This window comes from Arachis ipaensis, chromosome B8, assembly GCF_059453495.1.
Source record: "Arachis ipaensis isolate K30076 ecotype BB chromosome B8, ASM5945349v1, whole genome shotgun sequence".
Classification (NCBI taxonomy): domain Eukaryota; kingdom Viridiplantae; phylum Streptophyta; class Magnoliopsida; order Fabales; family Fabaceae; genus Arachis; species Arachis ipaensis.
In genome coordinates, this window is record NC_142443.1 from 14,843,012 (window position 1) to 14,956,166 (window position 113,155).

General features: G+C 35.2%; 5 protein-coding genes, 1 non-coding gene and 1 pseudogene across 6 annotated transcripts; 5 read left to right on the forward strand and 2 right to left on the reverse strand.

The window, feature by feature from the left end:
• The first annotated feature begins 19,907 nt into the window (after nt 1–19,907).
• On the forward strand, nt 19,908–24,652 carry LOC107613343 (shaggy-related protein kinase eta). The gene is made up of 12 exons (XM_016315305.3): nt 19,908–20,307; nt 21,605–21,697; nt 22,129–22,188; nt 22,319–22,591; nt 22,687–22,761; nt 22,850–22,906; nt 23,273–23,413; nt 23,530–23,580; nt 23,664–23,759; nt 23,854–23,937; nt 24,093–24,194; nt 24,285–24,652. Exons 1-12 carry the CDS (start codon nt 20,185–20,187, stop codon nt 24,384–24,386), a joined length of 1,257 nt encoding a protein of 418 aa, XP_016170791.1. The 5' UTR covers nt 19,908–20,184; the 3' UTR covers nt 24,387–24,652.
• Nucleotides 24,653–27,748: 3,096 nt separating this feature from the next.
• Nucleotides 27,749–29,915, forward strand: LOC107610535 (senescence-specific cysteine protease SAG39 pseudogene; annotated as a pseudogene).
• A 5,897-nt stretch (nt 29,916–35,812) lies between these two features.
• On the reverse strand, nt 35,813–38,810 carry LOC148547274 (uncharacterized). Its single transcript, XM_088495368.1, has 3 exons — nt 38,578–38,810; nt 36,097–36,571; nt 35,813–36,010 (listed from the first exon to the last, which is right to left on the reverse strand). The coding sequence occupies exons 1-3, from the start codon at nt 38,808–38,810 to the stop codon at nt 35,813–35,815; spliced, it is 906 nt and encodes a 301-aa protein (XP_088351494.1).
• A 4,839-nt stretch (nt 38,811–43,649) lies between these two features.
• On the reverse strand, nt 43,650–43,753 carry LOC148547275 (small nucleolar RNA R71). The gene has a single exon (XR_015897954.1). It is a non-coding gene; the product is annotated as a small nucleolar RNA R71 (small nucleolar RNA).
• A 22,189-nt stretch (nt 43,754–65,942) lies between these two features.
• Nucleotides 65,943–70,164, forward strand: LOC107614028 (senescence-specific cysteine protease SAG39-like). Its single transcript, XM_016316236.3, has 2 exons — nt 65,943–66,381; nt 69,581–70,164. The coding sequence occupies exons 1-2, from the start codon at nt 65,943–65,945 to the stop codon at nt 70,162–70,164; spliced, it is 1,023 nt and encodes a 340-aa protein (XP_016171722.1).
• A 5,677-nt stretch (nt 70,165–75,841) lies between these two features.
• Nucleotides 75,842–78,037, forward strand: LOC148547276 (uncharacterized). The gene is made up of 5 exons (XM_088495369.1): nt 75,842–75,907; nt 75,986–76,509; nt 76,564–77,083; nt 77,219–77,671; nt 77,768–78,037. The coding sequence occupies exons 1-5, from the start codon at nt 75,842–75,844 to the stop codon at nt 78,035–78,037; spliced, it is 1,833 nt and encodes a 610-aa protein (XP_088351495.1).
• A 23,754-nt stretch (nt 78,038–101,791) lies between these two features.
• Nucleotides 101,792–103,408, forward strand: LOC107610537 (uncharacterized). Its single transcript, XM_016312583.1, has 2 exons — nt 101,792–102,578; nt 102,936–103,408. Exons 1-2 carry the CDS (start codon nt 101,792–101,794, stop codon nt 103,406–103,408), a joined length of 1,260 nt encoding a protein of 419 aa, XP_016168069.1.
• The last annotated feature ends 9,747 nt before the right edge of the window (nt 103,409–113,155 follow it).

A 113,155-nucleotide genomic window follows, 5' to 3' on the forward strand; every position in this document is an offset into this window, starting at 1 on the left:
ACAAAGTATTGAGGATGATCCAGAATGTGGAAAGCTTGCTAACTTTGTAACCTTAACTAATTACAGGTACATTTGATTTCTAGTGTTTTTATTCATTTTAACTTTTTTTCTAGTTAATTTGTTGCTTGCAAAAATATCTCATGCAATTGGCTGATGCTCAATTGTTTACAATGATTTTCTACTTAAAAAAATTCTTTATGCTATTTCACTTTTCAAATTGATTAACCTTACACTTTGTTAATCATGAAATCCTATTGAGTTATTTCATTTATGAATTTTGTTTCTTGTGTTAGCAATACTTCAAAAGAATGTCCCATCCCTCTCATTTTCTCTTCTGTTTTCTCTCACAAGTTATGCATAAAGAAAAATAAAATTGAAGAAAACTATTATTTTATACAAAAGCAGCAACCTACTAATTAAGCAAGAAAATCAGGGGTTCCCCATCCCTCTTTGCTTGCTCTGCTTCTCCAGCGGCACAAGAAGAGGGAGGAAGTTCAGCTTCAAAAGGAAATAAAAAAAAAGAAACAATTAATCTCTATTTTGTTCTTCTAATGATATGACTCTCTATATAAGCCATAAACTTTGCCCCAAACACGCCATGTTCCTTGGCTTCTCTATTCACACAACACCATTTGGTACATCCCATATATACTCTTTTTCCTTTTTAAGTAAACGTCACATTAATTAGATAACATGAATTATCATTTGCTTAATTAAGTTTTGGAGCTGTTGACTCTAAAATAAGGCGTTGCACTACTACTATGCATTTTTCCCTTTTTCTGCATGCTAATAATTGCAATGTTTGTGGATCTTTGAATTTTTTACAGGCTATTGATTTTAGTATTAATAAGCGTGTCGTGTGGGGATTAATATTCAATGAATCAGCGTGTGAGTGATGAGGTAATGGCAGAAGTTACAGCAGAAACAAGAAAAGAGTATTACTAGGTGGGTGTTACTTTGTCCTTGACATAGTAAGAGTATTACTAGGTGGGTGTTAGAGAAAATTTAGAAATATTTATTTGTTTATTTTTTTCTTTTAAGGATGACATACGTCCATCTCTTGTTACATGGTTTAACTTCTAGCATTAGTCTTATGCTCTCATATTTATCATAAACCTAAACAATTTGAATTATTATTTAATAAAAGAAGAATTTCATTAAGATGAGGAAAATGATAACATAAAATAGTAGATAGGAGTTGGATCAAGGTTTATCGTAATGACGATTTTGTTATTGTGTTATTAATTTGTGCTTTGCGTTGAGCTATCTTTGTGCATTACGCAATGTATCTTCTCATTGTTTATATTGACTAATATGAGGTACTTTTCGTTGCAGTGTGTTGGTTTGGAGCTAATGAATATGAAAAAGGAGCTTATTTATTGATTTGTCAAAGTGATTAATACATCAATGCAAGATTATTTTATTGTTAGTTTAAAGGTGAATATTACTATGACCTCAAATGGATTCAATTTGTACTCAAACATTGTAATTAGATTTTATGATCAATTATTGATTATTATGTTTATCTTCTAATATTAGTTAAGTTCATCGCATATATATTAATAATATTAAGTGTATTTTCTAATGTAAATATCTTAAATTTGATCAATCATTATGTAAAAGGAAATAGGAGTATGACAAGAAAAGGGTCAAGAGCGTGTAATATTACCAATTTTTTAATTTCACAGTAGATTGCGGCGGTTTAAACCGTTTATTTTTTTAACCCGTGTGCTAAATTGCGGCGGTTTTAGAATCGTCGCAAAAACCGCGTCAACTTGAAAACAACTAAAAAATAGCGGCGGTTTTAGAATCACTCGCATTTGCCGGCGGTTTTTTGGACGATGGCCGCGAAATATTGATTTAGTGACGGTTATACCGGCGGTTACTAAAAACCGCCACCAAACTTAGTGCCGGCACCAATATCCTTGGCGGTAAGAAAAAAACCGCCGCCATTAGGCGCCTCCATTGTAGTGTTTTGTGGTATTTTCATCTTCTTGTTCTTGTTTTGTAAGTTTTGAGTTTAGGTTGTTTGGCTTGTTGTATGCACGTTTTGTGCAATAATTTATGACTCTATTCTATCCTTTTTTTCATCATAGTAAAGTTATTTCCTAGTCTTAGTGACTCGTGATTTTTACTTCTCACATTGAAAAAATTTTTTACGTTAAAAATCTCGGTATGTTAATTTGCCTCTAATTTTTTATTTATGTGATTTTTTTGCTACTATTGAGTACTATTGTACTGCTATTACTACTGTTGTGAATGGTATTGTTGTTTCTCTAATTCTTAGAAGTAAGAAATTATGTGTTTTATTCCTATCACTTCTATAATTTGATGAGATCTTATATTTCTTGAGTATCATTTAATTTTCTTTATTTTAATGCCTTGTTTGGAAAGAAAGTCATATCTAGCTCTCAAATGCTATCATGATTAGTGTTCACCCTTTAGTCCTTTACACAAAATAGGTTTTTATAGGTTTAATTAGACTTAATCCTTTCTTAAGATATATTCGCTTCTTTGTATATATCATCCTTTATTAAATCCATACTTTTGTGTAAATAGAGAAGCTTACACCGTCAAACTATTTATTTGTCCATGTGCATGGATCTCATAATAATTTACCTCGCCAATGACATTGAATGAGAAGTAGCTTTGCTTAGTTATTTTCTCTTATCATAATAATGAGTGTCATTTTCCATGCCTACTTTGGGGTTTAACAAGTCAAATTTAACCAACAAAGTTTTTCACTTTCGGCTAAAAGAAACATATACTACGGTAAATGATCGGATCCATTATATTAATTGAGTTTCAAAAGAGAAATTAAGCTTTTTTTGATATTCGAAAATCCTTCGTGGGTTCTCGTCAAGGGTGTTTGAACCTGGACCTAGATTTTGTTGAGGGGTACGGTCACTAACTACTTTATTTCATTGAATTGTTTTATGGTCACGACTTTATATATATGTTCTCTACTTTTTGACAATAAGCTTAGTTAATTATTATTATAATTGCGTGGTACATTCTTTTTTATTTCTCCTTATTATGATGAAGTTAACCCGTTTGTAGTTAACAACATAGTTCAATAAACTGAGAATAAGAACCTTTTTTAGGAAACCAGCATTTTCTCGGTTCATTTTCGTTCCATAAAGTTAAAATCCATTTTTTTTTTGGGGGAAGCATTGTTGTTTAAGGGTATTAATGATTAAACAAAATAATGCAATGTAAGCTTCCTTTTCAGTATAACGAATGCTAAATCAAGTGGAACATATTACTTATTATCTTTTTTTATTTAACCATCTTATAATGGGGCAACTAGTGCTACATCCCAGCTTATTTTAACACGTATGTACATGAATGTGTGTTATTTTTCAAACAATAATTATTTAAAAACGATTTGTTGTGATACTTAGTTGTTAAGTCTTGTTAAACATCTAAGGATTTTTATCAATCAAATTTCAACTCTAACAAAAACCGCATCTGCATGTGAAATTAGACACTTTTTTTTCCGTAAAAAATAGCGCCAAAATTTTTTTGACACATAAATTTTTTAATTTTGACACAAAAAATTTTTAATTTTGACACTAAATATTTTTAAGATTTTGAACTTGATACTGTAGTTTTTTTTTTCTTTTTTTTTTACCAAATTTTTGTATTTTTATTATAAAGTGGTGTGTTTTTCCTTTGAAAGTTTTTATGTTTATTGTCCAAAAAGTTGCATAACTTTTTTGTTCTTTTTTATTTGATTTTTTCTTTTTTTTTTAATTCTTTTTAAAGGATAAAAAAATAAGAATTAAGTGAGTGTGAAACAAAAAGAACTATGAAATAAGAAGGAGGAGTTGTTGGAATAAACTATTTCATTAATCCAGATCATTCATATTAAATCACAAAAAATATATCACAATGCGGAAGCGTATCTTTACTCATAGAAATAAAAAATTGATAGAAGGATTGTCTCAGTCTTGTGACTATTTTGATCTTCCTCAACCAAAGCCTTCTGTATCCCTAATAGGGTTGAATTGTGACTCTTCTGATGGGGAAAGAGCGACGAAAGCGGCTTTGGTATATTGGGAACCGAAACCCTGAAGGCACAATTTATATTTGAGCATGGCACCCATTAAGCCCTAAAACCCAAATAAAATAGTATTTAAAGTCCAAAAGATAATATATCTAAAATCCAAAAGATAATTATCTAAAAAACAAAAAATAATATCTGGTTTTATTCTCATTTAATTCCAAATCAAAAGTAATTATAACTTATTCAATTTAACATTTATGACAATAAATGAGATTACCATTATATAAGTCATTTAATTTTTTTTTACCAAATATAAGTTAATTTTATTTCTTTAAAAAAGAAACAACAGTGTCCAAAGAGGGACAAAAAGAAGCAATTGGGTATTCCCACTAGTTATAACGCAAACGAAAACACATGACTAAAGAGATAAAGGAACAAAACATAAAGATATATGCTTAATCCATAGCTTCAGATCAGCGGTACCATGACACTGCCTCATCGATCTCCTTTACCGTCGACTTCTTTCCTTCAAAAACTTCTCTATTTCGAGTTTTCCAGAGTTCCCAACAAACAGCCATAATTCGAGCCAACTTATTGACTTCGCCCTGGCTACTAGTGGTGACCCACAGCCACCACGATGCGAAGTCAGGAGACCCATTTCGAGCAACAGTCCTATCGGTGAAAAGGGAATTCCAAACTGCTACAGCAGGGCCACACCGGTGGAGATAGTGAGTGATTGTTTCATTTTCTAGTTTGCATCTTGGACATAGGGGCGAGGTGTTTGAAAATCTGCAGTGGATAAGATTCATCACAGGTAATCTTTCATGAATTGCTATCCATGTAAATAACTGTAGCTTGGTTTGAATTTTCAATCCACAAATCTGCTTTCAAATTTTCTGATTTTGCAACAAAGGGGGAAGTTGCTCTGTTGAAACATGATAGAAACCGTAAGCTATCGTATACCCGGTAGAACATTATATTGCTTTCGTTTATTCCAGATCCACTGAAGCTTGTCAATACCATTAGCATTCAGCAGGGTGGAGAGGATACGAGTTGCTGTCTCCAGAGGAAAAGATTCTTCTATCTACTCTTGCTTCCATTGGCGATCCACTATAAGTAAATCCTTGACCCAGTAAATTCTGGTTTATGTGTTGTTGCTGCAATTAGGAATAAATGGATATGGGGGAGGTAACCAAGGGTCATGCCATATTTGAACATTGGAACCCGAACCTATGCTCCAGCTAATTCCTTTTTTTATAACCTTTCTTCCTTCTAAAAGACTTTGCCAATCCCAAGAAGGCTGTGAACCCTTATCCGTTGTCAGTGTGGCTGCATAATGAAAGTATTTCCCTTTTAGAATTCTGGATAGTAGAGCATTTGGGTTGATAGTGACCCTCCAAAATTGCTTCCCCAGTAGTGCCAAATTATGTGCTTTTAGGTCTTTAATACCCAGTCCTCCTTCTTTCTTAGGCCTCGACATCATATCCCAGCTAATCCATGCCATTTTGCGCTCTGAACCTTTTTTACCCCACCAGAATTACATCAATATCCGATGAATCTCCTCCAATAATGAACCTAGTAGTCGAAAACAAGATAGAGTATACACCGGAATTGCTTCACCAACTGCTTTAATGAGTACATGCCTTCCACTTGCTGATAGGAGCTTTCTTTTCCACACTTGGACCCTCTTCTGAACTTTATCCTTAATGGCTCCAAAAGTTGTCCTCTTTGATTGTTGGACCACTGATGGCAGCCCCAGGTATTTATCCTGGGCACCCACAGGTCTAATATTAAGAGTAGTTGCCAATTCTTGTCAAGTATTGGTAGGTGTGTTTTGACTGTGTCATTTCTCTAGCATCTGAAATCTTTGGAATTAAGCATATTTTAGTATAATTGAAACCTTTAAGTATCCGTCTGCCACCAAAGAAGCTAGCCACTGCTTTAAACACATCTCCTCTTATAATATCCCAATAGCATTGAAAAAGTTTTTCTATGAATTCATCATCTCCAGGGATGCTTTGAGCACAAACAGAGAAGGTAGCTCTCTTTGTTTCCTCAATAGTCACCGGTCTTACCAATCTTCGGTTCATAGAAGCTGTAACCAAAGGGTTGAACTCATCAAAGAGGTAACTCGGTTCCTCCGGATTCGTAGTTGAAAAAAGGTCTTTAAAATAAGTCTCAGCTACCTTAGCAATGCTCTCAGGGTCTGAAGCCATCTCACCATTAGTGGTGGTCAATCCCCAGATTTTGTTTTTCAGGTTCCTAACTTGACATTTTTGGTGAAAATACCTCGTGTTTTTGTCACCTTCTTTCAACCATTTACACCTGCACTTCTCCCTTCAATACCTCTCCTCCTTGTTATGTTCATCCTCCAATTTATTCTCCAGTTCAATCAACTCTATACCCTCATGAATGCCTTCTTCCCGAAACTGGTCTATTTTAACCGAAATATCAGCAATTTCCTTCCTTGAATTGTGTCTACCTTGATGATGCCATAGGACTAATCGTTGGTGACATATCTTTAGTTTTTTATCTAAAGAAAACATAGGAGAACCATGGAATTCTGTTTTTCAAGCCTCGATAATAATCTACCTAACCTCCTCTACTTCGCACCAACGAGCTTGGAATTTGAATCTTCTCTTGGTGGTCTAATTTGGTGGATCAGATTCTAGCAATAATGGGGAATGATCAGAACCATTTTCAGTCAATCTTTTTACCACTGCTGAAGTATAAGCATTTCTCCACACTTGTCCTGTCATGAATCGGTCAATTCTATCCCTTGTTAGTTCCTCTCCACGCCTCCTATTAAACCAGGTGTAAGAATCGCGAATTAATTAACCGATTAATTAATGATTAAATAATAATAATTTAATTATCTGAATTAGGTTCAAAATTTTAGAATATTAATTAAAAAAATATAAATATGATATTTAGACTCAGTAGATTTTTCTGAGTTAGAAAATATAATTTTCTTCAGAAAATTGCATAAAAATGCGTACCGGTAAATGAACTGGCAGTACTGGTTTGAGTCTGTCTGGTATTGTGCGAGAATAATTAAAAATAGTAGAAAACCTTAGAAAAATATTTAGAATTGAAAATCGGGCTTGGGCCAAACGGACTAAAAACGTTAACTGGTTGGACCGGATCCAAGTTGGGCCCAAGCCCAACATATAAAAACACATTAATGACCCCCTTTCAGCCACCATAACCATTAGGGAGTGAGAGTTGCAGCTGAAGTGAGAAGAGAGGAAGGGGTTTCAAAAATACTATTCATTCCTCACTTCCGGTGGACATATCTCGAGTTACGGTGCTCCGATTTGCGTGCCGTCAGCTGCTACGTGAAGCTCTCACTGAGCCCGTTACTTCTAGCTAAGCCTTGTGGTAAGCTTGTCGAAATTTCCTGCCCAGTTTCCTGCCCTTGTGAAATTCAAAAATTTGATTTTTGTTTTGAGTGAAATCTTGTGATTTTTGGTGTTTAGGTACACTCTAACACTTGATTCCTATTGGGTTTTGACCCAACCACATTTGGTAAGGTGAGTATGCTTGATCTCTTGTGTTTTTGTGTATATATAAAACCCTAGGTTTGATTTATGGAATTTGTGTAATTTCTAGCTTGAATTGGTGTTGTGTGGAAAATGTTGGTGACTTGAAAGTGGACTTGGTGGCTTGATTGAGTTTGAGAGCTCGTGGAAGCTTGGTGGAGGTCAATTTGGTGATTTTGTGTATATTGAAAATCAGCCAAGGTATGGTTTCAATTTCCTCTATGTAATATATAATATTTCTAGACACTTAGGCTAGTGACCCATAGGATAGGTTTGGATTGAATTGATTGTTGGATTTGATGATGCATGATGATGGTGTTAACTTGATAATGTGTGATGATGTTAATGCTTGTGATGGTTTTGATATGTTGAAATGAGAATTATGATGATGCATGATAGATAAAGCTTGTGAGTAGCAGGAATTGGTGTAAGTGTGTAATATTGAATGTTGATATGTAAAAAATGAAATTTGTGGGGTGATAGAGGTGGAATTGATGGATATAGGATTAGAATGGTTGAAATATGATGGAAAGATAAAGTATAATGCTTGGTACTGTTGTATGATGAGATGGAATAGGCATGAGTTGGTTTTGGTTATGAATCTTTAGGAATGGAGAATTTGTAAACTTTTGTAAAAATGAAATTTTGATGAACTTCAATGGATCATATCTTGAGCTACCGTTTTTAAAATTTAATGCATTTTATATCAAATGAAAGATAATTTAACAAGCTTTAAAATGGTTTAAATTTTGTGAAAATCTGAATTTTGTAGAAAAAGATATGATCGTTGAAAGTTGGTGTCTGAAATCTGAATTCTGTGAATGCTGCAGAATTTGTGATTTCTGGTTTGTGTGCGCACGCACACCCTGTGGATTTTTTAAAATGTGTGCACGCACACATGGGGATATGGCTGTTGTTGGGAGCGCTAGCACGCTCTGTACGCACACACAACCAACGAAGTTTTGTAAGCTGTGTGCATGCACACGCTGGAAGGTGCACTCTGTTGAGGCCGTTCGCACGCATTGTGCGAACGAGAAAAATGAAAATTTTTACTCCTGTGTGTACGCACACCTCTATGCGTACGCACACTTCTTGAAAATCTTCCTGGGCGTGCGTACGCACACTTTTATGCATATGCACACTGCCTTCTTTTTCAATAAAAACCTTGTTTTCAACTGTTTCACCTTCCCGACAAGCTTGTAAACTTCCGTGACACTTATATAGGACTCTTTGGCTTGTTTTTGGGTGTCAAAACATAGAAAAGGTCCTAGGCGATCTAATTCGGTAATTATGGTAAAAAGTTAGTGAACGGAAGCTTAGGTTTCTGGAGTACTGATGATAGTTTTGGTTGAGTGAGAAGGCGGCATATGGTATTGGTGATTATTGATAATGAATTGTGAAAGTAGTGAATTGATGAGTTCTGAATGAATTGTGAAAGTGGTGGACTAATGAGTACTGAATGAATTGTGGAAGTGGTAAACTACGGAGTACTGAATGAAATGATTTTGAAAACCACTAATGTAATATTTTGATGAGATTGTTGAGACGCTACGCGCCTGGTAGGGACGGCGGTTAATCCCGCCTATCGAGGTTGTGGCGACGGCATAAGGGCGGTGGTTAGTCCCACTTACGTTGAGATATGAGGTCTGTGCAGAGTATCCCGCTCACATCCTTTTGGAATCACAAGAGTGCGCGCGGGCACTATATCCCTGGACCGTGAACCGGGCACGATATCACCGAGGGTACCCATTTTATTCGTGACCGAAAGGCAACATCCCGGAGGGATGTGTCGGGTTGGCAGTTGAACCGACAATGTGATATCACAGTCAGTAGGATAGACATTCATCATGTGCATATTCTATCTGTTTGCTTGCTTTGCCAACTTGTATTGTTTGCCTACTTGTATAACATGCCTAATTGCCTATTTGAATTACTTCATATACATGCTTATACTTATGTTTTACTTGCATTGTATTAATTGTGCTTTCTACTGGGATTGAGGAGGTTCGGAAGGCGGTGGCGATGAAATCGCATGGAGGATAGGTTGGTGAAGGCTGTGGGACAGCGGAGAGTTGTTAGTTTAGAAATCCACTAAGTTAGATTACTCCCTTTATTATATTATGGTTTAAGTTATACTTTGTTGTTGCTTTTTCAGATGCAGGTCGCAACCCACCTCGGTGAGTTGCTTAATGGTGACAGAGCGGAGGACCTTTATCATGTTTTGGAGTCTTTTGATTTATTTTCATTAGTACTCTCACTTTTGTATATATTTTTACCTAGAGGCTTACTTTGAGAGAAAAACTTGTATAAGCTGTTTGACTTTCTAATCTCTGTATGTCTGTATATAACTAACCGGCTTAAACTCCGCAAGCGACGACTAGATCCTTATAGCTATTATCTTTTGATATATCTACACACACACGCACGCATGCACGCACGCGCGCGCGCGCGCACACACACATACACACACACACACACACACACATATATATATATGTCGATATCTGTATGTATATCTTGTGCCTCGTTTAGTGTAGTTTCGTGAGTACATTTTACGCTTTTCAAACCCTGTTTTTGAGCTAAATTCTTCATCGGGCTTCTAGAATATATTATTTCTTTCTACATAATACGTATAAGCCTTAGAATTGTCGTAACCTTTGATTAACCTTTGCTTTACAGCATGAGGTAAGATTTAGGGTAATTAGAGTATTACACCAGGTATACGGCTGGCCCATCATCCCAAGATCCATCAATCTATTATCATTAATGAAACCATTGAAATTATCCACGGAAGCCGACGTGCGAAGATTGCCCCCTTTCTTCTCATATTGACTTCTTATAGCATTGAAATCACCCATGATAATGAGGTTATCCTCAAATTGTAGTAGTTGGCCAGATAGATCCTCATATTGTTAAACCCAGATTTGCTCATTAGTATTGAGATACACCCCGACTAGCCCCCAAACCAGATTTTTGCCTTCACCCTTAATTGAAGCAACAATAGCGTAAGAAGTTGTTGTTAATATCCTCACTTCCATATAATCCTTCCATGCTAAGACAATGCCCCCTGCTAATCCACTTGGGTCTACAATGGTGAAACTTGAATATCTACAAGATCTGAATTTTCGCTCAACATTTCGAGATTGATTTTTAGTTTTACAGAGAAAAACCAACTCGGGGGAGTGGGATTGGCACATCTCTTTGAGATTGTGGACTGTCAGGGGTCTCTCCAAATCTTGACAATTCCACATGAGGATCCTCATGGTGATGTGGGTGCCATGGTGTGGCTGGCACCCTCTACCATCTCCAAATCAAATGTATTCTTTGCCCCTACTTCCTCATTGTCTCAAATCATTTCAACATCGTCCTCTGCCCTCCTTTTACTCCCAACGACTTGTTTCAAGCCTCCATCCCATGTTCTGGCCATTTGCTTAAATTTCTTAAACTTTCTTGTGCAGTCTATACGGTTAGCAATTTCAGGAAGCCTTTCCGCACTTGCATCACCTGTGATGGTTAGTAAAGTTCTATCTGGCTCCCTTGACAGCCCTTTGCTGATTTCAAACAAATCTGAATTTTCATTCTGCATCCAATTGTTTTCCTTGTTAATCTCACTCCTCTCTGTATCTGTCATATTCTTTTTATTCAAAGAACCTGGCTTATCATTAACCTTCAAGTTTAGTCCCATCAGCCCTTCAATGAGACACTCTGGTACTGGTTTCTTACAGCGTTGCATTTGAGAGTTGGTAGCGTTTTGCCTCCCTGTTTGCTTGTGACTCTCCCTTATTTCTACCCTTATTCCAATTTGGTCAGCCCTTGCCCAATCTCCAATTTTATCTTCCTGCAATTGGTTATCCTTCATATCCTCCATAGCTCTTATACAATTTCTGAAATCGTGTCCAATTTTCGCACAATAAGAGCATACTGTCCCCATCCGCTCATACCGAACGACTATCGTAACTGGGTTTTTATCAGGGCCTGCCAGCCTAAGAGATTATTTTATTGATCTGCTATCCTCCATCTCTACCCTTGCTTTGATAATTCTAGACTCTTTTCCTTTCATATCGAATAAACCCACTTCCATTACCTTACCAATACCAGCCCCTAATTTAAGTGCAACCTCTAGGGTTTTGAAGGACTCTGGCACTCCCCAGAACTGTGTCCATATCGGTAGTGATTTGATTAATTGATCTTCCATATGTACTCCTTCTCTCCATTGTTAAACAAACAAGGCGTAATCCTTGAATAACCATGGTGCACCCTTTTCAATCCTCATCACATCCCATTCCTTATAAAAAAAGAATTGAAAATTGTTACCTCCGATTTCAGTGACCCGAAACCCCTCTGAACGTCCCCAAATTGCTCTCAGCGCTTCTTCCATTGTTCCTACTGAAAATTATTTATCAGCAAAAAGCCTCCCGATCAGGCTATTTATGCGAGTGCTAATACCGCCTCTTATGTCCTCCTCCTCCAATTGGATCAGCTTATCAGTTTCCTCATCATTCCCTTGTCCCCTTATATCAGCCATTCTCCTATGAAAGTAAGAAAGCACCTCTCGCAGTGAACTGTCTTCTATGTTTGTTATGAATTGAGCACTGAAAAGACGTTGACTTTGACGACACTGAGACTCTATTTCAGTAAAACCCTAGCAGAGCATGTTAACCCTAGCAGAGTATGTTAACCTTGACAGCACAATGTTACATATAAGTCATTTAATTTGAAATAGCATAATTTGTGATTATAATTAATATATGTATTGCCCACAAACAAATTAGGAAATAAAAATAATTTTCTAACAAGAATTGTTTGCGAAAAAAATATAAAATAGAAAACTAGCGCCGAAATCGCTTAACCGCGACACTGAAATTTTTTAATTTTGACACTGAAATTTTTAAATCGTGACACATAAAATAAAATGTTGTAATTTTTTTTTGCTTCTTCTTCTTTCTTCATGCAGAATTTCTGTGTTTTTATTTATAAAGTTATGTGTTTTTTTTCCAAATTTTTTGTGTTTATTATAAAAAAGGATAAACCTAAAAATAAAAAAAATTGCAAAATTTTTTATTTTAAATTTTTTTGTTTGATTTTTTTATTTTTCTCATAGGGTGAAACAATAAGAATGATGAGAAACAAGAAAAACTATGAAAATAAGAAGGAAGAGGGGTTATTTGAAAAAATTATAAAATATAAAAATAACATCAAATTTTTTTAACTGTAATATAGAACTTTTTTAATGTTGACACTAAAATTTCTTAAACGTGACACATAAAATAGAATGTTGCAGTTTTTTCTTATTCTTTTTGGAAGAAAAAGAAGACGACAATGACGACAACGTTGAAGAAGAATTGTCCAAAAGAAAATGGCATGCATATATATAAAACAAAATGCTACATTTTTTCTTATTCTTCTTTAGAAGAAAAAGAAAACGATGAGAATGATGATGACGATAACATTGAAAAAGAATTATGCAGAAGGAGGAGGAAAAGAAGAAGAAGGTAATGATAATGAAGAAGGAAGATGATGAGAAAGGGAAGGTGGAAGAAGAGGAGATGATAATAATGATGATGATAATCAAGGAACAGAAGAAAAAAAAAGAAGAGATGAAAAAAAAAGAAAAACGTACAAAAAAAAATGTGCATAAATTTAATTTAGTTGGATTTGATTAAAAAAATAATTATTTAATATTTTTAGTTATTATACCAGTATTTGGTATTTATAATTGTTAGGTTTGATTCGGTTAAGCTTTTTTTCAAGAGAGAATTATTTTTTTCTAAAAGCACAAGTATCTTATAGTAAATAAATAGAAAAACTTTGTGTTTGTATTTATCGTTTTTAAAAATATTTAAAAAATATTTTTTAATTTTTATTTTTAATTATTAAATTAAAAAATTTAATATAATTTTATATATAAATAAATATATAAATTTATTTTTATATATCTATTATAATTATTTAAATTTTAAAGTTTTTTCACCAAATATAATTAGTATTACTTGTGTTCATTTAAAATTATTTTAGTTTAATTTATCAAACACATATATTATATTTAAAATATCTTCTAAAAACAATTTTAATAAGTTATTTAAAAAAGTAAAAAATTTACCAAAATTGATCTTTAGAATTCCAACTTTCATGTATATTTTTTATTAAATATATATCATTAAATCTATTTATTTTTATTATGATTAGTCCTTTCACTATTAAAAAGTTGTCAAATACCGTCGAATTTATTAACAGAATAAATTCGACAGTATAAATCTCGTTGGTAATTGTTTGCCGGTAAATTTTGTTGTTTGTGCTAATTACCGACAAATTTAGTGGCAGATATAAACTTTTAGTTGGAGAAATTCTGAAGTTTGTTACCGTCAAATTTTTTTCGATAAATTCAACGGTAATATATTATTTATTATTAATAATTAAATTGATAGTTACCAACTGATTTAACCGACGATAAATCTGACAGTAAACTTAAACTTTAATTTTTTTAAAAAAATGTTTGAAAATTCAATATATAATTTTAAATTTAATAATTTTTAAACTAACAAAATTCAAAATTTTATAATTTCTTATAATAATTTATCTATAATTTTTAGTTAAAAGTTCACAAACAAGTTCAAATATCAAAATTTAATATTAAAACTAAAAAAATAAGAAAATTCAATTAAGCAAGAGAATCAAATTTAAAATGCACCAAACCCGCAATTTAATTTTTTGAAAAATTTTCAATTTAATTTTATTCTATACATATATTCACTTATATTTGTATAAGTCTAACATACTTCAAATATAATTAACAAAAACCATAACTATCTACAATTTTATATACCATTATAAGAGTTATACATATGTGAAATATGAATTAAATATATTTATAGTAATAAATATAATTTCAGGCAACTAACATACATTTTATTAATAGAATAAAAAAAGTAAAATCACAACAAAAGACCGAATACGAATATTTAACAAACAATTCTCGATATTTTTCACTTGACTTAACTCCAAGAGTAGTAACCATACAGTTCAATACCTACTGCCAAAGATGTAACTGCGTGTCACCCAGCACCGCCGACAACCGCAATGCCTACCCTTGCTACGCTTCTCTCACTTCCAAAGGAGGAAAACAGAAGTGCCCTTGAATGTGAATCATGAATGAGTGTGGTGGCTATTCAATATTCATCTATGTGCAAGCATGCATGTAGTTATTAGTTCAATAATATAATGCAGAGTTTATAGTATGAATTACCATCATATGATTGGGAAAAAAAAATCAAATAAGATTAATTAAGCACATAATTCATGAGATCAGTTTTAATAGTTTTAATATCTGATGACAAATTTTAATGGTGTCGAAGTCTCAAATTTTAATGGTGTCGAAGTCTCATTTGAAACAAAGTCAGAATATCTTGCCAGCTAAGATAAAAGTTGTCCAGTCTTTTATATGTCCTCAAGACTATAACATCATTGCTTGACTATTTGAAGCATGCACAACTTGATAAAAATATTCTAATACAAAAATATAATAGATAGAATAAAAATTTAATTTTTCTCCCAAGATATTCAATTATTCAAAGATTCAACACTATGTGTATATATAAAAAAACAGAACCATCAATTTCACATTTAAACATGCATTCATAATTTAGAGAAAATAAAACATAGCAAGTGCATTATATATTAGATATATTGAACATTGAGAAATACATGATAAATTTCAAATTAAAGTAACACAAAATATTGATGTAATACATATTCATAGCTCTCCATGAATTAAGAGAGCAGACAATTACTTCTGTGACTTCTTCCATAAAATTCGAATCTTCTTAAGCATGTTCTATATTTCTTTTTCTAAAATTCTTAAATATAATTCCAGATAACTAATATGTATTTTAATAATAGACAAAGTAGAGAAAGTCTAGGGGCTAACAATTTTTGTGTTTTGTGGCCAGTATTTAACCATCAAAAGAAAAGTGAGTGATTTTCCATCATTGGATATAATCTCACACCATTAAAAATACTATTGATAGCCAATTGATAATTACAAAACACAAAAGTTACTGGCCCCTAGCACTCCTCTATTATTATTCCGTCAAAATTTTGATAACTTGCAAATCAACATGCATATTGATAATATGTATATTTTTATTAGGGATAAGTACTTTTTTCGTCCCCAAGGTCTGGGTCAAAATTAAAATCGTCTCCGACCTTTTTTTTTTTATTAAAATCATCCTCAATATTATAAAACTTTATAAAATCATCATTTTCTATTTTTTTGGACCAAATTACCCTTAACTATTAATAAAAATTAAGAATAACATTAAAAAAAAAATAAAATCCCACCCCCACCCACACCCATAAGCTTTTCTTCGTCTCTCTCCTCCCCTCCCCCCCCCCCCAAATTTCCCTTCCTCCTACGCCTACCCCCAAACCCTCACTCCATCACTCTATCACCCCCTCAGCCCGCCGCCCCCGCGTCCAGCCTGCCGCCGCCCCGCGTCCAGCCCGCCGCTGTCTCTGTTTTTCTGCTTTTACTTTCTGCCTTCTTTTTCTTCTTCTTTGAATTGGATTTTTGATGAAATTTATTGTTGTTGATGAAATTTATTGTTGCTGAAATTTGAATTTCTGAATTTTTGATGAAATTTATTATTGTTGATGAAATCTGTTGATGATGATGATGATGACCATGAAGAGAGGGGCATGAGGAAGGGGGTTGGGGGTTACGGTGAGGGAGTGGGGTGAGGGGGTGGGGGGTTACGATGAGGGGGTGAGGGGTGGGGAGGGTTACGGTGAGGAAAGGGGTGAGGGGGTGAGGGGTGGGGGGGAGGGGGTTACGGTGAGGGAGTGGGGTGAGGGTGTTGTTGCTGTTTGGTGGTGGTGGTGGTGGTGTTGGTGTTGGTGTTGGTGTTAGTGTTAGTGGTGGTGGTGGTGGTGGTGGTGGTGAGGAAGGTGAAGAGGAGAATGATGATGATGAGGGTATTTTGGTCCAAAAATTCGGGAAAGGATGATTTTAAAGCGTTTTTGAACGTTGATGATGATTTTAATAAAAAAAAAGGTTGGGGACAATTTTGATTTTGACCCCAGACCTTGGGGACGAAAAAAGTACTTATCCCTTATTGCAATTGTTTTACTATTTATTTTTATCTTTTTTTTTTGCTTCTATGAATGTAAATTTCATCACTCTTTTTTCTTTTTTTTTTATAATAACTAAAATAAAATTAAATATCACAAATTTTATAAGCACTATTAAATAAAGTAATAGACACTAATATAACTTAACATTTGGAGAAATTATCCTAATTATTAGAGTTTAGCAAATGCCAACAATATCAAAAAAAAAATAGAAGAAACAAAGGAAGAAGATATATTTGGATGAAAGAGGAAGGGTAGCATCGCAGTTGATGGATGCAAGCGGCGACGGCAAATGACGGAAGCAGCAACTCGTAGGAGAGAAACAAGATCCTCCGTAGCAGAAACAAGTTTCAGATTGATGCTCCTTGACGATGGCAAAATGGTAGTGAGTGATGGGGATGGGGCTGACGGTGAGAGAGAAAGAGAAAGGGGAGAGAAGTGAGATTGATGATGTTGCAGAAATGAAGGGAAATAGTTTACAAAGTCGAATTTAGAGTCAATTTTACCCGTGGATTTACTGCCAGTAACACACAACCTATGATCAAAATGGCGCGTTTCATTTAATTACCTGATCTTTTTCCCTAAATCCGACAGTAATGATCACGCCGATTTTTTTCCGCCAATTATTACTGACGAATTTTTCATCTAAAAACCAAATTCGACTAACTTTTTTATCTGACGAATTTATTATAGATCTGTCAGTAAATTCGCCACTAATCTCCACGATAAATCCAATGGTATTCAGCATTTTTTTTGTAGTGTTTCATAGTAGGTTACATTTATATCTTTGTCAAATTACTTAATTAAGGTATGTATGTTTATTGTGTTTATTTGAAAATACAAATAATATTTTTCTAAAATTTAAATTTTGATATAAGATTTTTTTTATTTCTCACAATATCTCTTACTCTAATAGGTCAAGAACTAAATCGTTGTAGATTAAGTTTTATTTAAGAATTTTTCATTAGCCAATGAATTGCTATTTGTAATTTTGCACAAAGTAAAATTCGACATCTAATATTTACTTAAACGAACTAGTAATGAACTAACTATTAAACCCATCCAAATTAGTTCTGATATAAGATATTTGATAATTGAATACAATTTAACTATAAATTTTCAATACCTAACATTCATATATAATAACCTCGTTTGTTAATACTTAGAGGAAGAAACACAAGAAGGTTTATCGAAGGTTGTCGCCTTAGCCTTGGCAACGATGGTTCTCCTCTACTCTCTCCCATCTAAACTTCTTTTTTTTTCCTTCCTTCTTTATTATCTATCACCTCTTCCTATTTCACTGCCTCCCTCACCTGCCACTGTCCGATCACAGCTTTTGCCAGCCTCAATTTTCACTATTGCCACCTCTCCTAGCTACTGCCTCTTCTACCAAGACACATCCAGCTCCTTAAAAATCCTTCTTCGCCTCTCTCGACTTGCCTCTATTTTACTCTATCACTCCCACTGCCTCTTTACCTCAATCACTCATCTATTAGTCTTAGAACTCATCATCGTTACTCTTCTATTGTCTCTCCAACCACCTCTTTATACACCTTTTTTCTAATTCCTGCTTTGTTTGTTTATGTCAATTTTTTTTTGTATTTGGATTTAGTTTTTTAATTTTTATTTTCTAGTCTAATTTAAAATAAATCTTTTGTGTTTTTTTTTTGTTATCGTGACATCTTTTATGGTGATAATGGTTTTTCTTTATGATTATTATGGTTTTGGTAGTATGATTTTTTATAGTTTAAAAGGAATATCTTACAAAAAAAAGTTTATTATTCATATGTAAATTTAGAAAGTATTTAGATTTATTTGAAGAACGCCAAACAATATTCTACTGTATGATAACAATACGGTTGTGTAGATTTAAAAATATAAGAGATTTGGATTTGTCTCTATTTCTACTTTTCTATCACTAAGAGTTTTTAGAGTCATCTTCTCAGTTGAAATTCATTTTGATCCCTGAAATTTTCGACAGGCCTCAATTTTGACCCCCAAATTTATAGTTACTCAATTAACACCCGCAAATATTAGATTGCGACCCCACGTTTGCCCCTGTAGCTATCTCCATTAACGGAGATCTGATATGGCACGTTAAGTTGACAGAATGTGTATTCACGTGGCACCCAACTTGCTAGAATGGATGTGTGATGAGTGAATGACGTGGCAAAAGTTGAATGAACTCAATTTCTCCAGTAAAGTCTCGAACATATTGGGAAAAGAGGGCTGCAAATTGAGTTCATTCAACTTTTGCCACGTCATTCACTTATTAAACATCCATTCTAGCAAGTTGGGTGCCACGTGGATACACACTATGTCAACTTAATGTGCCATATCAAATCTCCGTTAATGGAGATAGCTACAGGGGCAAGCATGGGGCACAATCTAATATTTGAAGGTGTTAATTGGGTAACTATAAATTTGGAGGTCAAAATTGAGGCCGGTCAAAAATTTTAGGGGCCAAAATGGGTTTCAACTCGTCATCTTCTATATAAATTAATAGTTCATTATAAAAGATGTTTATCTTTTTTTATTAGACATAAATCTCAATTTTTTTTGTTGCATGCGATGTTTTTTTTATCTTAGTAGGTTAATGATTAATTCGTCACAAATCGAAACTTTAATATGTGATTCAAACTCCCAAACACAGTCACCAAAAAAAAAAAAAACTCCCAAACACTTTTTAAACAAACCAGTGAGTTAACTACTGTACCGATTCAAATTGGTTATAAATCTTATACTTTTTTTGCAATGTATAAGTGTAACTTTTTTTCGAATAATTTTTTTTCAAAAAAAAAAAAACCTCGTTTGTTTATATTTTTAGACAAAAAAAAAACTTTTTTTAATAAAAAAATATTTAAATTATTTCTTGAGTTTTTTTTGGTGATTAAAGAAAACAAAAGTAGAAAATAAATTGTGTGACGATTTCCTCATTATTATTACTAATTATTATTATTATTATTATTATTATTATTATTATTTTTAAAAAAAATGAATCTTTTTAATTTTTTTTTAACAATTAAAAAAATAAAATATAATTTTTTATTATTAATTTTATAAGTAAAATTTAAAAAATATATAAAAAATAGTAAAAATTAAAAATTATATTTTATTCTTTTAAATTTTGAATGGTTAAAAAAAATTGAGAAGATTTATTTTTTTTAAAATTAGTATACTTTGCATGTGATAGTTGTCCCTATATTATTTTGCCACGTAAGGAATTAGCTGCACTTCACCGCAGCAGATTACACACTCCTCAGTTTAACATTCACGATGCCCCCATTGAAGTACTCCGATGGAAGCGTGCAGGTCACGCGCGCATGAACAATCACCTTCATTCTCATTCCCTCCCTTTATGCTTTATCTAATCTAAAAGCTAAAGCCTCTTCCCAAACGCCATTACTCAGAGGAGAGAGAAAGTTACACAGAGGGAAAAAGAAAAACAGTGAGAGAGAGAGAGAGAAGGAGAGAGAGAGAATAGTGTGTATTGTGTAACCGTCTCGCATGGCCTCCATTCCGTTGGGGCCGCACCACCACCAACAACCGCCGGAGCAGCTGCAGTCGCAACCTGACAACAACGCGCCGAAGCTTCCAGCTCGGCGCGGCTCCGACGTGGATGCCGATAAGGTACTTCTAACTGCCCTGTCATTCTCTGCAACGCACCGTTTGATCTCTCATGTGGTTTTCCGGCGCGTGGATCGTTATTGATCCGACAAACGAGCTTCGGCTTTAGCTCAGTGCCGACGATCTACAGGTTTTCCGTCATTCGGAGGCCTCGAAAAGCTCGCCGGAGGTTCTCTCCGCCCAACAGCTTGTCGTAGTGACTTTTGAGGATTAGTTTAGTTTATTTTCGTAATTGCAGCCAAGAAAAGGTCCCCCCCCCCCCCCGGGGGTGTTCTTGATTGATTAATGATTATTGAAATGTTAATGTTGAAGAACTGAAGCTTGATGTGGACATTTTTCGTTCGGCATGGTTCAGAAAAGATAAAGAGAATGAAATGAAGTGAACAAATGTGGAATCTTGTTGCTTTAACTCTGGCATTTTCAAGAGTTTTTTTGGGGGGGCGGGGGGCGGGGGGCGGGGGGTTGCGGGAGAGAGAGAGAGAGACTTTCTAGTTTCTACATACTTAGCTGAGTATCATCAAGTTATCTTTGGATTTTCTTAGGTTAATTTCATTTTGCCGAGATATGTGTAGTATATTGTAAAGTTCAAGTGTCGCCGGTGGTGTGGTATTTTGAGTTGTACATTATTTGCTCCTGTGGTTTTTGTATACTTGGGTAGTTGGGTTCCTTGCTTGAAATGGATTTTCCTTGGATTGTGATTGTGTTGCTGTTCAAACCGTTTTAGTTTGCTTCAGGGTATTAGTGTCCTTTTATTCCTTCTCTATATGCCTTGTCTGTTAATTGTTGTTAAAGTTCTTTGGCATGTGATGCTTTCTTGTGAGCTGTGGTAACCTGGGTGTGCTTTATCTGTGCATATACTCATTGAGCTCTTTACACTCTGCCTTTCTTTGGCTTCAGATTCTGATTGGTGGCTGAATACCTCTGGTATCAACCATCCATTTCTGCTGTTTATGTGCCGTTGCTGTGTGTTTCTCTTGTCATATAATGCTTGCTTTGATCAACGCATAAAATTGACTTAACATGAAGTGCGGGAATCTGAGCCTAAAACTTCGGGCACTAAATTGACTATGTTAATTAGTAAATATGCATGCCCACTAGTGATTTTGCTGAGATGCATGTAAGATCTCATAGGCATAATGGTTTAAGAAAAAATATTAACAGCTATTAAGCAAATTTAGCAGTAAGTTAACTTGAAATACATATGTGCAGGTATTGTATAGTGGAGGTTCTGAGATTCTACTTCTGTATCAGGAGAACCGGGTTTTCGATATTAATTTCCATTCATTGCTATAAATTTCAGGAAATGTCAGCCACAGTAATTGAAGGGAATGGTGAAGTTACTGGCCACATAATCTCAACCACAATTGGCGGCAAAAATGGTGAACCTAAACAGGTGTGTGTTCTTTCCTTCTCCATTCTTTACCTGCAGTTTTTACTCTTTAAGATGCTGGTAGTTGCGAATGGTGACTATTGTTATCAGCAACAACTTAATGATTCACGTGCTTTTTGGGACAGAGCTTAACTGTATTTATGGGATAGCTAATGAAGCAAACAAATTAACCTTTTTTTAAGGATCACTGGTAAAATTTACCCATAAGTTGGTTTGTTTCCTCAGAGATCTAATATAGATGTTTTTCCTCCCTCAATGCCTGCAAATTAATTGTTTTAGCTGTGCATTTTCGGGCCTTAACGGGTGTGTTTTTGGAGAATTTTAATGTGTTGCAAGTGTAGTTCATCAAACTTTAATAATCAAAATTGATTGTAATATCCATGGGTTTCCATTTCTGTATGCATTCATAACTTATGCTTTGATACCACTTGCAGACCATCAGTTACATGGCTGAGCGTGTTGTTGGCACTGGATCATTTGGAGTTGTTTTCCAGGTTAGGATAAATAAAGTAACAAAAATCTTGGGTGATAACTATTCGTGTCAACTGTCAAGCTTTCTTTGCTGTCAAGTATCTCATATTGCTTCACATCCTTGGTGGTGTTTCTTGTTGACCTGAAACAAAGGCAAAATGCTTGGAGACTGGGGAGGCGGTGGCTATAAAGAAAGTTTTGCAGGACAGGCGGTACAAAAATCGTGAATTGCAACTGATGCGCTTGATGGATCATCCTAATGTAATTTCCCTGAAGCACTGTTTTTTCTCTACAACAAGCAAAGATGAACTTTTCCTGAACTTAGTAATGGAATATGTCCCTGAGACGATGTACCGGGTTCTAAAGCACTACAGCAGTATGAACCAGAGAATGCCCTTAATTTATGTGAAATTATATACATATCAAGTATGATCTCGTCCCTGTTTGCAATTTAGTTTGATATGCTTTTTCTCACTATTTTCTTTTAAATTCTGGTGATTGACTTGGGAAGTAATGTTTAGATCTTCAGGGGACTAGCATATATCCATACCGTACCTCGAGTTTGCCATAGGGATGTGAAGCCCCAAAATCTTTTGGTATGTTATTTGATGCCTATTTTTAAGTTTTAACTTACAATCAGTATTTGTTTATTCATTCTAAACCATTTGCATATATTTTCTCTAGGTTGATCCTCTTACTCATCAAGTTAAGCTTTGTGATTTTGGGAGTGCAAAAGTTCTGGTATGTTGTTGATCTGTGTATTCCTATGAATGTCCTTAGATCGTGCATATATGCCACCATGATAATTGTCGATTACCAAAATCATATGCTGCTCATTTATAGTAGAATTATCACACAAACTCCACTTGTCGAAAAATGCAATTCATGTTGTGTATGTGAAACGATGATATCTCAGTAGATTTCCATTAAGATGTTACTGATGCCTTTAAATCCTGTTCTTTTTACATATTGGAAGAACAATTACAAATGATGGAAGAAAGGCTATTGTTGGAATGACATTCCAGTATTTGTTATTATAGTTAATCTTTTGATGTTTTTCAGTTTGGCAAAAAGTCCAAGCTAACCATAACAATTGATTTTTTGTAGGTCAAGGGTGAATCCAATATTTCGTACATATGTTCACGTTACTATCGGGCCCCAGAACTAATATTTGGTGCAACAGAATACACAACTTCTATTGACATCTGGTCAGCTGGTTGTGTCCTTGCTGAACTTCTTCTAGGCCAGGTTGTTAAACTTCTGGCAACCTATGCACTTTTTTTTTTGGCCTCTTACATAGCAATTATTTTCTCCTTTTTGTGAGATATGGTTTTGATTCCTCATTGTTTCAAATTTTTTGTTAGCCATTATTTCCGGGAGAAAATCAAGTGGACCAACTTGTGGAAATTATCAAGGTGATGGTTTGTCTATTTTGATATTACATTGGATTGCTAGAATCTGATAGCAGGATACTAACTATATATGTGTCTTTTTGTAGGTTCTTGGTACTCCAACCCGAGAAGAAATTCGTTGCATGAACTCTAACTATACAGATTTTAGGTTCCCCCAGATTAAAGCTCATCCTTGGCATAAGGTGAATCACATTCATTACTACTTCTCCTTTTGCCTTATAGCAATGGAGGTCTTCAGAGTGGTAATTTCTTTTATTGTAAAAAATCATTTTTCAGATTTTTCACAAGCGAATGCCTCCTGAAGCAATTGACCTTGCATCAAGGCTTCTCCAATATTCACCAAGTCTTCGTTGTTCCGCTGTGAGTAGAAAATCTCTTAACACCTCCTTCACCCCCTTTCTTTAAGAGAAGACACATTACATAATTAGTTATGGTTGTAGTTAATTCATTAGGGTGTGAAATACACATGATCCAAAGTTCAAATAGTTTTAACTAGCGATTTCTTTATTATTCAGCTGGAAGCTTGTGCACATCCATTCTTTGATGAGCTTCGTGAGCCAAATGCTCGACTACCTAATGGCCGTCCACTGCCACCACTTTTCAACTTTAAACAGGAAGTATGTATCTTAATCCAAGTAGTTTCTTGTTTGTAGTGAACCTGATACATGTTTCAATATGATTGAGGATGTGAACTTTTTGGACTGCAGTTAGCCGGAGCATCCCCCGAGTTGATCAATAGACTCATCCCAGAGCATGTAAGGAGGCAAGGTGGCCTTGGCCTCCCCCATCCAAGTAGCACACAAATCTAGAGAAGGAGTCCATGGCAATAGGTTTATTTAAGATGAAAGCAGGCCTGTCTGTGTAGTCAAATATAAAAGGGGGATCAGGTGTATGTAGCTTTAATCCCGTGAAGATATGTATACATGTACTCACTGCATAGTGTAGCATGGAAATGGTTCATTATGTCTAAAATTTCATTTTTACTTTAAGCATACTTTTATTTAGGTTGCTAACCACACCATCCAGTATCTAGCCGAAGTACTAATACTATTAGATATATAATTATTCATGTGTCTTTATCTGTTTAAGTTTTTGAAAAAAGTGACAACATGACATGACATCAGAATTTCTGTCACCGAAAAGTTTAGAGTTTGAATTTTGTTGAATTTCTCAAAAAAAAAAAAAAAAAGAATATAATCATAAGACAAACAAACAAAAAGAAAAAGAATGCTTATGCAAAAAATTCAAGCAAATTCAATTATTACTCTTGTTTGAGGAGATATGTTAGATATATAACTATTTATGTATTTTTTTATGAGTTTAAATTTTTAGAAAAAGTGACAGAGTTTGATTGATTTGGTGCATAAGTGTTTAATTAATAAAGTGTATATTTCAGATTTAATTTTACGGATGACATAAAATAATTGGTATACGAACATTTTTTTCCTTGCATCTAGATGTCTTTAACTTAACAAACCTAGCTTGAATAGAATGAACATATTATATATAATAACTTTGGGTAAAATTTTAAATTACTAATAATGAGGCCTGCTACACATAAGTCTTTTTGACTTACAAGTCTTACAAGTCGTTATATATATGGGCCTTTTAATGCGTTATTCAACCGTTTCCTGTTTTCAAAGCGCTACACTCACCATGTATTATGAACGACTCTTCTTCTTCCTCTTCCTCTTCCTCTTACTCTTCGTTTTTTTTTCGATTTTCATGGTTTCTGAAAATCAAGCTTTGAAATCGTTTTAAAGATAATGAAACTTCAGAAATACACCCAAACGATTACAGAAATACATTCAAAGGATTACAGAAATACACTCAAACGGTTACAGGAATTCACCCAAACGATTATAGAAATACACCCAAAAGATTACAGAAATACACCCAAAGGATTTAAGAAATACACCCAAAATTCGTTGAAGTACACCTTATGCATAATTCAGAATTCTTTTTCTTTCTCCTCCTCATCTTCGGCTGCTTCTTCTTCTTCAAAAACGATTTCAAAGCTTGATGTCAAAAAATAATGGAAATCGAGAATAACGAAGAAAGAAAATAGAGAAAAAAACACGTAAATGAAGAAGAAGAAGAGAAAGACAAGGAAGAAGAACGTGCAGCAAGAAGAAGAAGAAGGAAAAAGAGAAGGCAAGAAATGAAAGAAAAGAAGAAGAAGAGGAAGACGAGGAAGAAGAACGTGCAGCAAGAAGAAGAAGAAGGAGAAAGAGAAGGCAAGAAATGAAAGAAAAGAAGAAGAAGACGAAGAGGAAGAATAACGGTTCAAAGCGCATTTTGAGCGTTAGTTTTAATTGGACTTGTAAGGGTTATAAGCCTTAATCGCTTGTATGCGAAGAATTTCTGTTTCTTTTATTTACATTAATACAGGATAAATATGAATTTTTTTTTCCGAGAAGGTATTAGAGACTGCAGATTATTTATATCTTACGGACCAACTCATGAATAAATTTTTAGGTGAATTCTATGATGTAGAAGGAAAAAATTTTCTACACCTATATATATTTGTTGTCAATAAAAAAAGTACCAAGTGTTCAGAGAGAGAAAATTTAAAAACAATATCTACCATTATTTTGTTAAGTTGTAAAATGTTTTCAATTTTTTGTTTCTTGACGTGCAAGAAGAAATTTAATAGTTAAATATAATAAATATTTATTTAATTAGTGATTATAAAATTAATATTGGACCTTTATTTGAATTTTTTTGTTTTTGTAAAATTTTATTTATTTTGAATCAAACCATATTTATAAATAAAAATTAAAAATGCAGACCTAAATTTTATAAATTACAAGATTTATAGAAAAAAGTCATTAACTTTTTATATGTATTAAAGCATATATTAAGTATGGTGCAGCAGAAAAAAAAAGTCTCCTTCTAAAATGTTCACAAGAAATACATAAAAAAAAATTCTATAGTAATTAGATACATTTTTTGGAATAATAATGAACAACATTTATTTTAAAATACTAATTAAATTAAATAATTAATTAAAATAACTATCAAAATTTATTAGAAATATGAAAAGGGTAATAATTTGGTTAAAAAATTTGAGAAAATAATATATATTTAGAAAAACAATATGATTACGGTTAAAAGGTTAAAAGATTTTCATAAATAATAGTTCTAGTAAATAATATAAAATTTGTGATATACGTAAATATAATTTTTAATTAATATATATGATTTGAATATTAATTTAAATTTAAATTTATCTATTTTAAATATTAAACAGTATTTTATATTGTATTTTAATTTTTAAGTTGATAGATGAATAATTAATTATTTTTAATTTATTATGTGTTAATTTTTAATTGTGAGATAAATTTGATTATTTCACATATCAAGTATTAAATTTTTTTTTTGGTGACTATATCAAATATTAAATTTGATTATATTTACGTATATTGCAAATTTTATATTGTTTACTATAATTATTATTTATGAAAATGTTTTAATCTTTTAAACCTTAATCATTATCCAAAATAAATAGAATTCACAAAAAAAGCCCAATATCATTTTTATAATCATTAATTAAATAAATATTTAGTTATTAAATTCCTTCACGTGTTTCAAGGAGTAGCAAAAAAAACAAAAAATAAACTCTGCAATTTATCAAAACAATAGCAGATATTGTCTTTTAAATTTTCTTTCTCTAGACACTTGGTAGTTTTTTTTATTGACAACAAATATATATAGGTGTAGAAAATTTTCTTCTTCTACACCATAGAATTCACCAAATTTTTATCTTAAGATTCATTAAAAAAAAAGATAATGACAAAAGTATAAAATAAAATAGGATGAAATTATATTTAAATAAGATTAATACAACTGTATGTCAACCTCTATAAATCCGAAAGAAAATTCGAAGAAAAAGTTATTATTGGATTCATGTGTATGCCCATATTATCGTACTTGGTTAGAAGTGGATATCGATGTTACTGGCATCCGATTAAAACTAGTGGCATAAATCTAACCAAAATATAAATGTACTAACAACCAATGCTGCATATTCTTGTTCCTTGTAATAATAACGCTAGCTCAATTATGTCTGTTAATTCAAAGGCGGCAATCTCCATATATAAATTAAACCATGGCTTTGGTACCAAACTGCCATAATTATAATAACCATATCATTAATTAGCCTTTGCAAATGGCTTTCCCTGGCCAAAAGCAATGTTCTTTAGCCATATTATTATCCCTAATAATTCTTGCTGTTGGGATTTCGCAAGTGTGGTCCCGCAAACTCATGAATGATGATGAGGCATCTATGCAAGAAAGGTATGAAGAATGGATAATAAAACATGGGAAAGTGTATAACAATGATGAGGAGAAGCAGAAACGGTTCTTGATATTCAAGAACAACGTAGAATACATTGAATCCTTCAATGCTGGTGGAGACAAGTCTTACAAGCTTGGTATTAACCACTTAACTGACATAACCGTTGAGGAGCTTAAGGCTTCCCTAAATGGATTCAAGAGGCCACAAAGGGGCTCTACTCCTCCAACACCATTCAAGTATGCAAATGTTGAATCCGTTCCTCCATCCATTGATTGGAGGAATAAAGGAGCTGTTACTAGTGTCAAGAACCAGGGCTTTTGTGGTAATTAACATCTCATAAACTTGAAAAATATATTATTATTGTTATTATTATTATTTAATACATTCACAGTGTAAAGATTTTATTTGATAATCTAAACTCATACGTTAGTAATTTTTAAATAATAATTGAAAATTAGTTAATGCGGATATAATACAATTAGATGTTTGTATAAAACATTTACATAAAAACTAAATCCTCCTATAAGAGTATTACTAAACACGGGGAATAAAAAAATTCAGGTGGATGCTTTGATGCGTATATTATTAGAGTTTAATTTTAATGAATTGAATAGTATAAACAATCGTATCATCATATTTTTTGGCGATATAATTTTAAATATTGTTAAAATTAAATTAATATTTTTTTGAATATTTGATAGCATTTTTAATTTAAAAAATAAAATAAAAATATTATTAAAATATAAAAAATTGAAAATAATATTTTTTAATTATAATTGAAGTAGTATAACCCCCGCCATATTCCTCCTAATAATGCCCACTATAGATTCCACCGCCACCAACATTTCAAGGTTGTCACAAAACTAACCTATGTATGCTAGAATTCGTTATAAAGATGGTATATTTAAAATTTTAAATACACGTCAATAAAAACTTTAATTAGTTTGTTGGTTTTTATAATTTTATTAAAATTATAATTATATTTTTATATATTTTTTAATTAAATTTTTATATTTTTTTAACTGTATAATTAGATTATTTTTATATATAAAAAAAAATAAAATTAACTAAATACTTTTTTATAAAAAAATATGTAATCAAAGATTTAATTAGATTTTTAATATTTTTAATTTATAAAAAATATTTAATTAATTTTAATATTTTTTATACTAAAAAAATTTAATTATAAAATTAAAAATAATATATAAATTTAATCAAAAAATTATAAAAATTATAAAATTTTAATTATAAATTTAATAAAATTATAAGGCCAAATAAAGTAACTAATCCTAAATGAAATATATATTGAGATGTACTTATTCATTGGCAAAATATTATAAATTATAATGACATAATCAGTCTAATATTAAATATAATATTCTAAATATATTTTAAATATCTAAATTTATGTGCAATTTTAATTTCTTTGGTGTATGTAAAACTAGGTAGCTGTTGGGCATTTTCGGCGGTGGCTGCGGTGGAGGGCATCCACGCGATAACCACCGGACAGCTGGTGTCACTTTCCGAGCAACAAGTGGTGAGTTGTGACATACACGGTAGGGACGAGGGATGTAACGGCGGTTACATGGAAGGTGCATTTCAATACATTTGGAAAAACGGCGGAATCAACAGCGACGCAAACTACCCTTACAACGCAACAGACGCTACATGCAACGCAACAGCAGAAGCCTTCGACGTTGCTCAAATCAAAGGCTATGAGATGGTTCCAGCAAACAATGAGAGTGAGGTTGTGAAGGCATTGGCTCACCAACCTTTGGCGGTTGCAATTCAAGCAAGTTCCTTACATTTTCAGTTTTATTCCGGTGGTATTTTTGACGAAACATGTGGGTATGAGCTTGATCATGGTGTTACGGCCGTTGGTTATGGTACAAATGAAACCGGTACTGATTATTGGATTGTTAAAAACTCATGGGGTACTGAATGGGGCGAGGGAGGATACATAAGGATGAAAAGAGGCATAGGTGCTGGTCTTGGTTTATGTGGAATTGCCATGGATGCTTCTTATCCTACTGCATAACTGTTTTCGGTGAATTAAAGTAATATTTTGCTAACCAGTAGCAAAATCTTGATAATAATTTACGAAAAATAGTTTTGTATAATAATTTATCAGTCTTTTTTTTATAATGGAGACATGAACTATTTTTAAGAAATTGTCTAGTATGTAAGTTTCTATATATCATGTTGGTTGTTTTGTTTAAAACACAACTTTAATTTACAACTTAAAAGGGTTCGTTGTAAAGTGGTGAATAAGTTAACAGTTAACTTCTATCATACTTGTACTAATAAGATGTCGCAAACTAATGAAAGTTTGTCAGATTAGTGTTTAATTTGTTTGAGGTTTCAGTTTTATAGATTGATTACAAATCGAGTGTGAATGATAGAATAATCAATGTATAACAGAAATAAGTCCTCTAGTCAAGTTGTACAATGAAAGCTTTAATTTAGTCCTTTAGCTTTACTACTATCAGCCTTCCATGCATCTTTATCTTCTGGAGTGGCTGCATGCCTGAAATCTTTAAATAATAAAAATAAAATGAAATAAAACCTCCCCTTTCGTGCAAAGAGTAGTGGCCTCGTGTGCCAGGAATGAAAAAAGTGATAAAATACGATTGTTAATTAAATACACTACAACCTAATTTAATGCTACTAATTAAATTTACTCTTTTAATTCTATTAATTCACATTGTTTACACATTATTTAAAAATTTTGTTAGTTACCTATACTTTTTCAAAAAAAAAAAAAAATGACCATGCAAATTAAAAGATTGCAATCCACCACACATGTGGGCTCCTCTTATTTTTCAACAAGTGATGATTTTATGATATAAGTATAAGAATTTTATTATGATTAAAAATTTTAAAATTTAATTTCTATTAGCAAAAGAAAGAAATTTAACTTACTTAGGATAAAGTATAATTTTTTTTTTCTTTTTCATTATGGTAAACTATTTTATTTAACTAGATAAAATAAACATTGTCCATATATAAATAGGATAGCAATATATGAATTGGGAATCTCCCAAAAGCTCTTTTACGAGTTAAAACATCAAAAAACTAAAAAAAAAAAAAGATGAAACATTCCAACAAAAAATTTAAAATATGTGAACTTGCATGTCTTAAAGAAGGTTGCTAGCTGAAGTCAGGGTTTATTCTATTCTTTCAATATCATTTTTGAAGATAAGCTAATTTATTGATTTTTAGATTTGCCAACACATCACCGCCAGCATCTGAAAGTCACGATTGTTGCTTCTCCGCCGCCTCTTGAGCTTTCCGACACTTTTCAACCACGTTCACCAAAAGAAAAATGACCCGTCTCCACAAACCAACCCATGTAATGAGCTTCTAGTCCATACCCCCGTCGATTTTTGGCAGAAGAATAAATAATGACTAATAGTTTCGAGACTAAGATTGCAACGCCTACAGAGAGGAGAAATTGTGTGAATGCGGTAGTGGAGGTTCTCCAAAACCGGAAGCTTCTCGTGCAAACACCACCAGAGAAAAAACCTAATTTTTGGGAGTAGGAGCATTTTTCAGAACTCTATCCATGTTTCTTTGTGCTGCATCAAATCAAGGCAGTAATCAATTGGAGAGTGATAGAAAAGATAGGCAATTTGGTAGCCTGAGCTGAGTTTGTATTTTTCGCTTTTGGTTCTGGCCCAAAATAAATAATCATCACCTTCCTCAATTTTTGTTAGCGAAATACGTTTAGCTATATCTAAAGAGAAAATACTATTAATTAATTCTAGGTTCCATTGTTTGTTAGGCATGATTAGCTCATTCACCCATGCTACTTCAAGAATCTGATTAATGATAACTGAGCTATGTGAGACAAGGAAAGATTGGGATGTAGCTACCCACGGATCCTGAAAAATGCAAATGCTGTTCTCGTTGCCCACCCTTCTAAAACTTTACGGTCCTCCAAAAGGCTTCTCCAGCCCCAAGAAGGTTTGTTTCCTATCTCTGCTCTCATAATGTTGCTGTAGCGGTAGTCATTGCCTTTAAAAATTTGGATAATAATGATTGAGGTTGCGCAGCTAGTTTCCAGCATTGTTTAGCTAGTAGCGCTAGGTTCTGAGCTCGCAGGTCTTTGAAACCAAGGCCACCCTCCTTCTTTGGTCTAGACATAGTGTCCCAACTAATCCATGCCATCTTTCTTTTTGTGCCATTTTGCCCCGACCAAAATTGGATGAGAATACTGTGAATCTCGCAAATTAAATTATTTGGAAGCCTGAAGTAAGAGAGTGTGTAAATAGGAATAGCCTCCCCGACTGCCTTAATTAGCACATGTCTACCTGACGTAGATAATAAGTGTCGTTTCCAGCCCTGGATCTTTTGTCTCATTTTCTCTTTAGTAGCCCCAAATGCCTCCTTCTTCGACCAATTAACCGTTGAAGGAAGCCCCAAATACTTGTCCTGTGCTCCTATGTGTCTAATGTTGAGCCTATTAGCCAAGGCAATTCTCTTTTTCCCAAGGTATTATTATTGCTAAAAAACACAGCTAATTTAGTTAAATTTACTTTTTGACCACTAAAGCTCTTATATAAAGTAAGGATCTCCAAGATATTAGAACAACTATCCTCCGAGGCCTTACTAAATAGGATAGAGTCGTCCGCAAAAAAAATAGATGATTGATGGGAGGGCATCTTCTATTGATCTGGACACCAGAAATGAGACAATTTTGCTCTGCCTTGTTCAACAAAAAGGATAAATTTTCTGCACAAAACAAAAAAAGATACGGTGATAAGAGGGTCTCCTTGTCGGATTCCTCTATTTGGCTTAAAAAACTAAAAGGTTGACCTTCAACAATAATAGAGTAAAAAACTGTAGTCACCACCTCCTGAATACAACCTATCCATCTAGGATCAAATCCTAACTTTCGAAGCATGAACCATAAAAAATGCCATTCCACTCTATCATAAGCTTTACTCATATCAATTATGACCATTTCAGTATTCAAGCCCGTCCTCTTGGTTTTCAAATAGTGCATGCATTCATGAGCTATAAGTATATTATCACTAATTAGTCTTCCTTTTAAAAAAGCACTTTGATTAGGAATAATTAGTTTATTCATGATACTCTGTAGCCTATGAACAATCACTTTAGAAATAAATTTATAAACCACAGAAGATAAACTAATCGGCTTGACCTGTGTCATGTTTATAGCATTCGGAACCTTTGGGATTAAACAAATCTGTGTGTGATTGAAACCTTTTAGTATTCTACCTCTAATAAAGAAGCTTCTCACTACTTGAAACACGTCTCCAGCCATGATGTCCCAGTAGTAATGGAAGAACTTCGCTCTGAACCTATCATCACTCGGTACACTTTCAACGTGCACACTAGTACTAAATACAGACCGTTTGACTTCTTCTAAGGAAAATGGCCGTAGAAGTCTCTTATTCATGGCTGGAGTTACTTTGGCAATAAAGTCTTCAAATTCTAATTCCAGATCGGTTGAGTTGGTAGAAGAAAAAAATCTCTAAAATAGTCTTTTGCAAACTAAGGCTATATCAACTCGAGAGGTAGCAAAGCTCCCATCATTCCGTTCCAATTTTCAGATTTTATTACACCATATCCGGGATTGAAAGGATTGGTGGAATAATTTAGTGTTCTTATCCCCCTCCTTCAGCCATTTTATATGAGACTTCTCTTTCTAGTAACTCTCCTCCCTACCATATGCGTCTTCTAGCACGTTTTCCAACTCCTTACTACAAGAAAAAAGGCCTGTCGGCACACTTTTTTCTTGCCACGCTTTTAAAGCGTACCCAAAAGTGGTCAATGGCCACGCTTTTGCGAGGGTGGCCACTGATTTGTGATTTGGCCACGCTTTTTTTTGTCACGCTTTTGAAAAATTGGCACGCTTTTTGGGGGTGGCCACTGATTTGAAATTTGGCCACGCTTTTTTTTTGCCACACTTAAAAAGCATGGCCATAGAGGGAAACCGGCACGCTTGAAAAGCATGGCAAAATGGTTTCGTTATCGTCACATTTTTAAAGTGTGGCCATTTCCTCTAACTCTTTCGGCACGCTTTAAAAGCGTGGCCATAAAGTTCTAAAAAAAAAGTTTCCACTACTCTTTACACAACAATGCCCTAACAACGCTCTTTCCTTTCTTCGAAACACACACAGTTCTTCTTAACAATGCCTTGAAAAGTGAAAAGCTGAGCTCATCACCCTAACGGCGATGGCGATCTTCACCTAACATAGAGCTCATAACCGGTGCTCTTACTCTCTCCCCCAATAACACTCGTTGGTCAACCTCGTTCCAACCCTCTCTCGCAACCCCTCCGTAGGTTCCACCTCTGTCAGTGCTCCCTGCGTCGGCGCTCCTTCCGTCTCTCCTGTAAACCCCTATCCCTCCTTCGGCGGTGATTCACTTTGGTAAGGCCTCCCTCGGCGCTCACTCCCTATCGCAAACCCTCCGTCGACGCTCACTCTGTATCGCAAACCCTCAATTGTCACTCCTCCCTCCATGGTTCAGCACCCGTCACGTTGCCGTCTCCCTCTCTGAAGTCGTCGCGCCGCCATCTCTCTCTTCCTCACTTGTCGCACCTCCGTCAACCACCTTCAGCATTCGCAGCGGCGTGGTAAATTATTTGGTCAAATTTTTCATTGATCTGATTATTTGTTTTTAAATTTGATTTTTTGTTTTGATTTTCTTGGTTCTTCATTATTTCTGATTTTTATAAATTTCTATTTTTTGTTCTAATATGATATTTGGTTTAGGGTTTTTTGAGTTAAACCCCAAAGTGGTCCCTGAGATTCACGATTTGCACCAATTTAGTCCCTGACTTACCAATTGCACCATTTATGTTCCCGACTTTGTTAAAATTGCACCAGGGTCGTCCCTCCCCATATCTCCGGCCAAATTGACTACCACCGGCAGTGACATGGCCCTGAGATGCCATGCTGGCGTAGATAACGGCTAGCTGAGGTGGCAATTGAAACTGTTTGACCCAATCTGGTCCATTTACCTAGTTTTAACCCTATTTTCTAGCATGACATCGTTATCCCTCTTCATCTTCTTGTCTCTGCCCAGCAACGTTCTTCTTGTCTCTGCCCAACAATGTTCTTCTCCTGCTTCCTTTTTGTTACTCGTGGAACTAAAATGAAAACCATGATTGGGTGTCCGAGCCAGGGTCAGGGAAGCTCTACACGATTGACAACGAGAACGCGGAGTTGGACCAGACCGTCGCGGGTGCCAAAGCACTGTGGATGCGGCTGTCGGCCCGTACTTCGTTGGTCCAAAACAAATACCAACCCAGATAAGCCCTTCTTCGGTTGTCCGAATTACAATGTGAGTTTTTGGTAAGAAAAATTGTTTAGCGATTTTTTGTTCTTTACTTCTTATCATATCTCATATTCAGACTAGGGGCAAAACATGGTGTGAATTTTTTCTCTGGGCTGATGATGTAGAAGAAGAAGAGGAACATGAAGGAAGAGTGGATGCAACTGCAGTTGACAATGAGCAAGTGAGAGTCAATTTAGCCTGGAGGATTGGAAAATTGGAAGCTGAAGTGAGGACTCAAAAATGTATGATACAATTCTTAGGCATAGTGGTGTTGTTCATTGTAGTTGTTGTATTGGTTATGACATTGAAGTTCTGACAATGTTATGTTGTATGTAATGTGTTCATGCATGAATGAAAGTAAGAGTTGGTTTTTTTATCTTCAGTTATATTATGCCCTGTTTTTGATAGACTAGTTATCATAAAGAGAAATAATTACAGATCTGAGTAGCAAAGATAAAGATATCTGAGTAGCAAACATTAAAGGAACAAAAGAAGTTCCACAGCTAAGATATCAAGGCTGGCAATACAAAAGTTTTGACAAGCAACCTACACAAAGCTACTATCTATTAACTGCCTTTAACAAAACAATCAAGTACTGTCCTAAACATCCTGATGTCAAAGTCATCAATTGTTCTTTTTCCTTGGTGCTCTGAAATTGGGAGTTGGAACAAAATTCATAAAATTGGCCAATCTAAAAGATGTTGCCTCATTGGCTCCTTGCATTGGATCCACACGAATGGGTTGAGATGGTGGTGAGCTCTTCCTTTTGGTGAGCAACTTCTCCGGCCTTGATGGTGCAGGTGCAGTAGATCCTGCTATGTTCTACAGCAGAAAAATAGCTCAACACATGAGCCTAGATAACAACAAAAATATATTTTGCTATGTTGTGACGTCAAGAACTGTATTACCTGTGATCCTTCATAGTTTGGTTGTGATATCTCAATCTCAACAACAGAAGGTTTATCAACTGGTGCAGCAGCAGTATGAGGTTGAGGGCCAAGATCTGAAGCAGAAGTAGCAGTTTGAGGTTGAGGGCCAGCCTGTGAAGCAGAAGCAGCAGTATGAGGTTGAGGGCCAGCCTCTAAAGCAGCCTTTGATTTGGCTTTATCTGCAGCAGCCTTTGCAACTGCAACAGCAGCAGCTACTTCATCCAGTCTCTTTTTTGAGCACCCTCTCTTAGTATGCCCCCCACAATACCTACATGTGAATGGCTTCAAAATCCTTTTCAAACTTCCACTTGGTTTGGCTTTCTTGTTACCACTGTTCCCCTCATCAGCATCTTTTCTCCTCTTCTTTGTCAGAGCTCTAGGCCTCCTCCTAATGTTAGGGGCCTGTGGCTGAGTGTACATGGATTTCTCCCACAATGATTGGCCAGGAAGAGGGTTAATGTGATGGGCATAAGTCTTGTTGTATGCCTCCATAGTACACATTTGGTGACAAAGGTCTTCCGGCCTCTTGTTTATCCTTGCAAGGGCAGCACATGCATGAACACAAGGAATGCCTACAGTTAGTAACAAAAATATAGAGTAAGACAATCACAGTCATCAAAGTACACAAATATTAGTGATTAAGTTAAAGAGATTGATAAAGGTCATCGGTCAGCATCCAGAATTGGCAAGTGCATAGTCTTTTTCCTAGATCCACAACCATGTTTGTTGGATGGCCATGAGCCTCGAATTTTTCATAGTCTTCATCACCGGTCCAGATAGGCATCCAGTTTTTTTATTCTTTTCTGATTTTATCTAGGCGACTTTGAATTATAAGGGGGAGTATGCCAACATGATTTTCCAGTTTTACCTTATTCTTTGCAATAGTTCTCATCACAAACATTCTCACCTCCTCAAGTAATGTGATGATGGGTTTGCTTCTGGCCTCTTTGATTCTTGCGTTGAAAACCTCACAGGCATTGTTGCAAATGTTGTCCAGTTTTGGCTTATGGCTAAACTAGAACTTTGTCCATGACTCTCTAGGCCATTTGTTGAGATATGCCCAAGTCTCCTCGTTCACCCTCTTAATCTTGTTCAGATTATCAATGAAATCCTGAAATGTTGTTGATCTGGCACATTCCCAAAGCAGTCCCCTCAACTCAAGGTCCTTCCATTGTTTGTTGAAGTTCCTCCAGAGGTGCCAAACGCAGAAATGGTGGTGAACTCTTGGCATCACCTCCTGGACAGCATGAATTAAACCTTGCAAGACATTATTGGTACACTATGTGTCAGAACCAAAAAAGTGATGTACACACTTTTTTTGTGCCACAAAATAGTCCCTGAGTTTACATTAATGACCCTAATATAGTCCCTGACTTTCGCATTTTTATACAATTTAGTCCCTTCATTTAGGTGTAAAATGCACGATTCGTCCCTACTGCTATTTGGATATAATTAACTGTGCATATTATCCACAAGCAACCTCATACATACAAAATCCAGCTATATGTAACAACCATTATTCCAAGACAGTTCATCATAAATCCAGAGACTCATAGATTGTTAAAGGCATATGAAAGGTAACATTACCTTCTGCATATCAGAAATAAAACACCATCCGTTAGTCTTGTAGTCTCCAAGATCAGCATGAAGCAGTTCCAGGAACCATTTCCAAGTATCCGTATTCTCTATTTCAACTATAGCCCAGGCAATCACGTAAATGTGATGATTGGCATCTTGTGCCACAGCAGCCAAGATCTGACCTCCAGATTGTGTTATCAGAAATGCCCCATCAAGCCCAATCAAGGGGCGACAACCTACCTTGAATCCCATCTTGCAACCATGCAAACAGACGTACATCTTATCAAATATGACCTCTCTATTTGGTTGAGGTTCGACACAGATCTGAACCGTAGATCCAGGATTGGTCTTCAGTAAAGTTTTAGCATAGTCCCTTAGCTTTGCATATTGTGCCTTCTCATCCCCGTATACTACATTCCTTGCATCTGCCAGTGCCCTTGCAATGGAATTTCTATTCAGTATAAGGTCACACTTTGTCCTGAAGTACACAGCAGCCTCGCATTGCTTGAAATTGGGGTATTTTCTTACCTTTTTCACTAATTTACTAGCAATCTAAGCCCTATTAGCAGCCCTGTTGGTGTTCTCCCTTGCACAAGTATGATCGTCGTTGAAAGTTTTGATCTGCCAACATGAGTCGTCACAGTCCCTTGACACTCTTTCACCTTGCACACAGCCCTGCATCTAATATTGTCATTTTTCTTGAACTTAATTCTCCTCCCCTCTTGGATAGTATACTCTCTTACAGCCTCTCTGAATTCATACTTGGTGTTGAATTTCATACCCACTTGTAGTTGTAGCTCACCGAATCTTGCAATATTTCTAAAGATTGGGAATTCATCTGAGTCCTCATCAGATTGCAGGTCATCCTCTGAATTAGGAGGAGTCTTCATCTCCGCTGAGTGCCAAGAATTAGCACCATTAGACTCTGCACCTGGGTCAAGTGCTTCATACACATCAACAACCCCTGGAGTTCCTATAAATCCCAAGTCCACCTCTCTATCTGACACATCCTCAACCAATGCATCATCTGGCTGCATTATGTTCTCTTTTGTCTTAGCAGCAGCATATGCACCTCTCTTGACTTCTTTTAGTTTCCTATTTCTCAGTTTGGACATACTTGCATTGTTTTCACTGCTAGAACTGTCTTCTTGGATTGGCTTAAAGGAACTATTCTCTGAACTATTATCATCACTGGAGTCATCATTTACAGTTAAGTCAACATGAAGAGATTTCTTGCCCTTATTAGCAGACCTTCTATATGTTCCAGTAGCCTGAGATCTTGTAATTCTCTTAGGTAAGAACTGTGGTTTGGACTTCATTTTTGATTTGCCTTTGCCTTTTGCTGTGGAGCATGCCTTGGTAGTCTCTCTCAGCTTGGTTTTCAGGCTTGGGTTGGGCTTCTGAATGGGGTTTTTAGTCATTTTGGGTTTGGAGATGGATGTTGGATTGCGCTTTGACTTAGGCTTGGGCTTTGATTTAGAATTGGGCTTCAGAATGGGTTTGTCATGAGCCCTAGCAGAATTTGGATTGGGGGTTGTGTTATCATCAATGGGGTTTGGAATAGTGACAGGGTTGGTTTCAGGGGGTTGGAATAGGATTGTTTTTGGGGCTTGGGTTTGCATTTGGAATGGGATTCGGTTCTGTAGTTGGGTTTGATGTGTTGCCATCAGCTTTGGGACCCTCACTAGTGTTCTTTTTGCTCACCAAGTCTCCCTTACAAGTATCATCAAGCCATACTACAACTTCCTTCCCTGCAATCACCTCTGGTGTGGACACCCCATGCTCAGAATACACATCAACAACTCCATCATTCTTCTGTGCAGCAAAACACATCTCTCTTAACTCACCATCACATGTAAGAGCCCTCAGTCCACCATCTAAACTCCTCCCCGGAGGCAGCCACCAACACTAAATTATGTTGTCATACCCAAGCTCCTTGTAATAGTTCCTTACAAAGAACACATCCAATGTATCTTCATCTAAATCTCCTAAGCAATTTCTGTTATCTGGTGAGTACACTAGTATTCCATCATCATTTTTTTAAATGTTCCCCCATGATGGAACATGATATCCATCAAAGTATCCATCTGCATTATGCAAAAAACCAAATTCAGGAATCAAACAATCAGATTCACACATGCAAAAACAAAAATTGACATTCAATCATATACAAAACACCAGAAACACCCATCAACTAACCCAACTAAGATTGCATTAGAAACAGAGTATGGAAAAAATTTCTCCACCACCCACAAAAACCCTAACAGATAATGAAAAACTTTAAACTTTCATCAACCAAAATCAAATTTTCAACAAAACAGACATTGATGCATATTTTTTTGTTGAAAAGTATTATTTTTTGCGAGTTCAGACGTACCTTCGTGTGCTCCCGATGAACTCCTTCTCCTTCCGTCAGCGACAACGATTGCACAAAACTATCACAGTGACAGCAAACTCCAAGGAACAAAACGTTTTCAACCTTCAAACCCTATACAGTGCCCACAACTCAGGACTTCATGGTGCGTTGTTTTGGTTTTCAGAAGACGAAGAGGAAGATGAAGTGATCATGGGTTATTTGGGTTTTGTTTCTAAATGTATATCAAATGATGCCGTTCCATCCATCCATATTTTTAGTGCCAAAAGTGATCCAGCGTGGCACCCAGCGTGGCATCTCAGCGGCATGTCACTACCGGCGGCAGTCAATTTGACTGGAGATGTGGGGAGGGACGACCCTGGTACAATTTTAACAAAGTCGGGGACATAAATGGTGCAATTGGTAAGTCAGGGACTAAATTGGTGCAAATCGTGAATCTCAGGGACCACTTTGGGGTTTAACTCGAATTTTTTTCTAAATTTCTTAACATTTGGTTATATTCTGCTGCAGCTGTGGTAGTGCTCAGCTACTGATATGTGGTGCTCATTCTGAGTTCATTCTTTGCTGAATCTCGTTTGGCAGAGAATACCCCCAGATTTTTTGCAAAGTGACAAATTTAGAGCAGCAGCAGATAATTACATTAGGCCTCTACTTTGAAATGTAGAGATCTTTTCTTGTTTCTTTGTGTGAAATGGGGGTGATGTTATTTCAAATGCTTCTTTTCTTGGGGTTTCAGTATTTGGAATTGTGCCCATAACTCTGAGATCTACTTACTTATCAATAATATAGAAGAAAGGACGATACAATTAGTAGGAGGTATTAGGAAAAGATACCACCTTTAGATTGGTCTCGATTATTAGTCTAGCTGAATTTTCATTTTTAGCTACATTAGTACCATTGCTGTTCCATGTATTGAAAGAAAAAATGAGATGCAAGCATAAATGAGATTGATGCGTGAGTATCTTTCCTATCTTTTCCTAGTGAATTTGCATTCAATTTGTTGAGTTTAACCAAGAATTAATTATCTTTTAGCCACTATGGATGCTACTTTGAGTCGTGTGCAATTCTATTTATTTTAGGTAGCATTCGGCTAGATTTGATGGAGTTTCCACAGAAAAAGAGAAGAAGGCGAATGATATAAAAGGAATCTTCATCTCTTCTCTTGAACCTGATTCCGCAATATACAGTTTTTACGAATCCTAGTTTTCTCTCTGAATCATGAGCAACTAAACCTCCACTGTTAATGTTAGGAGCTCTGTCTATTGTATGGATTGATACTATTATTTTTCTATTTTGATTCATGTACTGATTTATAATTCAAGAATTGTTTTCGTTCTTTATCTTATGAATTTGGGTGGAACGGAAGTATGACCCTCTTTCTAATTGAGTTCTTGTATAACTTGGAAAAGCTCTTTACTTGAACAACAGCTTGAAAACATATTCTCCTAAATTTCTAATTATCTGGACTTAACGGGATACGTGACATATAATCCTCTTATATTTGGGTAATTAGGATTTCTGTGGCATATAAACTAGAATTGAACTTTACCCTCTAATTGGAATTAAGTGACCAAGGAATTGGCGGTTGATGAATTTTAGAGAAGCCTAAAAAGGTCTAAGGAATTAGGGTTTAGTCACATATAGTTTGCCATGAATTAAATCTTGCATGATTAAAATAGTTAGTAAGAAAAGTCAATCCGAAAAATAGATATCTTTGAAGCCTTAACTATTTCTCTATATAGAATTCACAACTTGTTTACTGTTTGCTATTCTAATTCTCTGATTTACTGTTTAATGCAATTGAACTCTCTAAACATCATTTTGTTAGTCTAACTAAGTAAATCACATAACCATTGTTGCTTAGTCCATCAATCCTCGTGGGATCGACCCTCACTCATCTGAGGTATTACTTGGTACGACCCGGTGCATTTGTCGGTTAGTTTGTGGACTATAAATTCCACATCAAATTTTTGGCGCCGTTGCCGGAAATTGACTGTGATGGACAACTATTAGTAATTTGATTGCTTAGATTAGATAATTTTTTTTAATTAATTTTTTTATTATTGTTAATTTTAATTTTTTATCTTTTTTTTCCTTTTATCTTTCTTTCCGTTAGCACGTCCCTTGCCCCCGTCCTCTTTTTTTGTTTTTTTAGGTCAATTTTTTTTATATTTTCTATTTTACTTTCATTGGTTTCGCCCTTCTTTTATATATATATATATATATATATATATATATATATATATATATATATATATATATATATATATATATATATATATATATATATATTTTATTCATTTCATTCTATTTTATTTTCGTTTTCTTTATTCATTTTTTTTTCTTTATTTCTATTTTTCTAGTTCATTAATATTATTAATTTATTTATTTATTTTTTTAATTTTTAAAATTAAGTTTGGTGTCACCTAATTATTTATTTTAATTTTTCTGTTCAAATTTAAAAAAAAACTATTACATTAGATAATTTTTTTTTACTAAATTTTATTTAGTATTATTCATTTTCGTTTTTTTTATTTTTCTTTTTCTTTACTTGTTTCCTTTCGTTCACAACACCCACCCCCTTGCATTCGTTTCGTTTTATTCCCGTTTAGTTTAATTTTCTTTTTTTTTTATATATTAATTTTTAAAAGCCTTTATTTTGTCTTATTCATTTTATTTTTCTTTATTTTCGTTGCTTTTTTTATATTTCATATTGCTTCGTTATGTTTGTTGCATACATTTCATTTGTCTTGTTATTTGTTTTATCTTCTTAGTTTGAATTTTCAATTTTCGTATCAATTATTTTTATTTTTTTTATTTCTGAAATTAAGTTTGGTGTCACCTAGTTATTTATTTTAATTTCTCTGTTTAAATTAAAAAAAAATTGAAATTTTCACTTTAATTTTATTTATAATTTTCGAACTTTTTGCTTTAATTATTTAGTGTTTTTATTTTATTTCTTTATACAGGTTACCTCACTGGAAATTCTCTACACACTCTGATGTAGAGAATCCCATCTTTTCTTGTCTTCTGTCTGTTTATGAGCAGGAACAGGGACAAAGAACCTCTTTTAAACTTTGATCCTGAACCTGAAAGGACTTTTAGACGACGTTTGCAACAAGCAAGACTTTACAAGGCTGCAGAGTCCATTATGGATCATAATAATGCTGCTAATGCCAATATGGCAAATCTGAATGGAAATGAGCAACCTAGAAGAGTGCTTGGCTCTTACACGGCTCCTAATGAAGATCTCTATAGAAAAAGTATTGTGGTGCCTCCTATAGCTGCAAACAACTTTGAGCTGAAGCCATAACTAGTTACTCTTGTGCAACAAAATTGCCAATATCATGGGCTCCCTCAGGAAGACCCAAATCAATTTATCTCTGATTTTCTGCAAATTTGTGATACAGTGAAGACCAATGGAGTAAATCCTGAGGTATACAAACTCATGCTCTTCCCATTTGCTGTGAAGGATAGAGCAAAACTATGGTTAGATTCTCAACCCAAGGAGAGTCTGGATACTTGGGACAAGGTTGTCACTGGATTTCTGACTAAATTTTTCCCACCTCAAAAGCTGACTAAGTTAAGGGTGGAGGTTCAGACTTTCAGACAAAAAGATTGTGAGACCCTTTATGAAGCTTGGGAGAGATTCAAGCTACTTACTAGGCAGTGCCCTCCAGACATGTTCTCTAAATGGACTCAGCTGGATATCTTTTATGAGGGCTTATGTGAAATGTCTAAGATGCGCTTGGATAATTCTGTAGGTGGTTTCTTGCACATGAAGAAGATACCAGAGGAGACTATTGAGCTTATTGAGTTGGTTGCTAATAACCAATACTTATATTCCTCCAACAGGAATCTTTTGCACTCTGAGACTTCTCAGAAGAGAGGCGTGTTGGAAGTCGAAGAGGTTAATGCTCTTGTTGCTCAGAACAAGCTTATGTCTCAGCAAATAAATCTACTTACTCAACAGCTGAGTGGAATGCAAGTTTCGGCTGTCAACACTCAGAATGCACCTCAAGAAGTCCCTTATGACATGACAGGTAATTTTGTGCAAAATGATAACTATGATTATGCTCAATCCTCTTCTGAATATGTCAATTACATGGGGAGTGGTCCTAGAAATCCCAACAATGATCTATACTCTAAAACCTACAATCAAGGATGGAGAAATTACCCAAATTTTGGGAGGAGAGACCAACCTCAGAGATCTCAGAATTTCAACAATAATTCTCAGGACGATTTCCAACAGAATAATCATAATAACTGCCAATTTCAGTCTCATCAACAATAACCACCTCAGCAGGCAAATTCTCAACCCCAACAAGATCATAATTGGGAGATGATGAAGAATTTTATGCAGAAAACTAGAGCTTCCATTAGGAACTTGGAGGTGCAAATGGGCCAATTTTGAGCAAGCAAATGCCTGAGAAGTCTTCAAATACATTTCCTGGTGATATAGTGGTGAACACAAAAGAGAAGATTGCAAGGCTATTCAATTGAGAAGTGGTAAAGTGGCTGGTTCTAAGACCAAGGTCAATGAGGAGTTAGTTGAAAAGGAAGCTCCAGAGGAGAAGAAGGAAGAAGTAGAGCACGCCCCTCCAAAGCGTGCAGACAACCCATTCCTAAACTCTCTTGACACATATCCTACATTGCCAAAGGCTCCTGAATACAAGCCAAAAATGTCATATCCTCAGAGGCTTCAGAAGGCTTCCAAAGACAAGCAATTTTCTAAATTTTTAGAAGTCTTCAAGAAGTTACAAATCATTCCTTTTGCAGAGGCTCTTGACTAACAAGAGGAATTGGAAGGAACAAGAAACAGTGGTGTTAACCAAGGAATGCAGTGCCATTATTCAACATAACATTCCTGAGAAGATGCAAGATCCAGGGAGCTTTGTGATTCCTTGCACCATTGGAGATGTCACCATTCAAAGAGCTTTATGTGATCTTGGAGCTAGCATCAATCTCATGCCACTTTCAGTGATGAAAAAGCTTCAAATTGAGGAGGTAAAACCCACTCGTATTTCTCTTCAACTTGCTGATCTTTCTATTAAATTACTTGTCGGTGTTGTTGAGGATTTACTTGTGAAAGTAGGACCATTTATTTTTCCTGCTGATTTTGTTATTTTAGACATGAAAGAGGATGCAAAATTCTCTATTATTCTTGGTAGACCCTTTTTAGCTACAGATAGATCTCTGATTGATGTGCAAAAGGGTGAATTAACCCTGAGGATAAATGAAGAACATGTGGTCCTTAATGTTTTTGAAGCTTTCAAGCACCCTAATGATTCTGAAGGGTGTATGAGAATTGATGTTGTTGAACCACTTGTTCAAGAGGTACTGGAAGCTGAGGTACTTGATGACATTCTGGATCCTATTTCGGAGTATGAATTAGTTGAAGTTGATGATTCCCCACCCCAAAAGAAGCTGATGAACACGCCAATAAAGGAGAAGGAAATCCCCAAGCTTGAGCTCAAACCTTTCCCCCTTCTCTGAAATATGTGTTCTTGGGTGAAAATAATTCCTATCCAGTGATTATTAGCTCTTTCCTGAAGCCTGAAGAGGAAGAGACACTTATTTTAGTGCTCAGGAGCCATAAAACAGCTCTTGGGTGGACCATTAGTGATTTGAAGGGGAATAGTCCAACCAAGTGTATGCACAAGATCCTTCTTGAAGATGATGCTAAACCAGTTGTGCAACCACAAAAGAGACTCAATCCAACAATGAAAGAGGTGGTCCAAAAAGAGGTAATGAAATTATGGGAAGCAGGTATTATTTATCCTATTTCTGATAGTCCTTGGGTAAGTCCTGTACAGGTAGTTCCCAAGAAGGGAGGGATGACAGTGGTCAAGAATGAAAAGAATGAGCTTATTCCTACAAGAACAGTCATAGGATGGAGAATGTGTATAGACTACAGGAGGCTCAACACTGCTACAAGGAAGGATCACTTCCCCCTACCTTTCATTGATCAGATGCTTGAGAGGTTAGCTGGTCATGCTTTTTATTATTTTCTAGATGGATATTTTGGATATAATCAAATTGCAGTGGACCCTCAAGACCAAGAGAAGACAGCATTCACATGCCCTTTTGGAGTATTTACTTACAGAAGAATGCCATTCGGACTTTGTAATGCTCTACCAACTTTTTAGAGGTGTATGCTTTCAATTTTTTGTGATATGGTTGAAAAGTTTATTGAGGTATTTATGGATGACTTTTCTGTTTTTGGTAATTCTTTTGATTCATGCCTTAAGCATTTATCTCTGGTCTTGAAACAATGTCAAGAATCAAACCTTGTTTTAAATTGTGAAAAATGTCATTTTATGGTTACAGAGGGTATTGTTCTTGGACACCAGATTTCAAGTAAAGGGATTGAGGTTGATAGAGCAAAGGTGGAGGTAATTGAAAAATTACCACCACCGGATAATGTTAAGGCAGTCAGGAGTTTCTTGGGTCATGCAGGATTTTATAGAAGATTATAAAAGATTTTTCAAAAATTGCTAAGCCACTAAGCAACCTATTGGTTGTTGATGTTCCCTTTGTGTTTGATGCTGAATGCCTGCATGCTTTTAAAACTCTGAAAGCAAACCTTACCTATGCTCCTATTATAGCTCCTCCTGACTGGGATTTACTATTTGAATTGATGTGTGATGCTAGTGATTTTGCTATAGGAGCTGTTTTAGGACAGAGGCATGGCAAGCTTGTACATGCCATTTACTATGCTAGCCGTGTGTTAAATGATGCTCAAAAAAATTACACAACTACAGAAAAAGAATTATTAGCTATTGTGTATGTTGTTGATAAGTTTAGGTCCTATTTAATTGGTTCTAAGGTTATTGTTTATACTGATCATGCTGCTTTGAAGTACCTTCTAACCAAACAGCACTCTAAACCAAGATTAATCAGATGGGTGTTGCTCCTCCATGAGTTTGACATTGAGATAAAGGACAGGAAAGGGTCAGAAAATCAAGTAGCTGACCATCTTTCCAGAATTGAGCCTGAAAAAGGAGTACAACCACCCACAGCTGTGACTGAGACATTTCCGGATGAGTAATTGTTCCTCATTCAGCAGGCTCCATGGTGTGCAGACATTGCAAATTACAAGGCCATGAATTTTATTCCAAAGGAGTACAGTAGGCAACAAGTAAAGAAGTTATTGACTGATGCAAAATACTACATTTGGGAGGAATCGTACCTTTTTAAAAGATGTTCAGATGGTATAATTCGGAGATGTGTTCCAGATGAAGAAACACAGCAAATTCTCTGGCACTGTCATGATTCTAATTATGGAGGCCACTTTGGTGGTGAAAGGACAACTACAAAAGTCCTTCAAAGTGGGTTTTACTGGCCGACTCTCTTCAGATATACAAAAGAATTTGTGAAGCACTGTGACAGGTGTAAAAGAGCTCACAATCTCCCTGCTAACCATGAGATGCCACAGCAGGGGGTTCTTGAGGTTGAGTTATTTGATGTATGGGGTATTGATTTCATGGGACCTTTTCCACCCTCATATTCGAACAACTATATTCTAGTGGCGGTTGATTATGTGTCCAAGTGGGTGGAAGCTATGGCGCTGCCCACCAATGATGCCAAAGTGGTAATGAGCTTTCTTCAAAGATATATTTTTAGCCGGTTTGGTGTCCCAAGGACACTCATTAGTGATGGTGGAAGTCACTTATGTAACAGACAGCTGGACTCACTTCTGCAGAGATATGGAGTCCATCATAAAATGGCAACCCCCTATCACCCTCAGACAAATGGACAGGTTGAGGTTTCCAATAGGGAACTCAAGAGGATTCTAGAGAAGACCGTCGGTGTTTCAAGAAAGGACTGGTCTAGGAAGCTTGATGATGCTCTCTGGGCTTACCGGACAGCCTACAAGACTCCTATTGGCATGTCCCCCTATCAGTTTGTCTATGACAAAACTTGTCACTTACCAGTGGAGCTAGAGCATAAAGCTTACTGGGCAATCAGGTATCTGAACCTTGATGCTCAGGCTATTGGAATTAAGAGGATGCTTTAGTTGAATGAACTTGATGAATTCAGATATTCAGCCTATGAGAATGCCAAGCTCTATAAGGAAAGAACCAAGTTATGGCATGACAAGAATATTGCCATCAGAGTCTTTGAGCCAAGCTAAAGAGTGCTTCTGTATAATTCAAGGCTCAAACTCTTTCCCGAGAAGCTGAAATCCCGGTGGTCAGGATCGTTTGTGGTTAACAGAGCTTCACCATATGGTCATGTAGAGATCCAAGAAGAGAATTCAGACAGAAAGTTTACAGTAAATGGCCAGAGGTTAAAGCACTATCTTGGAGGTGAGATTGATCGCCAGAGGTCCGCTCATCTACTGAATTAGCAAAACTGACCGTCAAGCTAGTGACGTTAAAGAAGCGCTTGTCGGGAGGCAACCCGATGTTTTCGTATCCTTTGTTTTGATTTCTGTTAGTTTGATTTTGTTATTTAATTGGTTTCAGTTGTGATTTTTACTGTTTTGTTTCCTTTGTTTTACATATATTTGGATTATGCAGAATTATTGAAATAGAACTGGTTCTTAAATACAGAGTGCAGACGCGCAGAAGGGAATTTGTCTCAGGAGGTTTTGCGCCTAACTTGAGAATTCTCAAGTTAAGTGCCACATACTACGCACAGCATCCAATTTCTCTCTAGAGGGTCAAGTTAGGCGCAAGGTATGATGACTCATGTCAAGTTAGGCGCAATAAAGGAAGGAGCGACCTCAAGTTAGGCGTGCTAGGGGAGACATGGCCTCAATTTTTCTTTGCTTGAGGACAAGCAAACTTTTAAGTTTGGTGTTGTCGCTTCGCTTGTGGCTTTTCTGTTTATTTTGATGGCACCAAAGGGAGGTAAATCATCTTCACGGAGGAGCACAGCCTGAAGAATGAGACGGCCACTAGGATAACTGAGATGGTTGAGTTCCTTTCATTCTATATTTTCTTCCATTCTTATTATGTTATATTCCTGTTTTCTGCTGTTTTACTTGAATGTCTACATTATCCTTTGTTATTTCAATTCCTAGGTTCTAATTTATTTTGCTATTTTTTTTATTCTATTATTTGCTTTTAATTCTGGAAAGTGTCTCATGTATCGCTCACTAAGTTTGAATCCAAAAGAAAAAGAAGAAAATGATGTATTGCATGAGAATTAGAGTCTATAACAAAGAATAGTCTTATTCACTTAAATGTGGTGGTGTTTTCTGTGATTTTGAATGCATGGCGTGAACAGTGCATATCTGAATTTGAATCAAAGGATGTTGATGTATAAGGAACAGGAATTTAGAGAACTATTATGAATTCTCTGAAGTTAGTAAAAGTTTAATCCTTGAAGCAAAAGAAACAGCAAAAGAAAAATAAAGGCAAGGTCCAAGGCTCTGAGCATTAATGACTAGGGAGGTCAGACATGATTAAAGGCTCAGAGTTGTTTCCCGAGTAATATGCTTGTGGTGTGAATGTGTCAAATAATCCTTGAGACAGAGCACTAAGAGTCGAGATCAAATGCATTTAACAGAGTATACCAAAGGCTTTGAGCACCACTGTCTGGGAGTAACTGAAAAAAAATTAGAACTTAAAGAGAGTTCCCTAGTCAAGTGCTTGTGGTGTTTTTGTGTCAAGTAATCCGTGAGACAAAATATTTAAAGTCACAGCTAGGCTCAAGGTGCAAAGCACCAAAGAAAAGAGAATTAAAAGGAATTTTCTGTGTTTAAGGATTAAATTGAAGTATAAAAGAGTAGAGAATTCATAATATTATCCAGATTCTAATTCCGAATGACAGTGACATTCTTCTGATTCAAAGGAGAGAGAGATGCCAAACCTACTCCGGATTGCAGTTGTAAACCCCACTTCAAGAAGAGACATGAGCTTAATTGAACTCTCACTCACATGCAAATTCACATCCTAAGCTTATGTTAATTTTGGTTGCTTGAGGACAAGCAACAATTCAAGTTTGGTGTTGTGATGCGTAAGCATCTTTCCTATTTTTCCTAGTAAATTTGCATTCAATTTATTGAGTTTAATAAAGAATTAATTATATTTTAGCCACTATGGATGCTACTTTGAGTCATGTGCAATTCTATTTATTTTAGGTAGCATTCGGCTGGATTTGATGGAGTTTTCGCAGAAAAAGAGAAGAAGGCGAATGATGCTGTCAACCCTGACCTCTCTGCACTCAAACCTAAATAACTCGAGCTACAGAGGTTCGATTGACGTGATTCCAGTGACATTGGAAAGCTAACTTCCAGATCTTTCCAACAATATATAATAGTATACACTTCTCTTCCAGCTGTATGGTCAAGGTGGCGCCTAACTTGGAATTTCTCAAGTTAGGCGCCAGAACCACAAATTCTCCAAAAGCACATGATTACAGGCGCCAGTTAAAAAGGGAGCAGTGGTCCCCCTTCCATCTACTTGATGCTGCACGATTGTTTTTTATTTAATTTTGATTAGATCTTTTATTTTAATTACAAATAGGAAAAGATATTATTTAGTTTTAGAAAATATATTTTACATTAATTAGGATTAGATATAAAAGGAATCTTCATCTCTTCTCTTGAACCTGATTCTGCAATATACAGTTTTTACGAATCCTAGTTTTCTCTCTGAATCATGAGCAATTAAACCTCTACTGTTAAGGTTAGGAGCTATGTCTATTGTATGGATTGATACTATTATTTTCTATTTTGATTCATGTACTGATTTATAATTCAAGAATTGTTTTCGTTCTTTATCTTATGAATTTGGGTGGAATAGAAGTATGACCCTCTTTATAATTGAGTTCTTGTATAACTTGGAAAAGCTCTTTACTTGAACAACAGCTTGAAAACATATTCTCCTAAATTTCTAATTATCTGGACTTAACGAGATACGTGACATATAATCCTCTTATATTTGGGTAATTAGGATTTCTGTGGCATATAAACTAGAATTGAACTTCACCCTCTAATTGGAATTAAGTGACCAAGGAATTGGCGGTTGATAAATTTTAGAGCATCCTAAAAAGGTCTAAGGAATTAGGGTTTAGTCACATATAGTTTACCATGAATTAAATCTTGCATGATTAAAATAGTTAGTAAGAAAAGTCAATCCGAAAAATAGATATCTCTGAAGCCTTAACTGTTTCTCTATATAGAATTCACAACTTGTTTACTGTTTGCTATTCTGATTCTCTGATTTACTGTTTAATGCAATTGAACTCTCTAAACATCATTTTCTGTTAGTCTAACTAATAAGTAAATCACATAACCATTGTTGCTTAGTCCATCAATCCTCGTGGGATCGACCCTCACTCATCTGAGGTATTACTTGGTACGACCCGGTGCACTTGTCAGTTAGTTTGTGGACTATAAATTCCGCACCAAGTTTTTAGCGCCGTTGCCGGAGATTAACTGTGATTGACAACTATTAGTTATTTCATTGCATGCGATTTCGCATAAATTGGAGTTCTAATCTAACCTGATTTATGCAGATGGCTCAGACACCACTTCATGTTGCTGCCGGTCAAAATAGGGCTGACATAGTTAAATTTCTGCTCGAGTGGCAACGACCAGATAAAGTTGAGTTGGAGGCAAAGAACATGATAGGTACTTGTCACAATTTTTTTTAATTGAATTTTATTGTTAGAATATGTATGATTCTCAACTTCTATTAATAGCATTGTAGTTCTAAATACCTTTTCTTTATCACCATTTTTCAGTATGGAGAAACTCCAATGCACATGGCAGCAAAAAATGGATGCAACAAAGCTGCAAAGTTACTTCTGGCCCACGGGGCTGTTGTTGAAGCCCAAGCAAATGTGAGCTTTTTTTTTCTTGCTTCATATATCATTTACTCTAGAATTAAACTGAACAAAAACCATTTATATGCTTTGTATGAAAGTTTGTTTACAATCTTTTGCTTTGCAGAATGGTATGACTCCTCTACACCTTGCTGTTTGGTACTCTCTACGAGCCGAAGAATTATTAACTGTGAAAACATTGCTTGACTACAATGCAGATTGCTAGGTATTCAAGTTTCTTTTCAGCTTCAAATTATGCCTCGTTCAGGTTTTTCAAAGTTGATTGTGATTTCTTTCTTTTGTATTCTCTCCAGGGAGTTCCATTACAAATAAATCACAAAACCCCTCATAACACGTTAAGAGTTCTTTTCTTCTTTTTGGTGACTTACTCATTTTTATAATTTATACAGGGTGGAAAAAGAACCCCCTTCAACTCTTATGTGGACTTTGTTTTTGTTGGCTCAAGTCTGTAGCTAGTTTTCATATTGGTTTCTTGACTATCTTTTCTTCCCCTTCTATTTTGGCCTATTTATGATGATTTTTGCCGGTGCAGCATTATGACAGACGAGGCCAATATAAAGTTGCTCTTTCCAAAATTGACGAGGCCATAGAACACACACCTACCGTTATTGATCTATATTCTGTCAAGGTTTGCTTATTAATAATTTTCTAAGAGTAGTTTTTTTTTCAAGTCCTTTTATGTTGTAAAGCTTTGTATTTTAACTTCACTTAACAAACTATAACTACAATGTAGTTGAAGCATAAGTTTCGGTTAGGTGGGTCAACTTTTAGCATTTGTATGTGGCACTAATTTACAACAAAGCTAAACTAAGTAAATTGAGACTGAATTTGGAACTAACCATGATTTCTTCAAATGCCTAGTATATTATTTGTTGCTTATCTCATTTTAGATTGAAATGCCTAGTATATTATTTGTCGCTTTACAGGCTATGGCATTAACAGTGGTATCTATCGGTGTTGCTGTGGCTACGATGACTGATCTGCAATTCCATTTTTTTGGTGCATGTGTGGCATTGGTGTGGATTGTACCAAGTGCTGTAAATAAAATCCTCTGGTCTCGGCTATAGCAGCAAGAGAACTAGACAGCTTTGTCGTGAGTAATTTTTATCATTATTACTTCCTTTTAATGCCAATTTCTTTGTGCTTCCTATCTATTTCTTTGCATTAAATGATTTATTTCTTTGTTTTGTCTAATTTATGCATTCATTAACAGTCTGATGTAGAAAATAACACCTATTACGTTGATTTTCCTGGCTGCTATGATGCCCTACTTAGACCCTCCGGGTGTCCTCTCCTTTGGTTGGAACTTCAGAAACACACCCGTGATTTTTGGCTCGGCAATTCTTGGATTCTTGCTTCAGTGGTCTGGTGCTTTAGCATTAGGGTAAGTGAATGTTCTATTGATTAGTAATGAGCTCTTGCTGTACTGCTGTTTTAATTTGTAAACAAGAAAATTAGATGATTATTGATTATTTTCTATTGTTTTATTGAATTGATTAGTGGTTAGCTCTTTCTTTTTATTGGATGATTTCTGTTATTTTCTGCTGTTTTAACTAATGTGCTAAAGCATCTGCATTTTATTAGAAAATAGAAAAATAGCAAATTAGAGGTTAGAGATGTTGAGGTTGATAGTGAGGCCACTGTTATTAGGTGGCCTAAAGGTCATGCAACAAAGCTCACCTCCTTTCAAGAAAGTAATAGTGAAATCCAAACTTCATGTTAGATATTGCAAAGTCCACCATGGACATAACCAAGTATGTCATCATTGTTATGTTCATATCATTCAATGAACTAGAGACATATAATTTAGTTGTTCTGATTGTGTGTTTTCCGATGAACTTCTATTTCATTGCAGGATTCAGAAAGAGGAAGCCAAAATCGTTGCATGGGAAAGCCAACAGAAGGCAAAGTAACTTATTGTTGCTTGTAAATAAACTAAGAGAACCAAAGTAGCTAACAAAGTTTGACTTAGCAGTACGCCAGTAAGAGGAGGGTAACTTATTGCTATAGCCTATAATCTCCTAATTAGTCCTAATTAAGTTCTTGTAATGAACTAACAAAATTTTTTTTATATACTCTAGTTGTACAATTCAAGGTAGGAAACTAGTTTCTGGTCATTGCTTCCATTTGGTGACAGGTCCTGACAGAAGGATCTTCTTGCCAGAGGGTCTCTTGGACCGATCCGAGATCCTACCATACTTGAATGGAGAAGTGCCCGGAGAGTATGTGGATTCTTCTCTAGCTAGTCCCCTTTGAATCACAAATATTGTGAAACTTTGACTTGTTTTGCTTAATTTTTCTTTGATATTTGTTGATGCAGCTATAGTTATGATCCTTTTGGTCTCAGCAAGAAGCCAGAGGACTTTGCCAAGTATGTCTTAACACTTTTTTTTCAAACTTGATATATATCCTTTTGATCACATTAGTTTACGAACTGTTTTTAATACATTTATTATTTGAAGTATAGTGGTTGATCCCTTTTTTCAGTTGATAGTTTATTTAATGCTTTATTGTCATAATGATTTCTTCCTTATTCCTTCCTCCAGCTACTTGGAACTTCTCGCAAATGCCTTGGACCGTGAAAATTGGTCACTGGTTCAATTTCTCATGTCATCTTCTTACAGTGGATATGGCACCTCCAGCTTTCAACAAGTAAACAACTAAATTATTCCTGGTTTTACCATTCTTATGACTGTTGCTCTAGAATATTACATTACAATTTGTAATTCAGTGTAGTACCACTAACGTTTAGCTCAAGGAATTATCTTTTGTAGGTAAACAAGTTCACAAATGTTCCAGAAATAATTATGTATGATCTAAGAGAAGGAGGTTTAAGAGGGCTAGAGGAAGGAGGAACAACAAAGGAAATAGAATTTAAGTTGTATTGTTTCTGTATTTTTTTTTAAGTTTTTAGTTTTAGAATTCGAACTTGAGATTTATTTTGTATTTGAGTATTAGTTTTTTAATGTATAAAACAGTTATCGCAAAAATTATGTCACTAATTATTGTTTGATTTATCTTGTACTAAAAATTGCATACTATATTTGTAGGTTTGGTAATAAAAAAGGATTGAAAATTTATATTTCGCAACAATGAAGGTAAAAATAAGAAAAATGATTTTTTTTTTAATTTTATAGGGCTATTGACACGCTTTTAAAGCATGGCCCACGCTTTAAAAAGTGTAGCCATATCTTCCCCTATTGGCACGCTTTTAAAGAGTAGCCAAAACAAATATTCTGTGACGTTTTAAAAGCGTGGCGATATGTGCACTTTTCGATACGCTTTTTAAGCGTACCTATAGGTTAAGACCTATGGCCACGCTTTTTAAGCGTGGCAAGAGATGAAAGCATGCCAACAAAAAAAGCGTGCCGATAGATCCACAAAAGCGTGGCGATAGAGCAACCGGCACGCTGGCGGATGTGACCCTTTCAAAAGCGTGCCGATAGCTCAAAAAGCGTGGCGAAAAGCTATCGGCACACTTTTTTGCACTTTTCGGCACACTTTTAAGGCGTGACGGAAAGCTTATTTTTTTGTAGTGTCTCAAGCTCAATTCCTCCATTAATCCCTACCTCTCTAAGCTCTTCTATTTTTTTGAAGATCTCCTCTATTTTAGATTTAGAGTTGGATTTGGATGTTTGCTGCCATTGCACAAGACGATGTCTACAAAGTTTCAATTTTTGAGCTAGTATAAACATCGCAGAACATTCAAAGTAGTAGTTCCAAGCCTCAGTAGTAATAACCCCTCTAATCGCCTCGACCCCACACCATCTCTGTTGGAACTTAAACCTGCATTTAGATCTCTCAATCTGAGAGCTGGTGTCCAATAATAAAGGGGCATGATCAGATCCATTTTCCTGCAGCCTAATCACCGTATTAGAAGGAAACATGTGCAGCTAGCTGTTACTTGACAAAACACGGTTAATTTTTGTCCTTAAAGTTTGTAATTTTTTTAAGAAATATCCCTAACATTTAATTTTATTCAATTTTGTCTATAACATTTTTTATTAATTCAATTTTGTCTTTAATATTTTCGATTTGTTTCAAAACTATCCCTAAACGTTTTTAATTTTGTTCCAACATTTCAGATGGAATTAACATCTAGGGATAATTTTGATACAAATAAAAAATGTTAGAAATAAAATTGAATACAATTACACGTTAAAAATATTTAAAAAAAATCACAAATATTAAAAATAAAAAATATTTTTTATCCTTTAACATACATAAAACAAACTCAAAAAAAAAAAAAAGAAATATACATATTCACAGTCACATTTCAAACTTAAAAAAAAATTATGTGAAGAAATATATTAAAAAATACAATTATTTATATTTATTTTTTTATTAGTTTTTAAGCATAACAATAATTAAATTATGAGAGTAAAATGTGGTTAACTGAGAGAGAAATATATAGGTATTATTCTTTGTCAATATAGTATAAGAACCTTAATTGGTCCATTATATTAATGTTAAATGATTTTTAATTTGAATATTAATGAAGAAATATTATTTGAATAATTTATATAAATAAATCATTTGACAAAATATATTAAACAAAAATCTTAATTGAAAATTGCTTACGATTATGTCTTTTATTAATTTTATGTAATTCGTAGTATCCTAAAAACAAACTCGAAATTTTCATGTAGTTCGTTTTAACATACAACGGTTTGGCGTGAAAAATGTTATTAGAGTTCGTTGGACCTCTAATGATTTAGTGTGAAGAGGGAGTATTAAATAATTATTGACCAATATGCTTCACACTCTCACGTACAATTTACCATTTCTATATCTCATTCTTCAAAAGTAACCGAAATTTTAACGATAATAATCTTAAAAATAACTAAAAAAATTCTTATTTAGATTTGTTAAAAAAATTTCTTTTTTTTGTTATATAAACATTCTTATTTTGACAATGTACAGATTAATTTTTTGTTTCTTTCTTTTTATTAATAACTTTTTACCTTACATGTATACAGAGGGTTAATATCAGCCTAAGTGCATGTCACACATACACATACAGGCTACAGCTGTATATTTCAAGTCTCAACCTCTATAAATCCGAAAGAAATCAAAATTCCATGCAAAGGATTCTACATTGGAATTTCTCATAGTATATTTGGAGTTTATATTTATTTATATAATTTTAACGCAATGTTCTTTCATGCGATCGATCAAACCTAGGATCAGATGAACAATGTCAATAATTGTCAAACAAAGCTATCCAATAATACTCCATTTATAATTTGAACAAGGCTTTATTTAATTTGGTCAATGGTCAATTGTAACAATGCTCCGTCATAGAATAATTCTTGTATGTACCTTGAAATAACGCTAGTTCCATCTCTATCAATACTCCAGCCATTTTAAATTACTTCTTCATTAATTTATTAATACGTATTAATATATAGATCTCTATATAAACAAACCAGTCTAGACTTTATTTGGTGCATATATATATATATATATATTTCATATTAAGAAGCTTTTATTTATTTTTAATCTTTCTTCTTAAACATGGCTTTCACTATCAAAAAACAATTATATACATTGACCATATTATTCCTCATTCTTGTAGTTGGGATTTCACAAGTGTTCCCGAAAGCTCAATGAAGAATCATCAGTGAAGAGAGACATGAACAATGGACGATTAAATATGGCATAGTTTACAAAGATGATGAGGAGAAGCAAAAAGGGTTCTTGATATTCAAGAAGAATGTAGAATACATTGAATCCTTCAATGCTGCTGGTGACAAGTCTTATAAACTTGGTATTAACCACTTAACCGACCTAACCGTTGAGGAGCTTAAGGGTTCCTTAAATGGATACAATAAGAGGTCACATGAGCTTATTGGGTCTAGAAAAACACCATTCGAGTATGCAAATGTTGATTCAATTCCTACATCCATAGATTGGAGGATTTTTTATTTAAATAAATAAAAAATATAATAATTACTGAAATAAATAAATAAATAAATTATTACCGAAATCTGCGATAATCTCTTATCTCGTTTACACTGTAAACGAGATACGTGAAAGCTTATCTCGTTTACAGTGTAAACGAGATAAGACTGATGCACGCCTATAAGTATATGTCATTGACAGTGTTTGATTGGGCTTGAATTTGAACTTTTCAACCACTTTTTCCTCTCTATTATTCCTTTCTGACCATATTATCGACAAATACTGCGATGGCACGCCAGGCGAAAAATGATGGAGACATCAACAGGCTGAACGAGACTTCTCATTACGCTGGAGTAGCCAACTTTGAAATTAATTCTGTTGTGTTGAATTTTGTACAATCGCATATAGATATATTTTTGTAAGTAGCCATGGTTAGGGTAATCGCGAAGGACAAGAATATAGTTTGTAGCGTTAGGAATAGGTCGCTGGTAGAAATTTGGAACTGTATGTTATTTTACTTGTGATAGGTTGTTACTACATAATTATTAGTTTGTAGGGGTGGCAAAACGGGTTGAACCGGCCGTCGGGCTGACCCGCTAAACCCGCTAAAAAGGCAGGTCAGGTTAGGATTTGGAGCCCGCCAAATTAAAAAAATCCGCCAAATCCGCACCGCCAAATTGGCAGGTTTTGGCGGGGCGGGGCGGGCCGGTCCGCCGGGCCGAAGATTTTTATTTTTCTTTTTTTTATTAAATAAAAGAGTGATTACTATTATAAAATTAATAATTATAGAATTTTTAAATATTTTTTTGTTTTTGTTTTTATTCTTCTTTTCGTTATTAACTTTATTTATTTTATTTTACAATTTTGTATATTTGTTCGAATTATGTTTTTTAAAATAAAGATAGTTTTATTGACAAATATTATTTTGAATATTTTTATTGAAGTTAAAAATTAAAAAAAATCAAGATAGTAAAAAATATATATTATAATATGACTATTTTTTATTTGTATTTGATTTTTTAATTATTATTTTTTAGTTAATTTTAATAAATTTTATTTTTCAAAAAAAAAAAAAAAAAAAGAATCAAGCGTGCTAGCCCGCCAACCCGCCAATCCACTATAAAGCGAGGCGGGCTAGAATTTTGAACCCATTTTAGTTAGCGGGGCGGGTTGGGGCGGGCCGGCCTGCTTTGCCACCCCTATTAGTTTGAAACTCTATTTTATATGTGGTACATTGGTACTACTTATAATCTTTTAGTTAAGTATTTTTAGTTTCAAATATGTTAAAATTAAAAGAATAATATTTGTCTTAAAAATATGTGATTGAAGATCTAAATATTTTTTTAATTAAAATAGCTTTAATTTAGGAAGAAATATTTGTGTAACTTTAATATTTGTTATACTAAAATGATCAAATTACAAAACTAAAAAACGGTGTAAGAATTTAATACAAAAAAATGGGCTCCTATTTAAAAATTCATTGATAATACAAAGACCATTAAACGTAGAAGACCCAATAAAAGTTTTAAAATTATTTTTTGATAATTCTGAATATTTTTTTATTTCAGAGGCCTCGCCTTCTACTGCCCCGACGAGTGAGTCACACCCTTCCTCCACCCGATGCCATTGTCCCGTATCTGGTTGAGGTTGGATTCGACGACATGGTACCCCTCGGGGATTTCACATTCGACAATTCCCTGATTACGGCATTCGTGGAGCGATGGCGTTCGGAGACCCACACGTTTCATCTCCCGTGGGGTGAGGTCACTATCACCCTATAGGACGTGGTGTACCACCTAGGGCTGTGCGCACACGGAGCCCTAGTTGGGGTTGCCTCCATGACTTCGGTAGGTGGTACCACACGGAGACGTGGCAGTTGGTGGAGCTAGGTGCCAGGCCTCCGGTAGCTCCACAGTAGGCGGCGCAGAGGAAGGAGTCGTTAACGCTGAAACTTGTGTGGCTGCGGGACCGTGTCCGCCAGATGCCCCCTACAGACGACCTAAAGACCCTCCTACAGTACACCAGGTGCTACATTATGTTACTGGTCGGAGGATATCTGATGACGAATAAGTCGAACAACTTGGTTCACTTGCGTTGGCTCCCACTTCTTCAGGACGTTGGGCGGTGCCGGGCTTTGTCCTGGGGCTCGGCGGTACTTGCCTGGACGTACCAGTCACTGTGTCGATCGGCGGCACACTGAGGCGTCACGGACATCGCGGGCTGCACTCCGCTATTGATGTCCTAGATCTACTAGAGATTTCTTCAGTGGTGTCCACTAGATAGAGGGATCTACATGTATCCTATGATTCCTCCTAATCCCCGTAGATCTGTGCAATTACCTTCTGCTTCGCCATCCAGACCTTTCTATAGGAGGGTTTGAAGTGATAGCTCGCTCGGACCACACCTTGCAAGACTAGGATGCTGACGGAGGGGTTGGACTATATCAACGGTAGTATAACTAACCTTGCAGATGAGACTGCTATCGAACTGTCGATGGTCTTGGGACATGGTGGGTGTTAAACAACTGTGCACTCCACCAACCCTCCGAACCTCCCTAACGAAATAAAACAGCATCGGTTCAGCCATATTTCGAAACTACTAAATATATTGCACAAAACTACTTAAAAGCTCAATTAAACTTGAACTCACCAATATCTGAGGTTCTGTCAACGGGCAACACGGAGACTCCATGGACACCTAATCGCAGTTTGATGGCATTGCACATGGTACTTTAATCGGTCCGATTCGATCACCCAGTACTCAGTACTCCTGCGAATTCTGTAGTTCTTCACACCCTGCAGCACTGCATCTCGACATTTGAATCTGTGGCCGACCCAAAACTCTACTCCACTGTCTAGGTTGTAATCCTCTTCCCCCATGTTGAAAACCGGAATCCTCTCATGCATGGCGTCCATATCTAATGTATGATAGTGACTTTGTACTGCCGATAGCGCCAGAATTGGGTGGGAGGAGGCAAGACATGGCGCGCCGCAGTCTCGGCGGGCGTCTCCGGTACAAAGTCCTCCTCATCACCCCTTCAGACAAATTACTACCAATACTATCCGCCATGTAATCTTTATCAGACTCTTCGTCACCCTCCTCCACCCTCTTCCACTAGAGTGGCGACATGAATGGGGTGGTAGTGCGAGAGGTCGATCGTCCTGCACATAGGTCGAGTGTACAAAACCATCACGATCAACATCTCCAACCTCGACGGAAAGCTCCATCACTTGTTCCGCCATGATTTTTTCATGGATGTCGAACATGAGTTGCACATGCTTGCCCCCTAAAAGCCGAAATAGTCGAAACTGAAAAACCCCATTACCCATGGGTAACAGCAACCTATACCCCATCCTTCCAACCTCCCTCGTTTCTATTCCACCGAGGTTGTTCAATATCAAACTCTTCAACTCCGACAACGTACTTACATGCTGAGTCCGCAACAGTATCGAATTCTCACACTCAAATATCAACCCGTTGTCTCCATTTCTCATACGACAATTGAGGTAGACACATAATTATATATACGCTGTTACTGGCCATTATTGCCTTGTTTTTGTGAGAAAAACGGGACAGAAGAAGATATGAAATGTTTGTGAGAATGTCAAGGGTTACATATCCTTTTATAGCTATTGAAAATTTGTCTCATTGTATGCATCTCATTTATACTGTAAACGAGATATTGTTGTACGTATCTCGTTTACAGTATAAACGAGATATACGCATGTCACGTCTACGTGTATTATCTCCTTTACACTGTAAACGAAATACGTGCAAAATTATCTTATTTACAGTATAAACGAAATAAGAAAGAGTCACGAATTTCAGTAATAATTTTTTAATTTATTTATTTCAGTAATTATTACATTTTTTTTATTTATTAAAATTAAAAATCTTAGATTGGGGGACTAAAGGAGCTGTTACTCCTGTCAAGGACCAAGGATTTTGTGGTAAGATGTCGGAGCTAGAAGTGGTTGTGACATACATGGTAGAGATTTGGGATGTGCCAGTGGTTACATGGAAGGTGCATTTGAATTCATATTTGAAAATGGAGGAATTACAAGTGAAGAAAACTACTCTTACAATTTAACAACATATGGTAGATGCAATACGAAAAAAGAAGCCTATAAAGTTGCTTAAATCAAAGGCTATGAGATGGCGTGCCACCAAATAATGAGACAGAACTTCTAAAAGCAGTGGATAACCAACCAGTTTCAGTTGCTATTCAAGCAAATTTGCTTGATTTTCTACACTATTTGAGTGGTGTTTTTGATGGAGTTTGTGGAACTAATCTTAACCATGATGATACTGCGATTGGTTAATAGAACTGATTATTAGATTGTGAAGAATTCATAGAGTACTAATTGGGATGAGGCTGGTTACATAAGAATCAAACCAGGCATAAGTGCTGGTCTTGGTTTATGTGGCATTGCTATGTATGCATCTTATCCCACTATTTAAGTTAATAACTCTCTAATATATAATAGTAATAATGATAATAATAAACATAAGAGAAAATATAAGAAAACGACCCATATAATAAACAATGCGAACAACGAATTAAAAAAGAAAAGTAAAATTAATTTTAAATTTAAAAAATCCATTAAAAAATACCACCCCAATTAATCCTAATTTTACTTTAGAAAACATTTTCCGTCTTTCTTTAGCTGCATTTTCCATCTTTCACTAGCCGTCGTCCAGCATAAACACACCAATCTCAACAATGTGGATGATATTCGTTAACAACCAGATTCAAAGCTTGAGCGTTAGAATTGGAGGTCCTGAAGAACACCTTGGAGAAGCAACAATTGGAAGCACGTTTAGTATCCAGAAAGACAATTTCATATAGCCTTAGGTACAGTGTGCCAACTCCTGGAGTAGAGAATGGAATAAATTACCATTTTGGGAACGTTATGAATTTCAAACAAGGTAAGAGTCCTCTGGTTCTCACTCAGGAGTAAGAACTTTCCCATCACAACTTCCTCTCCCGCGCACCGCAACAATCACCGACCATGCAAGGGCAGCTGCCGTTCGTCCTCTTCTCTCTTGCGTCGCGCCATCACAACTTCCTCCCCCGCGTGCCGCAGCAACCATCGACCATGCAAGTGAAAATGCTTATGTACTTCTATAAAATATTCAATACGCATTTTGAAAGTTTATTTTTATCCAAATTTTAACCATATGTTAGATAATTATTTTTGCATGATTAAAGTACGTAAAAAAAGATCTATTATACATATAATACTTAAATGATAATTTATCATCAAAATTTGGAATGATACCAGAACAATTACCTTATAATTTTGATTGTTCTCTCTCCAAATGGTTTACTATTTCTAGAAATTAAATTTTTAATATGTAATTTTTCATGCTCATATACATTTTTCTTTTGAACAAATTTTATAACTTGAGAGGGTTGGTATTAAGCTACGAAGCATGCACACTTCGTTGATTTGTCGTGTTTCCGTGTCGGACACATTTTGAACACGATACTCATTGACACTCATCCGACACACGTGTTTGCCGTGTCCAATCCTGTCTTAATAAAAAATAAAAAATTCTTTTTCAGACACACTTGGACACACCTAAATATATACCATCACGTATCAGCATGTCCAACCTTATTCTTAACATGTATTCTTGAAATGAGTTTAGAAATAATATATATTATTGTTTATTAAAACAAAAAATATTTTAAATACTTTTATATAGTTAAAAGAAGACATTAAAAACAGTTAAAAAATTAGTTTATATTTTAATACTAATAAATATAAAAAATTATTTGTAATTTATTTAAAAAATACTTTATATTTTATATATATATCGTGTCCTCGTCTTATAAAATTTTAAAATTCGTGTGTCTGCATGTCCAATGTCGTATCATGTCTCGTATCCGTGTTATTGTTCGTCCAAAGAATCTTCATGATGATGTAAATAGGCTTCTTTGCTCTATTCTTTAAGAGATGATTCTGTAATACACTTTATCATTGATAGTTTTCATTCATGATCTCTGCTTTCAAGTTTCATTTCCTCATTCTTTGAACTGCTGCTACATTTCAATTCATATTGCTGGTCATAAATCTATGTGCTGCTGTTGCTTCATACTCAAGCAACCATACTTGGATTTCTCTAGTTGAAAAATGCATTTTTTTTTTAAAGAAAAAAAAAACCCAATTCTAAGGATAGTGATTGAAGTAATAATATGAGATGAAACATTGTGCTCTTATATTCGAATTAAAAACTATTAAAAAAAATGTTACATGCCTAATAAATATTATTATTTTTTATTAGTATTTGATTAGTAATAATTTACACCTATATATATTTACATACAAAAAATATATAATTTGTCAAATAATGACAAAAAATATTAAAAATTGTTATTTTTTAAAAACTTCTCTTAAAATAAATAATAAAAGATCAGTTTAAAATAGTATAAAATTATTTTATTTTGTTTTTTTAATTATTATTTACTTTATTTTATATTTTTTAATTATTGTTGATCTAAAATAATTGAGTAATCTTGAAATATAATAAATGTGTAACGTAAATATTACATACATAAAATTATAAATATTAAATAAAATAATTTTAAAGTTTGGATTGTTATTTCCATAACATGACTGTTTTATTTGCGTGGATGAACTACTACTTTCTCCACCAACAATAATTATCTAATATCAATATAGAAGTATCCCAATTCTATTGTGAATTAATATCTTCATTGTTCTTCATTGTTCATACCTATTATATATATGTTCTTTATACCATATGAAGTACATACTACCCATTATCTATTGTTAACAACCTTTCACATAATATATAGATTGTCAATGGGTTAAAAAAATATATATATGTGCCTATTTTAATTTGTATATAATTTTTTATATCTTTTATTTTTATATTGAAAATAATAATAAAAAAAGAGGAAATAATTTTTTTTCACATAAATGTGTAAAATATTTACACAGATATCTTGTTTTATAGACTAATGTTAGTCCAAAGGTAACATAGCTGTATATGTTGAATGTCAACCTCTATAAATCCGATAAAGAAAACTTTAACCGAAAGGATACAACACTGAAATTTCTTTCATATACTTGGATTCTTATGCATTTCATTCTTTTAGTTGGACGCAATGTTCCCTGTAATATGATTCGTATGTGTTTAAAAAAGCGGATAACAACATACTTTTACCGGCAAGCGATCAAAACTAGATGAACAATGTCAAATTGTGAAACAAAGCTCCAATCCCTCCAACAATGCCCCATTAATTCTTTTAAAATTCAAAAACAATGGTAAACGGTCGTCAATAATTGAAACAATGCTCCATTCTTGTACTTTAAGATACTGTATACAATAATTTGTTAGACAACGATAAACTTTTAAATAAAATTTCAATTTATAATAAATTAGTCATTAAATCCGCTGGATTAAGTGATATCATAGAAAACATAATAATAATAATAATAATAATAATAATAATAATAATAGCTACATCATGTCTGTTAATCCAACCGGGAAAAAAATCAATCCAGCATTATTAAACTAAGAAAAAGTTGTAATTTACTTCCTTTAACTTTGTTCATCTCTACGATTTCTCTCCTCTAATTTTTTTTTTCAAATATGTTAGGTGTAAACTAAAATTATTAGTCATCAATATAAAATATATATTAAAATATATAATATATATTAAAATTAAATTAAATTATATATATTTATATATTATATATAATATATAATAACTAATTTTGGTGACAAATTTTAGTATGTAAATAATTTTTTTTATTCTTTTTAGATGTGTAATTCATTTAAAAGTTATTATAAGAGAAATCTTACTAATAACTACTTTTTCTCTCTTTTAAAACTACTTTTATGCTATATTTATTTTATTGACATAATAATCTCTCAATAAAAATAAATAAATTTGGAAATTTAAGGAGTATAATTAATTAATTAATTAATAATTAAACGCATACTAAAATTTAAGAAAATAAAATGCAAAAAAAAAAAAAGGACAATGATATAAGAGGTACGTAGTAAACTATATATATATCTTCCTTAAATAATTAATTCAAAATTGAAGTGGAGATCTCTATATAAACTACCAAGCCATTGGTTCATAATTCATACTAACACAAGCTTCTATTTTATTAATTAGCTAGGCATGGCTTTCACTGGCCAAAAGCTATTACTATTCGTGATTGTTGTAGTTGGGATTTCCCAAGTGTTGTCCCGAAAACTCAATGATGAAGAATCCAATAATATTATTATGCTAGAAAGGCATGAGCAATGGATGACTAAATATGACAAAGTTTATAAAGATGATGAGGAGAAGCAAGAACGGTTCTTGATATTCAAGAAGAATGTAGAATACATTGAATCCTTCAATGCTGCTGGGGAGAAGTCTTATAAACTTGGTATTAACCACTTAACTGACAAAACCACTAAGGAGCTTAAGGCTTCCCTAAATGGATTCAAGAGGCCACAGAGGGTATCATCAACACCATCAACATTTAAGTATGCAAATGTTGATTCCATTCCTTCATCCATAGATTGGAGGACTAAAGGAGCTGTTACTAATGTTAAGGACCAAGGCGATTGTGGTAAGATTAGCAATATAATATTACAGAATTATATGAATTATTTCTAGTTATTATAATAATATTAGGGCATGATTATTTACATACATTTCATTTTTACTTTCATTTTTAATTTTTTTTATATAATTTGAGGAAAAATTGATGAGAACAATAGAATCATGTACGTGCTTATAGTTTGTTTAGTTTTTAATTTTTTGTTATAAAATCTTTAAAATAAAAATATCAAGCCAAGTCTATTAATTATTAGGTCGTATGCTTTTTAGTTGTCACTTTCTATTGGTATTCACAAAATTCATTTTCAAATTTTTTTTTATTGAAATAAATGGTTATATAAATCTATATCCATAAAGTTGTTTTATATATTCGCATTCGCATTTCTTATTTTCATTATTATATTTTTTCTTTCATAATTACATAAGATAACAATACAGAAATAAGATAGAGATAAATACATCATTTGGAATATAAATACAAAGTATGCATGTCTTTATATATATATATATAAACACACATATATCAACCATAAAATTTAGGTGAATTCTATCCAACCCCTTCTAAAATAACATGTAAGTTACCCTTCATGATGTGTCACATTTTAATTGGTCATTACTTAACTATAGTTGGATTATTTTGTAATTTATTATTTGAGATGGGTAATTGTATAATTTCTTAAAATATTAAAATTCTACCCCATTAATTGAAGCACGTTCTCACGCAATCTCTTTCTACACTGCATCATTCTTTAACGAGTTGTTGAATTTTCATGGCTTGTAACTTCTTCATTCTTCCCAGTATAGTCAGCACCGACTTCCAGTATAGTCAGCACCGACTTCATTGCTATCTCATGTCCTCTCACTCAATCTCTTTTTTTTTTTTAACCATGGATCATTCCTTACCAATATAATTAATGGTTAGTTTGGTTATTAAATTTTTTTCATTAAAAATAATATATGGAATATATATTCATATGTAAAATATAATATAATATAATAAAATAAATCTATTAAGAGTACTTAAAAGTATAATTAAAATTAGGAATATACAAATATAATAATAAAATTTGTACTCTAAACAAGTAAACATATCTTTTATCATACATAAATTATTTAAAAAAAATATAAATTGTTAAAATTAATAACACAAATTTAAAATGATAAAATTCAACTTTCTTACAAGTAATTTTTATAGTATTTTTATTCTTTTAATTTTTAATTTATTAATATTTTATTATTTAATTAATGATTAAACAAATTATTTTCATGAGAAATATTTTTTGTATAATCTTAAAGAAGAGACCAATATACCAATTTAAAAATTAATGTAAAAATGATATTTTAAATAAAAAATAGTTAATATTAAAATTTTTAAATACAAAAGCAAATTATATAGATATTCAGGATATAAATATAAAATACATGTTAAAAATAAATAAAGGAAACAAAAATAATTATTTATTTCTCATGAATACTTCCATTTTATCTGTTTTATTTATTTTATGCATATATTTTATATTTATCTTTTAAATATTTATACAAATTATTTTTATATTTAAAAATTTTAATATTAAATATTTTTTATTTAAAATTTCATTTTTACTTTATTTTTTAAACTACTATATTGGTCTCTTCTATAAGATAATACAAAACATAATTTTTTATAAAAATAATTTGTTTAATCATTAATTAAATAATAAAGTACTAATAAATTGTAACTTAAAAGAATAAAAATATTATAACAAATACAGTAAAAAATTGGATTTTATTATTTTAAATTTGTATTATTAATTTTAATAATATATTTATTTTTTAAATAATTTATGTATGATAAAAAATATGTTTACTTGTTTAGAGTACAAATTTTATTATTATATTTATATATTCATGATTTTAATTATACTTTTAAGTATTTTAAATAGATTTATTTTATTATATTATATTTTAAATATGAATATATATTCCATCTTGTAATTAAATAAATATATATTTTTTTAATAAAAAAATTTAATAACCGAACTAACCATTAATGATGTTGATGTTGGTAAAGAGTGATTCATGGTAAAAAAAAAAAAAAAAAGGGGGGGATTGAATGAGAGGACAAGAGATAGCAATGAAGTCCGCCTTGGCTATACTGGGAAGAACAGAGAAGTTACGAGCCATGGGAATTCAACGACCTGTTAAGAAATGATGCACTGTAGAAAGAGATTGCGTGAGAACGTGCTTCAATTAATGGGGTAGAATTTTAATATTTTAAGAAATTATACAATTACCCATCTCAAATAATAAATTACAAAATAACCCAACTATAGTTAAGTAATGACCAATTAAAATGTGACACATCATGAAGGGTAACTTACATGTTATTTTAGAGGGGGTTGGGTAGAATTCACCTAAAATTTATTATCATTCATATAAAATATATATTAAAATATAAAAATTTTTATTTAAAATAAATTAAATAACATATTTATTACCAATGAATTATAGTTCAAATGATATAGTCTTCCTATACTCAATTAAGAAGTTGCGGGGTTCGAATATCTCTATCTTCAAAAAAATAAATAAATAACATAGCTATTTATACACAAATACATAACAATTAATTTATTAGTTGAGTGTTTTTATTTAGATGTTTTTTTTTTCTTTTTACAATACTTTCCATTAACTAATTAATAAGAAATTAGATGATAACTTCAAGAGTGAATACCCCATCCGGCCCTGACAATTATCTCGAAAGGACAACGAGGCCTCCAAGAAAAAAAAACACCCAATCCGACCCCTGATAATTTTTTTTTGGGACTGATTAGCCCCTGTGCCAAAAAAAATAACATTTATTTTTTTTGGCACAGGTTATTTTTTTTGGCACAGGGACCTCGTTGTCCTTTCGAAATAATTGTCAGGGCCGGATTGGGTTTATTTTTTTTGCCAAGGGTTGGGTTGGGGTTTTTTTTGTCAGGAGCCTCGTTATCTTTCGAGGTAATTGTCAGGAACTGATTTGGATTTTTCTCTAACTTCAATAGTTTTATTACTCGGCGACTTTATATTTTTTGGTTTAGTTTTAGATTCAGGTTTATGGTCGTGGGTTGTTTCTTTTGATATTTTTCATCTAGTTTGTACTTTGTAGCATCATGAATCTATCTCTTCATTATTACTTCACTCTTTTGAGAGTAGTCAATCATGTGATTATGAATTATTTGCAAAACCAGGAAGTTGCTGGGCATTTTCCGCGGTGGCGGCGGTGGAGGGCATAAACGCCTTAACCACCGGACAACTGGTGTCACTTTCCGAGCAACAAGTGGTGAGTTGTGACATACACGGTAGGGATATGGGATGTAGCGGCGGTTACATGGAAGGTGCATTTCAATACATTTGGAAAAACGGCGGAATCACAAGCGACGCAAATTACCCTTACAACGCAACGGACAGTGTATGCAATGCAACGGAAGAAGCCTCCGTAGTTGCTCAGATCAAAGGCTACGAGATGGTTCCGGCGAACAACGAGACCGAGCTCATGAAAGCTCTCGCTAACCAACCCATAGCAGTTGCCATTGAAGCAGATAGTATGTTCTCTTACGAAAGTGGTGTTTATGATGGACCCTGTGGAATTGAGCTTGACCATGGTGTTCTAGCCGTTGGTTATGGTACTGAGAATGGAACTGATTATTGGATTATTAAGAATTCATGGGGTACTGAATGGGGTGAGAATGGATACATTAGGATGAAGCGAGGTATTGGTGCTGGTCTTGGTTTGTGTGGAATCGCCATGGATGCTTCTTATCCCACTGCTTAATTAAAAGAGTTACGTACCATATGTGTTTATGTGTAACTAATTTCCATGGAATAATTATCATTATATGTGCGCTTTTTCAAATGGTTAAAAATAAATTATTTACTAATCAATGAATTTAAATTCTCGAAAACTACTTTGTACTTCTTGAATTTTGGTTAAGACAAGATTCAAGAATTATTTGTTTGTTTTAATAATTCATTAGTCTATCTCCGGATGGATGGAGATACATTGATGATTATTCTCAGAAATTTAAATTTCTAGTATGTAAACTACATATTTGTAATTTTTATTTTTTGCTTTCTAATAAAACAATTTTGTAGATTTTGTTCGACATACATCATCTCTCCTTATTGATATTATTGCTCATATACATGTTTAATTATAAGAGAAAAATCCTAAACGATATCTGACAATTATTTCAAAAGACAACGAGATCCTTAACAAAAAAAAATACCCAACTCGACCCGTGAGCTTTATTTTTATGGGACTGATGAGTCCTTGTGTTAGTAATTTTTTTTAGCACAAGGACTAATTAATCCCATAAAAATAAAATTCAGAGATCGGATTGAATATTTTTTTTTGTTTGGAGGTCTCGTAGTCTTTTTGAGATAATTGTCAATGTCGGATTGAATATTCACTCTTATTATAATGTTACACATTTTCTCTCTCAAATATTTTGTACATTACATCTTACTTTCTAAAATTACAAAGCATTTTCAAAGTTTACATTATTTGTAATAACTAAATTTACAAATCATTTTGTAAACTAACTAAAAGTCATTTGATAAGTAGTTGTGAAGTGATACAGTTAGTAGCAAAAAGTTACAAGCCCTGAAATTGTATATTTAATTTAGTTAACAAAGTTAGTCAATATATAACATCCTTTAAATTCTCATTGAAAATGTGTAAAACACATATTGATGTATCTTGTTGGAATGGTTGACGATCAAGAGTTACCTTTTCACTCCTACTAATTTAAAATTGTTTGCATTTTTAAACTTAGATTGGGGATTAGATATAGATTATTGGAGATCAATGTGTGGTTACTGCATTTAATTATTTTGTATTCAATTTAGTTTTTTGATCAAGTAGAAAACAAGTCTCAGTGAGTGATTACACCATAGCCTCTTCTTTCCTTTTTTTTTTCATATATAAATTTCTTTGTTATGTACATTTTACTCTATTTTATTTATTTTTGGTTTTTCTTTAGTTTGTATAAAAGAAATAGTATCTATGGAAGTCCAAGTTCAGATAGCTTGGATTGGAAGAAAACACCTTAGAAGTTTATACTAGAAGCAAAACTATGATTCTACAGAAGAGACTAAGCAAAACTATTAGTATTGTATTAACCTTCTCTCGAACTACTTCAATGTCTGATTGGAAAGGTTTATTTTTATCATGAAGAAGGGTTGGCTGTAAGAAGAACTGTACTCAAATTGTCACAAAAAATCGATAGAACAGTAGGCAATTTGATATTTAATTCAGCAATCAGATTCTTTATTCAAACTATATCAGCAACACATGCAGCTAAACTGTTGAATTCTGCCACTGTGGATGATCTTGAGATTGTGTTTTGTTTCCTACAAGACCAAGAAATCAAATTAGTGTTAAGATAAACTCAAAAGTCCGAAATTGACTATCAATCTTCTACATCTGCTATCCAATCCGAATCTGTAACATCATATAACTTAAAGTCTGAACACTTATACATAATGAGAGCATGATCCTTTGTTCCTTGAAAATATCTCAAGATCCTCTTCAAAATTTTGGATCATCAATTTTTTTTAGCTTGTAGACTGTAACTGAAGTGAAGAGATATCATGGGAGTAGGCATACCATTAGCCTCGTTCATGCCAAGTTTGGATAACAAATCTTTAACATACTTTGTTTGAAAAGGTTGTAGCTATCCATATTTCAACCTTTGAATCTCAATACCAAGAAAATAAGATAAGGCATCAAGAGCTTTCAAAGTAAAACTATTATTCAGTTTTTGAATCCTGGTTTCAACTTCAAATGGATCATTTCCTGTTATGATTATATCATCAACATAACATAGAATATAGATAAAAAAATTTGAGCCATGCTTCACAAACAGAGAAGTATCTAAATTAGTACTAAGAAAACCAAAAGATTGAAGGATTTTGCTTAATTTTAAGAATTCTCTAGGGGCTTGCTTTAGGCCATAGAGAGATTCGTTTAGTTTGCATACATATGTCTCAGAATTTTGATCAAAACCAATTGGTTGATACATATATAAATAACCTCATGCAAGTTGCCATTGAAAAAAGTGTTGTTAAAATCAAATTGTCTTATAATCTAATCTTTAGATAAAGCAATGCTGAAAACAATCCTAATAGTAGTTAGTCTAATCACAGAGATGAAAACTTGCTCAAAATTAAAGTCCTGTGATTGATGGAACCTTTGTTCCACCAATCTAGCTTTGTGTTTTTATATAAAACCATCAGAGAATCTTTTGATAGTAAAGACCTATTTACACCCTATAATCTTTGCATTTTCAGGTTTTGGAACCAAAGTCCAAGTGTGAGTTCTCATCAGGGCTTTGAACTGTTCTTGCTTTGCTTCTTTTCGATGAGGAATAAGCAAAGCAGCAGAGGCTAATTTTGGTATATCTTCAGCACTATCATGATTGTTGACATTGGTATTTAAAACTCTTGGTTTGGAGCTACCAGTCATGGACCTAGTTAACATAAGATGCTTGTTATTATGTAAGGATGTAATATTATGAGTATGAGGTGAAGTGTCAGTAATAGATGGAGAATCAGAATTGGGTTGGTTTATAAAGGGTATGCATATTTGAGTCCCAGAAATAGGGACAACACCATTCTAATGGTGATCATCAAAATGATCTTGAAGTTGAAGATTGGAAATTTCCCCATTATTAGCTAAATCTGCTACTTGAGGATCGGAGCTGGATTATTGAATTTAGTATTAATACTTTTAGGCACAATCTGATTCTGAGTATTCTTAGACAACAAGAACCTTAGTAAGGATATCAGACTGACTATTTTTGTTTTAAGGAGACTCAGTTTGGAGGAATAATTCTAGAAAACGTGCTCTTCAAAAATAACATGTCTAGTAGTATAGACTTTTCCACAAAGTGAAAGACATTTGTAACCCTTAGATTTGGTTGCATAACCTATAAACACACACTTTTGGATTCTTGCATCTAGCTTAGTATTGCTGTAAGGTCTGATAAAGGGATAGCATGAGCTACCAAATACCCTAAAGAAATTGTAACAAGGTTTAGAAGCAGTAGATAACATGGTAAGACTCATTTCTATGAGATGTCTGTGTTTTCTTTCTGCTATACCATTCTATTATGGAGTGTAAGGACAAGAAAATCTTTGCACATACCTGCTTGAACAAATTATGTCTTGTATTGAAGAAACTCTTTAATCTTATGGTTTGTAAGGTTTTCCATGTATAATTTGAATTGCTGAAAGGCTAACAAAACTTGAGATTTGGTCTGTAACAAAAAGAGATAAGTATATCTAGAATATGTATCAATAAAAGTGACATAATAACAAAAAATAAGATGTGAAGTATAGGGAGATGATCCCTAAACATATGTGAATCATTGTAAGTGGTAGAAGATAAAGGGAAATGCAACTTGTGCATTTTAGCATTCATGCAATTTTCACACAATTCAGATTTCAAGGTTTTATCTTTATTCTGAACAATAACATTAAAATTTGAGAGAATAGAAGATACAAATTTCGTAGTTGTGTTGCCTAGTCTTAGATGCCACAATTATAAAGATACAAAGATTTAGAAGGATTATTTTAAACTAGAAACATGAGGAACTGCTACATTGTAAAATCTGTAGATACCATCACTTTTTAAATCCCTGCAATAACACTTTGTTAAAATGCTCACATTTAACTAAACATATTTTGGCATGAAATTGAAAATAAACTTTATTATTTTCTGCAAATTTAAAAACAACTATTAGGTTCTTTGTAATTCCGGTGAGTGAATTAAATCTTGTAAGCAGAAGTATCTTTTTAAATCAAGAGCATATAACATAAAACTACCAATTTTAGTATCTAACTATCTATTAATCCCATGTTATCTTTTTAAACCATGCTATCTTTAATAGTATCTAACTATCTATTAATCCCATTATTTTGGTTCATCAAGCATTAGCGCTGCTCGTCATAAGATTAAATCATTGACGTTGACAAATAGACCAAAGGACGAATTCTTTATGAACGCCATGGAGTACTGTTATATGCACTGTTTTTATATTTTCTATTTTTAATATTAAACGTGATCCATAAAAAATAAAAATAAAAACTTATACTATAAGAAAATATAAAAAAAAATAAAAACATAATGCAAATATCATTTTTCTAGATCATATCGTATATATTCCAAGGTAACAGCAACAGCCTTATAGTCAAAAAAAGGAGCAAATAAAGCATTATTGCAATTGTTGCAATACAAGACAAATGCAGAAGAAAACAAGAACACGTGTGGACGGAGGGCATCAGATTCAATTAATTACATGTATGCTGAAAAAACAAATTGAAACGGAATGATATGCCTGTACTTACATCATACACGCATGCATCACCACGCAATCTTATCATATACAACTACAGTCAAGTTTTAAGTTTTGGTGGTTACAATAGCTTCTCAAGTACCGATATTTTATTTAGTTATTGTATTTACATCTCAGATATATTTTAGACATAATCAACACTATTTAATATGCGTATCTGTTGAATCTAATCATATAAAAAAATTTTTGGATATCTTTAAATACCCTTAAATACCATTACGTATCAGTGTGTCCAACCTTATTTTTAATATGTATGTTAGAGAATCATTAGAATCAATTTAGATCAATTAGCATCGGCTATATTTATATAGCATATCTGTATATTAATTATAGGATTCTATGTCTTTATTACTTTGATTCATTTAACACCTATAAATATCCCTTGTATATTGTACATTTCAACACACTCAATAATACACTTTTCAGATTACTCTCTCAGTCTCTTGTTTCTAACATGGTATCAAGAGCCTAAAGTTTTTTTTTTTTCAATGAATTTTTGTTCATAGCCTTCTTGTTTTTCTCCTCCGACTGTGTCTATTTTCTCTCGTTTTTCGATCTGTTTTCAACGCTTTGGTTCGTCACCTCCGACATCATCGTGTTCTTCTCTTCGTCAGCTTTTCAACGCCGCCGAAAGTTTGCTGTCCACCTCCATTATTTCTCCTTCCAGAAGCTTCAGCAACCGTTAGATCTCGGCGCCGATCGGACGTTCCTCGCGCTCCCACGTGTCGCGACGTCAGCCTTCCTCGCCCTCCAGTTTTCAGCAGCCGTTGATCTTGGTGTAGATCCAACGCTCCTGGTGCTGCCATGTGTCGCACGAAGCCATCCTTGGTTGACCCACGCGCGACCCGGCCCGACCCGTGGTTGACCCGCGTCCACCTCACTGCCAGCGTGTCTCTCTCGCTCCTCTCCGGTGCCGCCATGTGTCATCGCTTCTCTGACGTGGCGCTGATGTGGCGCTGACGTGGCGGACAAGCGGGACCCTCCCTAAGATTTTTTGGTGAGCTCTTTCCGATTCCGCGCCCTGTTTTCTCGTTTTCTGCCCCGAATTTGCAGTTTTCTTCTTCTTTAGCTTTTGCTATTTCTTCTATTACTATGGAAAAATCAGATGTCTTTCAGCCTATCCCTGTTATCCTTAATGACTCCAACTATGCACATTGGGTTGAAGCTATGCGAGGATTTCTTAAAGGGTGAAAATTATGGCGATATGTGACTGGTGATATTGCCTGTCCTGTTAAGCCAACTGTGACTGACAAATCCAAAGATGGTGCCTCCAAATCCAAGGAGGATGCTGAGAAGGAGAAGGACTATGCAGAGAAATTGGAAGATTGGGATAGTAAAAATCATCAGATTATCACTTGGTTCCGCAACACTTCTACTCCTGCCATTCATTTACAGTTTGGACGTTTTGAAACTACTAAAGAGGTATGGGATCATTTGGCGAAATGTTACACTATCTCTGATCTCTCTCATCAGTACCAACTGCTTAAGGAACTTCATAGCCTTAAGCAAGAACGTAGCCAAGCAGTTTTTTATTTTCTTGCTCAGATGGAGATTATTTGGGATCAGTTGACCTCTTGTGAGCCTGTTCTTAAAGATCCCACTGATGCTAAGGCATATGAGGATTATCGGAACCGGACACGTCTCATCCAATTTATGATGGCACTTACTGATGACTGTGAGCCGGTCAGGGCTTCTCTTCTTCATCAGAATCCCTTGCCTAGTCTTGAAGATGCTCTTCCTCGTCTTAAGTCTGAAGAAACGTGATTGGGATTGCTTCGTTCTAAAAGTGAAACTGTCTTTGCTGCCACTGACAGAAAGGGCAAAATCTGTCGCAACTGTAATCGGCCTGGGCATTCCTTCTCCGACTGTCCTTCTATTGAATGTCATAAGTGCAAACAAAAAGGTCACATTGGCTCCAACTGCCCAAAACTGTTCTGCCATTATTGTAAGCTCTCGGGTCACTTGATTGCTACCTGTCCTACTCGACCACCACGCTCAGATCAGAACAAGTGTCAACCTCGTCCCAACAACTCTCCGCATGTGCCTGCCTCTACTGCTGCTGCTGCTACTGAGTCCACCTCTTCCACATCTCTCAACACACCTTCTGTCTCTCCATCAGATATTGAAACCCTTCTTAGGCAACTTCTCTCCTTTCCTGGTAATACCCCCGCTACTCTTTCCACCCCTCCAGGTAATTCTAAATGGTATTTTTATTCTGGTTGTTTCAATCATATGTCTCCTTTGCGTCATCTTTTTTCGTCGTTGTCTTCCACTACAAATGCACCTTCTGTTAACACTGCTAATGGTTCCCTCTTGCATGCAACACATCACGGGGTTATTTCACAGTCCAATATTCATCTTTCTGATGCTTATTTTATTCTAAAATTGAATTTTAATCTTATCTCTGTCGGTCAGCTTGTTGAACTTGGTTTTGATGTCATTTTTTCTAATTCTGGTTGTTGTGTGCAGGATCGTCGGACGGGAAAGATCATCGGGACTGGATGTAAGGTCGGACACTTATTTGAGCTCGAGAACCTTCATGTTCCCTCTACAAATCTCTGTGCTGCTTCCTCTCCATCTACTCTTCACTTGTGGCACCATCGTCTTGCCCATAGCTCCTTAGAAAAATTACGTCCTCTTATATCTACGGGTGTTTTAAGTCAAGTTCAAAATGAGTCTTTAGATTGCATTTCTTGTCGCACTGCAAAACAACATGCCTTATCCTTTAATAATAATTCCTCTATTGCATGCTCTCCTTTTGACCTTATTCATTCTGATGTTTGGGACCCCGCTCCCACCGCTTCTATGGGAGGGGCTCGATATTTTGTCGTCTTTATTGATGATTATTCACGTTTTACTTGGGTCCATTTGATGAATAATCGTTGTGAGTTGCCTCAGATTTATATTAACTTTCCCACTATGGTTCGAACTCAGTTTTCAAAGGTCATTAAAATTCTCAGACGTGATAATGCTATGGAATATCGTGACTCCAAACTTTTAAATTTTCTCGCTGAACAGGGCACTTTGTCCGAGTTTTCTTGTCCTGGTACCTCTCAACAAAATGGCAGAGCTGAGCGTAAACACCGTCATATTCTTGACTCTGTCCGTGCGATACTTATTTCCTTTTCCTGTCCTAAGCGTGCTTGGGGTGAAGCTGTCATCACTGTTGTTCATGCTATCAATAGACTTCCTTCTTCTGTTCTTGGTAACATTACTCCCTTTGAGCGTCTTTATACAGTTCTCTCCGTGTTTTTGGTTGTGTCTTTTTGTCCTTCTTCAGCCTCATGAACATAATAAGCTTGAACCTCGGGCTCGCATGTGTTGTTTTCTTGGTTATGCTTCTGAACATAAGGGTTATCGTTGTTGGGATCCTATCTCTCGCCGTATTCGTATATCTCGTCATGTTGTCTTATGGGAGTATCACATGTTCTCTAGTTTTTCCTCTTTTGAGTCCATTCCTTCTACTCCGTCACCATTTTTTACTAACCCAAATGTTGATCTCTTTCCTAGTGATGATACTACAGGGTCTACCCCAAGTCCACCCCTCGAGGTTCCTGATCCTCCGCCTTCTCCATCTCCCGATGATTCCAGTCCGGACGGCGTTCCCACTCCTAGCGTCATGCCTCCTCCTCCCACTCGTTCTTCTAGGGTAAGGAATCCACCTCATCATCTTCTTTATTATCATTGCTTTTCTACTATTCTTCATCAACATGAACCTAAGTCATTCAGAGAAGCCTCCACAAATCCAAATTGGCAACAAGCAATGCAGGAAGAAATACAGGCACTTGAAAAAGCACACACTTGGGATTTGGTTGATCCTCCTTCTGATCAGGAAGTTGTGGACAGTAGATGGATATACAAGATCAAGACTCGCTTTGATAGTCCTATTGACCATTATAAGGCACGCTTGGTTGCTCAAGGTTGTACGCAAGAGTATGGTATTGATTATGAAGAGACTTTTGCTCCTGTTGCTCGCCTTATGTCTGTTAGAGCTCTCCTTGCCATTGCTACGATTAAAAGATGGTCTCTCAGTCAGATGGATGTGAAGAATGCATTTCTTAATGGGGATTTGAAAAAGAAAGTCTATATGAAACCACCTCCAGGATATCCTTGTCCTTCCAGTAAGGTTTGTCTCCTTTGCAAGGCACTTTATGGACTTAAGCAAGCTCCTCGTGAATGGTTTGACAAGTTCAGCACTACCATATGCAGTCTTGGTTTTATTTCTAGTCCTCATAAGAATGCGCTTTTCATTCATAAAAGCAAACGTAGAGTTGTTCTTCTACTTTTGTATGTTGATGACATGATCATTACTGGAGATGATGTTGATGGTATCTCTGATCTCAAGGCCTCACTTTACCGTACCTTTGAGATGAAGGATCTTGGTTCTCTCAGCTATTTTCTTGGTCTCGAGGTCATCTCCACAGATGATGGCATTTATCTCTCTCAGGCTAAGTATGCTTCAGATCTTCTTGCTCACGCTGGGATTACAGATAGTCGCACTGAGTCTACTCCTCTTGAGCCTAATGTTCGATTTACCCCTATGGATGGCACTGTTTTTGATAATCCGACACTTTATCGCCAGTTAGTTGGAGGTCTCGTCTACTTGACTGTCACCCGACCAGACATTGCCTATCCAGTTCATGTCCTCAGCCAGTTCTTGTCAGCTCCTTATACTACTCACTATGCGGCAGTTCTTCGCATTCTTCGGTACGTCAAAGGCACTCTATTTCATGGCCTTTATTTGTCTGCCCATTCCTCTTTGACCCTTCAGGCATACTCTGATGCTGATTGGGCTGGTGATCCCACTGATCGTCGTTCTACTACTGGTTACTGTTTGTTTCTTGGCGACGCTCTCATCTCTTGGCGTGCTAAGAAGCAAACGTTCACTACTCGCTCAAGCACAAAAGCTGAGTACCGTGCCCTCGCTGACACCACTGCTGAGGTTATCTCGGTTCGTTGGCTTCTCGAAGATCTGGGTGCTCCTCAGTCGTCCCTTACTGATGTTTTTTGTGATAACCGCAGTGCTATTCAGATTGCCCATAATGATGTGTTTCATGAACGGACCAAACACATTGAGATTGATTGTCACTTTGTTCGGCAACGTATCCTTATTGATACTGTTCGTCTCATTGCTGTTGGGACACTGGATCAGACTGCTGATATCTTCACGAAAGCTCATCACCCGACTCGCTTTCGAATTTTGTTATCCAAGCTCAAGTTGGTATCCTTAGCTCCCACTTGAGTTTGAGGGGGGATGTTAGAGAATCATTAGAATCAATTTAGATCAATTAGCATCGTCTATATTTATATAACATATCTGTACATTAATTGTAGGATTCTATGTCTTTATTACTTTGATTCATTTAGCACCTATAAATACCCCTTGTATATTGTACCTTTCAACACACTCAATAATACACTTTTCAGATTACTCTCTCAGTCTCTTGTTTCTAACAATGTATTTTTAAAATAAATTTTGGAAATAGTATATATTATTATTTATTAAAATAAAAAATATTTTAAAACTTTATATAATTAAAATAAGACACAAAATAATTAAAAAAAATTAATTTATAATTTAATATTAATAAAATATCAAAATATCATTTCAATTTATCTAAAAATATTTTATATTTTATATATATGCGTGTTCCATGTCTTATCAAATGTCGATGTATCCCGTCTCGTGTCGTATGCTGTGTCTGTATCAATGTCCATGTATTATAGCTATTGTTAAAAAATTTTAATATATATATATATATATATATATATATATATATATATATATATATATATATATCTTTTCATTACCCATCAGTAAGTATAAAAAAAACCTGAATCTTCTATAAATTTATTTTAGTTGACGAAGAACCTATTGAATTAACCCACAATAAAGACTCAACCATACAAAAGACATAATATACTCTAAAATTAAAATGATCAACGTAATAATCTTATTAGAATGGAAAAGACTTTCCTTTCACGGTAAAAATTTTACTAGAAAATTCGAACCTCAATTATTTCTATTATGATTATATAGATGTCTAGTGGTACATCCTATATCTTTTTCTGAATTCGCACTCTTGATTCATATAGTTTCGCAAGGAAATTTCTTTATAGTTTTCTAAGTAATTTTAGGTATGGTTTCAAGAGTTTGGATCGATAGAAACTATTTTTCTAAAGGAGATAGGTTAGTATGGCTTATAAATATTTTTAAAAATAAAACTTTATTTTTAAATGGATATAAGTTGATTTTCTTCATTTCCACTATGGAAATATGTTGGATAATGACATGGGAATATGACTCCGCGGGATATAAGATATTCCAAGTGTACAATATTTAATTCAAAACATAAAAATAAAATGGTGGAACAAATTCGACCTTAATCTAATCAGTAAAATGGTCATTGATAACTGGATAACTATATCTCAAAAAAAAAAAAAAAATCAGAACTCCCAAGCCATAGTTTGAGATTTGAAAAAATATCATACAAAAAAGAGACTCGTTTCTTAGCTCATAAAAAATAGATGATGGCTGCTCTTATAGCGGCCATCTCAGAAAAAGAAATTCATAATTCTCTAAAAGTAATAAAAGCAATCCTAACTGATAAAGACAAAGAAATTCAATCCAACCCAGGACTGTACATACTAGACACCCAAGATTTATTTGGATATTAAAAAAGAAAGTCCCAGAATCAAAAAATCAGACACTTGTTCGATAACAGAAGAAGAGATGTCAAAACAGCTCAAAAATCAATAAAGGTATCATATGCAAAAAATAACAAAAATTACTAGCAGAATATCAATAGAATACTAGCAGAATTACAAAATCAGCTACCAAATTTTTAAAAATTATGATAGAACACATCAAATCTAAGATGGAATCCCTTAATTACCCACAAAAAAAATAAGCAAATTTACAAAATTAAGAATAAAATTATAAAAAAATAAAAGAAATAGCCCACTATAAAATGAGAGAGAAAAAGTTGTAAGGCATCCGCTTTTACACATAATCTCTCATATTCTAAAATACATTTAAACCTTAGTTGCAGCCTTTGTATTTTAAATGATCATCCTTGTATTTTCGTTCAAACTAATACAAGTTTAAATTATTCAATCATATTGTGAGTATCAATATTTATCATTAATTTATTATTAAATGATATTTTATTATTGATATTATTTTTGTTTAATTTATATCTAATATAATTAAATATTTATATTATTAATAAGATTTTAACAATAGTATATAGATATATAAGCTTAAAAATAATTTTGATGGTGTGATGGATGCATATATGGGAGAAAACAATTTGTTCGAAACGAAAAATCTTTTTCAGCGTAATGAAAAACAATTTATTAATACACCTATATACAGATAACAAATACAAAGACCAAGCATTGATCGTGACATGCATATTTTTTTTTATGAATAATGTTAGGACGACAAAAAAAAAAAACAAAACTTATCTTATTTAACATTTATTAATTATCACAACAATTAATAAATACTAAATAAGATAACTTATGATTATTTTTGGCTAATTTTTTTTTGTTACCAAACATTTTCCTTTTTTACACATGACAAATCTTAAAATCAACACAACTATTATTATCGAAGACCAAGTCCATTTAGTGGACATGCCAGTAGTGCCCAGTGGTATTATCTGTAACCCAATTGCGAGAGAAAAAAATGCTACTCTATATTCTTCTTTTTAGGTTGTATTATTGTTACATATATAATTATTTATATCTTTTTATATTAATTTAATTTTTTATAATGAATAATTTTATGATATAATGTCAAAGTTTTATATTTAAAACGATTAGAACTCAATCTTTCATGAATTTTAAAAATAAAAAATGTAAGATAAATAAAAAAAATAAAAATTTATGCAAAAATCAAATAAACTCTAAAAAAAATTCTTATTTAAAGAAAAATATTAAAAATATAATTATTTATATTATTTTTTTATCTGTTTAAATTTTTAAAAAATGATTTCATAATAATTACCACTAATTAAGAAACCTAAAGTAAAATTAATTCTAGTTCCAAAAATGCAAGGTAGCACTTTTTTTCCCCTTTCTTCCAATTAATGATCAGAGAGGAATAATGGTGTGATCCAATTGGAGAAGAGGCCTGCACTGGATAAACTTGAATAAGGAGTAATTTAATTTGTTCAAAATTATTAGAAACTCAAACTTTAATTTAATTTTAAGTGTCATACATTAAAAAAAAAAAAAAGATCAACATTATTGTTTGTTGACATATCTAGATTATTACTAATGCTGAATTGAAGTGAAACAGTTAGTCTTCTTTCAAACTTGGTTCATCAGATTTCACATCATGATGACCAGGAATAATAATTAGTGTTTATAAGTTGAAATTGGTTATTACTTTGACTGAATGCTATATAGCCTAGAGCAAATAGCCTTTCCACTTTAACACATGTAAAACGTCAAAATTCAATATATATATATATATATATATATATATATATATATATATATATGCAGAATAAATACATGCATCGAGAGCAAATTAAAGTAAAGGAGTGTCTCTATTCTCTAATAAGATGATCTCAAATAATGTTGTGCGTATTGATGAGGATAATGGCAATTTTATTGACGAGGACTATGACCGATTTTGTAATTTACTTTCAAGAGTATTTATTTATTTTGATCCAAAAAAATTTTAAATCGAACATTTTTTATTTTTAACTAAAATTAATTATTTGATTGGTCTTTAACAATTAACTCTGTCAATCATTTAGGTCTTTTATTCCGTCAACTTTAACGAAAAACAAATGGTCCCTAATAATTTTAACAGCAGACAAAATGGTTTCTAACATTCTCTATTCGAAAACGATACCATTCCCCCAAGTTTTCATTATATCTCCAAACATCATGATTTCCTTCTTCTTCACAGTTTTCTTCTTCGATCCATCCTGCTCCTACCGTCATGCCTCCTCCTCCCGCTCGTTCTAGGATAAGGAATCCACCTCCTCATCTTCTTGATTACCATTGTTTTTCTACTATTCTTCATCAACATGAACCTAAGACATTCAGAGAAGCCTCCTCAAACCCAAATTGGCAACAAGCAATGCAAGAAGAATTACAGGCACTTGAAAAAGCACACACTTGGGATCTGGTTGATCCTCCTTCTGATCAAGAAGTTGTGGGCAGTAGATGGGTATACAAGATCAAGACTCGCTCTGATGGCTCTATTAACCGTTATAAGGCCCGCTTGGTTGCTCAAGGTTGTACGCAAGAGTATGGTATTGATTATGAAGAGACCTTTGCCCCTGTCGCTCGTCTTACGTCTGTTAGAGCTCTTCTTGCCATTGCCGTGGTTAAAAAATGGTCTCTCAGTCAGATGGATGTGAAGAATGCATTTCTTAATGGGGATTTGAAAAAGAAAGTCTATATGAAACCACCTCCGGGATATCCTTGTCCTTTTAATAAGGTTTGTCTCCTCCACAAGGCACTTTATGGACTTAAGCAAGCTCCTCGTGAATGGTTTGACAAGTTCAGCACTACCATATGCAGTCTTGGTTTTACTTCTAGCCCTCATGAGAATGCGCTTTTCATTCGTAAAAGCAAACGTGGAGTTGTTCTTCTACTTTTGTATGTTGATGACATGATCATTACTGGGGATGATGTTGATGGTATCTCTGATCTCAAGGCCTCACTTCACCGTACCTTTGAGATGAAAGATCTTGGTTCTCTCAGCTATTTTCTTGGTCTCGAGGTCATCTCCACCGATGATGGCATCTATCTCTCTCAGGCTAAGTATGCTTCAGATCTTCTTGCTCGCGCTGGGATTACAGATAGTCGCACTGAGTCTACTCCTCTTGAGCCTAATGTTCGCTTTACCCCTATGGATGGCACTGTTTTGGATAATCCGACTCTCTATCGACAGTTAGTTGGCGGTCTCGTCTACTTGACTGTCACCCAACCAGACATCGCCTATCCGGTTCATGTACTTAGCCAGTTCTTGTTAGCTCCTCGTACTACTCACTATGCGGCAGTTCTTCGAATTCTTCGCTACATCAAAGGCACTCTATTTCATGGCCTTTATTTGTCTGCCCATTCCTCTTTGTCTCTTCAGGCTTACTCCGATGCTGATTGGGCTGGTGATCCCACTGATCGTCGTTCTACTACTGGTTACTGTTTGTTTCTTGGCGACGCTCTCATTTCTTGGCGTGCTAAGAAGCAAACGTTCACTGCTCGCTCAAGCACAGAAGATGAGTACCGTGCCATCGCTGACACCACTGCTGAAGTTATCTCGGTTCGTTGGCTTCTCGAAGATTTGGGTGCTCCTCAGTCGTCCCCTACTGATGTTTTTTGTGATAACCGTAGTGCTATTCAGATCGCCCATAATGATGTGTTTCATGAACGCACCAAACACATTGAGATTGATTGTCACTTTGTTCGGCAACGTATCCTTATTGATGCTATTCGTCTCATTGTTGTTGGAACACTAGATCAGACTGCTGATATCTTCACGAAAGTTCATCACCCGACTCGTTTCCGGACTTTGTTATCCAAACTCAAGTTGGTCTCCTTAGCTCCCACTTGAGTTTGAGGGGGGATATTAGAGAATCATTAGAATCAATTTAGATCAATTAGTATCGTCTATATTTATATAGTATATCTGTACATTAATTGTAGGATTCTATGTCTTTATTACTTTGATTCATTTAGCACCTATAAATACCCCTTGTATATTGTACCTTTCGAACACAACTCAATAATACACTTTTCAGATTACTCTCTCAGTCTCTTGTTTCTAACATTCTCCTTCCTCTTCTTCAACTCCAAGATCAAAACATGGTGTAACTGCCATGCGTGTTGCACCTACCTCAACATGTCATGGACCACATACTTTCCAAATTTCTGTGATTGGTACACCCACCTCTTTTGCAGTTCACCCACCAAAAAATCCACCTTCACATCTTCATTAGCAGCATCACCTCCAACCTCGACACCGTCCACCACATCCTCAAGATCAAGTTCTACAACTACTCCAAAGGCACGCCTTTCTCCACTCTCCAGCAAGCAATATAGATTTTTGGACATTAGGACATCACGAGAAGATTCTCCTTCGATATCATATAAAAACTCTCATTTGGAATGGACTCCGAGTACTTCATTCCTTATCTCCCGGAGTCCAAGCTGGCAGACAGTTTCGACCTCACATCCAAGTTATCAGTACAACAAGCAATGTTATCGTTCACTGCTCATATGGAAACTGAAGCAATTACTGAATATTAGTTCGGAGAAAAAGATGAAGGAAACGATCCGAGTGGTGGACAATGCGGCCATGGAGATGATAAGACAGAGGAGGAGTGAGATGGTGACGACGACGATGACGGGTCTTAACAAATCAGACTTGCTGTCTAGATTCATGGGATCCATCGAAGATGACAAGTACTAGAGAGACATAGTCATTAATTTCTTGAGTATGAATCAGTTGGGAATAAGTTGAGGATTTTTCTTCTTATGAATATTAAAGTTGCAGAGTGTGCACATGCAGCTTGAAGTTGCAGTGTTAAACTGTTAGAGTTATCCGATATATGATGAAAATTGGGGGAGAACAGTGTCATTTCTGAACAGAGGGGTCAGGGACCATTTTGTCCCCTGTTAGAGTTGTCAGGACTATTTTGTTCTCCATTAGAGTTGACGGAGCAAAGGACTTAAGTGACTGACGAAGTTAATTGTTAGAGACCAATCGAGTAATTAATTTTAGTTGGGGACTTATCTGATTCGAAATTTTTTGGGACCAAAATGGATAAATACTCTACTTTTAATTTTGTTAATTTTTTTATTATTTTTATTTGTATTTAGTGTATTATTTTTTATTTAAGTATAATTATTGATTAATTTTGAATGATATATTATTGTTATCATAATGCAGCAAGTTTATTTTTTCTAAAAAAATTCATTTTTACACTATAAAAAAAATGTTGAGCACCGTTAAATTTATCGTTGGAATCAGCGTCGACCTGTACTGGTGAATTTAGCATTGAATTTTTTGACTGAAAGGGGAAGAGATTCGTCACTGTAAAAGGTTACCATTGGAAAAGATTTTCTGTCGTTAAATCCGATGGTAATTATTGGCACAAAAACGAAAGTCACTCGCGCCAATGTTACCGTCGGATCTAACGTTAGAAAACTCCGACGGTATAATGGTTTAATGAAACGCATCGTTTTGGTAATTTACTGTCAGACTAATCTGACGGTAAATCCGACGATAAAGTTGGGGCAAAATTCATACGCGAAGCCTTTATTTCCCCTTACTTGTGTGACGTCTTTCTCTCTCTACACTACAAGAAAATGGAACATTTGTAACAAAAATTTTGTATCAAATTTAAAATTGTTACAAAAAAACTATGTTTTGTAACAACATTACAAGTTGTTACAAAACATTCAAATATTTTGTAACAATTTATTTTTTTTTTGTTACAAATTATGTTAGTTTCTGTAACGCGCCGGTGTATTGTTACAAAATATTATAATATTTTGTAACAAAAAGTAAAGTAGTTGCAAAAATTCGAAGTATTTTGTAACAAAATAGTTTTTTGTTTCAAAAACTCTACATATTTTGTAACAAAATATGTTTTTGTCTGAAAAATCCAAATTATTTTGTAATAAAAAATTAATTTGTCACAAAATTTAACATTGTTTGTAACAAGTTATTTTTGTGTCACAAAATATATGTATATTTTATAATTTTTTTTCAAAATATTAAATACTTTAAGAATAAAAAAGAATTGTATATATAATTTTTTAAAATAATTTTATTTTGTTTCAGAAATTAAAAAAATTGTTCATATAATTCTTGTAAAATATATTTTACATATTATTTTTGACATATTCATTAATTTTTAAATGATGTAAATATTAATTTATATGCCTTTAGAAAATTAGTATATAATTTTAATTAATAACCAGATTTTTAAAGTAACTAAAAACTAATTTGTGAAATTAATTTTTTTATTAATTTATAAATATAAATAACAATAATTAAATATATCCCAAAAAAAATTAAAATGCTAAAGGTAAAGCTGTAAAAACCAAATGGATTCGGTGAAGGTAAGGTTGTAAAAAAACCTAAGTCTCCACCCCTCACTCTAAGTCTCACTCAGTTACTCTGAACCCTCACCGCGCCATCCCTATTTGCGAGGGAACATGCAGTTGCTGCCGGAAGAAGAATCACCGGCGTAGCCCCTGCGAAGCGTCTGCGGCAGCGTCGTGGTCCTCCGTGGTGTTTGTTCCGTCGCAAGCGCCTCCAGTCACACGTCGAATCTGCTTCGTGTGCGCCACTGCTCACCTCCGTCTGTGTCGAACTGGCCATCTTGGCTCCGCCGTATTCCGCCTCCTTTGCCTCCGGCGTCGTGCCTCCTCTGTATCTGCTACCTCCGTCTCTGTCGTCCTCTTGTTGGTTCGCTCCTCTGCTGGATCTGCTCTGTTCGTGCCGAAGCTCTGCTCGTGCGGTCACCTTTCCTTGCCGGTGGCCTGCGTCTTTGACGGTGGAATGGCCCCAACCCATCGCTGAGTGCTGACTTTGGTTCTGCTTCTGAATTCTGCAGTGTAGAGGTGAGTTTTTTTTTTAATATATAGTTATTCTATATTAATTTTGTGGACTTCATTTTTGCTGTTTTATTGTAGGTTTAGAAGAGAAATGATGAAGATTTAATAAAAGGGTCTTCTTCTGGTGTGTAGTTATTCTGCAGTGTAGAGTTATTCTGCAGTGTAGAGGTGAGTTTTTTTTTTAAGTTTGTCTCCTAGCTTGCTAGTGTAATGATGAAGATTTAATAAAAGGGTCTTTTTCTGGTGTTGTGTAGCACTCTTTAAAGTCTTCTGGTTCAGCCGTGCTTTGTTCCTCTGCTGCTGGTCTGCTCCAATCGTTTCCTCTGCTGAAGGTAAGTACAGTTTAATTTAGTATTGAACCTTGATTCTGGTGATGTTGTGACTGAAAATATTATTTGGATATCTGGTTGAAAATATTAGTGTTATTAGCTTTTGCTTTCTTTTTAGTGATTTCGATTCTGTTTTTTTTTTTTTATATTTTTGTGTTTGTGAATTGAGTAAAGTAGGTAACTACATTATCCTTATTAACTATGTTGTTAGTTGATTATCTTAGTTGAAATATTGAACGTTGATTCTGCTGATGTTGTGGTTGAAAATATTAGTGTTATATCTCGTAGATAATCTTATTTTAGCTTATTAGGAGAGTTGATATTTGATTCTAATTTTTGTTTTTGTGTTTTATTATTTTGATTCTAGTTTTTACTTTCTTTTTCAGTGATTTTGATTCAGTTTTTTTTTTAATATATTTTTGTGTTTGTGAATTGAGTAAAGTAGTGATGAGCGGATATTTTATACGCTTTTTGGGGTTAATTTCATATAGTTTTTAGTATGTTTTAGTTAGTTTTTAGTTTATTTTCATTAGTTTTTAGGAAAAATTTATATTTCTGGACTTTACTATGAGTTGTGTGTTTTTCTGTAATTTCAGGTATTTTTCTGGCTGAAATTGAGGGAGCTGAGCAAAAATCTGATTCAGGCTGAAAAAGGACTGCTGATGCTGTTGGATTCTGACCTCCCTACACTCAAAGTGGATTTTCTGGAGCTACAGAACTCGAAATGGCGTGCTTCTAATTGCGTTGGAAAGTAGACATCCAGGGATTTTCAGAAATATATAATAGTTCATACTTTTCTCAAGGATAGATGATGTAAACTGGCGTTCAACGCCAGTTCTCTGCCCAATTCTGGCGTCCAGCGCCAGAAAAGGATTAAAAGTTGGAGTTCAACGCCAGAAATGGATCCAAACCTGGCGTTGAACGCCCAAAATGGCCTTATGCACGTGAATTGCTTAAGTCTCAGCCCCAGCACACACCAAGTGGGCCCCAGAAGTGGATCTCTGTACCATCTGTCATAGTCTACTCACTTTTTGTAAACCTAGGCTACTAGTTTAGTATTTAAACAACTTTTAGAGACTTATTTTGTATCTCATAACATTTTTAGATCTAAACTTTGTACATTTTGACGGTATGAGTCTCTAAACTCCATTGTTGGGGGTGAGGAGCTCTGTTGTGTCTCAATGAATTAATGCAAGTATTTCTGTTTTCCATTCAAACATGCGTGTTCCTATCTAAGATATCCATTCGCGCCTAATTATGGAGAAGGTGATGATCAGTGACACTCATCACCTTCCTCAATCCATGAACGTGTGTCTGACAATCACCTCCGTTCTACATCAGATTGAATGAATATCTCTCAGATTCCTTAATCAGAATCTCCGTGGTATAAGCTAGATTGATAGCGGCATTCATGAGAATCCGGAAAGTCTAAACCTTGTCTGTGGTATTCCGAGTAGGATTCAGGGATTGAATGACTGTGACGAGCTTCAAACTCGCGAGTGCTGGGCGTAGTGACAGACGCAAAAGGAGGGTGAATCCTATTCCAGCATGATCGGGAACCTCAGATGATTAGCCGTGCTGTGACAGAGCATTTGGACCATTTTCACAAGAGGAGGGGATGTAACCATTGACAACGGTGATGCCCCAACACACAGCTTGCCATAGAAGGACGTGCATGCGTGAATCAGAGGACAGAGGAAAGCAGAGATTCAGAAGACAAAGCATCTCCAAAACTCCAACATATTCTCCATTACTGCATAACAAGTAACTTTTAACCCATGCTCTCTTGTTTATTCGCAATTCAACTGATAAATATAATTGACTTCTTGACTAAGAATTTCAAGATAACCATAGATTGCTTCAAACCAACAATCTCTGTGGGATTCGACCCTTACTCACGTAAGGTATTACTTGGACGACCCAGTGCACTTGCTGGTTAGTGGTACGAGTTGTGAAAAGTGTGATTCATAATTCGTGCACCAAGTTTTTGGCGCCGTTGCCGGGGATTGTTCGTGTTTGGACAACTAACGGTTTATTTTGTTGCTTAGATTAGGAAAATTTTCTCTTTTTGTTTAGAGTCTCGTATTATTGTCGTGTTAAAATTTTAGAATCCTTATTTTCTTATTAAAACCTTTTTCAAAAATAATTTTTCTATTAAATCCTGTGCCAAACTTTAAGTTTGGTGTTTTCTTGTTGATTTCTCTGTGTTTTTCGAAAATTTTAGTTTGGTTTTCTAAAAATTTTAAGTTTGGTGTTCTTCCTTCGTGTTCGTGTGTTCCTGTGAATCTTCAAAGTGTTCTTGAGTTTTCTTAGTGTCTTGATCTTAAAATTTTTAAGTTTGGTGTTCCGTAGTGTTTCTTTTTTTTTTTCCTTAAAAAAATTTTCGAAAACAAGGAGCATCAGATCTAAAAATTTTAAATCTTGTGCTATCTTATTATTTTTCTCTCTCCTCTTTAAATTCAAAAATATCTTTTCTCCCTGTTTTAAAAGCAAATTTTCGAAATCTACTTCTAAAATTTAGATTTTTATTTTAAAATTTAAAACCTTTTTCAAAAATCATCATATCCTTTTCAAAATCTCTTAACCACTTTCTTCTCCTCACTTTTTTGAAAATCTTTCACTCAATTTTATTTATTTTATTTTGATTTATTTTGTTTTCGAAATAAATAAATAAATAAATAAATAAAAATATTTTTCCTATTTTACATCATCTCCCTTTCTCCATCATAGACCTAAGCGGAAATGAACAGTCCAAGAGGACTCTGGGGTCATATTCTAACCCCTCTACTGCTTCATATGGGAGTAGTATCTGCATACCCTCCATTGGAGTCAGTAGCTTTGAGTTGAATCCTCAGCTCATTATCATGGTGCAGCAAAGTTGCCAGTATTCCGGTCTTCCACAGGAAGAACCTACAGAGTTTCTGGCACAGTTTTTACAAATTGCTGACACAGTACATGATAAAGAAATAGATCAGGATGTCTACAGACTATTACTGTTTCCATTTGCTGTAAAAGATCAAGCTAAGAGGTGGTTGAATAACCAACCTAAGGCCAGCATAAGGACATGGAAACAGCTGACAGAAAAATTCCTGAATCAATATTTCCCTCCAAAAAGGATGACACAGCTAAGGCTGGACATCCAAGGCTTTAAACAAGGAGATAATGAATCTCTTTATGATGCCTGGGAGAGATACAGAGAGATGCTACGAAAATGCCCCTCTGAAATGTTTTCAGAGTGGGTTCAGTTAGACATCTTCTACTATGGGCTTGCAGAAGGAGCTCAGATGTCTCTAGATTACTCAGCTGGTGGATCTATCCACATGAGAAAGACAATTGAAGAGGCTCAAGAGCTCATTGATACAGTTGCCAGGAATCAGCATCTGTACCTAAGCAGTGACCCTTCCATGAAAGAAGAGGTTAAAACAGCAACTGCTGAACTCAGTCCTGTAAAACAAGCTGCTGAATTCAATCAGCAATTGGACTTTCTAACAAAGCAGTTAGCCGAATTCAAAGATAGACTACAAGAGACAAGGATGGCTAATATACATATGGACGAACAGTTTAAGCAAACAAAGCAGCAGCTGTCAAGGCAAATAACAGAAGAATGCCAAGCAGTTCAACTAAGAAGTGGGAAAACATTAAATACCCCACCTCAAGGCAGCAAAAAGCCAAGAAATGAGCAAACCACCCAAGATTCACCTGAGGACAGTAAGAGCCCAGGAAAAAATAATTCTGGCGCTAAAACGCCAGAAAATTGGTGGAAGGTTGGCGCTGAACGCCCAGACCATAGCCAAAACTGGCGTTCAACGCCAGAAACAAAGCAGGATTGGCGTTCAACGCCAGAAATGGGCAAGGATCTGGCGTTGAACGCCCAAAATGGGCAGGATCTGGCACTGAACACCCAAAATAGGCACAATTCTGGCGTTCAGACGCCAGGAACAGACAAGGAGTTGGCATCTAACGTCACTCCAGTTTCTAACTCTGGCACTCAATTGCCAGTGAGGGATCAGACACACACAAATGCTGATAACAACCCCTCTAAAAAGGCTTCTTCAACCACTTCTGTAGGCAGTAAATCTACAACAACTAAGGTTGAAGAATATAAAGCCAAGATACCTTATCCTCAAAAACTCCGGAAAGAGGAGCAGGATAAGCAATTTGCTCACTTTGCAGATTATCTCAGGACTCTTGAAATAAAGATTCAATTTGCAGAAGCACTTGAGCAAATACCTTCTTATGCCAAGTTCATGAAAGAGATCTTGAGTCATAAAAAGGATTGGAGAGAAACAGAAAGAGTTCTCCTCACTGAAGAATGCAGTGCAGTCATTCTGAAGAGCTTTCCTGAAAAGCTTAAAGACCCTGGGAGTTTTCTGATACCATGCATATTAGAAGGTAATTGCACCAAGACAGCTTTATGCGATCTGGGGGCAAGCATCAACCTAATACCTGCATCCACTATCAGAAAGCTTGGCTTAACTGACGAAATTAAACCGACCCGGATATGTCTCCAACTTGCTGATGGCTCCACTAAATACCCATCAGGCGTGATTGAAGACATGATTGTCAGAGTTGGGCCATTCGCCTTTCCCACTGACTTTGTTGTGCTGGAAATGAAGGAGCACAAGAGTGCTACTCTCATTCTAGGAAGACCCTTCCTAGCAACTGGACGATCCGTCATTGACGTCCAACAGGGGGAAATAACCCTGAGAGTCAATGATGATGAGTTTAAGTTGAACGCTGTCAAAGCCATGCAGCATCCAGACACATCAACAGACTGCATGAAAGTTGATCTTATTGACTCGTTGGTAGAAGAGATCAACATGGCTGAGAGTCTCGAATCAGAGTTGGAAAATATCTTTAAAGATGTTCAGCCTGATTCGGAGGATTCAGAGGACATGAAAGAGCCTCTGAAATTTCTTCTGAAAGAGGAAAAACCTCCTAAACCCGAGCTCAAGCCATTACCACCATCCTTGAAATATGCATTTCTGGGAGAAGGTGACACTTTTCCAGTGATCATAAGCTCTGCTTTAAATTCACAGGAAGAGGAAGCACTTATTCAAGTGCTAAGGACACACAAGACAGCTCTTAGGTGGTCCATAGGTGACCTTAAGGGCATAAGCCCAACTAGATGCATGCACAAAATCTTATTGGAGGATAATGCCAAACCAGTGGTTCAACCACAGAGGCGGCTAAATCCAGCCATGAAAGAAGTGGTGCAGAAAGAGGTCACCAAATTACTAGAGGCTGGGATTATTTATCCTATATCTGATAGCCCCTGGGTGAGCCCTGTCCAAGTCGTCCCAAAAAAGGGAGGCATGACAGTGATTCATAATGAAAAAAATGAACCGGTTCCTACAAGAACAGTTACAGGGTGGCGCATGTGTATTGACTACAGAAGGCTCAATACAGCCACCAGAAAGGATCATTTTCCTTTACCATTCATAGACCAAATGCTAGAAAGACTAGCAGGTCATGATTATTACTGCTTTTTGGATGGCTACACAGGCTATAACCAAATTGTAGTAGATCCCCAGGATCAAGAGAAAACAGCATTCACATGTCCATCTGGAGTGTTTGCTTATAGAAGGATGCCATTTGGGCTATGTAATGCGCCTGCAACCTTCCAGAGATGCATGCTCTCTATTTTCTCTGATATGGTGGAAAAATTTCTGGAAGTTTTCATGGATGACTTCTCAGTATATGGAGACTCATTCAGCTCCTGTCTTGATCACCTGAAACTTGTTCTGAAAAGATGCCAAGAGACCAACCTAGTTTTAAAATGGGAAAAATGTCACTTCATGGTGACTGAGGGGATTGTCCTTGGGCATAAAATCTCAAACAAGGGAATAGAGGTAGATCAAGCAAAAATAGAGGTAATTGAAAAATTACCATCACCTGCCAATGTTAAGGCAATCAGAAGCTTTCTGGGGCATGCAGGATTCTATAGGAGGTTTATAAAGGATTTTTCAAAAATCGCAAAACCTCTAAGCAATCTGCTAGCTGCAGACACACCATTTGTTTTTGACACAGAGTGCTTGCAGGCGTTTGAAACGCTGAAAGCTAAGCTGGTCACAGCACCAGTCATTTCTGCACCAGACTGGACGTTACCATTTGAGCTAATGTGTGATGCCAGTGATCACGCTATTGGTGCAGTATTGGGATAGAGGCATGACAAGCTTCTGCATGTCATTTATTATGCTAGTCGCGTTTTAAATGATGCCCAGAAAAATTACACAACCACAGAAAAAGAATTACTTGCAGTAGTTTACGCCATTGACAAGTTCAGATCATACTTAGTAGGATCAAAAGTGATTGTGTATACTGATCATGCTGCTCTTAAATATCTACTCACAAAGCAGGATTCAAAACCCAGGCTCATCAGATGGGTGTTGCTTCTGCAAGAGTTTGATATAGAAATAAGAGACAGAAAAGGGACAGAGAACCAAGTGGCTGATCATCTGTCTCGGATAGAGCCAGTAGAAGGGACGCCCCTCCCCTCTCTTGAGATCTCTGAGACTTTTCCGGATGAGCATTTATTTGCCATTCAGGAAACACCATGGTTTGCTGATATTGCAAACTATAAAGCTGCAAGGTTCATACCCAAGGAGTACAACAGGATACAAAAAAAGAAATTAATTACTAATGCAAAGTACTACTTGTGGGATGAACCCTATCTCTTTAAGAGATGTGCAGACGGAATAATCCGTAGGTGTGTGCCTAGAGAAGAAGCACAGAGGATACTATGGCATTGCCATGGATCACAATATGGAGGCCATTTCGGAGGTGAGCGAACAGCCACCAAGGTCCTCCAATGTGGCTTCTATTGGCCCACACTCTATAAAGATTCCCGAGAGTTTGTACGTAACTGTGACAGTTGCCAAAGAGCTGGCAATCTGCCTCATGGTTACGCCATGCCTCAACAAGAAATCTTGGAGATTGAGTTGTTTGACGTATGGGGAATTGACTTCATGGGACCTTTCCCACCATCATACTCAAACACTTATATTCTGGTGGCAGCTGATTATGTATCAAAATGGGTTGAGGCCATTGCCACACCCACCAATGATACTAAAACGGTGCTAAAGTTCCTCCAGAAACATATCTTTAGCAGGTTCGGTATCCCTAGAGTACTAATCAGTGATGGGGGCACTCACTTCTGCAATAAACAGCTTTACTCTGCCATGGTTCGGTATGGAATTCGCCACAAGGTGGCTACTCCATATCATCCACAAACTAATGGGCAGGCTGAAGTCTCTAACAGAGAATTAAAGAGAATCCTGGAACGGACAGTAAATACCCATAGAAAGGATTGGGCACGGAGCTTGGATGATGCTCTGTGGGCTTACAGAACAGCATTCAAGACCCTTATAGGGACCTCTCCATACCAACTCGTGTATGGTAAGGCATGTCACCTGCCCGTGGAACTGGAACATAAGGCCTACTGGGCAACCAGATTCCTAAACTTTGATGCCAAATTAGCAGGAGAAAAATGATTGCTCCAGCTAAATGAACTAGAGGAATTCAGATTCACAGCTTTCGAAAAAGCCAAGCTTTATAAAGAGAAATAAAAAAAGTGGCATGACAGAAAGCTGTCATCTAGAATCTTTGAACCAGGACAGAAGGTTCTGTTGTTTAACTCTAGACTCAAGCTATTCCCCGGGAAACTGAAATCCCGGTGGAGAGGACCATACGTGATTACAAGTGTATCACCATATGGTTATGTGGAGCTTCAAGATATTGATTCTGATAAGAAGTTCATTGTCAATGGACAGAGAATCAAGCACTATCTTGAAGGCAACATTGAGCAAGAGTGCTCAAGGCTGAAGCTAGATTAAAAGCTCAGCAAGGTCCAGCTAAAGACAATAAAGAAGCGCTTGCTGGGAGGCAACCTAGCCATGGGGCAACAATCCTCTAAGCATTTTGCCCTATTTTTATTTTTATTTTTATTTGTTTATATAAAGTTCACTGACACTAAGGTGAGGAATCATTTGTATAAGTCCACAGAGTTACAGAAGGACTCGGCACACAAAACAGAGAAAAAGAGCTCACTGGCAAAAAAACGCCAGTAAAAGTGTATTTTGGGCGTTCAACGCCCAAAATGGGCATCCACTGGGCGTTGAACGCCAGTAATGGTAGCAATCTGGGCGTTCAACGCCAGAAATGGGCACCCACTGAGCGTTGAACGCCAGTAATGGCAGCTGCTGGGCGTTGAACGCCCAGGAGAGCAGTATTTGGGCGTTGAACGCCCAAAACAGGCAGTGTTTGGGCGTTCAAACGCCAGGATGATGGGGAGGAGGCAAGTTTATTTTTCTTCATATTTTTTCATTCCAATCTTGATTTTCTTACTTCAATTAATGATTTCTTACATAAACATATTAAGAACCTTGATTTCTAAATTCCATAATTTCTAAAAACCCTACCCTAAAAATATCAAATGTATTTTAATCCATAAGCACCAGGCCTCTTTGCAAATTCAATCCAACTCTTTTCAAAACTTTTTTTTACAAATCTATCTTTTCAACTCATCAATATCTTTTTCAAAACCTCCACTTTATCTTTTTTAAAATCTAAATCTATCTTTTTCAAAAATCTTTTATATCCTCTCAATTTTAAACTATATCTTCTCTTATCATATCTTCTATCTTATCTTTTCCAAATAAATCTTTTTATCATATCTTTATCTCTTCTTTTTCGAAAACCCACCCTCCCTCCCTATAAATTTGAGTTCGGCCACCCTCCCCTCCCATCAACAATTGCACCTAGCTCTCCTTCTATCCCTCTCCTTTCTTTTCTTTTACTTGAGGACAAGCATACCTCTAAGTTTGGTGTGTTTATCCGCGATCACTAAGATCATGGCTCCCAAAGGAAAACAACCCACTCCAAGAGGCAAGAAAGAGAGCGTTCCAAAACCCTTTGGAATCAAGGGAAGTTCTTATCTAAAGAACATTCAGACCATTATAACAAAATAATGGGTCTGAGATCAGTGATCCCGGAAGTTAGATTCGATCTGAAAGAAGATGAATATCCGGAGATCCAGGAGCAAATTCGAATCAGGAACTGGGAAGTCCTAGCTAATCCTGAAACGAAAGTGGGAAGGAATATGGTCCAGGAGTTCTATGCTAATATGTGGCAGACTGACAAGCAAAAACTATCTGGAACTGCTTTTTATGAATATCGGACCATGGTCAAAGGAAAGATTGTTCATACCATCCCTGATAAGATCAGAGAGATCTTAAAGCTACCTCAGCTGAAAGACGATCCAGACTCCTTCAACAGGAGAATGATGAGAACAGACAAGGGCCTGGATAAGATTCTAGAGGACATATGTATCCCTGGAGCCAGGTGGACCACCAACACAAAGGGTGTCCCAAATCAACTCAAGAGAGAGGATCTCAAACCAGTCGCCAGAGGATGGCTGGACTTCATTGGGCATTCTCTGTTGCCTACTAGCAACCGTTCTGAAGTCACAGTTAAAAGAGCAGTGATGATCCATTGCATCATGATGGGAAAGGAAGTGGAGGTTCATCAGCTAATCTCAGCTGAATTCTACAAAATTGCTAACAAAAATTCTAAAGAGGCCAGGTTGGCTTATCCAAGCGTGATTTCTCTGCTCTGCAAGGACGCCGGAGTAAGAATGGGAATAACTGAGTATATCTCAGTTGAGAAACCAATCACCAAAGCATCAATGGAAAAACGACAGGCGTAGGAGGATCCCACCAAGAAGAAAACACAGGAATTTCTCCCAGAAATCCCTCAATCTGAATACTGGGAGTATCTTGAGACGTCTGTCACCAAGATACGGGAAGCTATGGAGCAAATAATAAAAGAACAGAAGGAACACAGTCAAATGCTGACCTATATGTTTAAAGAACAAGAGGAGCAAGGGCGTGACTTAAGGGAATTGAAGCGCCAGAAGTTTTCTCTTGAAGAATCAAGCACCCCAAAGATCAGAGGAACACCCATCTCCCAGAACAAAGGTTGTTAAATTCCAATTTCTACTTTAACTCTGTGATAGTGTCGTATAGAAGTTCACCTTAGGAGTCATATAGTAGTAATTAGTATCTATTTTGATTTTATCTCCAATTAAGCCATAGTTTATTTTTCTCATCATCAGCAAACATGAATAAAATAGTAGATCTTTTGAATAAGAAGCAATAAAATTTTGAGTTTTAATAAGAAAAATTCTAATTAGTTACATGTGGTGGCAATACTTTCTGTCTTCTGAATGAATGCTTGAACAGTGCATATGTCTTTTGAATTTGTTGTTTAAGACTGTTAAATATGTTGGCTCTTGAAAGAATGGTGAACATGAGACATGTTATTAATGATCTGAAAAATCATAAAAATGATTCTTGAAGCAAGAAAAAGCAGCAAAAAAAAAAAGCCAATAGCCCTTAAAATCAAAAGGCAAAGGTAATAAAAAGGATCCCAAGGCTTTGAGCATCAGTGGATAGGAGGGCCTAAGGGAATAAAATCCTGGCCTAAGCGGCTAAATCAAGCTGTCCCTAACCATGTGCTTGTGGCGTGAAGGTGTCAAGTGAAAACTTGAGACTGAGCGGTTAAAGTCAAGGTCCAAAGCAGAAAGAAGAGTGTGCTTAAGAACTCTGGACACCTCTAATTAGGGACTTTAGCAAAGCTGAGTCACAATCCAAAGGGTTCACCCAATTATGTGTCTGTGGCATTTATGTATCCGGTGGTAATACTGGAAAACAAAGTGCTTAGGGCCACGGCCAAGACTCGTGAAATAACTGTGTTCAAGAATCATCATACTGAAATAGGAGAATCAATAACACTATCTGAATTCTAAGTTCCTATAGATGCCAATCACTCTGAGCTTCAATGGATAAAGTGAGATGCCAAAACTGTTCGGAAGCAAAAAGCTACTAGTCCCGCTCATCTAATTAGAATCTGAGCTTCACTCAAAAACTCTGAGATATTATTGCTTCTCAACCTATTAGTCTTCTATTTTATTTGTCTAGTTGCTTGAGGACAAGCAACAGTTTAAGTTTGGTGTTGTGATGAGCGGATATTTTATACGCTTTTTGGGGTTAATTTCATATAGTTTTTAGTATGTTTTAGTTAGTTTTTAGTTTATTTTCATTAGTTTTTAGGAAAAATTCATATTTCTGGACTTTGCAATGAGTTGTGTATTTTTCTGTAATTTCAGGTATTTTTCTGGCTGAAATTGAGGGAGCTGAGCAAAAATCTGATTCAGGCTGAAAAAGGACTGCTGATGCTGTTGGATTCTGACCTCCCTGCACTCAAAGTGGATTTTCTGGAGCTACAGAACTCGAAATGGCGTGCTTCCAATTGCGTTAGAAAGTAGACATCCAGGGCTTTCCAGCAATATATAATAGTCCATACTTTGCTCAAGGATAGACGATGTAAACTGGCGTTCAACGCCAGTTCTCTGCCCAATTCTGGCGTCCAGCGCCAGAAAAGGATTAAAAGTTGGAGTTCAACGCCAGAAATGGATCCAAACCTGGCGTTGAACGCCCAAAATGGCCTTATGCACGTGAATTGCTTAAGTCTCAGCCCCAGCACACACCAAGTGGGCCCCAGAAGTGGATCTCTGCACCATCTGTCATAGTCTACTCACTTTTTGTAAACCTAGGCTACTAGTTTAGTATTTAAACAACTTTTAGAGACTTATTTTGTATCTCATAACAATTTTAGATCTAAAATTTGTACTTTTTGACGGCATGAGTCTCTAAACTCCATTGTTGGGGGTGAGGAGCTCTGCTGTGTCTCGATGAATTAATGCAAGTATTTCTGTTTTCCATTTAAACATGCGTGTTCCTATCTAAGATATCCATTCGCGCCTAATTACGGAGAAGGTGATGATCAATGACACTCATCACCTTCCTCAATCCATGAACATGTGTCTGACAATCACCTCCGTTCTACATCAGATTGAATGAATATCTCTCAGATTCCTTAATCAGAATCTCCGTGGTATAAGCTAGATTGATGGCGGCATTCATGAGAATCCGGAAAGTCTAAACCTTGTCTGTGGTATTCCGAGTAGGATTCAGGGATTGAATGACTGTGACAAGCTTCAAACTCGTGAGTGCTGGGCGTAGTGACAGACGCAAAAGGAGGGTGAATCCTATTCCAGCATGATCGGGAACCTCAGATGATTAGCCGTGCTGTGACAGAGCATTTGGACCATTTTCACAAGAGGAGGGGATGTAACCATTGACAACGGTGATGCCTCAACACACAGCTTGCCATAGAAGGACGTGCGTGCGTGAATCAGAGGACAGAGGAAAGCAGAGATTCAGAAGACAAAGCATCTCCAAAACTCCAACATATTCTCCATTACTGCATAACAAGTAACTTTTAACCCATGCTCTCTTGTTTATTCGCAATTCAACTGATAAATATAATTGACTTCCTGACTAAGAATTTCAAGATAACCATAGATTGCTTCAAACTAACAATCTCTGTGGGATTCGACCCTTACTCACGTAAGGTATTACTTGGACGACCCAGTGCACTTGCTGGTTAGTGGTACGAGTTGTGAAAAGTGTGATTCATAATTCGTGCACCAAGTAGGTAACTACGTGATCCTTAGTAATATAGAAATATTGATTAAATTCTGTTATTAATTTGGTGTATTTTACATTGCATTGATTTAGGATAGTTTATGTTGCTCTGCTCATCCGGCGTTGTCCTTTGCCTCTGCTGGTCTGATTCGGCTGTCTTTCTTCTCCTACTGGTCTGGTCTGGTCCGATTACGTCTCTGCTAAAGGTAACTTCAGTTTATTTGAGTATTGTTAAATATGTTGTTAGTTGATAATCTTAGCTAAAATATTGAACCTTGAGGCTGCTGATATTGTAGTTGAAAATACTTATGATGATGTTGTTGTGGTTGAAAGTATTGGTGTGTAACATGGTTGATTATCTGATTTTTTAGTTATTTGGAGAGTTGATATTTTTATTCTATTTTTTGTTTCTGGGTTTTATTATTTTGATTCTATTTTTTGTACTTTTTTTGGTGATTTTGAAAGTGATAGTCGCTGTGATGCTATGTTTTGTCATGCTGCTCTCTTTTTTTCACTCTTTACATCCTTCTATCCATTCTCGTCTCCTGCAGGCTGCAGAAATTAGTCCAATGGTCAATTACCAGAAATGTTGGGTTAATTTTGATAGGCGTACTCCTGAGTTTAGGAAGTGCCTCGATGAATTATTTTTGGATATTGCCTTCTCTCAACCCGGTGTGAAAAATCAAATACGTTGTCCTTGTCCCAAATGCAACAATTTTTTGTTCAAATTTAGAAATGAAGTTCATCATCATGTGTGCCAAAGGGGGATAGTGACCTCTTATAAAACATGGGTGCATCATGGTGAGATACTTCAAGATACATCCACTATAGATGTGTCTGATCTAAATCAAATTGATTGTGAAAGGGAGAATGATTCTGCCACTTATGAGATGTTGTATAACATCTTTAGAGGAGAAACACTAGGGGAGATGCCGAGAGATTTCGCTACCAACATAGATTACAATATAGAAGAAGAACCTCATCAGGGGGCAAAGAGGTTCCAGAGGCTAATGAGGGATTATGAACAAAGCCTGTATCCAGACAGTGGGATATCAAGGTTATCTTTCATTGTCAAGTTGTTTCAAATGAAATGTCGCTATGGATGGAGCAACAATTCAGTTGATGCTTTGTTGCTCTTTCTAAAAAGCATATTTCCAAAGGAAAATACTTGTCCAACTTCATTTTATGATGCTCGAAAAGTGATTCGAGATTTGGGATTAGATTACGAGAAGATAGATGCTTGTGTGAATGATTGTATTTTGTTTCGGGGGCAAGCATATGCTAATCTTGATGAATGTCCAAAGTGTAAGCAATCTAGATGGGTGAAGGGGAAGGGGAATGAAAAGGATGACCCTCGTAAGAAGGTACCCCAGAAGATACTAAGATACTTTCCGTTAAAACCTAGGCTTCAAAGGATCTTCATGTGTGAAGAAACAGCGCTAGCAATAAGGTGGCATAAAGAGAAACGACTTGATGATGGAGTCCTAAAACACCCAGCAGATTCGATGGCATAGAAGACATTTGATGAGGAGCACAAATGGTTTGCACGTGATGCTAGAAATATCAGGCTTGGAGTTGCTAGTGATGGATTCAATCCGTTCGGCAATATGAACATTTCCTATAGTACTTGGCCAGTTGTTCTCATTCCATATAACTATCCTCCATGGATGGTTTTAAAACATTCAAATTGGATGTTATCTCTACTTATTCCAGGCCCTAAGTCCCCTGGCAATTCTATTGATGTATACTTAGAACCGTTAATTGAAGAGTTGAAAGAATTGTGGGAAGAGGGCGTTGAAACATTTGATGTGGTGCAGAAACGGAATTTTAAGTTGTCTGCTGTAGTTTTATGGACAATTAATGATTATCCAGCTTATGCCATGTTATTCGGTTGGAGTACTAAAGGTGCACTAGCATGTGCGTGTTGCCACAGAGAAACTAGTTCTAAAAGGCTGAAACATGGACACAAGCATTGCTATATGGGTCATCGCCGCTATTTGCCGCATGATCATCCATGGCGAAGGAATAAGAGTTCTTTTGACAATACCAGGGAACTTGGCGAAGCACCTAAGCCACTTTCTGGTTATGATGTCCTAGAAGAATTCAAGACTTTTGAACAAACGGAGTTTGGGAACAATACTAAAAAGAGAAAGAAGTCTGAGCATGACAAGGTGGCTGGGAATTGAAAAAAGAAAAGCATTTTTTTTGAGTTGCCTTATTGGAAGACATTATTATTACGTTATAATTTAGATGTAATGCATATAGAGAAGAACGTCTTCGATAATATACTGGGTACACTGTTAAATTTAGATGGAAAGACAAAGGACAATCTTAATGCACGACTTGATCTTCAACTTATGGGTATCAAGAGAGACCTTCATCCTCGTAGAGTGGACAACAAGTTTGTGATGCTGATAGCCAAATATACATTGTCAAAGACCAGGAAGGAGAATGAATGGCAACTTCTTTGTCAGTTCTTGAAGGATCTCAAGTTGCCTGATTCGTATTCATCAAATATTGGAAGGTGTGTGCACGTTGAAGATTGCAAAATTTATGGCTTGAAGAGCCATGATTGCCATGTCCTAATAGAACGGCTGCTACCACTTGCAATTCGTGAGCTTTTACCCAAAGAAGTTTGTTAACCTTTGATACATCAAAGTATTTTCTTTGGAGAGCTTTGTTCCAAGGAATTGAAGATGGACGTTCTAGACAAACTTGAAACCCAGATTGCAATAACACTTTGTAAACTAGAGATTGTTTTTCCTCTGACTTTTTTTGATGTCATGGTTCACCTAACCGTTCATCTTGCCCATGAAAGCTAAGTTAGTCAGACCAGTTCAATATCGCTGGATGTACTCTGTTGAGAGGTTAGCCCTTTAGAATTGACAACAACTTAGAATCTGTCTTATAGTATTCTTTAAGTAGGTTTCTAACATTCCTTAAAAATTCAATTTTAGATATTTCCGCACACTAAAGAGTTATGTGGGAAACAAAGCACGCTCTGAGGGGTCAATATCTGAGGGTTATATCTCTGAAGAAGCAATGACCCTTGTGGGAAGATATTTGGATGAAAATTCTAAGATTTCTGACCATGGTGAGAATGAACCTATGCGAGGCATAGCTGTGTTCAAAGTACTTGGCCAGTTAGTTGTAAAAGGGATACAAGGAACTTAGTATCTTAGAGCATAGAGAAGTTCAATTCTATGTGCTGAAGAATTGTGAAGAAGTTCAACCATGGGTTGATGAACATATGGCAGATTTAACAAGAGAAAATCCAAGAAATCTGCAGAAAAGGCACAAGGATCAATTTGTGAAATGGTTTGAAAGGAAGGTAAATGAGTAAACTTTGATACTTGTAGAATTGAAGAGTCTCTTGTTAGTATTTAGTTTTAATCGCTATTCATTAATGTAGATTTCAGATCTACACAAACTAGGGAGTGCACGGGTGAATAATCAACTACTTTCTCTAGCAAGAGGTCCTGATCGTCGTGCACATTTCTACAAAACATGTGCTATCAACGGTTTTACATTTCGTAGCAAAAACCATGAAGCATCTTTGAAGACTTAAAATAGTGGAGTAGTTGTGAAGGGAGATGAATTGACTGGGGGTGTGAATTATTATGGCATGTTGACTGATATTATTGAGTTAGATTATGTCGGAAAACATAAAGTGGTCCTATTTAAGTGTGAGTGGTTTGATGTTCCTCCAGTAGGACGAAATCAAAGTAGGGGATATTGTAAAGATGAGTATGGATTCATAAATGTGGATGTCACATATGTTAGATATAAGGATGAGCCTTTCATTTTAGCATGTCAAGCTGAGCAAGTATACTATGTAAAGGCAATTAAAAGGCCTAATTGGTGTACTGTAGTCCGAGTAAAGCCTCGCAATACATATGATGTGTCTGAGCAAGATATCATGCAAGAAGAGGCATACCAACAAGCTGAAATGGGAAGCTTTAATCAAGTACCATCTTCGGGTGATATCAATTTGTTGATGGAATTGGGCAGAGGTGACATAGAGGGATCAAGTGTGGACGTGCCTATGTCTATAGAAGAAGAAGAAGAAGAAGAAGAAGAAGAAGAAGAAGAAGAAGAAGAAGAAGAAGAAGAAGAAGAAGAAGGAGAAGGAGAAGGAGAAGGAGAAGGAGAAGGAGAAGGAGAAGGAGAAGGAGAAGGAGAAGGAGAAGGAGAAGGAGAAGGAGAAGGAGAAGGAGAAGAAGAAGAAGAAGAAGAAGATTCAAATGATAGTGATTGACTTCTTAGTATTTTTATTTTGGGGATCACAAGATATTTGCAATTGCTAAATTATCCACTTTTTGTATAGGATGGTGATTGACTTTATCAACTTTTTGTATAGGATGGTGATTGACTTTAAAGTAGTTAAACTTTAGGAACTCACATCATATTTGCAATTGCTAAGTTATTCACTCTTTGTTCCATTTGTTTAACTTTTTTGAAAAGTATAATATATTTTGAATCATGTCCCACTTTTATTGATGTGCTTTCTATTGTGTAATTGTGTATTAAATGATGTAGATATTTTATTATTTCATTTCTTTAATGTTATCTCTATTAACTTTATTGTAGATTGTGTAACATAATGGCTACACGGAGATTGACAAGGGCTGCTACATCTACTTCTACACCACCAGCACCTGCCCTAGCCCCGGCAGCCCCTGCCCCTTCCCCAGCCCCAGCCCCGGCAGCCCCTGTCCAAGCCCCGACAAACCCTACTTCAGCACCAGCCACTGCCCCTGTTGATAGGCGTATTGGTAAAAGGGGACCTTCGCGTGGGATTGCAACAAATAGGGTTATCAAAACAAAGACAAATGGAAAATTGGAATTGCTGATCTCTTTGGAGAACTTAGCTCCTAATGGCATCCATGCTGATCTGTTTGCATCTGAAGTGGGTATTGTTACAAGACAAAATGCTCCTTTGGATTTAAAGAAATGGAGCATAGTTGGAGATGATGTCAAGCAAAAAATATGCGACCTTGTTTTGGTAATACATATTTATATTTTCTGCTATTATGTATATTATAGGGTTTATTTCTGCTAACTAACTTTGAGAAATCTTATGTAGGAAAAGTTTGATATAGCAGATATGCAAGTAATCACAAAATGATTTTAGCTAAGGCTAATATATGTTATCGAAGTTGGCGCTCAAGATTGCGTGAGCACTATGAGTTGTATCAAACTGATGAGGAGCGCCTTCAAAATCCACCAAACAATGTTCTGCCGGAGACATGGGAGAATTTGGTGTCCTACTTTGGAAGTCCTTCTTTTCAGGTTTGAATTTTTCATTGTGACAACCATTGAGGTGTTCTTATGTTGTTTTCCTATTTTAGGTCAATGAAATAATTATAACTTAACTCCTTTTGTCTTTTGTGAGTTTGGTCTTATATAGGAAAAAAGTTTAAGAAACAAAGATAATAGAAAGCATCATGTTGTAACACATATTGTTGGTCGAAGGACATTTTAAGTTGTTAGACGTGATCGGGTAAATAGTCTTAAAGTTTTAATTTGGTCTTATATTTTTTGCTATGTCACGTTTGCACTTAACTACATCTTATATTTTAAACTTCCAAAAAATTTGCAGCGCCATCCTAGAACCGGTGTCGAGCTTGACATCCAAGAATTGTGGCAAATTACTCATCAAAAGAGTAATGGAGAATGGGTCAATGAAAAAGCTAAACAAATTGATGTAACATTACTAACCTTTTCCTTTTTCTGTTGCATAGAAGTTAAATTTTATCTTCATTTTTAAATCACAAATTGGATTGTGCAGGATGATATTAGCTGTATGCTCGATGAATCCTATGATTTGGAAAATCCTATCACTCCAAATGAAGCTTTTCTACTTGTGAGATGTGAGAAAAGTGGTACAAGTTATGGCATAAAGGCTCCAAAATCTAAGTTAAGGATTCAAGCACAACTTCAAGAGGCAATGCAAGACCGTGAGGAATGAATACGGTAAGAAGAAGCTCAAATGAAAGCTCAGTTGGAAGCTCAACAAGCTGTTGTGAACTCTCTCATAGCGCGCTTTGACAATGAGACAAACTAGATCCTAAAGGTACTCCTAAAATTGCTTATGGTTTTAATACAGTTTTGTAGATGATTCCCTTTTTATATTAGTATACTTTAATTTGTATGTGAATCTATTTATCACATTTTACTTGTGTCATGGTTGAAAAATGACAAATGTCCTATTATTTGCTTTGATAAATTTGGTTGGGTATTGGCTGAGACATAAGTTGTGAATTGGTTATTTTTGTTGGAACCGTAAACGGTGGAAATATCCAAGTTTTAGGGGAGGTTCTGCCAAAATTTTTTTAAACATTTTGTATAAAACTTAGTGGAAAATTATAATTAGTGTTACATCTTGTTTCTAATTGTTTCTTCCGTTTTTTCTTATTTACAGGAGTGCTGAAATGGTGATCATATGCTACCTTGAGGGCTCAAGAATATTTTGATGCATAGCGACACTAATCTATGTTAGAACTTTTATATTTTGGTTGAACTTATATATGTAAGACATATAACTTGTAGAACTTGTAGAACTTGTAGACATATACTCACTAATGTTATTTTGTTTGAAAACAATTTTAGCTAAAATGATCTTGTTTGACTTATGTATATTTTTGCATATTATATAGATATAAACTTGCTTATTAAAATAGTTAATATATTAGTTAATTTAAAAAATAATTTAGTAAATTATGCATGCAATTTGTATTAGAAAAAAAAGTTATTACAAAATAATTAATTTGCTTTTATAACTAAAGAAAAAAAATGTTACAAAATCATGTTACATTTTGTAACAAAATTTGTTGATAAAAAAAATAGATTGTCACGAAAAATACTTTCAAGATCAAAATTTGTTACCACTTTTGTAACGGTTTTTGATTTTTTGTTTCAAAAAAAAATGTTACAAAATATCATATTGAATTGTAACAGTTCCATTTTTCGTTACAAAAACTTTTTGTAACGGGACTTACTACAACGACCCCTTTTTTTGTTACAAAAAACTTTTGTTTCAAAATTTTGACGTTTTGTAACAGTTTTTTTTTTGTTACAAATATGCTTTTTTCTTGTAATGCTACTATCTCTGTCTCTCTTCTCGTCCACTCTCTCCCTTGCCGTGCAGCTCTCATTGTCGCCACAGTCGGAACAAGCTGTCGTCATCGCCATCGCGCTAGGAGTACCCACTCTCACCGTCGCTGCACATGATCGTTAATTCTGCTACTGTTGTCACATCGCATCTTTTATCGCCGTTACTGTTCACGTTGCCATCACCGCCGCCTCTGTCACCATCACATTAAAGAGAAATTGCAACCACTATAATCAGATTAGTTTGTTGGTATGGTTATTATAATTTTTGTTATATTATTTTGTGAGTTTAACATTTTGTTAGGGTTTTCGTTAAATCACTGGTTAAATGTGTTTAATGAAGTATGTTATTAGGAGTTGCTGTGTTAATTTGTTGGTTATATTAAGAATTAGGTTTTAATTAGTTGGAATAATGAGTTGTACCTATTCTTTTAAATTAGTTTTCGAATTAGTTTAAGCTTGTGAATTTAATAAGTTATTCTTTTTATTAGGACGGTGCTATTTTCTCTTAGCTTATTTGGAGTTTTCTTCTTTTGTTGTCTGTGCATTAATGTTCCAGGTCAGTTTTCTATCTCTAAATATAATGAATTGTTTAAATTTTATGTTGGACTTATTTTTTCTAGGATAAAGTTTTATGACAGAAGTATGAGAAGGTTGCATAGTGGCGCCTTTTTGAAACCTTGTTTACTGAAAAATTGTGGAGTTATAAAGGGTTGCGCACTAGAAAGGTTAGGATTTAATGTTTTATTGAGTGCATGTATGTTATAATTTATATCTGCAGTTGTTTTCTCTATGAAAAATGTTATATTTATTTGATGGATGTCTCTGAATTAAGGAAAAGTTCTGCCGAATGATCATTTAAATTGTTTAAAACATGTTTGATTTGTCAAGAAATGATAACTATTGTTGGCGGGAGTTCTAATTATAGGGTACACTCTGTCGAATATTCTAAAAATAATAATAAGTTGTGTTGTTAGTTGAATTATAGAGCGTATGTTGCAATATGTTTCCAAGTCATCGTCTATGGATGTATAATAAGGATAACTATGGACGGGGGATTTAAAAATTGAATTATTTGACGGGGTTAACACATTTGTTACGCATGTCTTCATCATAGAACCATTTAGATCTAAAGGGGTATCTAGGTATCTGTGTCATAAGTGTTGCTGACTAAGTGGTTAGGGCCTGCGGATATAATGCTTCACCTCTATCATAATGGGTTCAATGATGGGTATTGGATATGGACGGAACACGAAGAAATGGACGAGCATGGAATTAACTAGTTTGCCTCAAATTTGAATAGTTCTGATCTTCAAACAACGAAGGTTCGGTTGGTGAGAGAACTAAAGATGGAAGAAATAAATTAGGTGGGTAACCAAGAGAGATTCAACGAAATGGTGTTTGATGCAATGGGTGTTACAGAATTAGAAGATATTAAACAAGAGTCTAACCCAGAGGCAAAGAGATTTCATCATCTGTTAGAGTCCACGACAAAACCTTTGTTTGAGGGGTGCATTCATTCGGAGTTGTCTGCATGTGTTAGAATGATGAGTATTAAGTCGGATTCAAATCATACTCAAGATTCTTTTGATAAGTGGGCCACCCTTTACAACGAACTGGTACCTGTCGGGACTACTGGCATCCCTCGAAATCACTATGAAGCAAAGAAGTTAGTTTCGAAATTGGGTCTAAATTCAGTGAAAATTGATTGTTGTCTGAATGATTGTATGCTGTATTATAAGAGGGATGCAGACCTAACTGAATGTAGATTTTGTCAATCACCGAGGTTTCGAGGCGAGAGAGAACAGGTCGGTAAATGGCGGTTAAAGAGAGTTCCAATGAAACGGATGCACTACTTGCCCTTAATCCCTAGGCTAAACGATTGTATGTATTAATGAGTTCCGCACTGAACATGACCTGCATAGTACCAACAAGAGAGAAGATGGAATTATGATGCACCTGTCATATGGAGAAGCTTGGAAGCATTTTGATAGGGTGCAACCTACATTTGCGAGCAAGCCTAGAAATGTTAGACTAGCTTTTTGCTTTGACGGTTTTGCATGAAATTCTAATTTCAGTAATGCGTACTCTTGTTGGCCTGTAATTGTGACACCTTATAACCTGAGTCCCGAAATGTGTATGAAGGAGCCATACATGTTCCTAACTTGCATCATACCTGGTTTCAGCATTTGAAAGCCAAAATAGATGTCTTCTTACAGTCCTTGGTGGATGAGTTAAAGAAGTTATGGATCCATGGTGTAGATACATATGGTATTTTGACGAGAAGACAAACTTCTAACTGCATGCTGCATTGATGTGGACCGTTAACAAATATTCCTGCATACGAGATGTTGTCAGGTTGGTCAACTCAAGGAAGAATGACATGTCCCATTTGTATGAAAGATATAAAGGCATTCTGGTTGACGAATGGCGGTAAGAACTCATGGTTTGATTGCCATAAAAGATTCCTTGACATGGACATCCTTTTCAGCGCAACAAAGACTCGTTTAAAAAGAATAAAACTGAACAAGAAGAGGAACTTGTGAGGTTGGGTGGTACGCAAGTTTGGCAATGTGTCAGTAAAATACCAAGGATTGTCGATAACGGGGCAAGTGTGAGACCACCGGGATATGGTAGGGAGCATAATTGGATTAAACAGAGTATATTTTAGAAGTTGCCTTATCGGAAAGACAACTTGGTTTGACATTGTCTTGACATGATGCACATTGAGAAAAACGTGTTTGATAACATCAAGCATATAGTAATGGACGATGCACAAATAAAGGATAGATAAGGCTAGGTTGGACTTGGTGGACATTTGCAGGCAGTCAGATCTGAACTTAAAGAGACTTAAGAATGGGTGGTGGGCTAAACCGAAGGTGGTGTTCGCTCTTACAAAGGAACACCGACAAAATGTGTGTAAGTGGATTAGAGGATTAAGGTTTCCTTATGGTTACGCATCTAACATGAGTAGGTGAGCAAATATATCACAGGATAGGCTTACTAGGTTAAAGAGTCATGATTATTACGTCTTTATAGAGTCTTTGCTTCTTGTTGTGTTCAGAGAGCTTCAAACCAACATCTGAAAATCCCTCACAGAAATAAATGAGTTCTTTAGTGAGTTATGTGCTACGAAACTTAGCCTTAATGATCTCACAGTTATGGACAAGAACATTCTCATCATACTTTATAAGTTAGAGAGGATATTCCCTCCATCCTTCTTTGACGTTATGGAACACTTAGCAGTCCACCTACCATACGAAGCAATACTATATGGGCCGGTCTAATTTAAGTAGATGTATCTATTTGAGAGGATGATTGGGTCATTTAAGTGCACGGTAAAGAACAAAACTCGAATTGAGGGCAACATCTGCGAAGCATTTCTAGCTAAGGAAAGATTCACATTTTGCTCATTCTATTTTCAGCCTCATGTTGAGTCACGTAGAACAAAGGTTGGATAGAACGACGAGAGGGGAGAATCCTCGTCAAGTAGAACAACGACATATCCAATCTTTGCTCTAGAAGGAGCTGTAACAGGTGCAGGCAATAATAATTACTGGTTAGAGTAGAAGAAAATCGATGCCGCACATTTGCATGTGTTACTTAACTGTGACCAGATTTCACCTTACCTCATGTGAGTTTTTTAAGTCTTCATTAATATTCAACAACTTTATAAGATACTAAATTCGTAATCTAATCCAAACTTCTTTATTCTATTGTATCATATAGGTTATTCCAAAAGACAAATTCTGATACATCATTGAACAACTTTTCATATTGGTTCAGAGAATACGTCAGTATGCACTTAGTTGTGGGCCAATGAATAAGGGCACTAGCTACCCAATGTACAACGTTAATGGATATCAGCTCTATTTTTTATGTTAGAAACAGGAGACTAAACTGGAGAAATAATTTGTGTATTATTGAGTGTATTCAAGTTGTCTGGAATGATACAATATAAAAAGGTATTTATAGGTAATAAGAGAATCGTAATAATAAAGACGTAATCTCCTATAATAATAAATATTTAGATATACTAAATAATACTAATTGATCCTAATTATATTCTAACATCCCTCCTCAAACTCAAGTGACAACTTGAGTTTGAAACTTATTTAAAACAACGAAATAAAGAGAAAAAAAACTGCATAAACTGATAAAACGGGTGCAAACGGAACTACCGGAAGGAATCTCAAATGGAATTGCCGCTTGTCTGAAGGAAGTGCAGACAGAACTGCCGCTAGTCTGAAAGAAGCGCAGACGGAACTGCCGCTATCTGAAGGAAGTGCAGACGGACCTACCAAAAAGAAACGCAGACGGAACTGCCACAAGAAAACATAGACGTAACGCAGACAAAACTACCACGAGAAAATGCAGACGGAACTGACACAAGAGAACGCAAATGGAAATGCCGAAAGAGAGTGAAAACTATATGATTTCTTCATGAGAATAGGTAAGCAGCGGATGACAATGGTATTTGATCATTCGACTCGAAAAAAGTATCAAAGGAGTGACAAAAGGAAAGGGAAAATGGAATAGAAAAAAGTGTAAAAACTACGGTGATTTCACTACAAGGAAAACAACATATCCTCTTCAAGGAGGATACCATAGCTTTGATACCATATTAGAAACAAGAGACTAAACTGGAGAAAGAATTTGTGTATTATTGAGTGTATTCAAGTTGTCTGGAATGATACAATATAAAAGGGTATTTATAGGTAATAAGAGAATCGTAATAATAAAGACGTAATCTCTTATAATAAATATTCAGATATAATAAATAATACTAATTGATCCTAATTGATCTTAATTATATTCTA

Coding starts and splice junctions, on each gene's coding strand:
- LOC107613343 (XM_016315305.3), top strand. CDS start 20,185: ATGGCCTCCATTCCGTTGGGGCCGCACCACCACCAACAACCGCCGGAG. Junction 22,189..22,318: donor CATTTGGAGTTGTTTTCCAG/GTTAGGATAAAT, acceptor CCTGAAACAAAG/GCAAAATGCTTGGAGACTGG. Junction 23,414..23,529: donor CTGAACTTCTTCTAGGCCAG/GTTGTTAAACTT, acceptor ATTTTTTGTTAG/CCATTATTTCCGGGAGAAAA.
- LOC148547274 (XM_088495368.1), bottom strand. CDS start 38,810: ATGTCCAAACTGAGAAATAGGAAACTAAAAGAAGTCAAGAGAGGTGCA. Junction 36,572..38,577: donor CACTCAGCGGAGATGAAGAC/TCCTCCTAATTC, acceptor CCATCACATTAA/CCCTCTTCCTGGCCAATCAT. Junction 36,011..36,096: donor CAAACTATGAAGGATCACAG/GTAATACAGTTC, acceptor TTTCTGCTGTAG/AACATAGCAGGATCTACTGC.
- LOC107614028 (XM_016316236.3), top strand. CDS start 65,943: ATGGCTTTCACTGGCCAAAAGCTATTACTATTCGTGATTGTTGTAGTT. Junction 66,382..69,580: donor TAAGGACCAAGGCGATTGTG/GTAAGATTAGCA, acceptor TTGCAAAACCAG/GAAGTTGCTGGGCATTTTCC.
- LOC148547276 (XM_088495369.1), top strand. CDS start 75,842: ATGGAAAAATCAGATGTCTTTCAGCCTATCCCTGTTATCCTTAATGAC. Junction 76,510..76,563: donor CGTCTTAAGTCTGAAGAAAC/GTGATTGGGATT, acceptor TGCCACTGACAG/AAAGGGCAAAATCTGTCGCA. Junction 77,084..77,218: donor TGCATGCAACACATCACGGG/GTTATTTCACAG, acceptor TGTTGTGTGCAG/GATCGTCGGACGGGAAAGAT.
- LOC107610537 (XM_016312583.1), top strand. CDS start 101,792: ATGGTCAATTACCAGAAATGTTGGGTTAATTTTGATAGGCGTACTCCT. Junction 102,579..102,935: donor GAATGAAAAGGATGACCCTC/GTAAGAAGGTAC, acceptor TACTTATTCCAG/GCCCTAAGTCCCCTGGCAAT.